The 120210-nt window shown below is 38.3% G+C and overlaps 3 protein-coding genes across 13 annotated transcripts; 2 read left to right on the top strand and 1 right to left on the bottom strand.

Annotated features, from left to right (window-relative positions):
• The first annotated feature begins 27603 nt into the window (after positions 1–27603).
• PRXL2C (peroxiredoxin like 2C) lies at positions 27604–32505 on the top strand. Of its 2 annotated transcripts, XM_056514367.1 has the most exons (6): positions 27604–28201; positions 28653–28721; positions 30246–30299; positions 30745–30850; positions 31091–31222; positions 31826–32505. In XM_056514367.1, the coding sequence occupies exons 1-6, from the start codon at positions 28022–28024 to the stop codon at positions 31951–31953; spliced, it is 669 nt and encodes a 222-aa protein (XP_056370342.1). In that variant the 5' UTR covers positions 27604–28021; the 3' UTR covers positions 31954–32505. The 2 variants fall into 2 exon arrangements, with proteins under 2 accessions (XP_056370342.1, XP_056370343.1); XM_056514368.1 differs by lacking the exon at positions 30246–30299 and having other exon boundaries at positions 27923–28201.
• A 2545-nt stretch (positions 32506–35050) lies between these two features.
• Positions 35051–79838, top strand: CDC14B (cell division cycle 14B). 6 transcript variants are annotated; one of them, XM_056513683.1, is made up of 14 exons: positions 35054–35375; positions 43164–43257; positions 44143–44218; positions 46075–46167; positions 56547–56623; positions 58149–58215; positions 59205–59267; positions 60140–60227; positions 60562–60792; positions 62533–62671; positions 62805–62958; positions 63600–63700; positions 66041–66186; positions 76600–76689. In XM_056513683.1, the coding sequence occupies exons 1-13, from the start codon at positions 35216–35218 to the stop codon at positions 66150–66152; spliced, it is 1455 nt and encodes a 484-aa protein (XP_056369658.1). In that variant the 5' UTR covers positions 35054–35215; the 3' UTR covers positions 66153–66186; positions 76600–76689. The 6 variants fall into 6 exon arrangements, with proteins under 6 accessions (XP_056369662.1, XP_056369661.1, XP_056369658.1 ...); XM_056513684.1 differs by lacking the exon at positions 76600–76689 and adding an exon at positions 73264–73351; XM_056513685.1 differs by lacking the exon at positions 76600–76689 and adding an exon at positions 68527–68864.
• HABP4 (hyaluronan binding protein 4) lies at positions 74748–109839 on the bottom strand. Of its 5 annotated transcripts, XM_056513690.1 has the most exons (10): positions 109736–109820; positions 109312–109580; positions 103360–103410; positions 98893–99037; positions 97960–98112; positions 97690–97761; positions 95854–95937; positions 89050–89218; positions 87295–87471; positions 74748–86262 (listed from the first exon to the last, which is right to left on the bottom strand). In XM_056513690.1, exons 2-10 carry the CDS (start codon positions 109562–109564, stop codon positions 86206–86208), a joined length of 1161 nt encoding a protein of 386 aa, XP_056369665.1. In that variant the 5' UTR covers positions 109565–109580; positions 109736–109820; the 3' UTR covers positions 74748–86205. The 5 variants fall into 5 exon arrangements, with proteins under 5 accessions (XP_056369665.1, XP_056369667.1, XP_056369668.1 ...); XM_056513692.1 differs by lacking the exon at positions 103360–103410 and having other exon boundaries at positions 109801–109839; XM_056513693.1 differs by lacking the exon at positions 103360–103410 and having other exon boundaries at positions 109736–109829.
• Positions 109840–120210: the final 10371 nt, after the last annotated feature.

Genomic DNA, 120210 nt, shown 5'->3' on the forward strand with positions numbered 1-120210 from the left:
AGAGTCATACTATTCCTCTTACAAGTTCTTCTGTTAATTAGCTCTGACCCCTGACCAGCCCATGACAGCTTCTGTAGCATCTCTTTTCACGGCTATGATTAAGAGAGCCACATAAACGCAGAGTGGTAGCTTTAGTAGATTTCTCCAGGAAAAAACAAAACAGAACAAACCACAGTTAATTATAAATGTTAGCATAGACCAGAAAAAGAAATAAAAGAGTGACATGGCACAAAAGCAAAGAAAAATCAAAATATACTGGGTACGGATTATTTCACATACTCAGTCCTCAGGATTATTCCAGCAGCCAGAATTGCAGTTTGCTTAGTCGTCCATGCTGGTATAAAATCTTCAACTCAAATTTTGGACTTAGTGTTATTTCATAACTTGTTTACAAAAATGGCATATGGAAATTAATTACTAAAATACATGATCTTTACTCTTACCTGCAACAAAGGCTAAAAACATCTTTTCCATTGATGCTGCTATAAACAAGTATATATATATACTGACAGTATATAAATTGACAGGATCACTTTCAAAATCAGCTCCTAGTCTGTCTCACCTTCATTTCTAGCAGATGTCTGATACATAATTTCATTCTTTACAATCACTTCTTCTTTTCCTGGTAGCTTACATCATTCTATGAGTGAACATGTTTTTATTCCTTGGTTTTATCTCTTCCTCCAGATCCCACAGAGTATGCTCCAGGCTTCTCTGTGGTTTATAAAAGACTTTTTCTCCTACAGCTTTCTCTTGAAACTTCAATCATTCTCTGCTTCCTCTTGAGGCATGCCCTCACATGTAGCTTCCCTCCTTGAACAATCTTTCTTTATTCTTCCGGGGACATATTTACAACAAAAGTTTAGACGCATCAGAAGTAACATTTCTTTGGTGCAACAGCTGTAGACCCACATCTGATAATAATGACATGTCTCCTATGCCCACTGCAGTATCTGCACTTACATTGCTTACTAAGAAGGAGAAAATGTGAAGAGAATAAAAACACCACAAAACTCTCAGTGAAATCACCAGGCCTGCTTCAGGTTTTGTGCCATATTTCCAGCTTAGATGACTATGCCACAAACATTTTAGGTGAGAACTAGTAAGGGTAAGCACAGCAGCAATTGTTGGGTGCTAACAAAAGCCTAACTATGACCAGATTTTTGTGAGTACAGATCCTAGGCTCCTCCTAGTCTTCCATTTCCTTCCAACTGAATTTTTTCTTTACAGATCTAGCCATATATATAGATGAAACTGAGTTTGTTCCCCACTTGGTGTCTTTCAGACTGGCAGCAAAAACCTAGCCATGAGGTCACATTATTCCAAATATGCATATACTTAAAGCCCAATTATAGTAGATTTCTAAAACATTTGGTGAGGGAAGGAAAGAGTCAGCTGGTTTTCTTTCTGCTGAACTGTGTGAAATGTAAGCTAAGTGAAGCTATTCTCTTTGTTGTTTAGATACTACGGCTCACACAAATGGGAAAAGAAAAATGAATATTTTAAATTTTATCCATAGTCTGGAAGAAATTACAATGCAAACAGGATCTTCAACTGTAGATAGCATATTCCAACTACCTCTGACAATCTTCTCAGATTTTCTTAATGTGTTTTGGAGTAGTACAGAAACAGGAGTTCAGCTGTGTCTACCAGCTATAAGTCACAAAGGTAGATTTAAGAGTTCTGTTGGCTAGGTTATACAAGAATTCTCTATAGGTGACATGTCAACTGTTGATAGAAACTAAATTAATAGAGATATTTTTCATAAGCAATTAACATAACTGGATGAAAATTTTAAAAAATATACAAACATCTTTACTCTCACCAGCCACAAAAAAAAGAAAAAAAACCAAACCAACCAAAAAAAAAAAAACAAAACCTAAAAAAAACCCAACAAAACCAAAAACAAATCAGAGAGAACCACCAAAAAAAACCCAAACAAAAACAAAAACCATTTTAAAAACACTAAAAAAACCAAAACAAACCAAAGAGCCTCAAATCACAAAAACCAACACACACACCCACACACCAAAAAACTTAAGCTAAAAAAAACCTACTGTAAGGCCTAAAAGCTTCTTCTGTCACTTGAGGATACCAATGCTCATTTACTTTAACATGAATAGGCATACTTAATGAATGAGGGGATTTATAATTTCCACACCATGGATCCCTCCCTGGTGATATAAAAAGCTCCCATGAGATATGGCAAAAGACGCCTTTAACCTTTGCAGACACAATTTCAGAGCAGCTTAGCATCATTTTTCTGAGAATGAAACCATATGTCACCTAATGGCCCAGGGGACACAGTGGCATACGGAGCCCTTCATGCTTTAAGTGCCAGCTTGAATCCAGCCCAGCCCCGTAACAACCAGCGCTGCTGTGTCTGGAGGCTGCTGGGGAATCTGTGTGAAATGAGCTGGCCATCTCACATCAGATCCTGCAGCAAAGTTGTCCACCAGAACGTGACCACTGCAGATGGCTCACACTTGCCCTTCTGTCAGCAGTATCAGCAAGTCAGCCAAAGATTAAATGAGCATTGTGTTTAACACGAGCTTTCACTTGGCAGAAGTCAGTCTCCCAAGCCAGGAAATAGAGAGTGGACATGCAGGGCACTGCCTTGAAGGAGGACCTTTGGAATTCCTCAGCCAGCCATCTCCAGCTCCTTTGAGTTAATATTGCAGTACGTACTCCAAGCTCTTCCTCCCTGCAGATTTAACCCACTAGATGGATCAGCTTTTACCACCTGCATTAATGTTCCACACATGGTGGTAGGTCCTTGAGTAATGATAATTCGACTGTCTTAAGTGAGAATTCAGATTTGTGAAAAATCTTTTGTAAAAGGAGAATGCAGAATAAAACAGTGTCATGATGACGAGAGGTTAAAACATGAAATCATTTTATAAAATAAAATCATTTTTTATGAGGAAAATAATATATGGTAACAAACAGCTTTCTTTGAAACGCAGACAATACTATAAAATAATTAAATAACAATATAAACACATGCATTGCAGTAGAGAATATTAAAGGAATGAGAAAATAGAAATTTGAAAGCCTCCTAGGAAAATATTACCAGGGAGCATGTTCAGAATTTTCAACTGAAGGTATTTTTATCAGTATAAAATTTGAGTTTCCTCTTTGCAATACTGCAAATATTGTATTTCTGTATTATTGTTTCTCAATAGTTAGGCTTCAAAAAGTATAATTTCGGATTTATTTCCTACTGGAAAATCTACAAAGACAGACATTTTAATGCATAGCATGACACTGACATACAGCTGGGAAATTAAGTCAGGCAAATTAATTGATAATGCAGTTCTTTATGCACTCTATGGGAGCTGTATCACAAAAGGGGCTGTAGGTGTTTACAAATAAAACAGAAACTGGGAGGTGATTTTAAGAACAGATCTGATCAGATTCTGATTATTACTGATCAGATTCTATTCCACTCTTTTTTCTATTGCCAAAAGAGTTTACACAAAAGCATTAGTGTTAACAAGTACTGAGTTCATTGATATAGCAGCTCATGTATACCTATTTACAGTATGGGGGTCTTTTTTCTTTTTTTCTGGTACCAGATCTGTTGGTGTTTTTAATCATTGCAGCTTCATCAAATAAATATGAATATGACAGAAAGCGGCATACACAATTTACACATTTGCCTTTTTTTTTATTTTGCAAATTATATTATTATTTTAGAAAAAAAGGCACCTATTATGTCAAGCACTATCCAGCTATCTGAGAATTCATACTCAGCTACAGAACAGAGGTTGATCTGATAAGCATCAACCACTGATACAAATTCTAGTCATGCTTTCTTCTAAAGTATTTGACTTCAGATTACTTATACAACTATAGTATGTTCATCTAATATGTATTACATTTACTTTTTCCTTTTCAAATGTTAACTTTTGTCTTGTATTTCTATTAAATATGGAGTACAGATTTTTAAAGGTTTTTGCAAATGGCACATGGGCTATAGTTTTTCCCAATTCTATTTCCATTGTCCTGATAACAAAGTGTTCTCCTCTCAGTTACAGAAAATGAAAAGGACAGTTTAAAGCACATGTGCATGGATTAATCTAGGATTTACTAAAACAAGATTAGCAATATGTCCATTTATTGTTATCCCACAACATGGGATTTAACAGCACTTTTTAAATTGGGTTGAGCACAGTAAGAGTACACATTTTTCCACAGGTACAGTAATGGTGATGAAACATGAAAAACAGATGTTTGTCTCAGTAGGCTAAAGAGCCTATATAAGCATCAAAAACCAGAAAGATGTATGATGTAATCAATTTTTGGCATGAAGGACTGGGATTTTCCAGGCACAAGAAGTAAAATGGAATCAACAAAGAGGCTGACATATGTGTTGGAGAGCTGGTAGTATTTCTTTTGTACCTTCTGTTGTATCTCTTTTGTATTTGATTCTTCTTTCAAACTTGAAAACTTAAAAAATAAAATCTTAGCAGTTACATAAATGGTAGATTAAATGCACATGTCTGTCTTTAATTAAATAAGTCACTGAACAGAAAAAGAACAGCATGTCATCCTTTCCTCAAAGATGGGATGGTTAAGTGTTCAGGTTGACTCCTCATTAATGGCCAGGCTCAAGTACAATTTGTGCTTGAGGTATCTTTCCTCTGACAGAAATCTTACCTATCCCTTTTCCTAAACTTCTAGCAGGAACAGTGTTTTTTTGTTATTTCCCTTGGACTAGAAAAATTTAACTCACCATTTAACTCACATTTTAAATCTTTCTCACATGACACCCACACACAGATGGTAAAGAATGGTGGAAGAGGACCTGGGAAGATATCCTGAGTAAAGATCAGACGGATGATCCTGGTGACATACCTAACTGCTCAGCTGGCCACACTTAATACCTTGCTAGGAAGGTCCCTGTGGGACAGCAAGCACAGTGAGCAGTGCCCTGACAGCAACAAGGCCAGGAGAACCCTGGACTGTGTCAGTCAGAGGTAACTCAGCAGCTTGAGGGCTGCCATTATTCTTCTTAGTTCTTGTCAGGCTACATCTAGAACACTTCATCCTGTTTTTCAGCTCAAGAACACTGAAGAACTGGGGAGGGCCCAACAAAGATCCACCAAGTTGATTAGAGGACTGATGAATATGATATACAAAAAAAATGTCAAAGACATGTGATGTGTTCAGCCTAGAAGAGGGAGAGCTCAGCAGAGACTTCATGACAGTATCCCAGTAGCTAACAGGTGGATGCAAAGATGAAATCTCTGCACAGGAATGCACAGGTACCAGAAGACAAAAGATACACCTGTAGCTTCAGGGGAAATTCCATCTGGATATCACAAAAACAATACTTCACATGAGGACACAGTCCTGGGCAACCTGTTTGAGTAAGGGGGTTGGGCCAGATGACTTCCAAAAGTCCCTTCTTGCCTCAACTGTTCTTTGATTCTGTGTCAACTAAATCATGGAAGTTGTGGAATCTTCCTTGCTGGAGGCACTGAAGACTCATCTTGATACAGCCCTACATAATCCAATCCAGGGCCCCATTTTCAATAGAAAGTTGACAAGGTAATTTCTTTTCAATATAGACTTCTCTGTAATTTCCATAACATGGAACACAACATATCTATTTACTTATATTTTTAATTTCCTTGCAACCAGATTAGAACAAAAGAAAAACAATTATTAAAAAGATAAACGATTATTTGAAGCAGAAATTTCAGGGACAAAACAGATAATAAACCAGTGGGTTTGGAGCTGGTCAGATCTCTTATTCCTGCTCAGTTCAGCTGTGTTCAGCTGCTATCCTGCCTCACTATAGTGAGGCCCAGAGGCTCCTTTTTCTGCTACAGGCCAGACACCAAACCAGATAGCAGATTGCTGTCATCACAGAGATTGTGGCTGATGTCGGTCTGGCCAGAACAAATAAGAAAATGAGTCATGTTCAAACTATAAATTTGCATTGAAAAATTTAGCAATATCAATATATTTCAAAATGACTTTAAGTGCCTCCAAAAGTAAAAAAAAAAAAAATTAAAATTTAAAAAAAAAAAAAGTATCTACCTATTTAGACTTTCAGAGCTGTAAGAACAACATCCTATCTTAAATAGGCACACATTTCATTTTTGAAATGCAGTTTTTATACTGACTGCTAGAAAGGGTGAAGTCTATTGAGGGAGTGCCACTGAATAAAGAGTGAGCATACTCATTGCTTTCTGGGAGTTTGAAAAGGGTGCTAAGATAGGATACACACCAATTAATTTGTTTAGAATACAATATCAGTATAGATTTCAACCCTTGAGCAAAAACAATCCCAAAGAGAATCAGCTACATTTTTGAAAATTATTACAGACTCTACCTTTTAAAAAAGCTTTTATCAGTGGACAGAATTTCTTTCCTTCATCTCAAGGATTTTTCCATTAAGAAACAACCTTTTCTAGTATAAAGTTACCTATTTCCAGTACTTCCATTACCTCACCTATTAGTGTGGTACTTCCTTCTCCTCTTTGACTGACCCTGAACTCAGTGCTGCATCCTTTTCCACATACCTGTATGATTTCTCTCCTGTGATGACTAGTACCATGCATGCTAGTTCTCTTAGATTTCAAGTTTCCAGTCTGAGGAATAATCAAAAGAAATCATGGTTCAGACATGATTTAGCATAAAAAGCTCAAAACTAGTTATGGTGCAACGCAGACAGTTTATTTTCTCTATCCTCTCTGCTATTACATCCAGATATCCACTCTCATTTATTCTGTTGCTTTCATAATTTTGTTATTCATCACACTTTCTGGTAAGTTTTCCAGACTAGAGATAAACCCATATTAAACATTATTTGCAGCAAATACTAACAGCTTGAAATACACCACTGATGTATACAGCTTGTTCCATCATTCTAAGTATGCCATAGATCAAGCTATCTACCTGTGATGGTGAGCATATTAAATCACTTGAAGTTCCATTTGCATGATCATCTTTCCAAACACTCTTGCTGTGATGCTGACTCAAGCACTTTGAAAGGCTCACTCGAAATTACTGTTTAGGAAAAAAAGCGAACATTGTCTCACTGAGTATGCAGGAAATTAAATGTGTTAGCACTTATCCATTTCAAATTAGATTCAGCACGTAACTGTCTAACGTGGCTGCACCTAGCTATAGTTTACATTTATCTCTCCAGTAAGCTTTTTAATCAAAAGTAATTTAGTGTTAAGCGTATCGAAAAGCCTTTCATTAACCATCGATGGGACTTGATTTATTCATGTGCTGTGCAACATATGTTGCTGATGCAGTTACCTACCACATCTCTAATTTTAAATAAGCCTTCAGTTTTGGGTTGATACTTATGCAAAAAAGAGATGTTCAATCCTTGGATCATCTTGGTGTCCCTCCTCTGGACTCTCTCCAGCAGTTCCATGTCCTTCCTGTGCAGGGACCCCAGAGCTGGATGCAGGGTTCCAGCTGGGGTCTCACAGAGCAGAGCAGAGGGGCACAATCCCCTCCCTCCCCTGCTGCCCACGCTGCTCTGGATGCAGCTCAGAAAACAATTAGATTTCTGGGCTCAAGGCTCACAATGATTGTTCATGCAGTTTCTCATCAACCAACACCCCCAGCTCCTTCTCCCAGAGCTCTCACAACACTTGTCCTTGTTGAACTTCATGAGATGTGCACAGACCCACCTTCCAAGGCTGTGAAAATCCCACAGGATGGCATCCCTTCCCTCCAGCATCAGGAGACTGCACCACACAATGAAGACACATTTGCTTGTGTCTTCAGCAAAATTGCTGGAGCTTCACTCAATCCCACTGCCTGTGTCACTGACAAAGATAGTTAACAGGTGTTATATACAGGCATTTCTTATAGCTCCCAGGTCTACTGCTTATCAGCTGTGCACTTTTTTAAAAGTCCCACTTAGATTCCGTGTATTTCAAGACTATTCTTCAAGACTGGAAAAAAACCAAACAAAATATCACAAGCAAACAATCAGAAAACCACAAAGAAACAAACAAACAAAAAAAAAAAACCAACACAAGCTGATTTTGTCTAGTTAGGTTTAAGTCCTTCAGAACACGTTTCTCAGACAGTAGGGCTGAAACCATACTATTGGGTTTCTGTTGAAGTACACATGAATATTGTTTTAATATCACTGAAGTAAAAATTTCAACTTCTGTTTATACAGCAAGAATCAAGAATGGTCACTTTAGGTTTGCATGACCCAAAGAATGTCAGAAAAAGAGAATCATATTGCCGGTCTCACAGCAATATGCAAATCACTTGGCTACCAGTCAGATAGAAGCATGGATAAAAAGGCATCTTCCTTTGCTGGCTCAGGTAATTCCACAAGACCACACATTACCTCACACATTTATGCTAACAAATATGTATTTTTGAAATGTTTCTGAGAAAGCGCTGAGTCTTTTCAGCAAATTAAAAATTAAGGTGTTTCAATGTGCTACAATATTCCCAGGTATTTTCTAAAGCTAGATTATAATGAAGCAAGCTAGAATGAAATCTTTAAAGATGCATACTTAGAACTCACAGGTTAAGTTACACAGAAGTAATTATTTTGGATTTCCTCAATAATGTGCATTTCTACAGAGCTGCCTTTATTATACAAAAACCAGTGGCCATGTACAATAAGAACTGTTCAGATACTTTAGTGGTGAAAATTAGCAGGCTCTTGTCAATTTAGAAGACCAGGAGGGTAAAAAGAGAGACAAACAGCCCACCAGCATTGAAAGTGCATTTCCATATGTCCTGAGGAACCTAATACAGGTAAACATCCATCGCTCGTATAGTTGCATCATTGCTAAAATATATATAATCTCATGTGTGGCCCCATTTACTCAGTACTGGCTGTGTCTTCTTCAAAAGTTAAAACTGAGGAACAGAAATAGAATTTTTTTCACTCTGTTTTTAACACTACCACCATGAAGGATGAAAACTTGCTTTTACATACTCTCGCTATGTGACCATATCTCAGTCCGTTTCTGCCAGTCTCTTTCCCTTTGGCAATATTTGAACTTTATGTTCAATTTCAGCCAAATAAGACAAAGGAGTCTCAAAGGAAGTTTCTTGGAAACAGGCAGGCAAGGAAAAGAGAGAGGCTGCATTAGCAACCCAAAGATGGAGAGGCTAAGGCATGCATTCTGACATTATTAATCACCTGAGATACCCCCAGAAAGAGAAACTTGGTGTTCCCCAGCAGTCTCTGAATATTCCAACTGCCAGCCAAGATTAGATTGGAGCTCATACCTATTAGACCCCATAAGGCACAATCATCCACTGGGAGCCAGTGATTGTAGTTTCTGGAGGAACAGTTTTTCTCTCCCACTCTCTCTCACAGTCCTGCTCCCTCTTCTTTCATTGTCTCACAAATGAGCTTCATTTTTTGTGCATCTGTGATAAACTGTTAAAAAGTCTGCTAAAACAGCCTCCATTGGCATCACCCTGATTCTACTTTTCTTCTGTGGTGAAATGCAGCCTCTGAGCCCTTCTGCTCCCCATGCATTACTGCACCCTGCCCCCGGGACTAGCAGCCTCTGCTTATCCATTACATCATGCAAAGAAGGAGGGCTCTAGAGCCCAGCAGTAACAAAGGAACAAGGATTACCTTCTGTGCAGGCTGAAAGGGAGTTTTCCCTGTCTTTCATCACCAGGAAAGTATTCTCTGCCTACCTCTTTTGACAAGAGAGCTTCCTTCCGGTTCACCTGTCTGCCCCACAAAGACATTCCTAATCTGTAATGGAATGACTGGTCATTTACAATTTATTTGTATGAGTCAGGATGCTCTCAAAAGCAATCTTCAACTAAGTTGAGCAGAGGAAGTGATAAAAAGACAGGAACAATTAATTTGCAGTGACTCCAACTCTAAAAAAGTGTATTATTTGAATTATGAATGGGTATAATTACTTGCATTTTCTATACAGAGTCATCTATCTCAATAAAATAATACTGTCTGATCAAAGATAAATTTTATGATATGGAATGTGTCAGGGAAAGAAAACATATATTTTACAAAGCAATTCTATTTTTGCATATTAATCTAGCAACATTAAAACAATGAGGCAAAATAATCAAAACCATTTAATTAAATAGAGGTTTTGTCATATGGAACTTCTAAATATTTTATTCCACCGGCAAAATCTGCTGATGCACGTGGATGATCTCTGTATCTAAAGCAGATGGAAACAGATTCTGGATACACATTGCCATCTTGTGGAGCCCTCCCTGGCAGAGCATGCTGCAGAGACCTAAGGTTTGCTTTACTCGAGATCCACTCGTTCAGAGCAGGTATGGATGTTGAACATAAAAAGAGTTTTCTAAGATGCATAAGCAGCAGATATTCTTATATGCAGAGTGCACTGCCAGATAGAATGTTGCAGCTCAGGCCGGCTGGATCTTTGTTGGGATATCTCAATCGGGAAGTAAAACAAAAAAAACGTTTCACTCTTAAAGCACTGTTTCAAATCAGAAGTAAAACAAATAAATACACTTGTCTCTTCTATTTTACAAGACTGCTAAAGTGCTCTGGTTCACATTTAAGACCACACTCAAGCAAGATGATTTATTTTGTTCAGAGAGGCGTATCCTTTAGGGCATGTATGAAGAAGAACAGTGGGACAATGGGGGGAAATCCGAAGCACTCCTACTTAAGAACTAGCAATTTGTAGAAACAGACATGCAATTTTGTCAGCTGGGCGAGTTTCCAAATATCAAATTTCTTTCAAAAAAATTGGATATTTAGCAACAAGCTCAGATGAGTCAGGGCATCCTTTGTGGAGTGATCAATCAATATCAAATAAAGCAAGCCACAGAAATATGAGTCATATCACCATAGTACAGAGGAAATAAAAAATCTAGCCCTTCTGGCTCTTACTTCTTTTGTGTCTGTTTATTCTCATCATTAAGAGTAATTTCCAGCTATTGCACTTCAATTTTAGCTTCATTGGGTTTTTTTCTATAGTCAACTCAGAGATGAAGGAATGTTTTTTCCTCCTCATGTTGCAGTAAACAACCTCCAAACTGCAAACTCACTTTTTTTTTTTCTCTTGAGTCAACTAGTGTTAGTCCTAAAGCCTTTTAACTGTGAAGTAACAAAGCCCAGTACACCCTCTAACAGTATTACTATTAAATTAGTTATTTATTTAATAACTATTTATTAGTTATTTTTTTAATATCAATTGAGACAGCCAGTAGACTACAGCTGTGCCAATGACAGAAACAGTGCAAGAAATTGCATGTTCCTCTGCACTTTTTGATGAAGGCTATCCTCGCAGAGGCTTCATAATAATTAAACAATTTGCTGAAAAGCTGATGAGAGCTGAACACCCAAAACAATGTTGATGGACAGACACTCTGGGGTCAACACAACTAAGATGTGAGGTAAGATGAAAGCCATCCCCACATGAAAATGAGACAAATGGATTTCTAGGCAGATAACATAGTCTGGCTAAGCAAGAAGATGTGGCTGCAGTGACAAGAAAGGAGAAGAGATAAACCCACTCTACCTCAAAATATAGTTTTGAGGTAACTCAGTGATACCTTCAAGGTTAGGCAAAGATGAAGACACCCACTCCTAATTAGAGCAACACAGAGTATTCCCTGCTCGACCTAGAGATCAAACAGATTTACTGGTGGTTGTGGTCTTTTTTTGTAGACTATCCCCAGTGAAAAGGATAAAGACAGTCGTTTTTTGTTGGAAGGTGATATCATCAGAGGTGTCAGGAAGGGATGTGCAGAGCAGTATACTGGTAAAAACGACAAGAGTATCACTGTTCACTAAGCAGAAGGAACACAGATTTGGACAGACAAGAAGTTGTACTTGTGAAGAGGAGTTTGCAGGCTACATTTAATACCATCTACCATCAATAAGTTTTTACCAAGTGTTTATTCAGTTGCTTTCATATAAGTAGAAAGAAGAGGAACCATAGGTAGAGATGCCAGAAGCACATGATAGTAGTTACATGTGTCTGATATATCAGGCATTTCTAAATTTCAGCAAACTTCTAGGCAAAACTACACCCGCCAATTCCAGTTCTGTACAGATCAACTATATCTTGTATTATATACCTCTATAATTTAGTGCTTTACACTCCAATTTTTATTGCAGTGTTTTTCCTCAATTTTTACTCCAAGGAAGAAATCGTATAATTGTTTTTTCCTTATATACTTTCTTTAAAATACTCATTGTTGCCAAGCAGGATAGGCCCAATGAAATTAGGAAAAAATGTTCAGAATTCCAGTCACAGACTAGGTTGGCAGACAGGATCAATCAACAGCCTACATTACGAACAGAGCAATTTTGTTACCAGCATCTTTGAAAGAATAAATATACTGTCACATAATGCCAGTGATTCAGAATGAAGTGTCATAAATGTCAACTCTTACAAACAGTAGTGGCAAAGGTTAGAAAAATATCTGAGGTTTATTTTTTCAGTTATTATATAAAGGTGATTCAATATATTCCCCTAATTCCAAAAGTTGTAACTAAAAAGAATATGTCATTGGCATGTTCACAATGCACCTCTTGCAACCACCATATATTATACTTATACAGTGAACTAGTTAACAATGACAGCTGGCACTAAAGTTTTCTCCCTAATTACAGATAGTTCAGAAATTCTCTGATTCAAAATACTATGGACCACAAAGTAGAGAATCTTGCCTCATATATGCTTTACTAGCATAATTTCTGCTGACAGTAGTCATACAGGAATAAACAAAAACCACTTATCCCTGTAACATTCTTGTGCATTTCAGTTTCCTTTGAATATAGCTCAGTATAAAGTTAACCCTAAAACTTCCATAGCTACAAGAACAATCAAATTGATGCTGTGTAATATAGACTAAGCAAATTAGAAAAAAACCAACCAGAACCACAAAACTCAGGATGAATAGAAACCAAAATCAGTTTATCAGACTACCTGTCACACATCTCTATGCAGTGATATGTCCTGTCACCTGAGAACTAGGTTTGATTTCTAGCTCTCAGCTGGGTGTGCAGAATATATACAATAAGAGCTGATCTTGTAGTTTCAAAGACAAAGTACATTGATGCAAAACCATACAAAACCTTTACCTAAAACCCACCATTATAGCCAAGAAAATCTGAGAGTATCTAAGGCTTTTGACCTGGACCACAAGAACAGCTCCTCAAAGGAGTATGTACTCATAGAAGATAGAGACCAGGAGGCTCTGCCAAAAAATCATTTTTAAAAGGAGAAGAGGCTGGCATTCTTTTATTGCTTTTTTTTTTTTTTTTTTTAATTCCTTCCTAAGGATAGTATCAGATAAGTCTTCAAAAACAATAAAGTGAATTGAGACTGCAGACCTGTAATATCATTAAACACAAACCATCAACTGATCACTGTAGTCAGAAAAAACCAGTGGGCCTCCACCTTCCACAACAGTGATGTAAAGAGATCATCTCTGGTTTTAAAATAATATAATTTGTCCAGATTATAAACATTATAACCAATGGCAGATTTGGCCCAGCTTGTTCAGTGGCCACCAGGGCTTGCAATACACATGCAACGATGCACAGATGTGCAGTGAAGTTGAAAAACACGTTCTAACTTTTTATGATGTGTGTACAATGAATATTAAACAATCCCCTGAAGTTAACACTGCCACTCGCCCAGAATCACCATCACAATCCCTATTATACACTGCACTTTGTGGAATGTTAATGACTGTTGAAACTAAATCAGAGTGGATGTGTGAAGAGTCAGGGCAGTGACAGCGATACAGCATATTATAAATGCAAATTGTTCCTACCTTTATAAATTAATTTTCCTTCTTCTTTATTTCATGAAGACTTTTTCTTTCCAAATTTGAAAGGAAGGCTATTTTTGATAGTCTTGGAGGACAGAATAAGAGGTTTCCACATCAAAATGGCTAAGACATACCCATAGGCCAAATATTTTAGGATTCAGGAAAAAGGAAAAGCTGCCTGTACTAGAATGCCATGTCAAAGGCTGGGGACACTGATTGAATCGTAAAGGAAAGGGATAGGAAGCTTCACTAAAAGTGTGGCATATGGAAACTTTGTGTAAACCACAAAGCTATGTAACCTTATATTTGCGTTCTAAATACATTTGCCTCAGATTTCAAAGAATTACAGCACCAAAGTATCAGGAAGCTTTAGTTAGGTAATATGAAGCAAAGTGATGCAAACATCCAATTGTTTACATAACTAGAAAGACTGTATTCATGATTTACAATCTGCATTAGCATATATCACTTTTTCCTTCCATATTCTGAAAAATACCCCAGCTAATACATCAATCAGAAGGAGAATCAGCATTCAGACAGTTAATAAGATCTACTCCATCCTGGCTTTGTTCCTCTATTTTCTCAGAGGGCACCTTTGTCAAATCACCACTTCAGTAAACCCCAGTCTAAAACTAACTAATTATTGGAAGAATATATCGTCTGATAAATGCTTCCTTGAAAAGGCAGTCAAACCTAAATTTCTTTTTTTGTCACAGCAGGCACAAAAACATGCACCTAGCAGCTACTGAGTATCCAGAAGAAACTACTTGGTGTCAAAGTTCTTCTCTGTCTGAAGGAGACACAAGTGCTTCTAAGAAGCTGTAATACTTTTCCAACACAAACGTGAAGACAAGATGTTAAATCTAGGGACACAGCTAGATTTTAGACACTCTAAAACACCTTCACACTCTGGTATTAGATATGGGTCTATGTTTTAATTTGAGATACATTAAATATAGCACACCATATTTCTAGAGAGGAAGTTCTTGGCTAGAAATGTGTCCAAATTTCAATATCACATTTTCATCTTGGCTTATCAGACCCATTCCTTACTTTCTTTTTCATCCTTCCATGCTCAAAGCAGCACAGCGGCAGGTAAACAGGCTGCAACAATAATTGTGCTTTTTCCAGCACAGAGATACTGAAACTGTTGCTGCTTTGGCTTTGAAAAATGTTAATGAAGTGGGAGGGATGGAGAGGGCTGATCAGTACCTTGCGAATGCATGTACAAAGCTAAGAAACAAAGTATGGGGGAAGGGAGGGAAGGGAGAGCCAACTAATCTAAATCCTTTTGAAAAATCAGGTTGTCACTTAGCTCTCCTTGATGCTTACTAAATTTATAGCATCTTCCTCCCTAATTAAAATAATGGGGATTTTTGTTAATTTTTGAGTAGATGCATAATTTACTTTTTTATTATCCTGTATAAATAATTTTAAAGCCAGAAAGCTTATTTTAAAGATTCATTATTTCAAGCTGCAATTCTGGAAAAAAAATTCTGAACACAGAAAAAAAAAAAACAGGAAAGGCTTGTGTTGCCTGCATGCAGCTCCTGCCAAATGTATTCCAGCAGGATTTTATTTTACCAGCAGGACTTCATTATACGAGCATTTTAGCAAAAAAAAAAAAAAAAATGCAGCTAAAGGGCAAGATAAAGACTGCAGGAGCATGGGGGAGAGGGGTCGAGAAAACCTAAAGACTGAAAAACACGAAAGAAAAGTAAGAATAAAGAAGCAGAGGGGCCAGCCTTTTACAGAAGCCACTTGAAAAAATGAGATTACACAACATTAGCCACATCCAGCCTGACTGAAATCTAACACCTGAGCAGTGCTGGGCTATGCTTTCCTGACACCATGTGGTTCATCTGTAGAGGTGCACTCTGAACAGCCCTCAAAGCACTGCTCAAAGGAAGTTGCATTTAAAGGCATTTCTAAACCAAATGATCCTCACCCCACTCTCATCTGGATTATATGTCCCAGGATGGTCTTTAATAAGACAGCCACATTATGCTACCTAAAACTTTATTTTCATTTCACTCCAGCCCTTTATATCTCAAATTAATTTTCTTTCATTAATATTCAAAATAGTGTTCAATTCAGAAGTCAGATTAAGCATTTTAAAAGATACTATCTAAGAGGAACTGTATGTACATTTCGTGAAATAAAACAACTACAATTTAAAAAACAAATTCACAGCAACAGAAAAGAACCCCAACACAAGTTAAACCCAAGCCTGACATGTAACAGATTTGACCCCACCCATACTGCTATTAGAGAAGCAAGCCAGAAAACAAAACCTACCAGCCAAGTAGAACTGCAAAACAAATGCCAGCATGATCATCATTTTGTTGAGATGATTTATGTCCCAAATTTAATGATTATTGAGACTCAGATGTCTTCAGACTCTCTCAGCTGTAAAAAAATCTGCTCTTATTAACTGTGATCAGTATTCAGGAAAAAGAAATTCCACTTTCCTTTTAAATGTTTATGTCTAATTAACAATTAAAATGAGTACAATTATGTTTATTTCTGCTTCATGTAATGCTGCCATCACCACAGTCCTTATGCATTTTCAAATCTTTAGGTCATTCAATGAATGCTTCACAATGGACCCTGAACTCCTTGTGTTTCCAGTGGGCATTTAAACCAAGCATGCTCAAATTCTCATTTTCTTGCTGATTTATTCAATTTTTAACCTTTCTACTAATATAATTCTGTCAGCAGTAACATACACACAAAAAAAGATTTTCCTAACAGGCAAGCATTGCAAATTGCAGTTTAAATTCATTTTTATTTCATCCATCAGCTTACTTCACAGTCAGGTGACTTCATTGAGGAGCCTTTCTCACCTGCCCAGAGCTCTTTAACTACAGCATTTACATCTTGATCTTGATCTTTCACATCAAGATGTAACGTAAAAAAAAATAAATTAAAAAAAAATAAAGGCTCTTGAATGGATAAAATAAGGGACTACATAGAATCATGGAAAACATAGCAACTTCTGGTAGTGTATTTGTTTATGAAGAAGAAATTAACGGCAGCATTTACTCCAGATAAAGCTGGTGCCTATCACCACCTTCAGATATTAATAATTGCAGCAGCTTAGCTCCAGTGATGATCAGCATTTCCTGAGTCATCATATTAACCCATTGCTTTGCAAGACTCATCTTTGGTAACTGAAGGCACTCTCTGTCTTCAAAGGAAGTCAGTGTCAACATACCATTATCATATATAATTACTAAATAGACCCACTTCCAAGTCCATTTATTTTAATTTTTCTTCTCTGTTTTCAGCTGTTATGTCCAGTGGACACTTTAACATCCTCGAGGAGGAGCCATTTTCAAAGAGACTTTTCCACTAACAAACAGGAAATGCAACCGATTTCTATTACAGTTTTAAGTATTTCATAGATATCAATTAACAAGATACAAGTACAGAATAAATAAAACAAAACAGATTTTATTACTTAGGCAGAACCTGAACCACCCTGGAATGTTTTTGGAATCCACTCAGTAAAGGTCTGTCTTACAGGGGCACAGCATGCTATGCTGGGAGACTGTACCCAGCTGGTTTTGGGGCCAAATGTGAGGATTTCTGTATACAGGGGCTGCAAGTGTGCCCTGCAGGGAGGAATTCAACAGCTGTGCTGTGTAGTCACAACTGTTTCTAGCTGGCTCTGCAACCACTGTGCACCCCATGTCCCTCACCAAAATTTCAACCAACCACATGGTGCCTCTGTTCAGACATTTTTAAAAAATGTGGCCTCTGCCAGGAAAGGATGAACAGAGAAGACACATGATGGGGATATTGTTGATGGCATGGATGGAGATGTGCTCTTCAGAGGTTCTCCGTACACAGAGGAGGTGCTCTGAAGAGACTGCAGCCCACAGTGAGGATGCCCCAAAGGCACTCTGGTCCACTAGTGGCACACATTAGAGTAAGGACACCCCTGAAGAGCTACAGACCTCATACAAACCAGTAGTAAGACATTTCCAAAGGGGCTATGACTCACAGAGAACATATGCCAGGGCAGAAACTCCCAAAGACATAGTTACCCATGCATAAACCACACTGGGTCAGAGGAAAAAAAAGAAGAAAAGATTGGCAGAAAGAAACCATTAGGTGTAAAACCACAACTCCAGATCCTCAGATTGTGACTGTTTTGCTTACGAGTGGTCCCTGAATGGAATCCTACCACCTCAAGATAATTTTACAAGAGATCATGTGAGAGGTACATGGAAGGTCAATCCCCTACTGGCTTCTTCTGCACACTCAGAGGTAACTGGTTTGTTTCAGGCCTAGAATTAAGAGTTTCACAAATACTTTTTTCCTCCAAGTGATACTATATACTCCAATCTTCTGAAATACTATTAAATCTGAAAGTTTATTATGTGTAAGTCAAATGAAAAATAAGTTGTATGATTTCTTCTTTTTCAGATAACAACTGTCAAATAGCACCTGTTTCTAAGTTAGATAGCAGCCATTAACAATAAAGACTTCATAGGTAGTATTCTTACCTTTAAGGTGTAGTATTAAATAATATGCCAGCATGGTGTCAGGCTGAATTATTGACTTCAGCTTCACTGTCTTTTAGAAGCAGTATTAAACTTATATCTGAAGTATTTATGGTCCTCAGAGAGCTCCACTGCACTGTGAACAAGGTTTTCCCTGGAGTTCTGACTAAATCACATTTTTGCAATTGCATTCTGTCAAACTAAATTTTCCACTGCATTTTTGTTTAAATACTACAGTCCTTTGCCTCTTGTCTTCAACTGCTGTGCTGTAGTCGTGCACACTTTTAGAAACCCACATGTCAAGAAGTGCTCGACAAGGTCATGCCACAGCTTCAATGAGAAAAGAGCTTTTACTTCGCTCAGACTTGAGGAGAGTGGTACAACTACATTTCCTCCTAGAAATACAAGTCATGCACTGTTAATTTGAAGTGGAACAGGCTAGACATTGCAGCATTTACAGAAAGCATTAAGAAGCAGCAGCCAGTGGTAACTTCAGTATTGCAGTTTTAAGTAAAGGTTGCATTTGAAGCAGAATCTTTTCAAAGGTGATTCTGCAAAGGTCATAGTGGTGATTCTTTCTAAGCAGAATTTGGATTTTTACATTTGTGGTCATTATTTTCAAGCTTCTGTTTGTTACAGAAGCAGAACCAGCAACTTTCAAGTGAAAGCTTGTGATTCCAGGTTGACATGTTGCTGAGAGAACTAGTAACAGAGATTTCTGCACTCCTGACACACTATTTTCCCATCCCCTCCATCTTAACAAGCCTTCCAGTGCAAGTGTTGTGGCATGCTATGCTTAAAAGCAAACCACTGTTGTGATTCCACAAGTGCCTCAAAAATGTGCAGAAGCAGATAGTGCATCCAGGAAAATGGAATTTTCATACAGCAGATAGCTCTTCCACTTTATGTGTGACATCTCTTTCTAAGAACTTAAGAAAGGCATAAAATCTTTCTTGGGTTACATAAATTATTTACATTTGTGTGGAAAACTGCAGACATACTGTATCATCCTCTTTGTGTAAAGACTGGTCCATCCACCATTCAGCAAGCCAGCTGTTGATTCCCTGCTCTTAATGCTCTTTTTCTCTGGAACTGGAATCCAGTAAATAATTTGCTCTCAAAGATCGTCATCAGTTTCCTTTCAAGAAAGCAGAATTCTTAGGTAAATTTCAAATTACATAAAAATTCTCTTATCTAAGTGACATCAGAGATAACAACAGAGATACTTCAAGATATTTTTATCACCTGAAATTCCCAAACAATGCTACAAATATGTTCCACTGTAGACTTCTCACAGTTTGTCCACAATATGAATTATAGGTATTCTGAACACCTCATGTTTTTACATGTATTTTCCTAGAGAATCATTCCTTACTCTGATTTAGTCTCATTATTTGAAAGTTATTTCAGATAAGCAGAGTCCAAATAAGCACAATCACAAGTGGAGTTATTTTGCAACAGCTACAGAAATTAAATTTACTTCTACTTAAGTCAGAATTAACTTTCAAGTGTGAACAATCTCCTTATGACATTGTCAAAAACAGAGGCTGAATTACAATGACTTGTTTAGAACACAGCTACACAGATACACAAGGAAAAATAACTAAAAAGTATGGCTTTCAATAGTACTTTATCAAAGCTTTTATGCAAAAGTCACTGCCACAAGACACAGAGGACAGGCCACAGAAGCAGCATTCCAAAGCAGATACACATATGTGAACAACGTATTGTGGAGAAAAAAAATAACTATACTTGCATTTTCAAATGGACCATACTTCCTGAAGTCACTTTTAGAGTAAGATAAGTATGTCCATAGACTAAGATAATAAAAATTTAGTTTAAAAATTTGTTTAAATAAATAAATAAATGCATACAAACAGTTCCTGCCTAGACCTGCCTGCTTTAGCAGTCCACAAAGCAGCAGGAAGGAATAAGAATTCTTCAATTCTGATTCACTCTTTTCAGTTGTACAGGCTATTCATTTAATAAAAGCAACACAGCAATTACTGCTCAGAAAGGGACACACAAATTACATTAGCAAGATGAGATTCCTGCTGGTACAGCAATTCCAGACACAGTTGTGTTGATCCCATTTGGACTGTAAGCCAGATATTTTCCCTCTTCTGATATTTTCAAACAACAACTTTTACTTCTATAAAGGATTTCCCTTTGTAGAATTAATGATAGCAGGAACATAGAAATACATATGTTTTGCAGATTGACTATTATGACACCTAGATAATTCATTTGTATGATCAAACTGATATTGAAATCACTGGGGCCTTATGTCAAGACATTGGAAGCCATGGCAGGGCCTCAGCTTGAATGCTAAAGTGCCTAATGAGAATTTTTAAACAGAGGCTGTTGATCATTCTCTGGAGAGAGCACAAGTCAATTCAGTTTGAAGAAAAACCTGACTCAGGTACTGTGCAGTAATGGCAGTAGCTGCATTTAACAAATGATTGATGCATAAACAACAGCATCAAGAAAACAAAGCTAAAATTGTTGCAAATATTTTATAGAGGAACAATGAGGAAAAATTGAAAAAAAAAGAGAGCTTAGTGGGAATTTTCATTCCTTTCCCATTGTTCTCTTTTTTTTTAACAGATTTTGGTTTTGTGCACTTTATTCTTCAGCTTTTACATGTGAAATCTTAGAGCACACTGCACATTCTACCTTACAACATGAAAGATGATGGTGTAATGAAACAACAGTACATAAATCTGAATTAATTTGAATGGCCTTTCACCAATATGCAATGAAAGATAGCACTTGTTTTACGTTTACAGACATTTAAGTTAAAGAATTTGTGGTTTAGATGATATGTTAATATATGTTAATTTATGGCTGTTTCCAACTAAAGTATTTTCAATGTATCTATATTCACCTTTTTATTCTGATCTTCACTTTAACTGCTAGCTTTGTGCATAAATAAATGACTCCGTTAGAAATATATTAAAAAGATAATTGAAAATAGCAATTGAAAAATAGGGAAAGAATAAATAGCTTCATTAAGAAAGAAAAATCTGAAGCAGATTGACATCTTTGTTGAAGTAAGTAACATAATTATGGTGCAAACAACAGAAGGAAAAACAGCTTTCTTTTTTAAACACTTGAAGATACTGAAGGGGCCATATTTTTGAGCCTTAAGCCAATGATCATCTCTCAAAGCACCCAGTGCAGGATTCATGCCAGCATATACATGAACTCCAGATCGAAAAGCTTCCAGGGCTAGGCCCTCCACCTCTGCCCTGGCAGGAATTTTACTGGCTCTAGTAGACGCTTTCATTGTTAACAAACCAAACACATTATTTCCACTGGAGAGGATTTTAAAGGCCCTCCTAGGAGAGCCAGCTGGAAAGCTGTAATGGCTAAAGCTTTTGATGAAGGGCTCACAAGGCCCTTAGCTTCAAACTCCTTTTCTCATTTAAATAATTTCTTAAGGAAGTACCCACTAAATGAAAACTGAGGCTTACTTCATCAGAGTTTGGCACATACATCACCTCAGTCAGTCAATATTAAGAGAGACAACGTTTTTTAGCCATTTTGAAAGGCAGCAGAGTGGACATGGGTCATGGATTTGTAGTCCTTGGGATACAAGAAGTCAGGCAAGCCTGTGAAAAAATCGAATCTACCTCTTTATGAGAACTGGCCTGGGTTTCTAATTGATCCCTCTAGCAAAGAGGCTCAAGAGACATGTCTGATACTAAAGTGATGCTACTCTTAATTATATACCAAGAAATAAATGAGATCTGTTTCAAGTGTGTACTATAATCAGCACAAGCTACTAGCCTCCAGCAAAAATATTATACCATCCACTGGTCTCAAGAAGGGAATTCCTAACTGTAGCTAAATATCAATGTTGTCATAAATAAAAGAGCCATTTGAACTGAATCTACTGCTAGGTACACATTCAACTCTCTATGAGCACAGAAAATAGAAATAGTAGCTGGGAACCACAACCTTCTCACAACATGCTTTTCCACATAAGCAAAAAAACGAAAGGGGTGGATGGGGGTGGGAGGAGAAGCGGAGAAGTTTAGAAAGGAACAGTATCTGAAGTTTTCAAGAAAGATTTTGTTTACCTTGCAACATATCAGTCCTAAGTAAGGCTTAATTTCCCCTGAACACTCCGTTAAATCACCCCTGCTTTTTTTCACATTCTTTAGTTTTTAATCCTCTCATCTGGTTTACACTGATAATAATTAGCTTACATTCTAAGAGCCTTATTGCTAACAAGATAAAAGACAATTCTGTTTGGCCTGTCTGGATTGTAGCATATCTTTTATTTGCTTTTTGACCATGTCTCATCTATTTAAGAAGTATTTTGCTACCTCGTAGTTCTTTTTTAAAAGACCCAAATCAGTGGAACTTAGAGTAAATAAACAGTGTCTTCACATATAATTTACTGTTCTTGACACATAGATAGCCATCTCTATTTCTCATTTGCAGCACAGAGAGTAGGTAGCTGCAAAACAGAAATAGATCAAATTCAGAGTGTTCTTACGAAATGCATTAAAAGTTCTGTCACGGTGTAACTTGGGTTTGCCAGCTTTAATATATTTAATTTCTTTTAGAGACGGGACCCAGGAGTAGAAACAAGGCAGGCTTACAACTTAGAAAGGTACAAGAAGAAATTTATTAATAACACAAAAAAAAATATTCAGAATAAGGTCCCTAGATGGTTTCCTTCTCCCCTTCATTCAACATTTCTTACCAACAAACATACAGAGAGCACTTCAGTCAGTGATACATTCAAATAATCAGTTCAGTTTACTTAAGAGAGAAAAGTCCCTTTTTGGTTCTGGCTTAGGGGGCGTCTTCACCTTCACAATCCACATCCGCCCGGGAAAAATATTGCAGATTATGATTTTCCTCCCATTCTGTCACAGTCCTTCCAGAGCTGTGCAATGGGTTATGTTACACACATGGGGTAGTACTTTTAAAGGCAGGCTGCTGAAAAACAAGATTCTCTTTATCTTCTTCACTATCAAATGTCTCTGTCTCTATTCCAGTCCCAAGACAGAGAGAGTTTTATTCACCGAGGCACAAAAGTCATCTCTTTCTTTATTAAATGTCTCTGTTCACTTTTCAGTCCCAGAACAGAGAGCTCTTATTTTCTCCAAGGCAAAAATAAGGTTCTTCTTTTCAAGCATCCAAACCTCCCCAAGTATATTTCACAGTTTAAAGGAATTTTAGTAAAGTCACCATCCCCTCAGACCACAAAAAGGTTTTCAGCTACTTATCAGTTTGCATCTTTTCAATCTCTTCCCACCAGGAACTTTATCTTCATTGCACTGACTTCTGAAGTCTCCAGGTTTTATTCCTTCCCATTCAGGAGAGCTTAGAAAAATTGAGGATCTTATCCAGGCATGAAGAAGTTACAATTGTATCCAGAACGTGAAGAAACAGCATGGGCAGCTGGAGGCCTCTTCTCTCAGAACGCGGAGGGAAGGGGGAAGGGAGACCCTTTGCTGGCTCCCCGATCCCCCCTGCTCGGCCATGCCACGTGGAGAGGGGAGCTCCGGCCGCGCGGGGCTGTGCGGTCAGGGAGGGGGGTCGGACCATGCGGCCGGGCCGGGGCCCCCAGCAGAGCCGGGGCCGGGGTCCCAAGCCGGGCCCCCAGCAGAGCCGGGGTGCTGAGCTGGGCCCCCCGCAGAGCCGGGGAACCGGGCCGGACTCCAGGCCGAGCCCAGAGCCGGGCCGCAGCCCCCGGCCCGGGGACCACCACCCCCGGAGACCGGAAGCCGAAAAAGAGAGCCAGAAAAGCTGATCCGCTGTGATTTGTGAACGCGAATTAACTTTTCATTGGTTTCCCGAGCTGTCCATCACCAAATCAGCTCTCTGATTGGTGGCAGCAGCTCACAGGGGAAGCTCCCAGAGACGGGAGAGCCCCTCCCACTCCAGTCTCTTCGGGGGCCTGCTCAGAGGTGAATCCACCCCTCCCCCCAAGCACGTGTAACCAACACAAGTTCTCTCTGTGCCTTGAGGCTCTTAAATAAAATGTGCATATATTACTTAATACTGTTATTTTGTTGTGTAGTAAAGTTTGTACTGCTGCTCTCTGTGTAGGGTTTGCTTTACAAAATGAAATATATCGGATACAACAGGAAAAATATTTTCTCTCCATATGTCATTAAAATCCCTGAACTATTTGAGTAAATTTTAAATTACATTTCTATTATCTGTGTTGCAAAAGAACAGTTAGTCAATATGAAACAGACACTGATACTCTGACATTGCAGCCAGACTTACAAAGCCCTTTCGTCTGGTAAATAATCTTGAACTTTTAAAGGGAGCCTAAAAAGGAAAATTTGGGCAAGCTTTAAACAATAATAACTCCCCCTTCAGGAGGAAAAAAAGCCCAACCAACCCTAGAGAACAACCCTAGAGAAACAAAAAACAGAGAAACACAAACCAAACCAAATAAAAAAAAACACACACACACACACACAAAACCAACAAACAAAAAACAATCACAAAACAGAGAACGGGAAGCAAAACTAATGAGAAATAACATCAGGATGAGAACACACAGCAGGTAGCAAAACGGGAGATGAACTCACCACTTCCAAAATTACTTTCAAGGTGCAAATTACTGTCCTTGCTGGTCTGAAGTATCACTTCATGATGCTATTCAAGCATATCCCCAGGATATCATGACACTAAGGAAAAAATGAAAGCCAGACATAAAGGGAAAAGCCTCTTATCAGGGAATCATAAAATAGTTTGATTTGGAAGGGACCTTAAAGATCCTCCACGGGCAAGGAACCTTCCCCTGCACCAAGCTCCATTTAGCCTGGCCTTGAACACTATCAGAGATAGGGAGTCCACAACTTTTCTGGGATACTTCTCTCACTGCCCTCATAGAGGAGAATAAGTCTAATCTACAGGACAGCACACATTTTTATTCCTTTGTAATTACAACAACAGTTTAAAAACAACGGATTCTTAGCTGGTGTTTAGCATGATGTTTTTCCCGGGAATTGCAAACACTAATTTATTTTTGTTGATAGGTAATAACTTTGTTATCTCTAGCTAAACAATATTAGATTAATCAGAACAAATATCCTTGTGTTAAATAAACAGTACATGGTGTAGTAAATTGATAATAACGTGTTTCTTTACAAATAAACACCACATACTTTAGGCAGTGCATTTATGGTATTGATACAGGCCACACTTCTCTTGTTAAATATTTTGTTCAGCTGCAGTATATAAAGGAATTAATGTTGCATAATTACAGCTAGTATTTTGTTTCACTAGTCAATACAGAACAAATAAATTAACTGCCATCTTTGCATAATTATTGTTTTCCCTCTTGAAATGGTAGGAATTTTAATTTCTTATCCACAGCACAAAGTACCCCAACCCTTGATTAATTAAATATTAGCTAAGTTTCTCTCTACAAATGTAAATTGCACTTTAGTGAAGAGAGTGACTTGAATTCTGAATTAAAATTAATAATGTAAATGCACTGATTGATTCTCCTTAGAACAATGAAAAATACATCGCTCTGACAAATGTGTTTTTTTAAGTTATCTACATTTCTATATTTGTGAGCTATAAAGAAAAGAGAGGTAGGAAAAGAAAAGGAAATTTCCCTCTTCACAGCATACATTGAAAAATTATGTGGTTTTAGTAGACTGCACACTCTGACATTTAGTACTACCCAGATTATCAGCAGATATGGATTCTTTCTTCCCATCTAAGTGAAACTTATGCCTATGCTTCTGTTAAGCATGTATTAATGAAAGGCTTTAAGCTTCAGCTTACAAAATGTGACTGCTAATTTTGAGTGTTTCCTTTTTCAGAGAACATGTCAGAGTACAACTGCCTTCACTTCTTTCTCTATAAAAGTGGGGGTGGCAATATTTTGTATTTATATTTTCACAACACTTAATATTCTTTACCAAAAGTTAGAAATATGATGCTTGAGGGGCTCTAGAGAATGGTTTAGCAAATATGCTCAGAAGAAAGTTGCTGTTCCTCACTTGCATACTGCTGAAACCAGTTGTTAAGGATGTGCTTTTTCAGCTAGTTTAAGAAGGCCAAATTACATAAATAAAGCCAAGTCTGCAGGAAGTCTTTATTAGCGTAGTAGATATGATTACCACCTCTCCCACACAGGCAGAGTGCCTCTCTTGGGCTCTTCAGGAGATTTCATTTCAAATCAAGAAAGAACAAGATGCATAAGGTCAGCTATGTGCAGACTGACCGGGAGCAAAGCCCTCTGAGTTAGTGACACCACAAAGCCCAGTTCTTGTCATCAGCAGTCTCATCCAATGTGTTCCCATTCACAGGCTGCAGCAGCAGATCCCCTACAGCGATATGACTGCCTCTTCTGATTTCCAGCTGCAGTGGCAAAGGCCCTGGTTTAAGCTCTACTGATGACTGAGTCCTGAGCTGTGCTCCTAAGTCCTGCCCAATGTTTCCCGGTTTTACTGCAGGGATAACACAACGAGGTTATGGCCTATCCACTTCAGCTCCAAGATGAAGACCAAAGCCTGTCAAAAGCTGTCAGTTGTCTGCTTTGCTGTGTCTTGCAGCAGTCAAGGGTAGGCAGCACACTCCCATCAGTGCTGCTGAGGGAGCTGCCGGGCGCTGCTGCACAGCGCACAGTTTGGTTTGTGAACTGCAGTGCAAGAAATGTATTGGATAGCGTACAGGTAAGTGAACAAGGAAGCCTGATGAAAATGACAGTGGGGAATACTGCCCATATTCTTTCAGTATCATAGAATCATTTGTGTTGGAAAAGACCTTTAAAATCATTGGGTCCAACTGCATCAAGGAGAATTATAAGTTTCATGATTTTCTGAAGTCCTGTACTAATCTTTACTAATTTGAATTCATCACCTGTTAAATCAAAATCCTGGTGAGGACATACTGAACTGCAAGACTTAACCTGTTCTGTGTGCTCACGCCTGGTAATATAAAAACAGAGGCTTAACGAAAAGCACTGGGGATGCAAGTCTGAATCACATTAACATATAGGTCCTGGGATAGTCTGCCAAGAGAAACTTTGGAATTAAAATAATCAGAGAGTTTCACAAAGCAGAATAACTTATGGAAATTCCCCCAGTCCTATTGTCTCTGATACTTCTTTTTCCTCAGCCCACTAAGAAAAGTACCCTCATCCCTGCAAGCTTTCGGCTAACACAGCAATACAAAAGACTACAATACTCTTCAACGACCTAGTGTTTTCGTTATTTTATGAATATTTTTTATTAATTGTTCACTCATCTCTGCACGCACTCGAGCACTTCTGCTATTCAGCTGTCAAGACACGGTGAAGCTCTGCTTTTGCATGAACAGGGACACCGGGTTTGGTGCGGTTTTTGCCTGACACAGCAGCTCGACAGCTCCTCCAGAAGTTTTTCTGTCTCGCTTACGGCCCTCAGCAGGGCTGCGGCCTCCCGCAAGAAGAACGCCGACCTCGAGGCCGTGCGGCCGCGGCTGCTCCTGCTTGCACACCATTCCCGGGAAGCTCCGGGTGACCCTGCCCGGTTCCCCGGGCACCAGCTGCACCCTGGCTCTGGCAGACGGACGCGCGGCTCTGCCGGCCGCAGGCTGCCCGCTTTCCCCGTCCGAACCCGCCAGCTCCTCCCGGGCAAGGGCGCGGCTGCCCGAGGTCGCTCCCCCGGCCGGGAACGAGCCGCTCCGCTGCATGCCGGCGCCGCCGCTCCCTCGCCGTCGCACAAGGCCCCGCGCCTTTCCGCCCCGGCTCCGCCTCTGCTTTCCGCGCTGCCATGGCCGGGCCGCCGGTCACGCAGCAGGTCGGGCGGGCGCGGGGCAGCGGGCGGCGGCCGGAGCAGGAGCAGCAGCAGCTGCGGGAGGCCGCCCGCTGCCTGCTGCTGGACTCGGACGGGAGGAGCGTGCCCTTCCCGGCGCTGTACGCGGAGCAGAAAGCCATCGTGCTGTTCGTGCGGGTGAGGAGGGGCCGCCGCGGGGCCCTGCCCGGCTCCGGCGGGGCTGGGGAGGGCCGAGGTGCGGGGGCTCAGCTCGGGCTGGGCCGGAGCGGAGGAGAGGAAAGCTCAAAGGAGAGCACTACTGCTCCTGAGACGCCCCGCTCTTTGGTAAAGTGAAACACTATTTACCAGAAAGGAAATACTTCTTCAGCCGGGTTTTCAGGGAAACAAGTATCGTGTTCCTTGATTTCCCAGCTGTCAAGCCAGCTAAAATATCTAGAGATAAAAATATTTGCAAGGCTGCAGGCCCAGTGTCCTTGTTCGGGCTTGGATTAAGCCAGTATCCTAACCCAAATGTGCCTGGAATCTTTCCCATTCCTTGTTTCTGATCACCTCCAAAGTGGTGTGTGCCCAGTCTGCTGCCTCACAGCTATGCAATTATATCTGATACATTCAATTGGGTATGTTGCAGAATTTTTTGTGTTACACCTGTAAGGAGTACGTAGAAGACCTGGCAAAAGTCCCCAAGGCATTTTTACAAGTAAGTACTCTGCCCTTAATGTGTTTGTGGCTGCAATCAAGCAGATCTGTTATGTCCAGCTACAGGCTTACATAAGACTTATAGGAATTAAAAAAAAAAAAAAAAAAAAAGGCTCAGAAGAAGAGCTTTCACTGCTTGCTACAATAACAATAATGAATCTGCCTAGGAGACACAAGAAAGGATTTATGGCACTAAACGCTCTGTTGCAACAGCATTATTTCTCCCTGCCCTATTAGCTTGGTGCTCTTTTTACTGTTGTGTTCAGAACAGTTAGACAACATCTGACAGGCATTTCTTTCAGTATTAGTAGTGACCTGGACAGCTGTCTTGTGACTGCTAACTACTGCCCTTTCCATTATGCTAGGGCTGACTGATAGTTGTGCACAAAACAAGATCAGAAAATTGATCTGGATTAAAAATAGTATCTTTTTTATGGTGATTTGCTAGCTGCATTAGTAGTGTGTCCAGCTCTCCAGAGCACAAATAGGAATGACAGTGACAGAAAAGAGAAGTAGAGTGGGCCAGGGTTGCTATTGACATGTATTTTTTGGGTAGTAGGAGACACTAGAGAAGACAATGATCTCCCACTAAATGTGGAAGGTCAATCTGTCTCTTCTAGACTGATTGAAATTCTGTCATACTTTATTCCTAACAGCAACACAGCCAATGACAGAGACTCAGGTCATTGCTGACAGCAAATCCATCTAAGTCCATCTGAGATGGACTAGGAATTTGAGGACAAAAAGGGACAATCTCTTTGTCAGCTTCCCTTCTCAGGAAGATATTTCTAGACTGTTTGATCAGTGTTACTCAAAAGGAGATTTTCTTAATTTGGCTCCTCAAATAAATGTATATAGAAAGCCAAAAAATTTCCACACTTTTCTTAGTGCAAGTATTCTAGTTTTAGGAAGGCTTCTTTTCATAACAAGCAAAATGATTTTATATAGGAAAGTATTCTATATGGAAAAGGCAAATATATAATAAAACAACCTTGTATTTATTAACTGCTTTTACTGATATCTAAAGGAACTTCAGTTTTGTGCTCTGTTTTAGACTCAGGCCTAAGGCTGCACCTGCAAAAAACAGTGTGTGTGAATGCAGGTTATATCTATCAGTGGGTCCATATATGTAAATCACACATGTTCAGCCATCATTTGTGTGCCACTTCTTTAGATGTAGGTGCAACTGAGTGGAAATTTTGAGTTTCCAAAATCACAGCATGTTGCCATCAATTAAAAAGACAGTCCCACCTACCAATGCTACCGGAAACTCAAAGTTTACACAACTATCATTAAAAAGTTATCTTTAAAAATAATTTTTCACTTAATAAATTAATGTAGCTGCTAACTGTGTGTGATATACACAAGTGCAGTCTACACTCATGTAAGTTATGTTAACTTCAAATAATTTTCAGTCAGTGCACTGCCATCACTAACTCGGGACATCAGATTGTTTTAATGCTTTGAAGTCAAGTAGGAACAACCAGTTCCTCTTTACAGCTTCAATACCCATGTTCTGTTCTAGGAATCAAATGTGAGGCTTATAGTTATTGGGCAGTCGTCATATCATCACATCAAGGTAAATAAAGTAGTCATTAATTACAATGTATCCTCTATTATGTCTTATTGGTCTGTATTTAGGGATTTGGTTTGCATGAAAAGGTGATCTTTTGCAACAACAATAAAAAAGGATAGTATTCATGAGGCAGTTCTAATAGTAATACATGACTAAAGCAAAAAATTAAAACTTTCTGTTTAAAAATCACCAGGTGTTGCTAAGGTTGCATCTTTTCTTGATTTTACTGGAAGCTTTGTTTTAATAGAAACTTTGAGGCTAAAAAAAATTCCACTTTAACATAACTAACAAATACACAGTTTTCAAATAAGAGGGGGAGCATGGAGCTGGCATGGTATCAGTATTTTTACTGTTGACAGTAGACCCTAACTAGTTACTGCCTTAACCTTACAAATATTACTTTCTTTTTGTATGTCTGTCTGTCTGTATATATGCCTATATTTTGCAGCCCTTTTGCAGTTTAACTGGGTATACACATGAAATGTATGTAGATCCACAAAGGGAACTTTATAAAGTACTTGGCATGAAAAGAGGTGAAGGTAATAAAGTATCAGGTAAGAATAATTTTCTCACCTTATTCAGACTTTCACAAACAAAACAAAATGCTCTGATAAAATAGTATGATCTCAATGTAAAGTGACAGTGAGTTGCCAGCAGCCTGTCTCTCATGGGCTATATTTTGTGAAAACACTGGTAATCAGGAATCTGTGAACTATTCATAGCAGCTGTTCATTGTTGCTGTTTTTGTATACTTTCGTATTTCTAGATAACAAGTGTTCTGTGATTTTGTTTAGTTCGGAGCCCTCATGTGAAATCAAATGCACTACTGGGAAGCATTAGGAGTATATGGAGAGCAATGACTGGCCCAGCTTTTGATTTTCAAGGAGACCCTGCTCAGCAGGGAGGAGCTTTGATTATAGGCCCAGGTGAGCTGTTTTGTTTTGTGTGAAAGTTACAACTGTCTCCTTCAGCTGTTAGCTGCCATTTTGCCTGCTGTCCCTGTGGGTCCCAAGGAGACAGACTAGTATTGAACTGTTTGATTCCTGTCACATGAAGAAATCTACAAAGTATCATTGTGTAGTCCCATCTCCCGAAGAGGTGGCATAAAGCTGATCACAGTCCTGCAGGAGTTGATTGTAGTGCTGATGGAACAACTGCCTCAAAGTTTGGAGGGTTTTCTTGACATCGTGGTATTTGCCTACATTCTGCTTTCACATTTGATTTGAGGCATTTAGAGTGGTTTTAGTAGAGAGGTAGAGCATGAAGGGGGAATTGCAACATGACAGTTATCACATGATTAGGAAACATCATGCTACAGCAGATTTAAACTAGTTAGGTTCCTCAATGTTCCTTGCTTCTTTAACATAATTAAAAAACCTTTTGCCATTGTTTAAAATACAGTATATTGTGCAGAACTAGTACACATTTGTACAATAGCTGGTAGGTAGTAAGAATGCTGCTTCGATTCACTTACATCTTTGAATAAATAAATATGTTATTCAATAATTTACATGTTATTCTCATTCCAGGCAATGAAGTTCATTTTTTGCACCTTGATAAAAACAGGCTGGATCATGTTCCCATTAATACAGTTTTGCAGCTGGCAGGAGTTAAAACAGTGAATTTCTCAAACAAACCCCAGATTATTGACGTATGACACTGATGTAATATATACTTTTTTTAAAATTTGTGCTCTACAAGAACAGTTCTCCAGTGAATTCCAACAAGCATTGTTCTGCTGTGTCTTTGTGGGACATCTGAAACCTTATGGAGAAAATCAGAGCATAGAAACTACCTGACACTAGAGATGGATACAAAAGTGTTATTTCCATTGAGTACCAGGTAATAAAAACTAAAACACAACTGAGACTGATTGAAAAAAATCCTGGAGCTTATTACTGTCTCATCAAACAATTTTGCTAATATATTTTAAAAATCATTGTTCAAGGCACACTAAAGTAAGAAATCAGATTTTGCTCAGGAAAACTTGGATTCTTGCGTTCAGCAGATCAATGCTGGTTTTCAATCCAAGACTTCTCAGCACTGTTTTAAAGTTTTCCAGCAGTATAAAAATTTTGTATTTAAATGTACCTTGAAAAGTCACAATTTTGAACACCTGGATTTAAGCTTATGCCTACTCTTGTATCTGGCACTGGCAGAAGTTATGAAATATATTTCACAATTTCAAATAAATATTTTAAATACATCATCCTGTATTGTCTGCAGTTCTTTTGTGTGATACAAAAAGATGGGTCTATAATACCAGAGAGAGGTCTGTCTTAAATTTGTATCTGATCAGATTATTGGTTTTGGAGTAAGCCAAATTATTTTTATTCCTATGAAGATTTGCAGCAGAATGTTCTTCTTTGTATGTATGTATTTTCTCTCAGAGCAAGAGGTCTTTGAATAAATTGTTCTTAGTTATTTCTGTCTTAGACAACTGAATTAAGCATAAGGGCATTCTGGTTTGCAGTTCTGACATATTTCATATTACCCATTTATCTACAAATGTTTATGTTCAACATCTGTTTCTTTCATTAAAGTAGACATGCCCTCTTTCATCCAGGAGACACTTCCTTTTAGCAATTTGAAAAAAAAAAAATTGTCCAAGATTATTTATGGAGGAGAGTATCCTTCTCTTCAGTCTCTGATCTTTGACCGTCACTGTAAAATGCTACTATACATACACCTCTCAACTACAAATTTTCTCCCCTTTTAAGCTGTAATGCAATTGTGAAATGGCATTTTGTGAAGATGTTTGTTCCTGCATCCACTAAGGTCACTGGCAGGCCCAGAGCAAGGTCTGGAAAGCTTTACACCATCAAGAGGATGTGAGATTAAGTGCACTGTTCTTTGATGGAAAATAAAAGGCTTGCTTAAGAAACAAAGCAATACTAAACAATGTAATTCTATTAAAGATACGATGCCTTAGCAACTTATTCATTACACCGCTATTTTAGTGTTACATGTTTAGAAGAAGGATATTATTAATGGAAAACTACTGTTGCCAGTTCCCTGCTTTGACTAAACAGCACTCGGCACGGGGCTAAAGGTAGTCACGTGCAGACTCTGAACCCCTGTGATTTCAGGGCTGGCCAGAGGCTTCCTCAAACTTGGCATAACAGACTGGGACAAGCAGCTCAGGCTCACAGGGGAGTGAAGTCAGCTTTTCATGAACCACTGCCCCTACAGTCTCAAATAAGGAGCTGCTTCCTCCCTCCAGCACTTCCCCAGCTCAACAATATTTTTCAGCATGCCAGGAACTCTGGAATGCATCTGCCTCATGTTGCTTAAACAACAGCCAAAAGCAGGCTGGAAAACTGGTTGTATGTTTGTAAAACAAAGACAATAAAGAAAATTATTTTCAAAGAGAATGAATGACGAATACTCCGTTTATTTGTAGTGCTTCCACTCTTCTTCATTCACCTGATAATCACAGCTGAGGACACTGATTCTCATTCCATTTTTATTTTGCAGTTGTTCTTGGTGCTTCTGATTTTAAAGGAAATGTTCTAGCTGCCTTCCTGCTTCTTTTGCTCTTAGTAGAAATAAAACAATATAAAACGGTAATAGTTCTGTTGGTCCTAATAAGCACATTTAACAAAACTAACTATAGCTAAAAGAACTATGGACTATTAAAAGAAATTGGAATTAATTGAAGTGTAGTTTTACAGCTCTTTAGCTTGAAGTCATCCACCCTGACTATTTCAATACTGACAGGAACCATACCACAATCTCTGTGCTATCCAGCAAAATCACTACTTCAGAAAGACTCACAACCTGCAGACAAACAAAAGGAGGGAGGAAGAGAGAGGACGATTCAGCAGAAAAGCTGATGTGTCCTAGTCAGGGCATCGGCCCTGCCTTTTGAATCTGGCCGCAGCTTAAGAGGGCTTGCTCTGAGACAATGACTTCCACATTCATAATGAATTGGAACAACGACGGCGACGTTCATCCTCAGGAGAATTTGTTTCCGAAGTGTCAAAAGAATTTTAGGTCTCTGGTGTTATTTAGAAAGGATATTTCTTGAAAAGTCATGCAGTGAAAAGTGGCAACTAGCAGGTTTCCAACAGGTTTTCCTCCATAAATACGCACACCCAGCAGATGGTAGAATACTTCCTCAAGGGCTTTCATTATGGCCAATTAGACGGAGGTGGGAAGGGAGTGGTTTTCAGAAGTTGTTTCACCTACTAGATGGTTTAGTGCTATGGCATTAACTGTGTTTTCAAGTATCACTGTATCTAAGAGGCAGATTCAAACCCACTTATTTAAACTTTTCCGCTGAACCCATTTACCCAGAAGCCCATTAAGCCCAGAAGTCTGTATGCACGGGACTGTTTTCCGTCGGCCTTACAAAGTACCCGTCCTTGGGCCCCTCTTTCGGTACGGGTCAGGAGGGGCACCGGCAGGGCTGCATGGCCCCGGGAGAAGGCAGGGCGAGCGCGGCCGACCCAGGGCAGCGGAGCCCCTCGGCCCGGAGCGGCAGCGGAGCCCCTCGGCCCGGAGCGGCAGCGGCGCCCCTCGGCCCGGGCCGCGCCCCCCACCCGGGGGCTGCCGGCGCCACGTCAGCAGCGCGGCCCGGGCGCGCGCCCAGACAGGCGGCGCCCCGCGAGCAGGGGCGAGGGCGGGGGGGGGGCGCGTGCCCCGGCCCACCTGTTACCGCGGCCGCCATGACGTCACCCCCCCCCCCGCCGCTCCGCGCCGGTGACGCCACGGCGCGCGCCCCAATCAGGGGCGGCCGTTGGGGGCGCGGCGGGCGCTCCGCCGCCGGCGGGGCGAAGGTGCGGCGGGAGGGGGCGGTGTCCGCGAGGACGCGTCAGCCGCCGCCGCCGCCCTCGCCGCCGCGGGGTCCCTCCCCTCCCTCCGGCCGCCCGGTCCCCGCGGGATGAGGGGATCGTAGCGCCGCGGCCGCCTCCGCCATGAAGCGGAAGAACTGGGCCGAGGCGCGGCGCCGCGCAGCCCCGCCGCCGCCCGCGCTGAAGAGGACGCGGAGCGCGGCGTCGCGGGCGGCGGGGGGCGAGGCGGAGCGGCGGCGGCAGCTGCCCCCCGCCGCGCTGGAGACCTGCCTGAGGATCGCGGGTGAGGGGGTGTGCCGGGGGCGGGGGTGTCCGGTGCCGCGGTGTCCCGGTGTCCCGTCCCGCCGGCGGTGGGCGCCGCGCTGGCTGCGGGCGGGCAGGAAAACTTGCCGTCGGCGCGATTCCCGGCGGGACCCCGGGGCGCTCGGCAGCCGCTGCTGTCCGGGAGGGGGGCTCGGTCAGTCCCCGAGCCCGGAGCTCTGGCGTGTCGCTCAGCGAAGTGTTGTTGGGAGCTGCGCCGCCCGTGCAGCGGGGTAGCTCCCTGCCGATGTCCCGGTGGCCCGAGCCGTCGCCAGCACTGATTGCCTCGTGCTGCCAGAGAGAGTAAACAGTGTTAAACACGCTTCTGTCCCTTCGACACGTTGTGGGGTGGGGAAAAAGTAGCGTATTTCTCCGTGTAGTGGGGGAATATGTATGTACACACACGCGCACGCACATATATGTGTGTATGTGTAGATAGATAGAGATGCTTGTTTCTCCCGATGCCGTGCTACCGTGCTTGCTGGCTAATGGGTAAAATAATGGGCAAACGTCGCACCTCCTCTTGACACGCAAGAGCTTGTGCGAGCAGGATTGCTCGGTGTCGTCCCTCCTTTTCGTGACTCCAGGCTCCGAGCCGCGCTTTGTTTTGGCACATGAGTCTGCCTCTTTTAAGAAGCCTGTTGGATCACAGCCAGAAAATTCCGTGTTTGGGGTTTGAGTTCCCCAGCTAAAAGACGGCCTTGAGTTTAGTTTGCCTAAAGGCAACAACAACAACAAAAATTACTTTTAAAGTCATGTGTCATAATCTCAGAATTTTAGTGTATTTACAACTTCTTGTAAAAAGCAAGAGCAGGCACATCTCTGTGAGGGGCATGGAAAATATCTGTGGGCAGAGCAAGCAAAAACGTAAAGAGCAAACGTGCAGAAAAGGCACCAATGTACCTTTTATTTCTGTGCCAAGAAGCATGGTTCCTTATATTAACTAGTGTGTCTCCTAGATATCGGTATGTTTAGAAAACCATAAGATTTTGTTTTGAAAATTTGGCATAGCAACATAGAAAGAATGTAAACTGCCAGAGCTTACCAGATTCTTCTTTTTAAAAAGCTTTAATACTGTCAGGGAGTAAAATCTTAAATATTCCAGCAGAAATTCAGCATTTTAGGCCTAATCTACACAGAGGAACATAATGGTGTACTTATCTAAGGCTCCAATAACTCCGTATGTATATTGTTTCTATAGCAGCAACTGTTTATATAGGACTTGATGATAGTATGATTTTAAGGTCAGTTTTGGAAACCCCTCATGTGACAGATAATGACTTTTAGCTGTGGAAGTGATTTCACTACCTGTATTACCATGCAGCCTTGTCCAGCTCACATATCCAGCAAACAGTTCTGTCTGACCGTTCTCATGAAGCATTTCCTTGGATCTGGTAATGTGTGTCTGGCATCAACAAGCCCATTGAATTACTGTATTTTCTCCCTCAAGGAAGTGTTCAGCCGTTTAAATTCAGTAGAGCACCTAGGCTTTGACGTGTGTTTTGTCAGTGGGATTTCACCATGTGCAGCAGTACCTAGTATAGTAAATTTGATTAAAGTGCACTAGATTACTATATTTAACAATACATTCTTTTGTCTTGATCTTGCTGTGCACAGTGGCTGCTGTTTATTGTCAAATTTTTAGTTTGATTCAAATTATAGTCTAATGTTATTTGCTGCTATGTCATACTTGTTTTTTTAAAGTGAAATCTTAAAAGAATAAGCTAACAGGCTTTTATTCAACTGTTTTAAAGTTATGTCAAGGTTTGAAATGTCATTTCTGCCTTCTCATAATGCAGTTCAGAGAATTTAATTAATAGTTGTGGACTGGAGACAAAGCATAAGGTCTTATTCTTAAAAACGGGCATACTGGTAAATGTTTGAACCACTTTAAAGGCTGAGAGATCTGTGTTAGCTTATCTGCTTACAGAAACGGTGCCAAACTTATTAAGAACATTGCAGGCTACCCTTATTTTCATCTTTGCAAAAGACAGAAGCCGAACATAAACCCACATTTCTGTAAAAATTTACAGATCTTTTGTTGTACGATGTTACATTCATAAAAAGCAAAGTTTCAAATCCATTCTAGGAATTATATACCCAAAATACTTACAGTAATCATTGCATTTCTTTATTTTGTAATTAATTGTATGCATGAGCCATATGTCAGAATAACTATTCATTAGAACTGGCTAAATATTCTTGTTTACTATTAAGACTAGTTCAGGAAAGCCGTCCTTTTAAAAAGTTGTTTATTTTGGACTGTTAAGCTGCCTGGTAAGCTTTATCATTTTCTCTTTGTCAACTAGTGTGTGAGGCTTGCTGGTATGAATTCAATTTGCTGGAACTGAATGCACTTCTTCTGTTTATTAGAAGCATATTCCCATATCCTTCTGATCTCTGAAAGAAGTAATTTATATGATCTATATAAAATGTAGCAATGCTCTATGAGATGCTTGAAAGCTGTTCATTTCCTTTCCTCGGCTGCTCTTCTTTCTCATTGCTCTGATTTTATAAGAAACATTTTAAAGAAGAGGTGAGATTAAAATGCATAATCCTCTGGCAAAAGGTGTGGGTTTCTCTCTCATGTATTTTGAGTACTTAATTCTAAAATGAAATAACTGCAATAATAATACACGGAATTAAATTTTAAGTGATATGTGTGTCATGGGTAATTTCTTGACATTTGATTGTTCTTCCTGCTGAATGTATAACCAATTTGTTTACAGAATGGAACTAACATCTTGAAGGGCACTCTAAGCTGCAGTATTCGCACCTACTTTTTTTCTTCATTGAGAATCATGTTGCTTATACTGTCCTTTGGAGTTAATAATTAAATATTAATTTTAATGCATTCATTGATATGCAGTTTGATTTTTTTTCTTTTTGTATAGCGGTTTATTGGTTCTTTTAAACCATTAAGTTGTCTTTTTCCAAGAGTGCTGGCTTGTTATTGTAACCTTTGTGTACCCAATAGAAAACTATTTTTCCAGAATGCTAAGGACACTTCTAGTAAGTATCATTAAGCTTCCAATATTTTGATTGTCAGCATTTTCAATTAGTTTTTATTATGTACAAAAACTGTTTTTAGTCTTTTATCAATATGACCTCACCTACTTGTGAGTCTTTTCCAAAGTTAAGATTTTAAATACATGCTTAAGGCTTTTAGTGTCTAGTCCAGCACTGAAAGTACATGAACATATGCAGTCTTGTGTAACAGTCAAGAGCAGCAGAGTGGAGACACTCTATGTAAGTGAAGTAATAGTGTTGATCAGTCGTGACATGGCACTGAAAAGAATGCTTTAATAGTTTATTTCTTAGAAAACAGTTCCATTATCTTTTCAGTGTACTTTCATTTTCTTTTTCACAGTCTAGGCTGTTGTTCCAATTGCCAACTCTGTCATTAGCTAAATGTGAAATATCATAGTAATTATGACTGAATTAATTTTTTCAAGGATAGAAAGACAAAAGATATTTTTTTTTTTCTTTTTGCCTTGATATTGCAACAGAATTTGCCTTTTATGTTTTCTCTCATGTTTTTCAAGTATTTTGAAGTTTTTTAAGTCAAACACAACAAAATTTCATATACCAACTCTGAATTTAGAAATACACTCCTCTTAAAATAGTAAAAACTCTTTAGTTACATTCCTGGTGATCCAAAACAGACTGACACTGGGTTTTGTTTTACTGTCAGTTGCTGAGTTTCTCATCTAAGAAATCTATTTAACAATAGAAGTGTACCATTTCTGTTTGTATTAAATAATGTTTGCTGATTATATGCAAACTTGTCTTGCCACTAATGTCTGTTTAATATTTAGTTGTCACTTAAAGTCATAGAATCAATTAGGTTGGAAGAAGCCTCTAAGATCAACATGTCCAACTGTAATTCTTGAATTAATAAAATTTCTTTCTTGAAGGCTTGTGAAGCACAACCTGAGAAGCATCTTGTTGAAAGGAAGGAGATTATTTTTCATCTCTAAATTCACATTAATGTGATTTTAAAGTGGTAGCTCTCAGTTTTCTACACATCTATTTCCACAGAATACTGTGTCTCTGATAAACAAGCAGAGTGCTTTCCCTTCTCTAACACTCTGCAATCAGTTTGGACAGTCATGCTTGTGCTAGCTTTATTCTCACTAGCTGAGGTACCAGCAGCAACACAGCTGTGGTAACCTATGCCTCAGTTAGGGGTATGCAGACTCATTTTGTTGCATGTTGGATGCTTACTCAAATTAATTGCCTGCAGTGACATCCACGCTTATGTATTTTAACTATTTTGTTATGTAAGGCTGAAAAAAAATAAGTGTACTTGAAGTATATCTAACATGCTGCAGCCGTATCTCCTAATTGCAGAGCAGTTGCAGCCTGTAAGGCAGTCAGTCCTACTCTGTCCTTCTTCTGAGAGATGATTAGAAAGGTCTGGTCTACTTTGATAGCTCTAGAATGATTTTTTTATCAGAAATTTGCAGGAATTGTGAAGTGCTCGAGTGCACTATATGTAAATGAAATACTAAAAAGCTAAAATTAGCAAAAGAAACATGAAGATAATGAAAGGGAAGCCTTGCTCCTGGCAGTCCTAACCTTTGTGAAATCCTAGTGAAATCAAATCATCCGTGCTTGAGTGTATTTTTTGTGTAAACTCTCAATCCTGCAATCAGATTCTTAATGAAGGAATTCTCCTTTCTCTTAATTTCTGTTAGAAAAAACAACACACTATCAGTGATTAAATAGAACGTGGAATGTGTTTGGAAAAAAAAACCAGGTAAAAACAGACATGGTGAGTAATACAGCATTTGTCAGATGGTGGAGTGGTAAATCAGTGAAGGGTAAATACACTTACAGGAAATTTCTTCATTCTAAAATCTCCCCATAGGAAACATGTTAAAAAGATGGAGCTTGCTATTTACGTAATAGGGAGTGATTGTTAGCAGTGCGCAGGAATGGACAGTTTGTCAGGGTATTGGCATTTGACACACACTGCTCTTATTGTGAGGTACTTCTGTAAAGTCATTAAACTCAAGTTTCTTTCAGGTGTTTTAAGAATAGAAACAATGAATGCAGTTCAGAGATACCAGAGCAAAACCATTGCCAATAGCAATTCACAAGGCCACATACACACTACCTGCTCAAGATAGGAATTCTTACTTTTGCTGGACATTTTTGCAAGCTGCAGAAGCTTCAGTAACAGTACGAGCACTGAGGGTGCAAGTGATTCTTTTATTCCAAATCCTGTTTTGGAGCAAAATGCTAAATTACTTTCGGTCTTTGACCTGTACAAATTATATTTATTTTTACTTTTTGCCTCCTTTTGTGTTTGAACATTTTGGATTGCTCTTTGCAAAGTACTTTTATATTTTCAAAAGTGATGTAAAGTTTCTGTGAAGAAGGTGAAGTGCAAAATGGTAGCATTTGAGTACTCAAGGTACTCAGTTTGAGTACTACTGCCATTCTTCTCAGATTTTGATGTGGTTGTTGTTTGTGCGCAATAAAGAGGGAGAGCTCAGTATGGTCAATAATTAGACTGGCACTTAAGGACAGATGCCATGGAGGGAAAAATTTTGGCTACATATTCCTGCTGTTAACCCTCAGCAGGCTAGTTCAGTGAGCAAACTCAGAAGATTTTTCCTTCTAAGGAACCTGGTGGCAGCTAGCCATTAAATCAGTTTAGAAGTGGTGTGAAATTATAGCTTGGGGCTGCAGTGACATGTGTTGAATCTAGCAATGCCAGTTTAAACACAATCCCTAGATATCACATCCTCTCAGTTCTCCTTTCTGCTTCTTCTCTTGCCCTCAGTTCTCCTGCACATGTTAGCTCTTTCTCAAAGTAAGTCAGCAAAGCAGCTTTTTACCTTCTTTTTCACTTTTCTTTTTTTTCTTTTCCATTTTCGTATTTTCTTGCCTTCTTTTTCCTACTTTTTCTTTTTTCTTTCTTTTTTTCATTTTTTTTCCTGCGGCCCCCCACATTCGTTCACTTTTTTTTTTTTTTTTTTTTTTGTTTAAATAGTACTGCCTAGGTATACCTGTTACAGTTTCTAATGCATGCAAATCCACGTTGACACAGCTAAGTGATTAACACAGTGGTGGGGAATCACCCCCAGGACCTCAGGATTGCCTCCCTGTGTGCCATAGCATATTTTGCACCCAGATGGATTATTCGTACACTTGCTTCTCCACATATAATTCATTTTGTGGGCCACTGTAGTCACATCTTAAAAATGCACATATTACTCTGAATTTTATCCTTTGGCTTGTTTTCAGGGAATGATTTGTTAAATGCTGGGAGGTGCAGAAGCAAGTAATGCACTTCCTATCTAGTTACTTGCAGCTGCCCTGCTTACAGGATGGGGCTATTAGAAATTAAATAAGCAAGTTGGGTGCCTTGCTTCTGCTAGAGAGTAAGGAAGTAAGTGCCTGACTTTCTTAGGAGGACTATACATACCACTGTTACTTCTGACCTGTAAATATTTAAGCCAAACTACTCACATCAGACTCCTGTTCTACTGAAAAAAGCATTAAGAAAATGCACATTTTTTGGTGGACTTGCCTGCCTTCACTCTTGAGATGCTGGTCTGTGTAGGTGAGCACTGAGTGTGTGACTGTTGAAATATAGACATGGTAATTCCTTTCATGGCATACTTGGACATGTATTTTCAAGATACAGGTAATGGTTTTTGAGTGCTGGTCATGGATGATGTTTTTTGAAACTTAAAGTGAATTTTGCCTCCCCCCCACTGTCTAAAAACTGACAGTTTTTCCTCATCACATATGTTTTGAAATGATACATGCACGTGGTCTGTTTTGATACTTAAATAATATCTCTTCTAGGGAACTAATTTGCAGGGGAAAAACAAAAAAGAAAGCAAGCTTTCCTTTTAGGTCTGAATTTTAATCCAGATATTTTATGATGATATTTTCTCTGCAGGAGGAAGACAACTATTGCGGTGGTGCTGCAAGCCTCAATTTTTATTGACCAATTACCGCAAGCACAGCAATTTATAGCAGGAGCACAGTCAGTGTTTAAAGTTCACTGGGGCTTCAGCTTCCCCGGCCATAAAAGTAATTTATATCCATGTGAATACCGCTGGTATTTTTTTCCCCTCAGCTCAACAAAGGAAGACAGGGCAAGTATAAGATACCTCCTGCCTGCAGGCACACAGGCTTTGAAGGGGCAGCTGGGGTGGGGATGGGAATTCAGTTGGAGACCTCCAGGTGGAGGCTTGGCTGGGGCTCCCAAGGGCAGCAGGGGCTGCCTGGTTTCCTCCCTCCCTGTTACCTGCAGGCTTTAATTGCATAGCACTACTGTCAAAATCATGGCTTTATAGGAGGAAGTGCCTGTGTTTGGTGTGAGTGTGCTTTATCATTTAGTTTAATGTAGGTGCTCAGAGGTGCAGAGGGATTTTTGGTTAGGTTTGGGGGGGTGGTGTGCGTGCATTGGTATTTGGAGTGCAACCAAACCTGCCAAAGGAGATGCCTGCTGTGTGTGTGGGTGCAAGTCAGGCTCCTGCTATTTTGTGAAGCCATCGAACAAGGAACACTTTGGGAAAGAACACTAAAGAGCTGTGGATTATGGGAATGCTGCTGAATAAAAGCCTCAATCTTTGTGTGCCTTGTTTGTTTAACACTGAAGAAATAATAAAACCTAATTTAATACTTAAGAGAAGATTTTCTTCATTCTAAACCATTTAAGGTTGTCCCATTGACAAGTAATACTTCAGAATTTCAGCAGAAAAGCATGATGTTTATAAAAGCTTCCAATTTTCTTGCATTTCAGATCGCCTTTATTTTGCGATTCTGTACCAAAAACCAAAGAGTGGAGCTGCAAATACCCATTATTTCTGCATAGATGATGAACTTGTGTATGAGAAGTAAGTACTGACTTAGTTATTTCCCCTGTTTTTATACAGAAATAAATTAGTCAGAACAACAGCAGTGAGGAATCAGTCTCATTGGAGAACTAATTACACGAATATGGTCTTCTAAGACTTGCATGCCATGATGATTTATAGGCTTTTGATGGCTTTCTTCAAAAAAGGCTTTCCCATCAGGATTTCTTAAAAACATTTTCAAAGCAGAAGCTTTCATTGTGCCCGTTCCTGTTAGAAGACACAGAAACATGATGCAGCCATATAAATTCAGAAATACACATTGTGTGCCAGACTAAAAGGGGTGTCTTTGGTTCCTCATGTATTAAGTGGAATGTGTGAACTTCCTAGAATCATAGAAGAAAATGGCAAAGTCAATCCAAGCCTTTATGAGCTGACAATGGACATATTGTTTCCCCTGTAGTGAACAGTGTTTGTCTTTTACATGATGTGGAATACTGCTAATTCTTCAAGTAGTTTTGACCAAGGGCATGCTTGCTGGTTTTTTATGCACTAATCAATCTTTATTCTCTGTGTTCCCTTTTCTCTAGCACTATGAATTGCCTCCTTTTAAAGTAAAGCTTATGGGTTCCTCTGAAAATAGAGTTAAAAACTTTTGTCACAATGATACAGTAGTGAGAAATAGTTCTTAAAATCTGGGGTGTTGGTTTTGAATGGTGCTGTGTGGAAAACAAATTTTAGTCCATATTTAAAGATGACAAAACATTTCCTCAAACAAAACAGTATGTATTTATGTAAGAAAACGTACTTGTTTTTAGAGTGATGTACATATACACATTTATATTATAACTCATTACTTTGTGCATTTTGTTTAAAAAAAAGGCATTTACAGAGGTCATGTACAATTTTTCCCCTTTCTTCTAACAGCTTCTATGCTGACTTTGGACCACTCAATCTGGCAATGGTCTACAGATACTGCTGCAAGCTAAACAAGAAATTAAAGGTAGTGCTTTGGTTTTTTATTCAAAAGCCAATATTACTGGGTTTTTTAAAAACAAAAAACAACCAGGCCAAAATTTCTTTTATTGTTGTTGTTATTGTTCAGGTGCTTTCCTGTTTTCGTCATCCAGCTGAATTCTGAATATGAATGCTATGTTTTAGTGAGGTGACTTTAGGGAGGAGGAGGATCAAGGTGCAAAACCTACTTACTTTTAAAAGATGGATGATACACAACTGTGGCAGTTAACTATCATTAAGCTTCTAGAAGATCAGGTTCTAAAAGAATACAGTCTCTTTTATAGGAAAAGCTTCTTTCCTGGAATTCTATCTTATTGGCAATCTGCCAATATTGAGTGAGCTCGAGGGTGTAGTGTTATGTTTTTATTTGAAGTGGGTTTTTTTTACTTGGTTTTCTCTTCTGATGCTGACATTCTTCAGTAATGAGCAACATTTGATCTTTAGTAGCATTGATAGCATTGGCCTGAAGGAAGCTGCTCTGCTCATACTGCAGATTATTTTCTCTTCCAGGAGCTCAGTAATTTTTGGGATTGGGCTCTTGATAGAGTGTAGTGTCTTTAAAATGGATTTCTTAAATTAATTAACACATCTGACTACAAGCTAGTTAACCTTTAGTAGATGATGGGGTATAAAACCTGTTTGGCATATAAAAGAGCTTATTTTTGTTAATGTCTGTCATGGTTTGCCTCTTCAAAACTACTTAGATCTTTAAACTGCCACTGAACTATGAAAAGTGGGAAATATACAGCACATTATAGAGTAAGAGTGTATTTTTTTTTTTTTCATTCCTTGATTGTCTGTCACAGATAATAGTTTGCATAATTCAGACTTGCTTTATTATTCTTTATGTTGTAGAAACAGTTGGCACCCACAGGTGTGATGTTGGTGTTTTGTGGTCCAGGCTGGGGGGTGGTAAACTCCCACCTGGATAACTGTGGTTTGCCAGAGATGATATTCTCTGATTTTTGCATACAGGATGCTCTGAAGCAACACAAGTCTATGTCAGTCCCTTTCTCTATCTTGTGTTTGACACGTTCGGATTTCTGAGAACACACTTCTGCTACTGATCTGGGTTTTTTCTTTTTTTGTCTTCAATGCATTGAATCTGGTATCTTGAACAAGTAACATTGCTATTTAAATGCATCAATTTACATTTTTTTACATTTAGCAGTTGATCAAAGTGTGCAGTTTGAAACACTTCAGAATTTATTTCAAGGGCCAGTTAGGGGATAACTGCCACATGTGTATGTCCTTTCCATTGAAAATGCTACTCCACCCACATCCTAAGATAAATGGAGAAACTGTATGCGAAGCCAAGATGATACTTTAAAAATTATGTATTATAAGGTTTAGAAATACTTTCAAAATATTTTAATCTAAGCATGGTTTTGATCTTTAGAAACAAATACTAGATTTATCTACATTTGATTTTGAAAAATGAATGAAAAGGTGTAAACTCTGTTTTTAAAATTTTTCAACTTTAATATACCTATGATGCTTTTGAGAATGTCACTTCTGTTCTTATAAATGGCTATCTGTTGCATAAGCTTGAAGTAAAAAATCCTAACTGAAAATATAAATGCATTTAGGGAAAAAAAGAAAATGTTTCAGTAATTTGTATCAAAAATTATTTAGGCTGGATATTGGGAAAAATTCTGGAAAAATCTAGGTAGGGATTCAATGCAGTTTTCCAAAACTTCTGAGTGACTACAGTATTTTTTATTCTCTGACTACAGGTGGATGAAAGGAGGTAAACAAAATCTTACATTCCTCTGATTTTATAAAAGAAGGTATAAAAGGTCTAAAATGCAAAATCATAACCTTGTTCATTTCTTGATACAGTCATTTTCATTGATAAGGAAGAAAATAATTCATTATACTGGCTTTGATCAGAAAAAGCAGGCGAACGCTGCATTCCTCATAGGCTCCTATGCAGTAAGTATTTTACTTTTTGTAAATTGTTTGTTCATTTTTTCATACTCAATTTTTAGAACAGCGAGATAAAAACAATTCTTTTATCTTGAATAATCATCCTGCTAATGTCATTATAGTGATGTACCACATAATAAAAGAGTTTCTAAAGTCTAGCAGGTATGTGAGTGAAGTTGTGTGATTTTAGTTTTTTTCCCCCCTGCTGCCATTTCACTTCTTAAGAAATAAAAGCATCACTGAAAAAATAATCAGAATTAATATTTTCATTTAGAAAAAATGATTGCTTCTTGAAGTTGTGCCTTTCTCCAACCACAGAACCTCTTTTTCTTTTTTATAATAGAAAAATAGTATATTGTATGAAGTGAAATGTATAATTTGTCAGCACATATTTAAATAAACATTTCCTTCCCCAGCTGATTCTTCTGTAATACAAAGTAATCTCTTCTATTAACCTGGGATAAGCAGTGAGAATGTGTGATGGTTTAGAGCCTGTATAAAGCCTGGGAAGATACAATGTGGCTGGAAAGGTGCTAAGCCGTCTGTGACTGCAGAGGGGAAATGGACTGGCTTTACATCACAATTGCATGTATTTGGTACACAAAAATGTAGTTAAGGAATAAAATGCTGAATACTTCAGGATGAAAGCTGTGATGCACCATATTCATGTCTGTTTTGACTTGTAACACACCTTGGTTGTAACCATTTTTCTTGTTTGCTGAGTAATGAAATGAGAAGCTGTGCGCTTTTTGATGTTGGAGATTTGAGGGATTGAAGTTCATGTAGCCTTATTTATTCCTATTTATTGGCTTCAAAGGCTACACAGTACTTTCTGTGATGCAGGCAGTATCCTTACTGCCTCTCTGCATCATGCAAGATGTCTATTTTCTGTTCCCTGGGGTTTCTCTGTTGTCCATATTCTATAGCACTTTTTACTAATTGAGAACTAAATTTCAAAACACGTCACTCTTGGTATTTGAAACACAAGTACTTAGGAATGTTGCTGTAATCCTGTGCATTCTTAAACCACATGGAGACTGGAAATATGAGTTACTAAGCTTGTTTTCTGTTAAAGGATTATGTTGACAAAACACCTGCAGCTTTTAGGAAAACCAATTCTTACTAATTTCTTGATCATAATTGAGGCCCAGAGAGCGAGAGGAGACTGGCTTCGGTTATCAGCCATTATTTGGAAAAAAGTAGGCTTTGTTTTTTCCTACTCTTCTGAATTTGTGTAGTGGTAGCATTGTATGACACAGCAGCTGACATTCTGAATAGAATTTTGGTACAGAAGATTAACTAATGGCAAAACAATCTAATAAGAAAATACTGTGGTTGATTATGCAAAAGTATACAGAAAACCTAAAATAAATCTTGTTTTTGATCACCTGGTAGCCCTGCCGTGTTGCAGTAATAGCATCCAGGTGAAGGTGAATGCTTCAACAGTCTCGAACAGTCTCTAAGATTAATGTGTATGGCTTACGACAATCCGAAGCACAGTAATTAGAAATGGAGGCTGTTGTACAGATGAGTAGGCAGTTTTTGCTTAAGAGAGCTGCAGTGAAGAAAGTGGGAGTTGCAGAATAAAGAAAGGATGCTCACACGGATCCATGACACGAGATCATGTCTGCCTAGCCAAGGCATGTGGTAGGGCTAGTTGCAGATACGTGGCATATGGCAGGAAGAGGCTGGTTGAAACAACCAGTAGTTCTTAGAGTTTGGAGAAGTGCTTAAGTTACTGCATTGTATATTGAATATTTTGGCAGTTTCTCTGAAAGTCCCAAGGGAAGGTGAAGCTCTTTACGAGTATCAGCCACCTCCTTGCATGTAGGCATGTCTATCTTGCAAATTTGCAAGTCTAAGATAATTAGCTAGCTTTAGCTAGATGCTGATTTTCTTTCTGGTGAAGTATATTTTGGCTTTGGTACTGCTTTTTCCTTTACAATAGGGTGGAGTTTTTTCCCAGTTTCATGTAGGAGGGATTCCACAGGAAAAAGATCACGGAAGAAAAGCTGTGCCCCTGAGGCTTTTTTTTTCCCATGCATGCTTTGATGAACTTTCATGAAGAGGCAAGCTTAATTACAGAGCTCATTGCTCAAGTGCTCACACATACTTGTCCCATATTTCTGCTTTCTGCAGGGAGAATTGGATTGTTCTCTGTGGAGCAAGCAATGATATGGAATCTGTTCGGAATGCCTGATAAACATGTCTATATGTGTATTTCCTGATTGAAAGGAAATATTGATGATTTCTTTATTTAAAACACATGTAGGCTTAAGTATCTGCCTTCTTTAATTCAGAATGCTTTGCTTTTTGTTGAAGAACCATTTAGATATTGATCAAATATTTAAGGAGTTTTTCTGTAATCTTAGTTATAACTATCGGACGGTGTGATGTTGGCAATACTCTTTGTTTTTTGAGCTGATTGTCATAAATTATATTCTGATCCTACAGTATAAGTTGTAGGTTGATACTTATTTTGCTTTCTGTGGATTGAGTGTGTTTTCTTACTTGATTCTATTTTTTTAGCTTCATGGGAGGTTCCTATTTCAACAGTTTACCTTAGGTTGAGGAACCTTCTGGGTAAGCAGTGCACTCTTACTTTAGAGGAGTTCCAGTTCATTCAGGGAAGAGCAAGGAGGTAGAGATGGAATGTGGCCTTTGCAGATTTAGTCACAAAAATAGTTCTTGTCTACTTGTGTTGAAAGGTGTTTGGTAACTTAAGCACAGTTTTGGATGCAAGTTGTTCTGTAGGTGCAGGTGCTACAAGTTACTTGTTAAAACTACCAGGTTGCAAAGTTTTCAAGAATAGCAAGAAATAGCAAGGCACAGTGAGTCTGTGTGATTTCTGGTTTTATTATATATTTTTTTTTTTTTTTCTATATGGTTACAATTACTCTATAAAACTGTAATGAACTGAATATGACTAGTTCTCCTCTGGGACTTCTATATCCCCATAAACATTCAACTTCTGAGCATGTCTTCTCAAAGACTTTTTGACCTCAAATTTGTATTCTTAAAGAGAATATTATAACTTCTACTTAAAGGAATAGGGATATATTAGCATGAGTTATCATTTGTCATCTTTTGTTCAAATGTATATGTATGCATATATATCGTGTGAGCATGTGCTCATTTGGACTACTAAGGCAATTATGAAAGTCTTCATTAACTGTGATGTGATGTGATGAGGGCAGCTGTTAGTGTTCTTGTTTTCAAGCAGTCTGTTCTCGGTCTTTTCTTCACAGTTGATGTGTTTTAATGTTTCTCCCATTCCCCTTCACCTAACTTGTCTTTCTTTCCTCTTCAGTGGAGATAGTTTATGAACTCTCCAGACTACATACTTCTTTCTCCCCCCCCCTGCATCTCCTGCTTCCTTCCAGGTGTACTTTGATGTGGCAGCACAACCTAACTCAAGCTCTTCAGTATAACATGGCCTTAAGAGTGAAGAACTAAGTTTACAAATACATTGTTGAATATATAGTTTTAGAATAAAATACTAATTTTTTAGAGTAAATCTTAACAATTTAGACCTCAATCCTGTTATTGTTCATCTTTCATCTATTTTAATTCTGTATTTTGTTTCTACATTTTTACAGACATAATGGGAATAATATTCTTCTATGTAGTTTAGCAAAAATTTTCCACATTCAGCCACACAAAGGGTAGCCAAAATTCAGTGTGTTGGGGTTGAATGTTTACACTTTATTTGGGTGGAGGGGGAAAAGGGAAAGAAGGGAGGGGGGAAGCTTTTGTTCTTCACCTTTTAAAGAAAAATGTTTTCCTTGAAAGCTATCTGCACTGTTCAGGCCTTACCACACTACCAAAGCAGCAGTGATCTTCTGAGTTGATACCTACAGTGGCTTCTCTTGATTTTCACCAGGACTTGGCTGTGGGTGAGGAAAGTCTGCTTCTTCCATCATTTCTCCTTCTATATTACGAAAGAAAATGTACCCTCTGTGCCCTGTCCACCCAATTCCCAAGCTCCCCCCTCTCCCCTTGGCTACATTAACTTAGTAACAGTGTTTTTTTCCTCAGGCCTGGCACTAATTATGTACTTGGAGGGTGACCCTCCCAGGGTACCGCCCCATGAACTGCTGTAATTCAGGTCACCTTCTCCAGGACTCATCTCTGTACTTTGTCTATTTTCTCATCTTCTTTCTTCAGGGTAAGCAGCGTTTCCTTCGTCTGTTCTAATCCATAGTATTGGTTTTTTGCCTTTTCAATTTGCTAGTGTCCTTCCTAGTTGTGTGCCTAATGCTGGGTAGAAGCTGGAGGTTGGAGAATCAGTTGGCACCCACTGGTGTGATGTTGAACTGCTCTGTTCTTACTATGACACTTGCAGAATTATTCCTGGCTAAGCCTGAGATAAACCTGTCTAGTGATCCATGTTGGGTGGTGGTGAATGGGTAACTGTGGTAGTGCTCAAATTTAGAGTGGGTAAACCACGTTTACCCTCAGTTATGTTTTTTTGAGAGGTGCTTGATGAGCGAGTGGCAGAGACAAGATGGAGAAAGTACTGACCTTTCATTTAAGGAGAAGTTGCCTGAAGTCTTGGCTGTCTGTGAGTTTGTGTCCTCTAAAATGCCACCTTCTCTGAGTTGTATTTGGGAAATCGTGATTAATCTTCATAGCAGCAGATTTTCTGCTGTTTGTGCTAGGTTCTGTTCCAGGATGTTCCTACAAAACTGCTTCTCTCCATAGGAGAAGGGCTGTTCTTTTGGAGGTCCCTCACTCTGTAGTCTTTGGTTGCTTTCTTTCCTGGCATGAAGTAGTGATATGCCCAGTCCAGTCAGTTCAGGGTTTTTTATACTTTCCCTCTGCTGTTTAAAAGGTAATTGAAGGTTTCTTGCTTTTGCTGATGATGAACAAAGAGAGTTGCCCGAGACAAGCAGTTATTCACCTCTGTTGCTTTTATCCACTTAATGACTATGTTTCTGCCAATGATGAAACTGTTGGCCACATGCATTTCTTCACTACAACACAAATCCGTACAGGAAGCTTCTTGTTCTAATAAACTTCTATTTTAATTTTGCAACATCTAACATTTTGTCCTAAGGAATATTGCTATAAATTTAATCTATTAACTGAGTGGTATGTCCAATTGAGGTTTTAATGAAATAAAATATTTAATACTTTTAAAGTTATAACAGCTGTATGAGCTTGTGTTTGATTCTGGTCACATGCAGCAGCTACTTGCATTTGTTCAGAATGTGTGGGTTTAATTGCTGTTTACAGCAGTTCAAGCTGTTTTGGGTGAGTGACATTTTTGGAACATAGTTGTATTACATAAAATTGCTTGTTAGCAATTTAAAATTAATTATCTCATTGTTTTCTAGCTTCTAAGCCAGCATGGTTGGTAAAATGTATGATTTAGGTAGCAGCCTTAAGCAGATTTTTCAGCTGAGGGTGAGCAGGTGGATAAACATGATTGTATTGAGTACATCATAGATATGAATTTAAAGTCCTGTTTACAAACTTGAGTTGATATAGTTTCTAACAGTAAAGTTTATTTCAATAACCTATTTAATTTTCCTGAAAAAGCAACAAGTTATGTCATAGATTATTATTACTAAACATGTTTTGTCTTACATGCAGCATTACTATTTCACTTGGCAGTGCCATGTATTGAAAGTTAAGATGCCTTTTTTAACCAGAGACTCATTTCCCTTTCCACCAAGAGTACTTTGCATCCCATTGTGAATACCATTCCAATGATTGTAACTCCAATCTAGGAAATAGTTGCTTAAAATTAAGGCTGGATTGAAAACTAATGAATCAGATGGAAACATGGCTTGCTAAAAGCTCTCATTCTCTGGCTGATTTTAAATGCTCATAAATAAAGACTGGGTCACCTAATCCTGCAAACCCTTGTATTTCATTGAGTGAACTTGAAAGTGGCTGTTTGAGTGCACAGCGATGTTGGCAGGAGGAGTGCTTGAGTGAACCTTTCCCAGCGTTCAGTGCTTGGATGGTTCTTGACCATTCACAGAGGTGCCTGTCATTCCTTAATTAGAAACAGATGTCCTAAATTAAAAGGATGATTAGAACATTGTTAGGGGTTCAACTGCTAATAGCAAATTCCTGGCTATATGTTGAAGATCAGTAGGATATTTTTTTGTATTAAAAAAATCCCCAAGTTTCCAAATTGTCTGTATACAAATGATTGCAGATTGTGATAAAATTATATGTTTGACTTGAAAGATATAAATTCTTTATAGTAACAATTTTCCTGAAAGGTACTTAAGTAAAAGATTTCTAAAATATTTTAAAAGTTTATTGTATGATAATTACGTGTATAGATATGTATGCATGCTGCTATCTGCACTTGCATATCACAAGGAAAATTCTAAATGCTGTAGATGCATGCTGCATTGCCTAAGTTTTTTTGAAAGAAGGCCTTTTTTATTTAATATTTCCATAAGTGCAAGAAAGGAGCCCCTTGGGAAAAAAATTTAAAATTCTAATAGTCTTTTCTTCAATTTAATATACACAAAAGGATAAAAATTATCATAGAGAGTGCCCGCTTCTGCTAATATATTGCTTGAAATTTATTTTAATGTTTTTATTTTTTTTAGTAGTCATTTTTGTTGGTTGCTTTACTGGCATAAGAAAACAACTTTATTTGTGAAAGTTTTCATCATCTTTGAAAGCACAGGAGAAACATAAATTGTAATCAGCATCTGGACAAATTAGTTTCAGCTGTTGTATATTTTGATTTCTGGAGTTTGTCTTCTCTCATTTCCTCTCCTTCCCCCAGTACATACCTCATTAATTTACAAATATATCTTTGTTTCTTTATTCATCAGATCAACATTTCCATTCTCTTCTTTTCTAAAACTTCAGTTCTGCTTGCTGCCTTAGAAAGTCCTTCTCTCCTTGAACACTTCTGTCTGCTACAGATATTTGATCACTACTACTTTCTCTTTCCCATTTATTTGCTTTCTATAGTCCTTTGTTCATTCACATCATTCCAATGAAATTGTTCATCTTTAGGGCTTCATTGACTTCCTCCAGGTCAGAAATAGTATTATATTTAGTTTTATATAGATACAGATGTGTCAGGAATACTTTTTGAACTGAATCTTTCCTTAAATGTTGACTACTGTATTTTGGTTCATTTCGTGGAGCAGTGTAGGAGCAATCCCAAAGATAATGGGCATTCAGTCCACAGGCCCACACTAAACCCAGCTGTTAAGCATAAAATCTGCTGGAAGTACATAGTAAACATGTCAGATCTTCGTTGGTGCAGACCATTTCCTAATGCAGATGTGTGGCCTCTGCTGCCTTGACATCTGTTGCTTATCTGAGCTCTGTTGATTCAGTCTTGCCTGTTACCATATGTAGAATATAGTGCACCCCAACCTAAAAGCAGTCCCCACCCATGTTCAGCCTTCATCCAGCCTTGATTACATCCTTGGTTACAGGATTTCTAGCTGCATACTCCCTTAAGCTGTGACAGAAATTGATCCTGTCTCCACTTTGACTGTCCCAGCTTCTTGTATTGTGTTACTGCCAGGATACTTCCTGTGTGAAGTAATTATCTGTTTATGGTCTTTCGCATTATGTGTGAATGTCATTCTTCCCCTTTGAAGCACTCTACACCATTGCACTTATCCAGCTATTCTCATACTAACCTAATTTTTTGCAAACATTTTTCACTGAGTACCATCTGACCATTTCATCAGCTGCTGTCTCTGCAGCTGTTCACTTGTTGTGTAGTAGTGTCACAGCTGAGTGTAGCAGGATCTCTGTTCCAGAATAAGTTTCTTTTTCCAGTAAATATGCAGTATTTTGCTTCAGTTTTACAATGCAAGTTGTATTTTTGCATTGCAAAATCAGATTGGGTTTTTTAAATGTCCTTGTATGGAGGAAGTGTTCTTATGTAGCTGTGTTAAGAGAAGTCTATATACATATGCATGTATGTTAAAAAGGTGTTTCTAGCAGTTTCACTGGTAATGTAATTTCAGAAGCAGGATCTGTATTTGATAACTAACATATTATACCTAACTAACTTGTTTCAATACAACATAATGAAATGGGAAAAAAATGCCTCTTGCAGCTGTTATACTTGAAAAACCAATGTTTCTGCATTTAAACTCATTTCCTTTAAGAAGCACATAATTCAGAAAGGCCAAGGATTTCTCCCATACTTCAGATGAGCTTTTATATGGGCTTACAAAACCAGCTAGTATTAGTTGCATATCTGTTTGCCTGTGGTACAATTAGTCCTCTGTATACTACACAGTGCTACACAGTGTGATAGCACATAAGTCCAGTCAGACATTAGAAGGAATTTCTTCTCAGGAAGGGTGAATGATTGATTAAACATTATAATGGGCTGCCCAGGGAGATGGTGGATGGGATATTTAAGGAAAGGCTGGACATGGCACACAGTGCCCTGGTCTAGTTGACATGGTCTGTTTGGGCAAAGATTGGACAGAATGATCTCAAGAGATCTTTTCCAGCCTAATAGATTCTGTGATTCTGTAATCCTGTTTTTTCCAGGTGACTTATTTCTGGCTAAAAACTCTGTCTAATTGGTATCTGGTTTTTAATTCCATTTAATTTCTCAGGTTTGTAAATTTTTCTGGGACAGGGCTCTCTTCCTGATAAACAAGAGGTGCTTGATTTGTATGGTTGCTACCAATATGTGTTCACTGTGCTGCAAGATGCAAATTAGGACTGTATCAAAGCACATGGTTTGACATTTCTTGGAAGATAACCTTTACATTCAAATCAGGCAATGAATGCTTACAGAATATAAGATTAATTTTGCTATTGGAGGATAAGCTAATCAATGATACTTGGGGAGGTTTTTAAAGTATCTTTTCTATTTTGGGTGTATACTTGCAAATACAAATGCAGAAATCACTTATCTCTCCCCAGTGAAAGCACAAAACATGCAGTTTTCATTACTTAGCTATGTCTCAAGAAAGATATATTTTTTCTGTTTTCTTCTGCCAGTTTCTAGGGAGAATGCTCAGAAAATACTTAACAAAGTAATTGAATTAAGAAAATCAAAGGGGTCACCTATTGGCCATGTCTGTTTTAGCTGTCTGTTTAAGTTGTGTTTCAAGCTGGGTTTGTTTGTTCGGTTTTTTTAGCAACATCTGTTCTAACTCATGTTTTCTGTGTATGTGTGGAGAGAGGATGTTTAAGGTATGTTAAGCCATTTGTTCAAACTGACTTTGCAGCAGCATCAAAGAAGTTTGAAAGGCAATGCCAACTTTTTAAAGAAAAAATATCCAAAAAACCAGAAAGTAAATACACCATGCCTTGATTTTTGGAAGTTGTTTAATTAATACTTGTAAAGATTTTTACTTTCAAATAACTCTAAGGGAAAAATGTCATTAGTATAAAAGAAATAAATAATTTTACTGAGCAGCAGTGAAAACACCACAACTTTCTGTACAGTGTTAAAGGAATTTCGAAGAAAAAGTATTAACTTGAAATTACTGAATATTGACCTGTTAATGACAACTTGTTATTAACAGTTGGTACCTCCTGGCCATGCTGGGGATGGTGTTTAATGGTATTTGAAGAAGAAATGTACAAATAAGAGGAGTTTTAGATATTCTTTAAGGCGACCTTAGTATTAAAGGCTATCCAAGAGGGATCAGACATGTTGTGATGGAAGACCATACGGATATTTCTCGTAAGTTGGTCCTTTGTGAACTCTTTTCTGAGTTTTTGACAGTAAAAAGTTCAATTCATTCTGTTCTTAGTATTTTGCTTCTGAAGCTACAGATCTTCTTTTTTTTTTCTTTTTCTTCTTTTTTTTTTTTTTTTTTTTAATTTTTGTTTTCTCTTAGTTTATGACATCTGGATTTAGTTACTGAATATTGCCTCAGCAGTGCAAAGGAGGAAGTACAGAATTCAGATTAATGCAAATGTTCTGATGTCAGAAGATCAAAACATACATAAATAACTGTTTTAGTCTTGTCTGCTGAGTGTACCGACAATTTGTTTGCCTTGATGATTCATAGCTTTGCTGATACCTCTGCAGGTTTTTATGTTTTAATTTACATCTTAAAAGCTTAATTAAAAAAATGTACAAACTGGTCAAGAAGAGCTGTAGTAGAAATGTAAGAATCCAGATGAACAGGAGCCTTTTTACTGTAGCCTATAGTTGAACAACTCCTGCACATATCTATAAGGTTTGTTTTAAAATCTATATTTCTTTAGATTGAGAAGCTTTTTTATTGTTTATGTTGGTTTTATTGTTGCAGACTTGCAAACATTTGTTCTTAATGCTACTCTTTTCCAGCTCTTTTATGCTCTGTAATAATTAATTATGCCTTCTGTAGTAAACAAATTACTTGATATTATTGAAGCCTGTCATAAAATAATCTTTTTCCTTTTCTGTCTTTTTCCAATAATAGATAATATACTTGAGAGAATCCCCGGAAGAAGTGTACAGGCTTATATTGTCAGGAAGTGTTTCATATCTTCCTTTCAGGTAAATAACAAGTTGATAGAACTTTCTATACCTTGATATTTTGAAGAACAATGTAACATTTTTCAATACTAATTTTTACTGTGTTGGTTTTCTGGGGTTTTGTTCTCTTTTGCTTTGCTTTGTGTTTTGGAGTGGGGTTTTTTTGTTTTTTTGAGGTTTTTTTTTGTGTGTTGTTTTTTGTTGGTTTGTCAGTTTGTTGGTTTTTGGGTTTTTTGGGGTGGATTTGGGGGTTTGTATTGAAGTTTTTACATGGGACACGCTCACTGCCTGAACTTCAAGTACTGAGGAATCAGAGATGTTACCAGCTGATACGGATGAGTACCAGCTGGTACTGAAGTGTACCAGCAGAAGGTGAAGAAACCCTGCTGTTTGTATCCACTCCTTGAGCTTTTTGATCTACATTGCTTCTCACTTGGCAGTCTGATTTTGTGTCAGTAGCTGATAGTTAAACATACCAAAATATCTGTCATTCACCATAGAGGTCTTACAATATTTAATAGCATTTTTATGCACAAGACAGTATTTCCAGATTGCTGCACGTATTTGACAAGTGGGAAGTTGTCCTCAGTGCATCAGACATTGATTCCAGGAACCTTCTGCATTGCCTGTGCCCTACTGTGCTGTTCCTCCAACACATATCAGAGTGGTTGCAGTTCTCTGTGAGGACCATAGACTGAAAACATGAGGCTGCTTCTATCTGCTGTAGAAGGCTTTATCCATTTGTTCTTTCTCATCAGGGTCTAAGAGGCGTCCTGTCTTTTACTTGAATGAAGTTCTATTATTTCTGTCTCGTGCTAATTTCTGCCCCTTTTCACACTGATTCATAAGGAAGGAAAGGATAGAAAAAATTGCTAGAGACAGCCATCCAGGTTCTTCAAAAGTTCTCCTTCCTCTCAGTTGACATTTGAACACTATATGTTTTTTACTTATTAGAAGCATTAGCTGATAAGAGCTGCATGGTCTCAAAGTGTTCTGCCAAGGCATAATATTCTCTGGTGTAGATTCCATTTAATTTGTTTCTTTACTTCACTATAGTATTCTGGTAGAATTCTTACTCTTACTGCTTACAAAATTTGATAATGATCACATACTAAGAATATACAATTCCTGGATCAACAAAATTAGAAAACATGTAATTGAAAGAAGCGGTTCAAATGAAACCAATTTCTCCTTGTGTTTAAGTGTGAACTATTTATGCATCTTAAGGAAAACACTCTATTATATTTACTAAAATGTTCATCCTAACAGTCCATGGCAGAAATTGAACATTTCAGCTTTACAGAAACTGTAGCTGGAGTAATCTTATGTTGTATCTGCTAACATAACTTATTTTATGTTTTTTTATTCTTGTAAAAAGTTCAAGAAAAATCTTCAAAGTACGGGAAATTAAGTATCTGACATAATTATATCAGTTTAATGATCATAACCCTGAAGTAATTATAAAAGGTGTTTTAGAGAAGTATCTTCAGTTGCTTTCTTGTGGATTAAAATGCAAAAATTATGTTTTGGTCATTGTATCTTATAGGGATGCTTCCTTTGGTACTTGCAGCTTTCATCTGACATTACTGGACTGTTTTCATGCAATAAACAAGGTCAGTAAACTAATATTGTTCACATTTCAAAAATTTTGCTAAATGTTGCCCCTCAGAAGATGAAGGCTTAGAAAACTAGGATCCATTTAGGGCTGTGAAGTAGCAGATCTCTAATTGTTGCCTAGTTTACTATGCATTATGCATTGTCACAAAAGTAGATACAGCATTCCTAGAAGTCAATCAATACCTTATATAATCAACAAGTGAAGATATTACAGAGGGAATTTTGAGTTTTATTTATGTAATCTCTCAGGACACTTCTAATCCTAAGAGGTTTATTATATGCCCCCTGGTGTTACGTATTAGGCTAATCTTGATTGCAAACTACAGGCAAACTAGGAGAGCTACAAAACATTAGGCAGTAAAAGAGAAAATTAGAATGTAGTATTTTTAATATCTGGAGATACGGGTCTTGTCTATATTTGTGCTTCCTTCTTTAACAAGTGGATAAACTGCTAATTACCCAAATGATTAAATTTTTTATATGGTGTTAAGTATTATGGTTGTGGCTAATTATGGGACGTCATGGACTCACAGTAAATATCTACTTAGGACTTTGTGACTGCAAACATTTTGAAATCAGTGAAGATACTAGCAAATAGCACTTATGCACAGAAAATATTTCCAGTCCTTGAATGCAGTCTTTAGAATCTACTCATAGCTTCAAGATATATCTTTTCCTAGTTATTTTTCTTTTTATTTTGTCCACTTAGCAATAATGAAAGGACCAAATGCTTCAGTAATGTGGGATTTTTGTACTGATTAGGTAGAAATAAAAGAAGTCAATTTACTCATCTAACTTCACTTATATTTCACTTATATTGAAATTTACAGACCTATTTTGAAGCAAGACTGAGTTTATCTGTATTTGTTAAATTATGTGAACAAAGAGGAGAGTATGTATTAAAGGACTTTATGTAACCCAAAAGAGTGATAAACTGTCCACATAAAAGAGGCATCCTTGTTAAGAGCTGTATTCTGAATTTTAGGCTTTGCAGCATGGTTTCCTGGATTTTGGTACGTTTGATGTAAATGAATATGAGCATTATGAGGTAAGTGTTCAGTATCAATATTTTGATTTGTATGCTGTTACTAATGCTAAAACAATTGTTTATAATTTGTGCTATTCTTTTGTAGTACTAAGTTCTATTTCTGTTTTATCTTTCTAAGTTACATTAGTTAAATAAAGGTACATAGTCCGAGAGAAAATACAGAAATTCAGATTTAAGCATAATTATGCTCAAACATGGGGTAAGCAGAAACCAAAATGAAATAAATGGGATTCTCTATTATTATTACAACCCTGGATATTCTTGAGCAGTATTGATAAAAACTAAAAAGCATACAAGCCCAAGTCTAACTGAATGCTAGAGAACAATCAAAGTATGTATTTCAGAACACACAGCAAAAATGCAATAACACTCTTTGAGGTAAAGAAGGAAACAAGTCTGGGAAACTCCAAGTGCAAAAAATTCACTTTGGGGCATAGGAAATTAGTGTGACAATGAAGGTCTGCAACTCTTGATTGTATGCAGTCTCAGAAATGCAAAACTGCCAGATATCTGTAAAGAGAAAATTAAATGCTCCTAGAGCTTAAAAAAACCCATAATTTAATTTGTGAACAGAGGTAAGACCAATTGATAAGACCAATTTAGAATCCTATAAAAATAAAAAATTGGATATTGCCTTTCATCTGAAGGGCATCAGTTGCATTGTTCTAAAACTGATTTAGAAGGACAGAAACAAAGGGGAAAAATGTGAGGTTGAGAGCATCTGTCATCCTTACGATGAAAAAGAAAGCAGGCAACTAACACAAATTCCTTTGACAAAAGGAAATCAATTCTATATAGCATGTGTTTTGAAACAATAAGGAAAAGCCTGAAAATACAGGGATAATGATAAACCAAGCATTTTCTCTTGACAGAGAGCAGAAAATGGAGATTTTAACTGGATAATACCAAACAAATTCATTGCCTTCAGTGGACCTCATTCAAGAAGTAAAATTGAAAATGGTATGCTTAAAAAAGGAGGTGGGGAACACAAGCCCACTGCTTTCTTAGTTGATTGTTATCAGTAAGAACAAGCTTTAAAAATTGTTCCTCAAACAGTGTGTTTTTTCCTTGGCTCTTTTCCTTTTATAAGAACTCTGGCAGTAAAATTTTAATGCTTGGTTTAATTGTATCTAACCTAGGTGACTGTATTAAAATTCCATTTTCAGTTAGTCTTTTCTTTATGTTGTCTCTATTTTGAAAGTGTTTTCATATCTTGTTTTTCAATCTTTTTTTTATTATTATTATTTCAGTTTAAGGCTTAGTCTCTTTTTTTTAATCTTCTGTTCTCAAATAGGCTATCCCCACCATGCTCCAGAGGCTTATTTCCCATACTTCAAGCAACATAAGGTCACCACTATAATACGCCTCAACAAAAAACTGTATGATGCCAAACGATTTACAGATGCTGGATTTGAGCATTTTGATCTCTTCTTTGCTGATGGAAGTACACCGAGTGATACTATTGTTAAAACATTTCTAAATATTTGTGAAAATGCTGAAGGTGTAATAGCTGTTCATTGCAAAGGTATGATGTAAAAAACAGTTTATATTACAAGTGATGTTTACAGTTCCTGGGGTATTTTGCAGTATTAATCTACTATGTCTAGTTGTTAAAATCTCTGCCAAACTCTTGCTTTTCCAGTCAAATTATTTATATGGCTCTGTTCAGCACTTCATCTTCTAATTTTGTTAAATTCCAGAAAAATCTTCCCAGCCATTCCCAAAATGAGATTGAGAAAGTGAGATTTCCAATATTAATAGCTCTTTCTGTTATAAAGTGTTAGTACTTTCAAAGGTTGCTTTGGGCAGGCATTTGAAGTCCTTTCAAGTTCTTTCTGAAAATACATGTTTAAATGTACCAAGTCATAAACTTTTGGAAGCAGTGCAGCATTTTGGAAGATTCCTCAAAATTTATGAATGTCCCTTGAGAACCACCAGAATCTTCAATCCCTCAGAATATCTTTATACTAATTTGGGTATGCCCTGAATATCCATTCCTCCAGAGTTTGACTGCAAAGATTTTAAGAACCTAGCCAGTGCATCTAGTATAGTTATTCAGTTTTCTTTGGTTCTAGAGACAGAATATTTTCCTTCCCACAACGTCTTTAATAGTCTATCAGTCATTTCTTCTCCGCAACTTTGCATCACTAGTGTACCTGATAACGTTGTGATTGAAGGAGAGAGGCCCTTTCTTAACCTTTTTGCTTTGGACCTGCAAAGACTGCATTTTTATTCCTGTACCTGCCATCCATTTGCTGCATTTAACAGAATTATTTTGGGAAGTGAAGGAATTGATGAAACCAGCATCTTGACTCTGGGAAACAAGTGCATACTCTTATTCTTCACTGAGGTGATGAATTCAGGCATATCACTTAATATTGGTTATGCCAGAGTACTGAGTATCAGTGATACAAGTGCTTTGTTTTCACTCAAATTAAGATGTTCTAGAAGTCATACTAATGGTGTCTAGCCTGAGCTTACTCTGGGGAAAGTGCAGAATGTTGTAGCCTATTCCTAAAGTTGAGTGGGATGGAAAGTTGTGTGGTTGTCCTGGCTGTTGTGTTGTACACTGTTTTACACTGATGTTGATCGGTCAGTTGTTAAATGAGAGAAGGTGGTGTGTGATTTGCACAGCAGATGGTGTACAGCAAATGATTGAGGAGAGACACCATGTAGCTGGAGCTGTTCCCTTTTGCTTCTCGTGTTTCCCAAGGTCAATAGAACTGTTTTGAGGGCCATTTTAAATATAGTTTCTTGCTCTGGAGTACTTCTTGCCTGTGCTAGCTAGTGCCTAGACTTGCTTACTGCAAAATCTGTCTTTTTCTTGAGAATTAAGGAGATTAATTAGAGGAGGGGCTGGAAGAACATCTGATTTCAGTGCAATATATGATTAGTTGCAAGAAGGTGCTGGGAGAATTCTGAAAAAAACCCACCAACTGTTTTCTCCCATTCTTAAAAACATTGTCATGCCTTCATAAATATTCATTGATAGGTAAATAAATGTAGCTAAACTTGCTGGCTTTGGAAGGTTACCTCACTCAAAAAAATATGGACAGTGTGTTAGTAACTTTGTATATGAAGAAAAAGATCGAAGAGTAAGTTTCCCTTACCACATTTGATAAGTAGAGGTTTATTTTGATAAATTAGGCAGGTAACTACTTGTCCAAGTAATAGAGTCTGTAGTTACAGCAGATTCCAGATGAAGGTGGATATATAAATATAAAAGATGGATATATAAAAGAAGCCATTCTTTTATCTTACATAGCTGGTCTTGGACGAACTGGCACACTTATTGCCTGTTACATCATGAAGCATTATCGGATGACAGCTGCTGAGTCTATTGCCTGGATCAGAATAAATAGACCTGGTTCTGTGATTGGACCACAACAGCATTTCCTGATGGAGTAAGTAGATTGAGTAAATTATTGCCAAAAATAAACCTAGATGTCTTTTTCTTCTTCTTCTGCTATTGTACACTTAATAATCTTCAGTGTTAATTTGTTGTGTTTTGGGCCTTTTTTTCCCATGTTATGATAGCAAACAGGCAGAACTTTGGACAGAAGGGGATATTTTCCGTGCAAAGTTGAAACGAAACCATAAAATTGCTGTAACAAGAATTCTGTCAGGAGTAGATGATATTTCAATTAATAACACAAGAAACAGGAGAACCATCCAAAAGGACATTGAACTGGTAACCACCCAAATATTGTGCTCTTGTAAAAGTTCGAATTGTTGAGAATCTCTCTTTTTGAGAATTTTCTCTTTTTGAAAAAACCTGTGGGTACACTAAAATTTTGTTAATCAAATTTTTTTTCTGTTCACCCTTTTTGTATAAAAGGATATGGGGGAGGGAAACTAGGAACAGCAGTTATGAAAATTGAGTTTATAACACAGGTAAAGTAGGAGCATCATCATGCTTTTAGTCTTTAGTAATTAGGTCAATAATAGAAAAAAGTATTCACATTCTGCGATCAGAAACACTGATTTCATTTTGGATTGTCTGTTGCTTCACTGTGTGTATTTAAAGGGAGGGGTTGAAAGGATGGGTTTTTTACTCATTTTAGTTTCTAAGTAATTGCAATTTCTGTAATACCTTTTGATGGTGCTTTTTGAAAAAGACAATATTCCAGTGCATGTAATTCATGACACCACTTAATGGTTTACAGCTTCAAAAGCAGCAAACAGGAAACTGGAAGGAACAGAACTATATTTGTGCAATATTTCCTTTATCCTGTCAATATAATTCTAAGCTTTAAGATAAGGTTAATTCTTAAATATAAAAGTGTCTATATTTAATATTGTTTTATCCCTTTCCCCCCTCCACTTATCCAGTACAGTGATGATGATGAAACAAACTGTTTAACACAAGGGGATAAGCTTCGTGCTCTGAAAAGCAAAAGGCAAGCAAGAGCTCCAACTGCATCTCCACTAGCGTAAGTCAGTTTTGAATATATAAAATTCCAGAAGCACTTTTATCCTCTACTTCATGCATACTTCCTGTTGCACCCACGTATTTGTTATCAATGCAACTTTTACTCCCTTAAAACAAGTGCAAGATTCACTGTTACTCTGAAGGCTTGGTGAATGCTGAGGAGGCAGGAAAATTTGGTTAAAGAACTGCATGACTGAATTTCTAGTTTTCTGCACAGTTTTTGATGCTGGTATTCTGCACTTTACAAGCTCCTATAGCACTTCTGAATGCTTTGCTTATAGTTTAATCACAAACTTTCCCTTGTCTTTCCTGTGGTAGTATAAAAATGAAAGAATATGACTGTGTGGTTTTGTTTGGTGGGCTCAAATAAGATACATGCTGGTGTTTGAAGTCAGCTACCTAAAAAGAGTTGAAAGGAGGACTTTTAGCTTCCTTTCATTGTCTCTTCCTTGGAAAAGAACTCTCCCTAAATTGTGTGGGCTTTGTGATAATGTCGTAGATCTGGAAGGTGGAGTAGCCACTGTTGCAGTAAATAAATTCAAAGAAGTGCATTTCTGGCAGTGAAATGGTAATGTCTTGTTTTAGGCAAGTCCTGAAACACCACCTGGAAAAGAAATTTGCATCTGTTTAGTTTGTATCAGCTGTAGGTACAAAATCTTTCTGCCTTCCCTTAAATAAACTGCAAGAGAATGCACACTTGCAAAACTTCTCCTTGGCTGTAAGGAAAAGAATGGTTATCCCTGGCTGATAGACTTTTGCAAGTGACACATCATCAAAGTCACAGGCCTTACTGGCATTTTTATTTTATTTTTTCTTCTTTTTTAAGATCACCACTGTCATCAGACTTTTAGAAAAAGTGAGAAGTATGTAGTAGAAATGTGCTAAAGGTGAAGGAATCTTTGGAAACATATCACACATTTCACACATTGCTATGTCTGATTTCTGCTTTTGTTTTAAATTACTGTCTTCTGTTCATGCTTATCATTTACACAGGCAACCATATAAGAAACAACATACTCAGAACAAAGATTATGCCCAGCTGACATTTAAAAAATGCCCAAACACATTGCCTCAAATAGCACAGTAAAAAGCAGCTACCTTGCAGATTAGTTTCCAAGGCACAGAGCCTTAGTTGTCAAGCACTTAATTGCCACACACTTACTGTATATTCAATACTATGGATGTAGACTGTGTGGTAGCCTATTCAGAGCCATTGTCTTAATACCTTCTTAATACAACACCTATCTTTTATTGTGTCTTATGAAACGTTCTGCAGCATATCTGCTCTAGTTAGCTTGTACTTGTGTAGAACTAAAATAATTGACTTGGAGCTTATAGCTGATTTTTACGTTGTGCATTGTCACTCAATGAGTTTCAATTTGCCTCCTTCTGTTCCCTCAAGTTATTTTTATGGTTTGCAACTTGTACTGAAATAATTCCATGAAAAAGGGATGTGTAAATTCATACATTTCTTTGTGTTACTGTTGTTTTATTGCAAGGAATATGCGGCTGCTTTACATGAGTCAGAAGTGTTTTCTACTACAAGAGGTGTCTGTCTCTCTTTTAAGTTTACTCAGTTACAATAATTATTCTTGCAGTGAAATTGATCACTTTTATCTAAGCAAACAAACAGAAGCTTCTAAATCTTCCAAGTAGTTATATTTCAGTGGAAAAAAGAAGAGGGGGTGGGCTTGGACAGTTACAGTCTTTGAAAACTAGATGCATTATTTACTTTTAAGTCACAAGGGATTTGTATAGAGTTTATGTTGAAGTTGGCTGTATAAATTCTTTATGCATTGGTGACTGGATATTTTATGTATGTTCTAATAAGAAATATTCTGCACCTGTGGCAAAGGAATATGAATTTGCTTTTGCTTCTTACACAGAAAGGTAATACACCCCATAATCTGATTATTTACATAATTTATTTGTTTCTACAAATTTACCTGTCTCTGATGTAATGTTTTAGTATCAGAATGCATGATTGTGAAGTAGGATATGTGAATACAGGTTGATCCAACTGTGTAAGAGACAGCAGCAAGTGGTAGAGATCCTCCTGCATGCACTTATTTCCAAAAGTGATACAAACTTTCTTTGAAATAGACAATTTGGTGAGGATTTCAGAAGATTTGCTTTTCATTCCAGCAGCACATGGCTGGAATGTTGCAACATTGGCAATTTATGTCTGCGTGGATTGTTAGTCGTAGAAAGTAAGTAATGCTTGAAAAAGTTTATAGAGCAGTATCCTTTTGAAGAACTTGATACAAGCTAAGATGCACCAAAGCTTTTGCTTTTGATTTTTTTTTTTCATCTCTACCTCCCCCCTCCAATCCCTTTTTAGATGGCTCCTAGCTATGCTGGTGTCTACACTGTGTAGCATTGTCATCTGGTGGATTGTATGTGGCTCCCTTCTGCCCAGCCTGCTATTCTGTCTAGATGGTTTAAGAACATAGTAACCATCAGGACCCCCTGAGAGAGAGCCACTGTGTAAGTGTCCCATTCCATTTCTCTACAATAGCTCACACTTTCTGTCTAGTGTGTCTCATAAATGCATGTTTTCATGTCATGTTTCTTACTGGCTTTGTTGCAAGAGTGAATTTCACTGCTCTGGCTTTGTTATATTCTTGTGTATATTATTTGGAATAATTGAGTGATTTTTATGGCTGGCTTGCAATATACAAAGGCAAAGAGCTCTTAGAATAATTTTTAATTTTTAAGTGCTTCTTCTCTGCTGATAAGCAAAACTATGTAAGCAAAATTATCTGTAAGAAAGAAAAAGTACTGCTTTAAAATATGATCCTATCCTTTGCATATTGCAGATGCAGATGTTTGCTTCAGTTTTACTTCAAAGTTCATGAACTTACAAAGTAGGCTGGTTTCCTAACACATTATTTTATTCCCATGAAATACCAAGAAATAGAACTTGTTAGAAATGTCAGTAGGCCTTTGTTTCTACGAAGAGATCAATATTATATGCCATGGCATAAAACTTGATTCCTTTAACCTTTTTGACATAACAGAAGAATGGGCCAGGTTGCAGTGTTAGGTCAAGATTCACTTGTTTATCCAGCCAGTCTGGTTTCATTATCTTTTGTTCACAATTACGTTTTCTAGATCTTTAGGAGACTACTTACATTCCTTTATTCTGTTACTTGGATTCAGCAGCTGAGGAAACATTAATAGCATATCAGTTCCTTGAATACAGTTTTCACCTTTTCTTCACTTTCATCAGAGTAGCTGCAGTGATTTCTGTGCCTTGCTTCTACTTAAATGGTGCAATGTTTTCATCAAATGACAACTTACATTAATAGCATATCAGTTCCTTGGGTACAGTTTTCACTTTTTCTTCACTCCACTTTCATCAGAGTAGCTGCAGTGATTTCTGTGCCTTTCTTCTACTTAAATGGTGCAATGTTTTCATCAAATGCCAACTTACATCTTTGGTCAAACAAAAATTCCAACACAGCACAGCACAGAGAATTGCTAGGAAATGCAAATGAACTTTTTGCTTGCTTCTGAGTCTTCCTGGAGCTCCTCTGTCATCGCCGTCCTCAAAGAATGGTTACTTTGGGTGAATGCTTGAAATTCATTAGTCTGAGACGTTGGTGCTCTCAGATTTTAAAAATGGTCAGAAAGTCTTACTTTTGCTAAGTAAGAATAGACATTCTTTCCTGACAGGCATGAAGATTGAGATCTGTCATCTTTACCTTTGGCCTTGCAACTTTCTATCTGCACTTCTTAAAAAGTTTGAAACTCTTTCTGCTAACCTAAGTGACTGAATGACTATAGAATGAGAACTAGGAGACTTCGGACATGTTAGTTACTCAGTTAGACTTTACTGAGGTCATCTTAATCTGATCTTTTTGAGAAAAAAATTATAAAGAAATAAAGATCACTTCAGCTTTTTCCCCTAATTTGTCAAATAATATACTTGAGAGGCATTATTCCAAATAACATGAGAGGCGTGTTTTCAAAGTTTTACACTGAATGAAGCACTATTTCTTTTCTCAATGAGGTCTCTGGAAATCAGACCTCAGATTTTTGAACACATACCAAAAAGCTAAACTTAAAACACAGGTTAAAGAGGTGAAATAATCTGTGCTTTGTTTTGCTGCACTGTGCTGTAACATCAATTTCAGTCAACTGTCATCCTTTCTTTCTCTTACTTTGTCTGTTTTCTGTCTAAAAACTGGAAACACTTCTTTGCTAGAGGAAAAAAGACTGTTTGATGTTGGTAGGTGTGATGCAAGCAATTTTGTTATTGCCATTTGCTGTGAATTTCTAGTTACTGGTGCTGCTGCTTGATTTTCAAGATTAACAATCATACAATATTGGTTTGAGTATAGGGAGAGAAAACACTTAGGCTTTTCTTAAAAGTTTCCTAACTTTCTCTCCATTCTGCAACTAATGTCTCTTGTGTTTCAAGGGATGAAATTATCAGTTAGGATCATGGATCAATCTGGACTAGCTGGCAATTGTGTTGGCTGGAGCCCTGTATGCTGAAGAGTTATCAGTCACTTGTTGCCTGTCAATGACTTGGAAGAGTAGTAGAGGTCGCAGGTCTACTTTCTTAAAAATCATAAGGTGATGAAGGAGAAAGCAGTATTGCATTTGACAAACCTTTTAAGAAACATTGCCCAGCCTGGCTGGCAAGACTAAAATGCCTTTTGCAGATAGAGAAGACATGCACCTGTGTAACCTCTCTTGTCTTCATTCCTGTTTAGGATACTGCAATCACATATTCTGAAAAAGCTTGTTATGTGGATTGATGTCTGTCCAATGTGTATTACACTACTTGCAATTCAAGTTTTGTGGATTTTGTCTCAGGTTGTGGAGTTTGGGATTTTGTGTTCCGGTGGCGTGCCTATGTTCCGCCCTTGCACTGAGTTAAATGGTGAAAAAAAAGTTGTGAGTTATTTAAAAGTTGCTGCTGCTGACCCAAACACTGTTCCATTTCAACAACTTTTTATTTGTTTAAAGACAAAGGCATTAGCAGGAAGAAGAAAGCAGTGTATAAACTAGTCTGCTATTTGTGGTGTGTATTTAGGATAAGAACTACCAACCGTTTCCATTACAGATGAACTGGAGATGAAAAATTCATACAATGTAAATGTATGGTTAATAGTGTAACTATTAAAACATCCTGTTGCCTGCAGGGGTTTTTCTGTAGGTTTTTTTGATGGCCTTTTTTTTTTTGCTTTTTTTGGGTTTTTTTGCTTTTTTTGAGGGGGGGGGGGTTGTTGTTGTTTAGCTGTTTTTTTCATTTTTATCATATCCCATTGAGTTAGAAAACCTTTGTGTACATCAGATGGGTTTGCTGCCTTTTCTGGAAGTTGACAGTATGGAAGTATGACATACTATTTTATGTAAACAGCTACGAAGTGGTAAGGTAGGTGTCCTGAGATCTTACATTTCTCTTATTTAGTTTGGGATATTTTTTTCATGCTGACGTTTTGGCAGGATTTCCTCTACCACGGCTTCATCGCACGTCCATTATAAAGCCTATCTATTAAACCTGCTATCAAGCTGTTAGTCTAATTGTGCTAAACCAAAATTCCATACGTTAGTTTCTTCTCTCCCCTTTAACTTATACACAGTAGCGTTCTAATAAAAGCTGTGATAGCCCTGTTGCTGCTCCTCAGCTGACAGTTGTCAGGCTCAAAGACAGCTCTGGGTGTTTATCTGCAACAACATGTCGATGTAAATGAAACCTTCCCTGTTTTCCTAGTGGTGCTATCAGCCTTGGAAGTCTAGAATTGTAGTATGATTTTTTAAAGTCTGTGCGATAATTTAGCAAATATTTTGTTCACAGTGATTTCAATTATTCTTTACTGTAGAGTAGCCCAATGAAGTTGCTTATATATGAGATGTAAAAATGACATATCAACTGAAGAGCAGATGATGTTAAAGATTCTACCCTGCTCACAGCTGGCTCTGAGCTGATCCCATAAGGCATCTTGTTATCCCCCTGCTATTTGCTGCTGCAAATGCAGCAAATTTACAGGATGTTCTTATGGTCATTTTGGTTTCATGGTTGCTGTTTTTATTATAAGTCACATTTTCATTTAGAGCTTCTTTTATTTTCTTTCATTGTTTTGAACAGATAAGATGAAATTCTCTGAGAAGTAAGGTCTACCTTATGGTATGTTGAAAAGATGAATATTTAAGTCTTTATGCAAAATGCTATCTTGATAATTCATAGTGTTTCACAGAATCACAGAATGGGTAATGCTAAAACAGATCACAGTGGATCATCTGGTCCAACCTCCCTGCTCAAGCAGAGCCATCCCACAGCACACGGCACAGGACTGTCTCCAAATGGCTCTTGAATCTCCAGTGAGGGAGACTTCACAACCTCTCTGGACAATCTGTTCCAGTGCTCAGTCTTTACCTGCTCAGTAAAGAAGTTTGGGTGTTAAATTCTGAAGTTCTTCACATTAAGGTGGAACTGTCTGTGCCTCAGTTTCTGCTCATTGCATCTTGTCCTGTTGCTGAGCAGAGCCTGGTTCTTGATGCCTCCCTTCAGATACTCACAGGCATTGATGAGGTCCCCTCTGTCATCTCTTCTGGACGCTGGACAGACCCAGGTCCCTCAGCCTTTCCACGAAAGAGAGATATTCAGTCCCCTCATCATCTTCATATCCTTCCACTGAACTGTCTCCAGTAACTCCCTTTCTGTTTTATTCTGAGGAGCCCAGAACTGGACACAGCACCCCAGACATGCTGGGCTGAGTAGAGGGGACTCAGTAGAGAATCACTTCCCCTGACCTGCTGGCAGTGCTCTTCCTGATGGTCCCCAGAACACTAATGGCCTTCTTGGCCATGGGGGCACACTGCTGGCTCCTATTTCATGTTAGATAAGTAATGGGTTTAAGCCATGCACATTGACCAGTTTTTTGAACTTACAGTATCTAGAAAAAATGGGTGTTTATGAGAGAAAGATTACAAAAATTACATTCCATTAACTTTTGCCTTCTTTTACATGTACACTACATGCATTTTATGCAGAAAGACACCAAATGTATGTATTTATGGAGAAAACCTGATTTTTCCATATTTCTGGCTGCATGAGCACTAGTAAAACAGTTTGTGCCATAATTTGTTCATGTTTATATTTCAGTGACTGAATTTTATGAGACTAAGCAGACTTGGTGTTTTTCTGTTCATTTCTATAAGTTTCTATCAGCACTATCATTTCTCTCAGATGAAAGGTATAATGCAAGTCTTATTTCACCACTGCTGTAATTTTTAGTGCTTGGTTGAAAGTGTAGTAGGCTGAATTTGTTCATTCTGGTATGACAACTGTGGCACTGAAGAAAGAATTTTAATATTAGAACTTGTTAAAAGTGTTTTACAATCACAGTAAAAACTATAACATAAGCTTTCAGGTTTTAAATGTTTTCACCTTGGGCATGCAAGGAAAACATTTTCATTAGAAGAATTTGTTCTGTCTAAAGAAGTATGAAATGAGATTGAAGGTATCTGGGGGTGGTTTTTTCTGCCTCCTGTACAAGCAGTCCCTTCAACTCTGAATGTCCTGTGTTTACAGTAGAATTTGCATTGTGTTTTGGTGGTACTTGTCATTGAAACCATGTCTCTTACCTCAGAGCAACTGGCTGTTTTGTTTGAACATTTGCAAATCAAGTGACAATATTTTGCAATGCTGAGCTATTAAATGAGATTTTTTTCAAGTGGAAGTTTAAAATACTTGAAATTTGTGGTTACATAGTCATTTGTTTGCTAATCAAGAAGAAAAATAACATTGCTGATTAGTTTTACTGCATAAAGAATATATTTTAGATGAAATTGTGTTATTTCAAATGCATGTTCTAATTCTGAAATCAAACCCTTATAAAACTATGGAAACATTTGAGGTTTTTCCATTCTGTTTTTGGTGAGTATGTTACATAAATATATAAATGTATATTTTCTCCCCATACATTCCTGTTCACTTTTGCTCCGAAAGTTAGCATTCAGTATTCATATATAAAATTCTGTGAAAGTAGTTTCTTCAGAGTATTAACCAATCTGTTACTGTAATTTACACAATTTAATGAAGGTTTTGGTTTCCAGTCTTATGTAATCTGCTGATACCGCTGGACTTAGTGAAGCCACTGAAAATGAGAGTTTAATAATAGCAGGAGAATAAAGAGTAATATTAAGAGTAAAATTCTTGAGTCAGAATCTCTAAAATGGTCCATACTTTCATAGCTTGAACCTTGCACAGATGGGATAGAAAACAGATGTATAAAATGAAGCACTAAATAGATATCCGTGGACTTCACTGACCAGTTGTCACATTCTGTCTCCATAGTATCATAATATGACTGCAAGTGTATAGGAAGAGAAAAGATGTCATTTTCTTGTGAACCAGTTGTCTGGTGGATAAAAATAGTTGTTTGCATTTCACAATATGGAATTCTTTTTTAACATAAAGAACGCTAGGATTTTTCTGCCTGTTTAAGAAATAGTTAATATATCACACTAGATTCTTTAAGAGAAGCATTTGAGCACAACCAGCATCTAAGGCTGAGTTTTGAGTATTTCAAACCCAGTAATTCCCTCTAAGAGCAAAATGCTAATATTTGCAGTGATTTTCCTATTTGAAGGGGATATCTCGTGGTTAATTGAAGGAGAATTGGGCTTAGATCTTCACAAATTGAATTACTTGGGATTTATTCTGAATTTATTCTGTCTATTCCATGTCAGTCTGGAAAATAATAATTGTTTTTGTTGCATGCTTCAGATTATTTTCTTTTCTTCTTTTCTTTTCTTTTCTTTTCTTTTCTTTTCTTTTCTTTTCTTTTCTTTTCTTTTCTTTTCTTTTCTTTTCTTTTCTTTTCTTTTCTTTTCTTTTCTTTTCTTTTCTTTTCTTTTCTTTTCTTTTCTTTTCTTTTCTTTTCTTTTCTTTTCTTTTCTTTTCTTTTCTTTTCTTTTCTTTTCTTTTCTTTTCTTTTCTTTTCCTTTTCCTTTTCCTTTTCTTTTCTTTTCTTTTCTTTTCTTTTCTTTTCTTTTCTTTTCTTTTCTTTTCTTTTCTTTTCTTTTCTTTTCTTTTCTTTTCTTTTCTTTTCTTTTCTTTTCTTTTCTTTTCTTTTCTTTTCTTTTCTTTTCTTTTCTTTTCTTTTCTTTTCTTTTCTTTTCTTTTCTTTTCTTTTCTTTTCTTTTCTTTTCTTTTTTTCTGGAATCCTTCCTTCCTTCCTCTTCCCTTCTCCAAATTTGCAACATAATTTAAAATGCAGTTTTGGATATTTTTGTCTTTCAAAAACCTAACAGAAAATTAAAAACTATTAATTTGATCGATTCTTTGAAAACAAAAAAAACCCAACAAAACCAGCTAGCGAAGCAGGCTGCTATGCTCCTAATAGAAGCAATTTGTATTACCCTGATTATAACAGGGATGTTAGGAAAGAGAAGGATGTTTCAGGCAAAAGAGTTTGCTTTGTGGAAGGATTTGTGAGAAGACAGCTGATTCTTGTTAGCTCTATTGCAACTGTAACACCCTCTTTTCAGTGTTTTTAGAAACTGTCCAATTATATAATCTTTCTTTTTTCCTACTCTTTACAGAGTAACTCTGCAGTCCAGTGTTCAGAAAAGTAAAACCTCTGAACCTAGCATTTCTGACAGTACAGACATTACTAAAAGAACTACCAGGTCTGCTGCAAGAAAAAACAGTTTTAAAAGGTGAGAGTTACCCTCTTTACAGATCCTGTAACTGTTCTAGGCAAATACTTTGAGCTGTTGTATCCACGGCTGGCAGGAACTTTGCAATAGTTCAGCTCCTTCTCCTAGCAATGGAAAATGAGAAACAATTACATGGTTTGTGTCATGTACTGAGAATATCTGGAACCTTACATCTTAGGTAATTTATTTATGTTGCTCAGTGTTCCAAGTTGAATAATTTTATATAGTATTTCCTGATGTGAGAATTACTGAAGACAAGGAATTTTGGTAACATGAAAACATCTCTGTCTCGAGTAAGAGACAGAAAAATTCCTCACAGCATTAAGTCAAATACTAATCAGTGCATGAAGTCAAATGATGAAAAATTCAATGGACAACTGAAATGCAGTAGTTCTGAAAAGCTGAAGTGTATAAATGCATGTGCATACTGGTATGAGATTTTTTTTTTTTTTTGAGAACATGGCTGATAATCTGAACTAAACCTGTTTGGTAAAGCTTAATGAAATTTTAAATTTTAATGGATTTAAGCAGGACTGAAAATGCCTTTTGGCCCACAAGCATATGGCCAGACTACTGCTATGTATCTTTGTGTATGCATTTGATCACACCTCTCTGTGGCAACTCTCCAGGTCATTATAAAAGATAAGCCAGAGAGCATAGTTTAAAACAATATCCAAACAATTTTCATTTTTCACAATTTACTGGTATTTGTCTTAAACTCTTAGTGAAAAACCCATATGGGTCTGTCAGGTGCTGAAGAGATTTTGACTGGAAAGAGTAAAAGATGGCACATCACTTCCTATGTTATGTGGCTTGACTTAAAAATCATGGAAAATTTGTTTTGCAGCTTTTTCCTCACAGAGCTCTTCTTTCTCCATCCTGTTACCTTGAAGGTAATGAAGTTATGAAAAATTCATTCTTGTTAGTCAGTGGAAATAGTCAGTGGACTGCAGTAAATTCCATTGTGAGAATTTTTTTTGTTGTGACTTTGTTTTTATTTATTGAACAACATATTAAAAAATAATATCTTTTTCCTGAAATAGGTATTTTACTAAAAATCCGTAGTATTTTTCCAGATTTTCCTTTCGGTTGGTTGGGTTTTTTCTCTATTTTGCCTTATTTTCACCATGTCAGTTTTGGTCCAAATAGAATTGATGGGATTCTGCCTGCTGTTTTTGTTCTTCATGGCTCTCCCAGTTTTAACCTAACCTGCTTGAAACTTTTTGTAGCTGCATTCATGCATGTGTGTAATCTGAAGAGAAATTTTCTGTTCCTGGAAAGCACTTGTCCAAACTGACCTTTTCTTTTTTTGTGGAAAAAACAGTATCCCTAAAATAGAGTTCACAGATTTCATTAATTTTGTTAAGAAGTCCTTTAGTTGTATTGCCAGATTTATAAGACTGAAGATCAAGGACCAGGTCGATCTCAAACTTCATAGATTACTTCCTTCATATTTTAATGGACTTTCTAAAACTTCTACCCCAAATACTTCACCATATACTGTTTCTTTTCTTCTAACTTTGGAGGTCTAAGTAGTTCAGTTACTTTTATATTTCATCCAATAGTCAAATTTGTCCTTGTTCTGTCACAGTTATGGAGTTCTTAATTGTTTTATAATCTGAGAGGGCTAATAGGGTGCTGGTCCCTCTGAAGGGTGTTTTGGTGTGACCAAAATTTAATGGATTTAAAATGCAATACCTTCTTAGTCTTGTAGGTGTCCTTCTATTTTTCCTGTAGCATTTGAAAAAGTATAAATCTTCTTTTAAGCATGCCTTTTCATTTAAGTTTAATTTCTTGAAGTATGAGAGTTTGCATTATCTCACAGTGCTCAAATTCATTGGATCAAGTGGATTGCAGGATAGAGAATAATTATTTCTACAATATTGACATCTTGCCCTAACCAACATCTTTCTTTGTCAAGATTTCATTTACTTCACTGACATTATTGTGTATCCTTATTCTTTGATTTTCTTTCTGATACATTCCAGTGGAAACATCTTGCACCATTTTTACATGGATCTCATTTGCTGCTTTATGTCACTTTAGTCAATTCTTTCTCTTTGTGAATCACACTTGTGACCCATCCTAATGCAGTATAATCTGCAGAGCTAGGGAATTCATTTGCCATTTCATCCCTCAGATTGTTGGAGATACTACCATGGATTGTCTCCAGAATGTTTTTTCAGCCAAAGCAGCTATTTACAGCTAAAATACTATTCTGGCTTTTTAAAGAGAACATAGGGAATTTCAATCCTGTCAATAATACTCACTTGCTTTTCCTTTGTGGAACATCTTTAGACATCATCTGCATTCTATGAAAGAAAGTACTGATGGACATAACCACATAGCTTGTGATTGAACTAATACTGTTTTTGAACTGTGAGAAATCACACTGCCAGCCCATAACCCAGTATAAGGATGCCCTTATTTCTCCATCTATGACATCTTCCTTGTAAATTTTCTACTTACAGAGAATTTCATATCTGTATTTTAACAATGTGCATACTTCACATCCAAACCAAGCCATAAAAAGACAGAAGTTAAATGGCCTTTTCCATGTTACCACACAAATTAAATTTATAGTAAGTAGTTGATTAAAAATGAAATCTTAAGTGGTAAAGGTATTTTGATGGGTAGAGGTCCTTAAGGAAATTCAGGTAAAATTATTACAAAAATTATAATGGGGAGTATGGGGGAAAAAGTATGAAAACTATAGAGGAATATCACAGAAGCTAACAAAGAGGAATATACTTAAAAAAATCTCATATACCTATGCTTTGCCAGGTATTGCAAAGCAGCCTTCTACACCCTTGTTTGAATACTGAAAATTACCTGCAGCATTTCAGAACTTTTCTACATGTAATCTAAGCCTAGCTTTAAAAAAATATTAATGTTTCTGTCTTATTCTTCCTACTTTTCATATGGCCTGATGCCTCAGAGGGAGAAAAAGAAAAGGAATGCTTTACACAAATGCGCATAATCAAATTATGGTACTTTCTCATTTCTGTATGGAATAGAATTTTCTTCATATTGTCTGTGATCAGACCAGTCTGTGCATTCTTGACAATCAGTATTGCTGTGTTATTAAATGCCGTGACTTTTACTTTGTTTCTTTCTTTGAAGAAACATTTGCTCATTTTACCTTGCCAGAAATGTTTGCATTGAATACATACTGAGTAATCTTTAACTTTTTCCCTCAAATATGTTTTATTTCAACAGCCAATCCGTCACAAAGACAGTATTGCGTTGAATTTCGAATAAGCCACCAGTGTGGAAGAGGATATTCAGGAGTGAAGGGGATATAGAGGGGACTTGATGCAATTCAAGGAGGATCACTTTGGCTCTATTTTTCAGCAAAAAATGAAATAGAACAATCTCTTTCTTATTTGTAGAATAAAATGAATGGTCAACATGTTTGGTAGACCTTTTTCTACCATGCTAACACTTTCTCAAAACCAACAAAATCTACATACATTCAGACTCAGGTGTAAATATTTAAGCTCTCTATTATAAAGAGGGCTTGCTAGTATGTATGATGCATGTGTATGAATTGTGATGGCAATCACTTAGCTGCTGACTACCAAATGGTGGGAGCTTTTAAGTATATAAATCTGTGTTGTGCATTCAGACTGGGCTGAGTTCTTGACTCAGAATCAACCACAAAAGCTTTTTTTTCTAATAGTATTGGTACTCTCCTATATTGATTTCTTTCTTACTTTGTATGAAGTTTTTTTATGAACTGCAGTATGGAGTACACAATGTAACTGTTGTCCACCAAAGAGTGCTTTATTGTCAACGGTTGTGTGATTTATTTAGGACAAACCAACAGTAAGTGATTAACTTGTTTTTAACAGTGACAGCTTTTTAGTTGTTCACAACCAAATGCTCTTTGAACTAGTTATAACTAGTTTATAAGTTTGCCTAAAATCTGGTATGATTTTAAAGGGGAGGAAAAACACTACCATTTAAAGCAGTGCTGTCATATTGAAATGTCATTACTGTTTAATCACTGAAACATTACTGTTTCTTTTCCTATCAAGTCCTTTAGGTGAAACTTTAAATCACCATATATGAAAGGTAAGAATTACCCCCAGATTCCATTCGTATGCTTGGTAACATGTAGACAGTGCTGGTTTTTAGCTCTGGGACACTTAATGAGTGCAGCACACAAAAAAATGGAAAATAAGGGTGCCATATAACTGAGGTAGAGGAATTCAGAAGCTGGGAAAAATTTTGACACCTAACACTTTAAGAACTACAATTTTAAAAAGTTAAAAAGCAATATAATTTTTATAGGAATCTGCTTGAGACTGAAATTTTCATCCCCTACAGGATTACAGTGTTTTTTTCCTATGACTTTTCACATTATGACATTTCAAAACTGATGTACCCTTGTCCACCAGCTGATGGTTATAGCTGCATATCCCTCAGATGAGGGCTGTTACCACATAGCCTTAAAAATCAATCAGTTAGCTGTTGATTTAATGACTCTTACAGTAGAAAGTTGCAGAAATGGAGAAATGTGAAATGTTAGTATTGGAATAGCTGAAGTTTTTAAAGATGCATATTACCTCTATGAGAGAGGGAAGTTTATTTAAATGAATGTAAATGTTCAATCTACATCCTTTTAAATGGAAACTAAGCCTTCTGTTAGGCTGGTGACTTTTGAATGCCAGTACGAATACCCCACAGTGGTTTGGAAACATTTTCTAGCAATCATGAATTGGAGAGGAAAAAGGATGTGAAGTGTAAGTAAGCTTACAGGTAACATCCATGCACTTAGTCAAAATCTGCAAACAGGAATACAAATTAAAATGTTTAATGTAAAATAAATGACCATTGAAGGCTCAGACTGATTTTTTTCTTAAACTTCCTTTTTTACCCCATTTTCTTCTAGATAAAAAGCATTTAAAAGAGAGAGACTGATCTCATCCTGATGAGGCAATTAAAATTTCTTGAGGTTTGAATGGGGTTGTTTTGATTTGGGGGTTATTTTTTTTTGGGGGGTGTTGTTTCAGTTTCAAGGGGTTGAGGTTTGGTTTGTTTCTTTAGGGTTTTTTAAGAGGGGATGTGTGGTTCAGGTTGGTTTTTTTGTTGGGTGGGTTTTTAAGTAAGCCATTTGTGCAAAAGCTTATGTACAGGTAACCACAATAGTAGGTCTGTTGTGCAAATACAAATTTATATTTATTTTTGAACAAATTTACCATATTGAAAGGCAAAAGGGATGCAAATAGTGAAGTGAGAATCAGAATAAACATTTAGTAATATTTACTGTGTTTGACTTTGCCCTTCTCTTAGCTGAGCTGCTTCTTTTAGCATCTTTTTTTTAAACTAAAAATAATTGGTCTCTTGTTCACCCCTTCCAAATTCTGAATCAGAACTTGCCTCACTTAAAGTAACCAGTAGAGTCATTAGCACTTCTAGGTTTATCAGAATTAAATTTGCATAACACAAGTGCACAAACAATAGCAACTCTAGCTAAACCAAAACTGCATGTTTGGCATCAATGCGTTTCAGGATACCCCGTCCACCACCCAGTATCTTAGTGAAAAACTCATAAATGTCAAAGGGATTTTACATTCAGCCTTATATGGAAAATTAACTCATTACCTCATTGTGCCTCTTCGTATTGTACTGCTTAGTTTGTTACAAATTGTTATTACTTTGTCTAACATTTTTAATGTACCGTACCAAAGGTGTCTTAGGTTCAAGAATGAAGAGCGGGCATGAGTAAGGAAGTCCTTGGTCTCTAAATTTTTTCTGAATTGTGAACTATTATGTGCCAAAACTGAATGTGCTGTGGCAGCTGCATCACCTTTGTACAACAGAGCAGCTGAATGAAATTATTTCTGCTGTCATCAGTTAGGAGATTCTCCTTACAAATACTTTTTCAAATACGTGACAGATGGAGTCTTCCGCCTAGTATCAAAAGATACTACATGCTCAAAAACTGCATCTTGGGTGAAATTGCTACTTTCCATTACACATTTAAAAAAAAAAATTGAAACATTGACCGAGACATTGTCTTTTTGCCCCAGTATGACAGTAGAAGAAGCACTGCTGATTTAAAACAGGAAGAGATTGTAGAAAAAAACACAAATGTGATGTTTGTTGCACTGCAGTTTTTATATTAATCTTTTGCAGACTGTCATACGTAAACTCATGTACAGGCTATCAAGGCCTAAAATTTCTTGACGAATCAGTACTGTTCATCCTCATTATTTTTAAACTGTATATTTGTAATCATGTTTTTTAAACTTGGATTGACAGAACGAAAGTTTATTTTGCTGAAGGTATTTTTAAGATAAAGCTTCATATTATCTTGTAATATTAATTAGTTCAATATGCATTTGTGTGTCATTTGAAAATACTGCAGATTGCATTTGATTTTATACAAAATACTGAATAGTGAGAAGTGTAAACATGAATTGTGTAAAATTAAAAATAATCAGAAGGTTTCTTTCTGTTTTATTTCCAGTATAATCACAAAGCCATCATATCTGTACCAGACAGACTCATATGCACACTGAAAAAAAACACAACACACTCAGCTGCCTGAAAACCTTTAATTAAAACAGAGATTCTTAAAACACATTTTTAAAATTTCAAAAATAGACTTTCTGGCTCTACATTTCTGGGAATTCACATTGGAAAATAGTACCTCTATTTGAATTGTTGGGATACTGTTACACAGTAAAAAAACCACAGTAAGACAGATCAATGGGGTTTTAGTTATTATTTCTCCTTCCTCACTAATTATATAGTATTAATTTTTTGAAACAGGCATTACTATATACTTTGATACTTAGCATGACAGTGAAGACTTCCCAAAAGAATGAAATTTTTAGGAACCCTGATTTTTGCACAAGCACTGCCTAGCTTATTCTTTAAAAAAAAATCCAACAGCAAAACATAGTGACCAACTAAAATACTTATTACCCTTTGCTCACCTATATTAGAAAAATCCAGAATTTGCACACACCAAGCAGAGCCTGTTCAACAAATAAGTTAACTTTTGCTTGCCTCAAAGGTTAAGAGTTTTATAGTTGGAAAATCTATGTTCTTCTGTTGTAAGGTGAGCCTTTCCAAACTTACATGAATGTTTAAGCACCTTTTCCTGACAAACAAGCTGCCTGATGAAGAGTGAATGGTGGGTTTTGCCTTGGAGAACACCAATTTATGTATGCAATGCCCACAGGAAAATACAGTTTAGCCCTATCACATCATTAGCTGTCTAAGGAGCACGGGCACTGGGCAGGGAAGGGCAGAGGACTAAAAGAATCCCACAGAGAAAAAACGAATAGTGGCTCAAGACAACTCCATTGAGAAGTTAATGCACTGCAAGAATAATCTATTCACAGTATTCTGAGTAACTTCAGTTTGAATCTACTTAGCCCCCTTTGCATTGCAGTTTCTACATTGCTTATGTGGGAGTAGACAAAACCATGTTATAGCAAAAAGAATGCACTGATATACATGAAATCTGAACCTGGTTTTAGAGAGAAACTATGCTTTAAACCTACCTCACCAAGGGTTTGATCAGGAAGAGGTGTTTTTTACTTCACTTCTGGTTTTGGGGTTGGTTTCATATGGATGTGACTGACTAAAAAGTCCTAAACATGGAATAAGGCAAAGAGAACAGACAAGGGTGATCAGCTTTTGAAGCTCGCAGAGTGATTGGGCCAGAGCAGTTGCAAGGCTGACTATCTCAACTCAAAGGGAACATGGGGTGGCCTTCATTTTGAAAAAATGGCTATCGAAGTTTGAGTGGATCAACCACTATTTCTTTAGCAAGAATGAAGACCAGGCCAGCATGGGGAGAATATAGAATATAAAAGAATATAATATATAGAACACAGAATATAAAAGCCAGACAACTGCCATAAGAATTGCAAAGAGAGCAATGGTTTTCAACTGATCAACCCTCCCTTTCCTTTTTGACACATGACATGACGCCCAGACAGGCCAAGCAGCCACTGGTGTTTCTGATCCCCCCAAATCAGCAAGTGGTGGCCCTGCTGCATAAGAGCATAGCAGCAGATGAAAGCTCTTCTGTGTCACTAGCACCTCCAACTCCCAGCTTCTCCAACCATGCCATTTGCTGCAGCTCAGTTCCAGCACTAACAGGATAGAGACAGAACAATGGGAACAGACCCTTGGTATCAGCTATCACTAATGCAAAATCCAAAGTGAGAGTGATGCCAATAGCAGGAGGGTAAATAATGAGACCTCACTTCTTACCCTTGTGAGCTTGCTTTTGCCTCTGTCAGTGCTTTGATACCATTCTTTTAAGATGGCAGAATAATTCCATTGTTTTCTACTCAGTGGAAGGGTTCAACCTCCTCATTATCCCTCCTTTAAAGACAGCTTTTCTCTAGACCTCCTTGTATTTCTTCCAGAGTTCATGTTCTGCTATTACTGGATTGATCATGCTCACTGGACTGTATCTAGTCAGTACTTGCAACACATATTTGTCCTGTTTTCATGCTGTTAAGGTGTTTTTCCTCCATCTCTTTACACCAGATATCATACCTATTATAAAGTGAACTACTGTTTAATGCTGATTTTTTTGAGTTCTAGCTCTTCCACCCACTGATCAGACCTTTCCAGTCTCTGGTCTTCTTTCACTTTCATGGCAGTTTCATTGAAAAGATTATTAAGTTTTACTTTTCTCACAATAGCTTCTAAGGTTCCAAGTCTTTGCTAGAGCAAACTCTGAAAAGAAGCACTCAATCCATAAGCAACAGAAACATAACCAAACAACTAACAAGTATAGAATTCCTGGATCAGCGTATTATTCTCTTCTGGCATGAGAAAAAAATTTTGTACCTTGCTGTTATTTTTATGTTTTGGCAGAGCTATCCTGCTGATTCATTTACAGTACGCAAAATTCAGTACCTTTCATTTAAACAGTAGCTGTTATACAAATCTCAACACAGGAACTTCTATTGCTAAAAGCAAGAAATAGATTATTGAATCCTGCTAACTAGTGTAAAATATCATAGAGACAACAGAATACAGATTATGAACAGTCACAATAGTTAGTTAGTTAGTTTTACTAGTAACTAGTTTAGTTACCTAAACAGGGAGAGTAGAAACTTCACTTAATTTATTTAGTGCTGGTTCATCCCCAACATAACACTATTATTAAAGGTGATAGAGTATCTGAGGCTGTCTAAAGACACAGCTATCTGCAACACTTGTATCACAAATTCAAAAATGCATTTGTTTTCAGAGAAAGAAAATGCTGCTGAAGATCTAATGTATTTCAACTCAAATTCTAAGTAACAGCCAAAGTGTAAGTTGTTACTTCTTCCAAAGACTGAAGGCCGCCCCCCTCCAAGCACAAACTGTTCAGTACTTGCTCAGCATATGCTACTCAAAGAGAAAAAGCTCTGATTTCATGCCCATTATTCAGTGATTGAAATGTACTTTTTATGCAAAGATAATCATGTTTCACATTCAGTTATTGATCCACTGACAATGAGTCAGCATTGCATTACTTCCAACACTGCATGTGTGTATATATATATATATATGTGTGTGTGTGTGTGTATATACACACACATTTGGTTTTTTATATGAATGTGTGTGTATCTGCCTGTAACAGCTCTGGGGAAAAAAAGGAAAAATTATGTGAAAATTGTGTAATATAAAATTATTTTTAATCTTAATTGCATAAGTGTACTAGAGGCACAGATTTTGCATTTGGGCCCAAAGCACACTTAAACCCCAAGGCCTGTTTTCATACACAAAAAATGTAGCCATCTGAAAGCTCATTTCCTATGGGCTCAAATGCCCAATATTCCTATTTATCAACTCAGGGGTTTTTACTTCTGAGTCTTTTTATTCATTCTTTGGTATTCTTATCTTAAGCACAGACATTTTTCTCCTCTTTCTTTTAAAGGCACTTTCATATTAATATGTGCTTGCCAATCCTAAACTATAGTACTGCATATGATTCAATTGGCATCAACACTATCATATTTAAATTAAAGTCATGGAGAGAGGCAAATTCCTTTCTTTGCAAACTTACTGCGACTTACATGAATCTAAAACTTAAACCTGAAATGTAGCAATTTTTCCTAGGCCACTCCGAAGAGTAGCTGGTAGTAGTGCATTAAAGAATAACATGACTAAGATCTGCAACACAATTTAATCTCTTCTTAATGTGCATGCCATGTTCTACTAGTGCTTATGTATCTATTTACACCTGCTCCAACTGCTTTACATGAAGGAGTAAAGCTACACCAGGAGTGACAGCAGCAAACCTGTGCTTAACAGACACAGCTACTTTGGTATCTTAAATTTGACAGATGACTGAGACAGTTCTGTTATCACAGCTAGGCAAAGAAATTGCATCACTGTCATCACTTACAATTAATCATTTCTTTTCTATTTCTTGGGTATACCATTAACTAGAGAAACTGTTAAGCCATATTCTAGTCTGACAAACTGAAAAATAAAATTGTCACACATAGGTGCTCTAAGAAACTTCTGGTTTAAGCAGTAATCATTTACACTAAATTGCATTCTCACAAAGTTTTGGATTGGTGGGTTTTATTTTTTAGTTTTGGTTGGTTGGTTTGTCCTGTTTTTAATTAAACAGTCTTGTAACCAGCCTTTTTTCCTCTTAACCAGGAGTTTAACAATCTGCTGACCAAAAGTGGATTATACAGATATATTTTCACAAGTCCTTTAAAGCATTCCCCAAAGAACTTATTTGGCATTCTGTTTTGAAAGGCAGATCAAAGAGGAGTAAACAGTAACTTTGCAACAGCAGGAAGAAGATTGAAAAAAAAACAATTCTGTAAGCCTTCCCAGAGCACAGTCAGAACTAAACTGAATGCATCACAGCAGATGGAGCCCAGTAGCACAACATAGCAAAGATTTAAATTTTTAGTAGAAAAAGGGTGGGTTACTTTTATATTACTTTGTATATTACACTTTCCTTAGTAAAAACAGGTCTTAATAGAAGAGAAAGCTACACTCAAAACATGATGGGAAATAGCAGGAAGCCCTGCAAAGAAGCTCTCCACTTATCTACGCATACACTCACCCTGGCAAATAAAAATATAAATAAAAATTTAGACACATTCTTCCCTGTCCAATGGGAAAAAAAAGAAGGAACACACAAAATATTCCAAGAACCCCACAGACAAAATCACTTCTAATCCACATTGATTAAATTGCCATTTTTGGCAGAAACAAACACATGTAAAAAGGGCAGCATAGGTAAATCTTAAACTGCAGTGATTTCAATTAACACCTTGCAACCACAAAGTGAAGAGTCATGCATTATTCCATCCAGTTCAGTTGTTCAAAAAGCAGTAGCATGAGTTCCTCTAACACTAGCACTTTGCTTTTGCACATTCTTCCTACCACAAGTCAGAGCATCTCTAGGCCACTACAATGAACTTCTTGAAGAATACAAAATCTCATGTTATAGCAAATTGTAATGTAAGTAATTTAACAGTGTAAAAAATCCTTTGGGCTGAACTACTCTGCAGACCATCTGTTCGGAGCATATAGAAAAGAATCTTTCTAGGATGATTACACTCTATTTAAGTAAAGCCTTATAAGTGAGAAAAGTCTTTTAAGATTCGGAGTACTCTTAGAGCTTACTCCAAAGCAAAACTTTTTTTCTAGGTATCCACTATTTGCTCTCAAATGAGATTGCCTAGAAGAGAGGCACAGAACTTGAAAACATGAAAGGTTTATAGTAATCTGCTTTCCCAGTAAATTGAAAGAACGTGTTCAAGTTGAGCAGGCATTTGAAGACTCCTGTGAGGGTGACAGCTACTTCTAAAATGTCCAGAGTGTTTATCCTCTCATTTCTTTCTGTCATCACCTCTGGCACCATTTTCTTGTTTCTCTCAGATCCCCCAAAACGGCTCTCAGTATCCCCTTGGACAGGAAACAGTTAGAAAATCTGGCTCAAGTATGTTAAAGCTGCAGTGAAAGAACATTGCATCTCATCCCCAACACCACAAATTTCTTGGTAAGGCATGAAACATTTTAGTTTGCACTTGCTCCTGCTAAAATTAAAAGCTTCCTTAATAATTTAGTTCTCTTTAGATCAAGATTCTTATTTTACTTAATCTTCAAAGTAATTGCAGACTATATCTTGTTACTAAAGTAGAATTTATGGTTAGGTGTCAATTCAAAGCATCTGTGCTGCCTTGATTTTAAAGATCACTTCCACTTAGAGAGATGTTCACTTTTTTGGCGAGTACAGATTGCTGGTTAGGGTTTGGGTTTTTCCCCCCACTTTTATTCCCCCAGACTACATCCAAATAGCAAAAGCTTCTACCTACCACTAAATTCTTAAAATAATACCTCAAACCCAAACCAATGTGCACTTTTCTTTATTTGCCAAACTGAAGAACTTGTAACTGTCTGAAGTATACACTTCACCCAAAGGAAACAGCTTTTAAATGTACAGTGAACTTGAGTCCCAATTGTAGATCGTGTTGTACAGTTTACATTTCACCATGGTGTCATGGAGAACTTGATATAATCTCTATATATACACTTTTAAATACTCTTCCCTTTAACTTCACTTGAAGCCTAGTAGGGAAGTACTGTAAGCCTTCCCATAGGTTTCACAAATGGAGGCAGACACTGGAACCTGTGGCAGGATCCCAGTCCACCCATATTTCCAGAACCCAAATCTATCAGCAGACAGCTGTAATCATTCCACACCAAACACCCAAACAACTTTCCAGAAGGAAACAAACAGGCTTCCTTAATCCACACCAGCATAGAACTGGTCTCTTCATAGTTACAAATTGACTTTCAGATACCACCATTCATGATGGGTCTTCAAGCTAAAGCTGGAAAATCCTCAGGATCATCAGGATTTGGAGCCACAAGCTGCACCTATAAAGGAAGAGAAGAAGTTTTATAAAAATGAATGCATTTCAAAAGTATCCGACAGCTATGTATACATATTTTACAATCAAAAGGGTTTATTCTTCTACTCAAATGCTACTACTACTAAATGCTACTTCTACTCAAATTCTATCCATCGCTATCACAAACTTTTCAGACTTTTCCAACTTTATCAGAACTTATGACTCCTATAATTTCTTTTCAGTGTGAATGTTTTTATAATGCTGCCTGGAGAGGACCAAAAGGTCACAAACTTAGCAGAACTGAATAAAGAAAAAAGTAAAGCAGTCTCAAGCAAAATACTGCATATTTTTAGAAGCAGCATTATTATATTTTTATAATCTAGAACTACTGAATATATTGGGTTGTAATTTCAATCTCTCTGATCTGTTACCATAAAGAACCTTTTTCTTCCAGGTGAAACAAATGCATCAACAGTTCCATATTATTCTGAAAGTTCCCGGTCTTAAAGCATTTTAGTCACAGTAAAGTTTCAGTTAGTATGAAGAATAAAGATGCCATTTTCAAGTGTGCAAATGCTTTATTTCCCCCCAACAGGAAAAGATAAGTGGAAGTATTTATAACAGTTATATTGATGACATGAATCATGAGATTTATTGATCTCATTATCAGTAATCATAGTATTACTGTATCACACTGAATTACTCCAAAAAGATACAAGCCTTTAATTATTTTAATTACTTCCCAATTTCTATCAAAACTCATTGCATTTTTTCCTCTAATTACCATTACAGCATCTAGTAATCAGACCATTTGAAATGCATGTGTTAAGAGTTGTGAGCCTGAATCAGTATTTAATTTCAAGTAACATAATATGGGCCAAGAACTGAATGTGCAGGACAAAATACTATGAGACAGAAATTAGAATCAAGTCTGTCACTACAGAAATCAAAATTCCACACAGAAAGGGGCAGGACACACACAAACACCATCAACAACAGAAAAAACAAACCAACAAACAATAACCCAGATAAACAACAAAACCACAAGATCCATTACCACTACTTCTGGTCGAGGCCTTGTTTCTTCAGATCTTCTGCCACGACCACCTCGTCCTCCTCTTGATCCACGGCCAGGGCGAGGAAGACTCCCAAAATTAATATCCAGCTGAGAAGTTATATCATTCACTGGCTTTCGAAAGACATGAGAATCATCTTCAAAGTCTTCTTTTTGCATCTAGAGAGAAGATATGATTAAAGCCTACAGTTTCCATCTATGAGCTTTTCCCCTCCCTGATACACATTCACACTTCTACTACAGACTAAGCAGCAGATGAACCAAGATATCATCTGGAGCAGAAGATAGGCCTTAACTTGTACAGGATTTTAACAAAGATGAGGTAATTGCAGCTTCCCAGATGCCTGGGATAGTTCTTTGCTGGCTCAGATATTCCTGGCAACAAAAGTTTCTGTACTAACTCCATAAATACTGAAGAGGTTTGTCAGGAATATAACCTAAGAGGTTTTCAAAGGGACTAGAGCATCAGACCTAGGCTACTTACTCCTACAGTTATCTCAAAGTAAAAGGCCACACCAAAGCTACTTAATCAATGTATTCACCTACATGCCTGCAGCTATGAGATTACTGTGGTTTTAACTGCATGCGCCTAATAGTTAGAGCATGTCAGACTATAGCCCAGCATAACTTTAATGGGGACTGCAGTAATGATAAAGTATATTAACTCATCCCTTACAGTGATGAATCACTTATTCAGTATCTAATTCAGGGATTTCACTTCCCTGTGTTACACAGTTCTTGAACCTCCTGTTCTGTGTTCATTTTAACAAGGTCTCTTGATACCACCAGAACAGAAACTTTATGGGCAAAAGGAACAGAAGCTTGTATGTACTCTTCACACACCTGTATTCTCTCTTCAATCTGTGGAAAGTGCTCTCTCTACCTCTACCACTACCTCTCAAAGAAAAGAAAGAGGGGATAATGGCAACTCTGACCTAAAAAGTCTCACTAAAAAGAATGCAGACTCAATGATCTAAAGTGATTAAGCAAGTTTTGATGTTAATATAACTAGAGAAAAGATGTGTATTCATAAATGTATGGTAGACTTCAAGGATCAAAATTCCATATGCACATATATAGTGATCCCCAAAATCTGAAATCTAAGTAAGCTAGAATCTGAAAGAAGCTTCCCTTCTCTCCTCCAAACTAGTAGCTCTCCCTGAAATTTCAATCTAAATAAGATCATGGAGTAAAATTTAGGAGAAATGGGGAACGGGTGCACACTACAGCACACAACCTCTGCAGGGTTAGTTCTAAGAAGTAGGACCTGAAAAAAACACTCCCTAAAAAGAAAAATTCATATTTCCAAGTGCACAATGAGATACATGCAAGCATATACTGGCAAGTAAGCTAAACAGGATTCAAACTGAGGAAGTGTATAGAAGTGTAAAGTAATTTATAGAAGTAAAGAAGTGCATAGTAAACCAAAAGGATTCATTAATTAAGTTTTTTTACCAGCATTACTAGAGACCTACATGGGTGGCAGCAGCTGACCCACAAGGTAAAACAACTTGGTATTGGCATGTTTGCACAGAAAATAGGGAGAGCGATCTGAGACAAAAAAGTTGAACACATAATTTAAAGCCAGTTTTGGGGCACATGTCATTGCAGTGATAAGGCTTAGATATTGTTTTCTTTCCTATTCAGATTATACTAAAACTAGTAGAAAAAAAACAAAACCTTTTCCTAACCCTGGGCATAAAGGAGAGTTTATGGAATTCCTGGGGCAACGCTTACATCATCACTATATTTTGACTTGTGAATCACCACTGCTTTGGAAGGAACAGTGGATTCTGGCTTCCGGATGTTGAATTCAGGCTTTGGTCGATTCCGTTGCTGAAGACTTTTCCACTCATCTAATGTCATTTCTTGAACCACTTCTTCCATTGGCTCTCCTTCAGCAGGTCTAGAAGTTTACAGTTTTAAAGAGCATTAGCTTGCAACATCCCAGGATAAGCAAAAATATTTACCTCCAAAGTAAGGATAATAAACAAAACATTTAGAATGTTTTTCACCAAATTATTGTCCATTTCACTTATTTCCCACATTAACTTTCTGTGATAGTTTTACATTAATGTAACTTAGAGTATGTATTTATGCACTCTTTGAAATTAGTCATATGAACCAATGCTGTCTGCAGCCTCTTGTTTTAGTACTCATCCAGTCTCATCCTGAATTCAAGCACTTAAATTCTAAACAAAATCATCCTGCCTTTTGATCTGGCATATTCTTAACCCTAGTTTAACAGTGGATCTACCCCTAGCAAATATAGCCACAGCAAAAAAGAAAGAAAAAAAAAAAACCACAGAGCAGTTTTAAAACAACCCAATCGCATGGTTTCATTGCCTTGTACTGCACAATGAAGATTTGAGATTAATTCGTGTTTCAGTGTACCTTTCAGTCATCAAAAACGATCATCATATGATGACCACACCATGGAATCTTCCAGGTAATTATTAACATTTCCTTTGTTAATTTCACAAGATACTTCCTTGGATTTTTTTGTCAGATATAGTAACAGACAATCAGAGAATATTTACCACTTGGCAAAACCAGATTAATCCTAGTCAAATTTTCATTTGTCACTAAGGACAATAATAGATGTTCTAGAAAAACATATGGAATACATCAGAAGCTGTCTTGCATATTTTTGAACTGCAAACATGGAAGGTTTTATGTCTGTAAGACACACAGATAAGATACATAAGCAAAAAAACCTTTTCTTCTGCTGATCACTGCTTGAGTATTCTTCTGCCACTTTTCTGCTGCTGATCACAACAGGCCAGCCCAGGACAGCAGCTTTTAGAACACTAAAGGTGTACATTTATTGATACCTACAGAAAGCTATTTCCTACTAAACAGCAACACAAACAGGGAGCACAACTTCCTAAATCCCCATAACCATCTGCTACATAAACAAGTTAAATACTATGAACTACAGGAAAGCCCACACTGATTACTCTAAGACATCTGAGAAACCATTTCTCCTTACATAGAAAACTGCTATGCTTATATGCTTATAGCAGTTGGAGCTGACTAAGTACTTCCCTACCAATGACTTTTCTGGAAAGCCCCTTCATTAGAACCTGTCTAGTGGGAGAACGATGGATTTGGTTTTCCTCATTCAGTCAAAGTTCCACAGTCCTACCAAATAATTATAATTTACCCAATGTAAAGTTACAGTTTTTTAGGTGCAAGTTGGGATTTTTTTTTTTTTTTATCATAGCAAGATGTAGAGCCAAGTGACAATCAGTGACTGTGTATATTTTATTTTTAAAGTTATACAAGCAACCTATTGGAATACACCAATTTTTTGGAACTATTCTGTACATTATAGAACTAGCCTATATAGGAACAGGCCAGGTCCCTCTTCTTACCTGATTCTACAGCAAAGCATTCATATTTCTTGCTAGTCAAAATTAGACAATATTTTTCTAAACACTCAGCATATGACTGGGAGAAGCAGAATTTTAGTTCCAGGATTAACACAGTCCTAAATTCACAGAAGAACAACAAATACAGAAGTCCTGTACTACATGCCTTGCCATCTGACATGCCTTTATGCCCTATTAGTTTGAAAATTCCTGCTTTATGAACCAGAAATTCAAGGTTAAAAGACTAGTAAGCAGTCTGTTGTTCCATGATCATTACAATTTGAAACTGTGTTAGAAAGACTGTTAGGGAAAAATAATAAAGTTTACTGAGTTACATAAAAAAGATACTGGTGAAATAAGCAGCTACTTCTGAAAAAACACCAACAGATACTGTTGCATCTGTAAGAGCGCTAAGAACCCATAGCACCCAAAACATTTCAATGAGTTGTCCTCAAGAGTACAAATAAGAGTATAGATAACTTTTGATCAATTATCTGAAGCTTCCAATTTGGGAATAAGTGCTAGAAAAACAAAACTGAGGAATTATAGAGAAACATAAAATAATAAAAGTGTCTCTATTAAACTGGTTTAATTTTTTCCTAACCCGCTCTCTCAGTAAATTGCATATCTGGAACTTTGGGAAATTTTTTTCCTCTTCTCCCATGAACCTTTCACCACATTACAGAGATAATGTTTCAGTCCATGGCAAAAGCTGCAGAAAGATACAGAACTGATAGCAAAAAGTACTTAAGACCTAGCTATCAATATTTCAATTTGCAAATGAAAACTAAGAATGTGAGTGGGAGTTTAACAGTGTAAAATAATATTTACTGCATTTTCTGTGGCACAAGGATTGCACAAAAGAAGGGCAATAGTGCAAGTATTCAAGAATACTGAATGGCTAACCATTCAGTGGTATGAGATGCTAAAGTGATCCAGTGATTTGAAAATAAGCAACCGAAACAACAATCACCAGAAAGTCCCAAGAAGAACTAGAAATATACCCTCAGGCAAAAGAATCAGCCACCCAAGCACAAAAAGAAGCATTAATAAGGCAGAAGCTCTGAAGGAGGGACCCCAACTCCCCAGATTGTGCAGAAGCATTGAAGTCAAGGATCTATTCCTTCTTCAACAACATACTGTGTATGATAAGGAGCCACATCAACAGTTTTGTTTAGAACAGATGTTATTGCTGGTTGGGTGGAGCAACATCTCAACTGAATAATGTCTTCTGCATGGGAACAGGTGAGAAGTCTGTAATAGCACTGCAAGACACAAGCCTAAAACACATCATGTACACGGGAAGCCTTTAAAGATGTGTAAAGGAAATATAAATAATGCTAAAAAAAGTTTTGTATATCCATGACATTAAGACAACACATCCAGGAAGCAAAAAAAACCTAGAATAGCAGCTTCTATTTTTCTAAGTATTAGAAAGACCATCAGGGGACACTGAAATCTTAATTAGCACAGTACCTTAAAACCAACTAGACAGTGAGAAGCTACAACTAAAATTGATCATGCCTTGGGCAAGATCCTTTCAGGTCTAAATTGCTATGATCATAAGATAACATGAGGACATCTGACCACACAGCAACCTGATCTCTCAAAAAGCAAACAGAGGTATTGCTTTGAAAAGTACACATACATCAATAGCACACACTTGCCAGTTCCAAAGGAAATACCTGTGGATTTACACTGCAAATATTTTGTTTTTTCAGCTGCCAAATACTATTTTGGTTTTTATTGCAAAGGATGGTTTTAACTGCTAGGTTATTGGCAGTACAAATTTGTTTAGGACGTCAAGACTCCCAAGGGGAAATACCTATGAGTTAAGCACAGCAACAGAAACCTGCATGCCACATTTTGGACAGAAACTCAATTGCAGCAAGTAATCTTGGACACCAAGCCAGCATGGAAGTGTGTTCTGTACATTATTTTCTACCTTCTAACCTTACACATTTTTAGTAACTGCTTGGTGTGCATTTTCATTAATCAAATTAATAAGCTCCTTGGCACACCAGCAATCATGCTTACAAAACACTGCAGACAACTAAGCACAACCTATGGACATCGACAAACTGAATCCACACTGAAAGTCCTACCAAATCACTAAATGAGAGCCTTCAGAAATAGTTCCTACAGCTTCAGTGTCTCCAATGGATGGCAATAACCCTTTAACTAGACCTTGATTACTGTGCATACAGTAAACAAAAATTTTCTTTTTACCTGAAGAAAGGCAAATGGAAAGGAATGCCATTTAGCTCAGCTATTCAGCTATTATTTTCATACCATTAAAGATAATGACAGAAAGTCTCTCTCCAATCTGTTTTTGTATTATTCAGCTGCACAAAGCAAAAGCTTAGCCAACTTTTATCAAGAAGTCAATGACATGATGCTTTCCCACTAAACATTATTTACAAGAGCATTATCACCAGCTATAGAAAAATTTAAATTTAAACAAGGTAGGACCAAACAACAATTATACAAAATACTGTGGAAGAAAAAAACGGAATCAAACACTTAGGGAAGCTCTGGTCTGATCTATGAACAGTATGTCACCATTAAACAACAACAAAGAACAGTAAACAACAACAAAACAAATAAACAAATGAGATAAATAGCTAAAAGATCTTGAAGATGAATTGCTAAAGCTTCCTAATATGTAACCACAATGATACATAGCTCCACCTAAAAGGAAAACTATCATGTGCGGAAAAAATGTAAGAAAACCCCACAAGATTAAATACAAGCTCTGCAAATACCTTCAGGAATAGGAACTGAATAGCCTATGTATTGTACTGAATAAAACCAAAAAATCTGATTTGAATTGGTCAACACAAGTGTGTTACATTGTTTGGACTGTGAAGAAAAGTTCAACAAAAAGCAGCTATAAGGAAAGTTTATTCTGCATTACCTGTGTACTTTATATAGGGTTGAGATTAGGTTTTGCTTTTGCAGCAAAAAAACCCCGTATTAGCATGCAGTTTGGGATGATATAACTAGAGTTAAACATTGTTGGTAATTCAAGAAGACTTGAGGATATGGGAAAAAACAACTTGATTTATTTATACAAGTATTAAAGAAACTTTTCCCACATTACAAATAGAAGCTCAGGAATGGCAAAACAGAGTCCTAAAGACAAGACCCCATAAGTTACAGAAGCTCATAGAACCTCTTTTGCAGAGTTGCATGGAAATTAGCCAGTACCATATCAGAAAGCTACATTTTTTTTTTTATTTGCAATTTTAAATGGAAACACAGCAAGAAAAAGAATGAGAAAAGAAACAAACCCAAGTCTTCAATCTCCTTCTCAATGCAAGCACACAACTGCAATAAAGCAGTAGAAAATAAATAGTTTCCTTGTAGTCACTGCATTTTACAGTCAAAATGAGACAGATCCTAGCAGCAGCCCAAGTAAACACACAACCCTTTATAATATTGAGGCTGTAGCCAAAAGCAATAGGTAGCCTAATTTGTGTTATCTGGACAGCAGGGGCAACCTAACCATGCAAATATATCCTTTAAATACATCCTGAAGCCTGAACACTATATCCTACAAGCTTTTGCTTTTAAACATTAAAACAACAACAATTCTGTCTTGTTACGGTGTATGTCATACAACCATCCCTAATGACTTAGGCACTATTCACACAATGTCTCCTGTTTTAAAATATATAGGGTCACAAAGATGACACCCTCCAAAAGGTAAGTGCAGGAAGATTTATGCAATTCATGTTTTGTATATAGATTTGTAAGCCTTTGGGACAGTATTTATTGCACTGAAATGAGTACAGAGTGCAAAACTGTGTACTTATAGGTTACTTGCTTTTTTGAATCATTTGAATTTCAGTGGACTATGCCTAAATTAATTTAAAAAAAAAATACAAACAGGAGTAAAATCTCCAGAAAGGCTCCCAGTCTGAATACCTAGTGATCTCTAAGGAAGATGAAAGAGTTAAGATTTTGCCAGAGGCCTTTTCCACTGTACACACTTCTCATGTCTTAAACTCTGCAATGAACTAGTATTGGGACATATCTACAAAGAGCTTGAATTGAAGTAGAAACAAGTACAAGTGTGAAACAACTAAAGGTACCAGCAACTGACAAAATAAAAAAATTTTAAAAGCGGAATAACTGTTTTCATATTTAGCTAATAGAGTGCATTTTTGCCAGTGTACCTACACTGCCCAACTCATACAAGTTAGCCTAGAAACATTTTTTCATGTCGTAAGTCATTTGAAGACAGATTTCCCCACATGTATACACCTTTACTATATATAAAAACCTACTCTAAGATTAAAAGAATCAAAGCTTTATCAACTGAACTTCTTACACAGTTAAACAACTTGAACATATAAAACAGGTTTTGTCATCTAGTTAGCGTTATCATTAAGAAATGAACCCATATCACTAATATCTGGAGCTGCTTCATGAGGTAAAAAAGGCTTCACAGCAACGGAAGAGGTTGACATACTGCAGTGACCATCTTTCACTCATTAGGAGATAGGCACCACATGCTATTTCATTATTCTTTAAGTCTCTTACTTAGACAAGACTGTCCAGTTTTTTTTCTTAAGCCAGTGTTCATTTATTTGCTGTGACAGTGATTAGAATGAAAGCCAGAAGGGGCACATTTCTCTCTCAATTTCTCTACTTCTACAGCTCACTGCATTTCCAGAAAGTTTTTCCAAGTTCTGCAATGGCCTCTCATACCTGCATGATACTAGTGATTGGTGAATACAAACTTAGAGTAGCTCAGTGTATTTTAAATGCGTTTGTACAATTGCATGGGACCTTGAATACCTGTTCTGAGAGAATGTCAAACACGGTAGTTTTTACTGTCAGACAAGATAAATCAGACAAGTTCTAAATCAGAAAAGTTAAAAAGGTAAAACAAAATATGTAGCTTGCCCTTAAATTATCACCAAACCTTAGGAAGTTAAGCATAACTGTGCAATTAAATGCAATCACCAACTGTATAAATCTTTTAGTCAGAATTAGGGGCACATTTTCCATATTCACAAATATAAGACAAAGTTTCTCTATTTTTAAATCCATGCACTTGCAAAACTTTGCATTTCAAATGTACCTCTCAATAGAAGTACATCAGTAGGAGTTAACTGTTTCCTTTGCATTTATAAAGAAAATATTTGTCTGACTGTACTTGCTCAGAGGGTCTCCTTCAGATGTCCCTGGCTGTTCAGGAGTTTCCACAGCCTCTTCCATATATGCAGTCTGTTCCGTCCCACTAAAACAGTAAGCAAACAAACCAAAACAGAACACACACAAAAAACAAACAAACAAAAAAAAAAAACCAGTCTTCATGAGTCACACTGGAAAAAAAACCAAATCAATACATTCCTTCTTTTGCCAGAATTCCTTGATAATGAGAAACGAAAAAAAAAACTTTGATCATAAGCAGGAAAATATAGTAAGCAACTAGTTGAGCAAATAACAAAATTAGTAATATTGGGAAAATATCATTTCTATTTCCTTTAAAAAATAAAAAAGCATGCATGAAGATGAAATAATTCAATGAATACTAATCAAGATTAGCATTAGTTCTCAGTATAAACTGACATAAGGGGTTGCCTTTTTGCTCCATTTAAAGAATTAAAGTTTGCATTTTCTGTAACACAAAATTTAATTCACTTAAATGACAGCAGGAACTTATTTTCATTCAATAGCAGACATACATATTTAAAATTAACACCTTTTAGCTTCAATGCATGATTAGCACAATTAGAGCACAGACAAGCTTTTAGAATTGTTCAGAGCTTTAATTTTATGTCACTTCTACCACATCACAAAAAACATTAGGATAAGCTCTGATGCTATTGAACTGGAAAAAAACCCCACCCAATCTTAACTAGGGAGAAAATATGTAAGGGCAAATAAATACCTTTTAAGTTTATGAAGCCTTCCCTGATATTCTACAGAAGACAGTTTTCTGTAGCTAGTTTTGTACTATCAGTTCAGAACAACCTAGTCCATCCTTTGAAAAGCCAGAGTACCTAACCAATTACTCTTAATATGAAATCCTGTATAAGGGAGAGACATTAGTATAACCTTTCAGAAGAATTTGGAATATCATGACCCAAAAATAATGACACACCAAGGCTGTATTTTTTAAACTCTTAGCATGATTGTCCAAATCCATTAAGCTTTAAAACTCAATTTCATTTTAAAATAAAATTTTATTTTTAAAACAATTTTGTCAGTGAATGTGTATGTGGCCAAAGATATTTGCTATAATTTCAAAGCACTCCCTTTTCTACACCCTTTATCAGCCTTCAATTAAAGAGTTCTAGATATATATATGAGAACAAAAGCTACTGGAAAGAGTAATGTATTGCTAGGTGCAAGGAATGGACAAAAGCTAACATAATCAGTAATGTTTTACAAATCTAAACAGAAAGAAGTACTACTAAGAGATATACAGAACTGAATGGAAATTTCCTGATTTTTTTTTCACTTGAAGTGGCCATTAGTACATTATTCTACTGATTTTTCCAGCATTTTAAAGTGTACTTCAGTGATACAGTCAGCTCAATATTACCTTTAGAGCCACACTGAATTTTACTACAGTTTTGCAATTTAGAAATTATCTGTAAAACTCCAGAAAGCAGACTGGACTCTAAGGCCAGTAATAGACTTTGAATCTTAGAATCAGCATTTTGGAGCAATTCCATTAAACGCCAGAGTCCTACTTACTTGACTATTGAGAAAAGTAATAACTTATTCCGAGTAAAAGACATCTCAGCTCCAGTCAAAAGATTCTGGCAGTCTTAAGTGAACAAACATCACCATGCCTTTGCTTCAATTTCATCTCACCATCATGAACGGAGTCAGGTTAAGAAAACTAAAATTACATTAATTACAACAATAATAGAATGTGATGTTTATAAAGCTAAAAATGGACATGAAACTGATTGAAATGATGATCTAACATAGGCCACAGAAAATTATGATCTATAATGGGCACAAGTATATGACATACCTTGCATTATCTTTAATTGTTCTGCAACTGCGAGCTCCACCTCCTCCCTTTATGTCATCTGCTTTCACTCCTCTAGAGAGGAAAACAATTCTATGAGTTTAAGAGGTATTTTTCCTCTTTTCTTTATGTCCTCAAACTAAAACCAGTATTGACTTTTTGCCAGCCAACCTGGATATAGTAGAAGGGAACAGACTACCTAGAAGACACTGCTGCAATGCTAACTATTATTTACTTGTATACCAAGTAAGAAACAACACAGAGAACACTTACGTTTTATCATTCCCACTTTGTTCTCGTTTTCTTCTTTGGTCAAACCCATCAAAATTTCCATATAATCCACCACCTCTTCCTCTACCTCTCATTCCACCTCTTCCTCTACCACGACCTCTTATTGGTCTTTCATAGTCTAATCTTTCCACAGGTCTAAAAAGAAGATAATTAGTCAGATATTTGTTTTTATGGAACAGTTAACAAGAAGAAAAAATCATTGTTATATTTGTGCAGCTGGAGCACACATCAGTATACAACAGTTACTGCACAATTTTTTAGCGTGCATCTTTATACAGCACACACTACAGCTGCTTTGGTTTTGTCATTAAAAATGGACAAACTGAACACTGGAGGAATTATTACAGCACATAGGAACAGAAAGACCAGCAGTTATTAACACTGAAAACATTACAGAAATTAAAGAAAACATTATAAAACTGTCATATCTTCACAACTTTATCATGCAATAGCTCCACCATCTAAACCCATATATATGCAACTCCTAAAAAATTCAGACAACTCGTTAAATATTACCTATCATGGTATAAAATAAGAACAGCCACATTTGGAAGCATTAAAGGATTAGCTGGAATCTTCTAGCACTTATGAAGAAAACAAAATCAGTATGCATTCACTGTCCGGGCAGTAAGTTCCAACTTGGAGCCTCCCACATGTTCTGCAAAGCTTGGTATGGGAGCTCAGAAACGAACATTATAAAGATGCTGCTGACTAGGGGGTACATTTCAGATCTTTACATTTTTCAGTCTTGCCCTATATTTCTAACATTCAATAAAAATGTTCCAATTCAACCCCCGAGGAAGCTGAAACTACAGCTCTGACAGGCACAAAGTAAGTACTCTTGCAAAAAACTTGCACACTAATAATGCACAGATCCACTGTGAGGGACCTTAGTTCTCTCTGCAGGATACATACCGTTCTACTGAGAATGCCACTTGTCTTTGTGCTCTATAGGGACGGTATTCCCTGAAAGATGGTCTCCATTCAGTTTTGTCTTGTTTCCCCTCTGTGCTTCTGTTGCTGAACCCTTGCTCTCCCTGCCTGGGCGCTCGCTTCAGGCCTACACAAACACAGGGATTACTGACAGCTCAATAGCAACACAATTGCAGTTACCAAACTACTGACTTAAGTGAGTTGGCTACACCTCCAAACCCAAGTCCACCAAAATACTAAAGTCCTTATAGCTGATGTTGCCAGATACTGTTTGTTTGAGAGACACATACTTATTTTACCTTCTGTACTGAAGGTAAATATTATAGGTTTTAACACAGGTCAGAAATTAACAGAAAAGAGTCTTAAAAAAAAACATCTCATTTTGCTCACAAGTCACAGAAAAGGAGAACAAAAGCTGTTTATTTCATGTTTTCAAGGATCACAAAAGTGTAGTATAGGATCTGGTGGAGAAGCTTCAATGGAAAAGACTAATTGAAAGATAGCAGCAGAAGCAATGAAGGTGAGGGAAAGAGACGGACACCTTACAGACAGGTGTTGATTGTGAAACAACACACCTCCTGCCAGATGAGCTCTATTTAGAATGCTAAGCCTCCAGGTCCTCTAAGCTCATGGCTACAGTACCAAATAACCAGCAGAGTTACCACCTCCTCACACTGCTGCTCCATGGAGGAAAACACCATTCAACAAACACTAAAGGTCTCTGAGTTTAGGTGGCAGAGACTCAAAAAATAAGTAGAAAGACTTCAACACCACTAATGCCAGAACATAAACATACTCCAAGATAACATATATTTAAGCTTTTTAGAGTTTTGTTCAGCCATTGTTGGGGTCAGGGAGGATCAGGCTGGGCAGAATCAATGGAAAGAAATTGTGAAGTATAATTTAAAAACTGAATAAACTCAAGTTTTACACTCAACTTGTATACATCTAGCAAAAGATTAAGGTTCTTTATGTGCTTACTTTCCCATTTTCCCAAATTCTGTTCTTTATCTTGGACCAAGTTTTCCAGAAGCAAACAAGCAAGCAAGCAAGCCAGCAAGCCTTTTTGTCTGATAGGCCTCTAGATCAAGACCAACACCTTTTTCAGACAATAGTGTTTGTCTAGCAAGGAACTAGAAGACTGATCTCAAACAAAACTGAGCTACCTTTTCCACAAGAAGTACCTGTGGAATGCTGAGCAGATTACTGAACTCAGGTTGGTGGACAAGTGACAGTCCTGGCTACTGTATCTCTTTGCTAGAACATAGAGAGAAAAAAGGCTACTTCATGCCACAATATTAAGATGCAAATTAATTCATAGCCCCATAGAAATGCCCATATAAGAAGATTTTTAATAAAAGCTTAGGTGGTTAGGATGAAGTCTAATACCATTTGTAAAGAGAAAGCTTCAATAAACTATCCAATTGGCGAATAAACCTTTTTGTTATGCAGTCAGAAAAGTCATATTTGTACAGAGAAGATAGTTTTATATGTGGTGCTAAGCAACTTCAGCTTTGCTTTTCTTTAACCTACAAACCACTTGACATAATACATTCCAGTAATTCTCTTTTCTCAAGGTTTGAAGTTACTCGATGCTTAGGGCAGTGAGCATATTTGCATTACCCAAATTATGATATAATCTCTGGATAAAGAAACAACTTTTGAAATCAGTTTCTGAGTAAGCTTCTCAAATCAGGACATTTTAACACAAAGCAAAATTATAAGAGATAAAGAATTGTATATTATGTGGAAACATCTGCTCTAAACACATCTCAACTACACAACCAACAATGTAAGTGTTAATTCTAAATAGGAATCTTGCTGTAGAAAAAAATTACTACTAATTTCTGACCTCATTTTAGTTATTTTGCTTTGATTTGAATGCACAACAATGCATAGAAGACTATGGTGTTATTTATTTTTTATCCTCTCATTGACTATCAGAAGCCTTAGTTAAACTAAAAAGATTCCTTTGTCAAAAATGCAGTAGCCAGAGACACCCATCCCTACATACTTAGTACAAACCTCAATTTCACCTTGAGATTCAAAAGGCTTCTTAACTAGCGAAACAATGCCAAAAAAAGAAGACATTTTAAAAAGATAGTGCCTCGTTCTATTACCCAGTACCACTCAGAAGTATTTCAAAACAAGTCTTCTTTGCCAGACATGTCAGTGTACAACATGTCAGCAGCACTAAGCATACTGAATAGAGCCATCTGTTCTACTCCAATTTCAGTGCAAGGCTATTTCACTTTGATTCTAACAGGTAGCTTCATTTACTGCAGATGGATTTTAAACACTAGAAAGACTATGTTATACAGGTAGTAAGTGCCACAAAAATATCTTTAATTGGTTTGACAGATGTTAAGTAGTGGACTAAGGCAGTATGCAGCACCTGTATCTCTAGCAAGACAAGTCACCCTCCGGGCAGAAGTTTGTGTGATCTGTTTGTGAATACGTACAAAAAAGCAGCCCAGCTTTCAGCTCTGCATGTAAGTGCAAACCAAACTGAAGCTTGGCAGCAGTGATAGCATAAGCTACACAGTTTTAATCCTCTGCTACATGTATGACTGAACAGGCTCAGTTTAATTTACAGAGCTCAAGGGCCACCTAGCCCTTGGGGGCAAAAAAACAAGGCAATGAGCCATCTTGTATACTGCTGACATAAATACTTAAGGAACTGAGGTACACTGTGAATGCTTGCTTAATAACTATCTCTCCAAGTACACCCCAATTGCGCCTGCTTGCTCATACGCATAGTCTGGTATGCAGGTTTTCTTCAAAAACACAAAAAAAAAAAAAAAAGGCTTTTGAGTTCTCTGGGTTATCTACTTCAGGCCTTATAAATGTAATTCTGAAAACTGAAGATCACTCTCTCCTAGTTACCTAGTTTAGTCTCTCTTCAAAGTGTTTTTTCTGTCTTAATGTATTGGTAATGTGTCTTCACTGGAAAACCTGCCCCACCATTTTCCACTTAACCACTGCTTCCCTGGATTGTTACTGCATCAGCCCTGTCTGTTGACTAAGTTGCCTATCACTTCACTTTCTAAACTGAGGAATCAGAAAAGAAATCTGATGTTCAAATTGTTTCAACTGACCTAGCTTTTTTTTTTTCTCTCAGAAGAAGCAGCTGAGCTATTATTAGAGGTAAAAAAACCTGTAAATACTAAAATTACCAGGTACTAGAACTAGACAGTGCTAAAGAAAAAAAGCTCCATTTATGAGACATTGTTTAAATCATACAGAGCAAGCATACTTTAAGTAGTTTTCACTTTCCCCACAATAATACTTTAATATTAATTTTGCTAACACTGCAGTACTTAGATAAGAAGACTAGCTAGAGAAATATTTTTAGTAATTATGTAAACAGAACTTGCAACTGGAAAAGCAGAACTTGTATTTTCATAACCTGCATCACTTGTTTCCCACACACTGGATTATCTATGTATTCAGTGACTTATTTAAAACAATGCAGCAAAATCTAGCTGCTTTTCCAGTGTTGCTGTCTAGCTCTCAGGAAGTTTCTCTATCCTTATCATCTATCCTCAAACAAGTGAGACATTTGCTTGAAAAGAGATCTCTCTATGTTTTGTGGCTCTTCACTGGGCTGTACTGAGAGAGTGTGCTCTCACCTTTTTTAAATTCTTAATTTTAATTTTTTTTTTGTAGACAGCCTCGATTTCAGACAAACACCACAAGAAGCCCAGCCTGCAACTGCTATCAGTGACTATAAGCAAAAGTAGCTATTTCTTAAAGTAGCTTGCTCTTTCTCCCTCTCCCTAATGTAAGGAGCATTAAGATGTGATGGTGGCAGCTGGCATGCAATTCACAAGCTGAGTGAGGTAACTGCTTGCAAAGAGCAAATGTGGAAGGGTCACATTGACAGAAGAATCCTCAGCATAAAAAGAGACCTCTTACAAACCTGAGATATGGAATTGCATTTGTTGGCTGAATGCCTATACCTAATCATTATGGGAAGGAGTGTGATCACCAAAAGCTTACAAAAGAAGCCAAAAATACCAGAGTTGTTGAAAACCACAGCCATAAATCTGTGGAGTAAAATAGGCATTGATGTAGAACTGGTAGCTTGGGCTTAATCCATAAATAGAACCAAAAACAAATAAACAAAAAAGCACAAAACAAAGCCCACCCAAACACAAAAATCAAAAGAACAAAAAGCAACCACCACCCTTCCCCCCCTCCACCCCCCGCAAAAAAAACAGGGAGGAAACCCCACCAGTTTTGAAAGACTAGCCTTCCTCCCAGTATACTTCAAAAGGACAAAGTAGATCCAAAATGTCCAAATTGGGTCCAAGGCTATGGTAGAAATACCTAAACCAAACAAAGCAACAAAAAACATTTGAGAGGAATTTTTTAGGCACAATAGGGTGCCTGAGGACTCCAACTACCAGGGCTAGGGCAGTTAAGTAAACCATTGAAAGAAGTTACCTAGGCAGACAGAGTGAAATTGGAGTCTGGAGAAAGAAAGGATCTTCCAAGCTGTAAAAGGAATATTGGTAATAGGTCACAGAACTGTGCGCTAACACAAACTGATTCTTAAACAGTGTGATAGACAAACGTTTAAAACATGAATTGTTCTGAATTTGAAATCATTAATTTAATTCCTATTACCTTAAAAGGATGTCATGTTTTGAATTCAGCAACACTACTATTTGTTCCTTCCAACAGTGAGCCACATCATGATTGCTACAAGGTGTTTCACTCCTGCCAGGTATGGACTGTAAAATCAGATCTGTAAAATCAGCCTCTAGAGACCTTAAATCTTATACTGTTCACCAATGGATCTTCATACTATGTAAACAGAAAACAACACAGAGGCTATGCTTTGCTGAGAAGCTTTGAGGTGCTTGAAACTGAACCTCTACAGCCCTTGCTGATGGCCCAAGAGGCCAAATTAATTGAATTAGCAAAAGCAGCATTGCAGTGACATGACCAGTAAGCATCACTATTTATACAGAGTCGAAATTAGCTTATTGAGTCTCATGCAATGGGTATGCTATGAAAAAAAATTAGAGTCCTTGCCTCAGCAGAAAATAATATTTCCAACGGATTTTAAATCCAGATTCTGTTGGTAGCTATTAAGCTTTCAAAAGAAATTTCTGTAGTACACTTTTGAGCTCATACAAAAGGCTCCAACAAAATGTAAAAAAATAACTCAAACTTGTAGTCAGATAAGTTTATAACAGCCTGAAGCTTAGGAACAGTATACTTTGGAATATTATACAATGCTGGGAAATAGCCATTGCCAACATCTAAGGTTGTCATCAACAGCACTAGTGTTTGGCAAACAATTACACCCAGGACCAGCCTCTTGGAGAACAGTGTGTTAAATAAATGCAAAAAAGCTTTGAGGGGGGGGAAAAAAAAAGTGCATGCTCAATGGTATTACTGAAGTATTAATTACGGTATTTTCACAGAAATCCAAAACAGAACCTAAATGGAAATGGTCACACACCTTCCTACTGTGTACTTATTTTGCTGTTAAAGCTTTAGGATATTACACCTGTTACTTGCAATAACACTATACGTGACATTATAGATAGCAGTAAAATGCTTTGAAAGACCTCATGAGCTCTTCCTGACAACAGTGGGAAAGTTTAATAAAAACAAAGGGAGGACTGTTGCAGACTGAGTTTAGTTAGCTGAATTCTTTTACCTAAGTAGTTTTGTTTAGCACATGCAAAGTGCTGAAGTTTTTGCCACAAGCTGCACAAACTTTCACCTTGAAATGCTGAATGAGTCTTGTACTACCGTTTAGTTACAATGAAAGGAGGATCCAAGACCAGTGCAAACTAGAAGATTAAGAGGACATGGCTATCATCAGAAGCTGCAACGAACCCAGAGAAAGAACAGATGCATAGGACTTAAGGGTATAAAATCCCAGATATTTCTTTCTTCTGGGTCCCTCTGATGAAGGAAGTAGCTTGAGCTGTTCTTGTTGTAGTACCACAAAATTATTAATGTTTTTTCCCCAGAAACTGGATTAGGCAGAGACTCAGCTGTGGGAAGCTTAGGGTGAATAAACTTCTCTAACAACTTATACATAGACAACTAATCTTCCTTTACAATAAAACTTTGTAGCTGGAATTGATAAAAGGCAATTCAGACACTCAGGCACTTATTTTGTTATATTTTAGAGTGTACAAGAATTAAGACTCCAAAACCAATTTCACTTTCTCACTTTTAAATGTGTGTGACCATGTGATTCTAATACCAAACTTCAAACAATTAATTTATGAATTAAAGCACGGCTAATTACATGATTTGCAGAAGAATAAGAATATTCCAAAATACAAAAAAAAGAAACAGCTTCAGCTATTGCAAGCAACATACCAAAGAGACACATGGAGTTCGACTCTATCCTGTGGCATGTTGTTTTCATGTGTGCCAGTACTTACTGAATTACAGAACTGCCTACCACAACTTTCCTCTCAACAATCCTTATGACACTGTAGTTGAAAGAATGCTATCAGGATAAACTATTTAAAAGTATGAAAATTACAGTCCAAGAAAAAAATCCATAGAAATTTTCCATGCCATTTTAAAATCACAGCTAAAAACTCAAAAGTACAATATTTAGGAAGTATATATAAATGTTACCAGACACATCATATGTATGAAAGAAGAAAACCTTTTAGAAGTATTAGCAACAAAGGTTTAGAGATTTCAAAAGAACAGAAGAGTATTACTGCATGATCAACAAATTTAACTTTCCTGGACTGGTACAGAATGCAAGCTCTGCAACTGGGCCTTTTGAATAAAGAGCTGGCAAAAGCAGTCACTGTGGCAAGAATGAACCGAGTTAACATCAAGTGGTGCAATTACAAGAGCTGCAAAACCTACAACTAGCCTTTACCCAAATCCTCAGCTACTACAGTCTAAAAATCATAAAACAACAGTCAGTAGAAGAGAAAAAAATACACCTTTAAGTATAGGTTTTGGTAGATAATTAAACAGGAGACCATTTTCTCCATAAAAAACAAAGTTTAAAAAGTTGCATCCTTACAGTGGTGTCATTTCATAAGAAAAAATATGGATTCTAAAGGTCAAAGCATCGCATTATCTGGCAAAGTCCTCTCAGGATGTTTGCTTCAAATTAAAAATATCTCCAGAAATTTAGTAAAATCTGCTCTGAAAAATTCAGTGAGGAACTATATAAAAAAAAAAAAAAAAGGTACCTTACAGAACTTTTTGACTAAACCTTCCACTCAAACATTAAAACGTAATACCACAAAAAATCTCTGACTATTGTAAGGCTTCTTATATTGCAAGATAGAAGACTAGATATGTTTTGAGTCTTTCTAAAAACCCTTTTTTACAGATTCAATATGCTTAAGAAATAATACTAGAATAAAACAAATTGCGTAGCTTAACAAGACTTCTTGTAGTCCAAACGAGCAAACACCCTAGTAATTAGGTAGAACAATCTGGAGGAGTCTAAATGAGGGCTTATGAAGATGATCAGGCATCCAAAATCAGAATATCCAAAAGAATCAAAAGAAGGCTGTGAAGGTTATGAAAAGGTTGGTGAGTCTGCCTTATGGGAAAATACTGAAGGGGCCATGTTCCTTCTCCCCGGACAAGGCTTCATATAAGCCACAACACAGTACCCCAGGTACTCAAAAGACTACAATGACAAAGGCTCTCTTCACAAGGAGCCCCATGAAGGTGAGTAGCTACAGCAGGGACAAGCTGCACAAGAATAGATTTCATCTGTATTAAGAAATTCTTTCAGGTGCTACCTTACACAGGAACAACCTTCTCGGGGTTAAGCTTCCTTCAAAGAAGGCTTTCAAGATGTAACTGGACAAAGTAGCAGATGGGCTCTTCAAGGCTGCCCCTCCTAGGAAAGGTTGAACCAGACCATCCTTTGAGCTACCTTCCAACATGGCCTTTCAACCCTGTTCTGTAATGAGATGATTCAAGAATACTACTACAATACAGTGAATTCCATCATTTCAACTGTAATAACACCAGAATCTGATCCTGCTGTTCACATGGGTCTAGATGCTATTTTGTGGTGTTTAATTACTACTAAGTAGAATGAAGGTAGAGATATCAGGGGAAAAATATCACTAAGAAAGTCCAGAAGTAAAGTCTTAAGTTTGGTGTGTTGTTTTTCTTTTTCCTTTTTTTTAATTAAAAGTCAAGCAATTAGTTTAACAATGTAGTAATTTTAATCACTATTATTTATTTCCTCAAACAGAGGTGCACTCTTCTAGAAACAGATATATTATTAGAAGCTTTATGCCAAACTGTGGGGGTACAAAGACCCACAGGTTGGTCATTCTCAACTTCTACGCTGATAGCCCCCTGACCATATAAAAAGTCAAGAAGTCTTCTGGCTGAACCTTATGTAACAAACCAACTTCATATGGCCCAAATAAAGAGATGACCCCTCCCTTCCAAAAACCACAAGATTTTCCACCCAATATGCCACTTGCTTAACATTTGTCAGCTACATCATACATGTGTTTACCCTAACCCAGAGGGTTCTCTGCCATTCAGAGCAGACTTGCTAAGACAGTACATTCAAAGGAGGAACACACAGTCATGACCAAGTCTTGACTATCCACAAGGTTTTAGCAACTTTAGCATTGCACTTTTATAGTCCTTACTTCTAACAAGCCCTAGACAGACAAAATTCTTCTTTAAACATAGCATCTGTTCCAAAAGTGCATTTTTAAATATAGAAGAGAAGTAACTCTACTTAAAATACATCCTAATGCCCTTTCACTAAGGGTACTACAGTCAGCAGTCTTTTCTTCATTTTAAATTAGACAGAAATTGAAACAAGGTGCACATGCCTGCGTTGTCTCCGTATGAGAAAGCAGATCTCTTAACACCAAGGCTGCAGAGAAAAACAAAGATACTCCTCAGGGCCTCTGTGTATTGCCAAGAATGAAGACACCTATAGGCAAGCAGGAGGTAAAGGCTGGTCTTCACATACTACTATGCTCCTGATAAGTTACTGATAACCACCAGAACTATTTCATCAGAACTTAAAGACTTTGCTGCTCACTGAATAGACTCCTTCAACTTCTGTTGACAACCACAGTAAAGCCACCTTTAAATAAAATAAGCTGTTATAGTCTGAGCATTGGTCTTAGAGATCAAAGTCACAAAACTGCAGAGAAGCCTCAAAAAGACTAGTTTCATATAACTGTCCAAAAAGACAGTGACAACTTGTTGATATCCTCCTCTAGAAAGATGCTCTTTTTCCAGCACATATTTATTTATTGAAAGATCCTCTGTTCCACAAACTGCTTCAAATGCATCAACCAACTGCTGTTGGGAAGAGCATAAGACTGTAAGCCTAAGCAACAGAATTGGCAGCACTGGCAACAACTTGACAGAGCAACAACGCCAGTTCAAAGGCCTTTTTCTAGGGCATTAAAACACGCAGTATAATTACTGTGAGTTTAACGGGAGCTTCTACTACAGGAAGAAAATATCTTAATAATAAACTGTGTGTTAGGCTTCATTGCTTCCTGCAGGAGAACGGGAATTTACAACTCTGGTGAAACCAGAATCTTCTGCGCAGAGATTTTCAGTGTTTGAAACTGAATTCAGCAACCTGAAGCTCAACACCGGGTAAGGAGTAACAATCAGAGTCACTTAGATGTAACAATCAGCTCCAAATGCAAGGAGCTAAAGCTCACAAAGCCTCCAGCTGCAAAGAGGACTGTGACAGACGTTTTAGTTCAAAAACCAATTGATTCCCTCTTTCCCCAAGCAATATTAGGCATTAAAGCCTAGCAGCTGACCATTTCTGAATGAACACCGTGCTGAAGCGTTACCCCAGGAAATCAGCTTTTATTCAAGGGCTGATTCACCAATGCAAGCTCAAGGCAAGATAAGCACAGATCCCTGGAGACATTAGAACCCTGAAGACACTGAAAGCGCCAGAATACTCAGAGGTGCCGAGAATTCAAGACAGGAAACTTCTGACACTGAAGGATACCGTCCAGGGTGACAAGCAATGAAAGGCAGCAACGGGGCTGCTAAACCAGCATGAAAGCTGGGCAGTTAATGCTGTTGACCTTGTCTCTTGGGGATATCGCTGAAGTTTTCATGCACATATTCAAAAGCCTTCTCGGCTGAGAGCACTCCGCAACATCGTGTCGGGACGGTGCCCAAGCGTCACCGCTTTCTCTGAGGGGACTTTCAGGCGCGCTCACCACGCCGACCCCACGAGGAACAGAGTTTTTTCAGCACTACTGTGACACCGCTACCCCCGCCACGCCACGGCGCCAAGGGGTCGGTGAAGCGCGGAGCCCGCGGCCACCGCAGCGCCGGCACCGGGCACCGCAGCGCCGGGAGCCTCCTTCCCTGCCTCCCAAAACCGGCCGCCCTCCGCCCGCCCCGCCGGGCGCGTACCTGGCTGCGGCGGCGCCGCCGCAGGGGAGGGTGCCGGGGAGCTCTCGGGCTGCTTACGCTCCTTCTGGGTCTCCCTCCTGCCGCCGCCCACCCGGCCAGGGGGCACGGCTCTGCTGGCGACGGCCGCCGCCTCGTCGCGCTTCTTCTGCTGCCGGCGGCGCTCGGCCTCGCGCAGGACGTCGAACGGGTCCGACTCGTCGTCCAGAAGCTGGTAAAAGCGATTGGCCACGGAGCATCCGAAGTTCTCCTGCATGACGGCAGCCACCGGGCTGCCCACCAGCCCCGTCATCATCCGCGCGGCCGCCTCTCCTCCCCCGCCCCCCGAGGCTGACGCTGCGGCGCGGAGCCGAAACAACGGGCACGCCGGGGAAAAGCGGCGACAGCCCGGCCCACGCGCCGCCTCAGAGCCCGCAGCCCGCCGCACCTTCCCGCAGCCCCGCCCCGCCACGGCCGAGGCGGGCCCAGCGGCCAATGGAGCCCACAGCGCACCCGCCGCCGCCGCCGCCGGCGCCGCCTATGAGCCCGCCCACCGCCCGCACGCGCGACCGGCGAGTGCAGAGCAGCCAATCGCGGCGCCGGGCTCCGCCCCGCCCCCAGTGCCCAGCTGCGACCAATTAACGCACAGCGCCGGAGCTGTCAGTCACACACCCACTGACCAATGCGGTGCGCCGTCCTGTTACCCGGCGGGTGTGCGCCCCGCCCCCACGCCCGGCGGGTCCCGTCCCGGCGGGCACTCCCGTGTGGTGCCGTCCCTCAACGGTGTCGGCACGGGCCTTTTGGTGCGACATCATCCTGTAACCAGCGACACCAACGACAGAGGCGCCCGCTGCGCTGGGAGCTCCCTGGGGTGGGTAGCTGTGCTGTAGGTGGCCGGCACGCATGGATGAAGCAGCGTGGTGCCAGCACACAGCGTGTGAGGCGGCCCGCTCTGCCGAGACCAGCGGCGGCGCTCGCCCCGGCGGTGGCACTGCGGCCGCTCACATCGCGGAGCGTGCGGGGCCCACAGCCCTCATGGGGCTCCGGCCGCCACCAGCCCCCACGGTGACAGATTTTAGTGCAGCATCGCTTCAGGAGCCGTGTCGGCCGCTCGCGGCTCTGCACCGAGCTGCTGTCTCAATAGACATGACCAACAGTGACATGCCAGGAGACTCATGGAGGCTTTTTTTTCCGCAGAGCACGGGCACCTGGGCAGCCGAAATATCAGTGCTTCTCTTACCAGCCACAGTAATAAAATCTTAGCCCTTCAGCCACAATTGCCCAAAGAACGGCGACTGCAGTCTTGATTTCTGTGATGAGGTCTTTATACTGGTCGTTCATGGGAAACTAACACTTACTCTATCGTGATAACTTCACTGTATGTACCACCTTGTTTTTAAATTAATTTTATCCTTATTTCCGTAAATTGACACTGTATCAGAATTCTTGCTATGTTTCAAACGGCAGGATTAAAGACGGCGCTGTTCTCTCTTCATTTCGGGGTGCTGATAAGTCTGTGCACACCACTGTAAAACAAAATATGGTGTGTCCTCTACAGATCATTCCAAGCTTTGAACATAATCATTCCATCTCTCCCGGCTTTCATGCAGACCCACTTTTGCAGGGCATACTTACTGCAGAATAAAACTAATTTAATTTGACTTAGTGCCCTTTCAAGTTTCAATTTAATTCAAGAGATCACAAATTATTTTGCATGGAATTAATGACAGTAAGTTCAGGCAATTATTTGCTCGCACAGAGCTTTACAAAATCCAGGTAATTGAGTCAAATCTCACAGCCCCTGAAATGCTTCAAATTAAAAGCAGAAAAATTTAAGTCAACTGTCCTGGGTTGGTGTTGTGTCTGCTCCTCTCCCACCCCCACACCTCTCTGTCTGCATGGAGCTGCCGCTGGTGCCCTTCTCCCCCCCGGGGGGGTGGTGCCCCGGGGCTGGGCTGCTTGGCTTGCTGCTGCTGCTGCTTGCTGCCCGCTTCCTAGCTACCCCTAGCTGCCCCGCTGCTTCTGCCCTGCTGCTGCTGCCCCGCTGCTACTGCCCCGGCTGCCGCTGCCCTGCTGCTGCTGCCCCGGCCGCTGCCTTCCCCTCCCCCTTCTCTCCTTCAGCTCCAAGACCTGTACCGGCTCCGGACGGGACCTGGACATCAGAGACTGCCTCCAGAGCCTGCCCAAGAAGCTTCTCGCTCTTCCCAGCAGCGACCGTCTCTCACTTTGGTGAAAACATTTTTTGTCATCTGGGATTGTACTTTCCTGTTGCTGGGAAGTATTTTTCTTGTGTTTGTTAATAAATAGGTTTTTTCCACTTTTCCCCCCGAGTAAAATTCTTTCTGAGCCCAGTGGGGGGAGGAATTGTGAGGGGGGCTTATTCTCTGGGGGGCTCCTTTGGAGGCTTCCCCCCAGTTTTGTCCTAAACTTGGACAGTCAACAAAGGAAAAATTATATCTACACAGTTCTTTTATTGTAAAACACAGCTACCCATAATTACAAAAAAATTAATGAAGAAATTTTCAATAATATGATAAAGTAATAAAATACTGTATAAGAAATATTTACTTAGATCAACTGTACTTGCCTCTAAATTGTTGATTTATTTTGTAGAAAGATGAAACTTCATCTGTTTTCAGCGCAAAGAAGAAGCTGGAAAGCTACTTTGTCCTGTAATAATCTGGAGAAAAACATTAACATCATCATATTACAGCATATAAAAAAATTCACCAAATCTTTGCAGATCTTTTTGGAACCTTTTGGTGTCAATTGCGGCATCTACCTTAGATCTCCTCAGCACACATTGTATCCAGAAGACTTGTTAGAAATTTTAGAGATATTTTTATTTAAATATTCTACAAGTTTGAATCAAAGTTGTGATGTATATGAAAGATGACACATGACCATCATTGGTCAGTGCCATCACTGGCTGTAATGCCCTTGCAGCTTTAATAGATACTTTGAAGGTCACAGTATCTCTGCAGAGGGATGAATATGAGGAATTCCAAAATATTTCAGCAGTAAGAGAAGAGATTTGGTGTTCAGTAGGATTTGGCTTTTTTTCATAAAACCTCAAAAGAGAAAAAAAAAGTCTAACTTCTCAGAGAAAAAATGGCAGCCAAAACCAGTGTTTGCTATAAATATATCTTGTCTTTATCTGTTGTCCTGGTTTGAAGGACAGGTGTTTGCCAATAAAGGCAGAAGTTTTCCTTTGAAATAGAGATCTGAATTCCACTCCCCCCAAAATATTATAAACGTTTGAATCATGGACTCTGAGGCAGAGATAAGGGGGTAGGAATAACAGCTCTTTTACTAATGTATCTAAACGTACAAGCAGAAACAACAGCAATTGTTAAAATTACTAACAAAACAGAACAGATTACTCAGTTCCAGTCCTTTCTTTAGCTGTGAGCACGCTCTCTCTCGGCGGGAGCGGAGGCGGGAAGGGGCGGCCGCGGCCACGCCGGTCTCAGGGGGGAGCGGCTGGAGCGGGCAGCTCCTCGCTCACCGTTTGGGTTCTGGTGCTCAGCTGTGTCCGCAGAGACTGGAGGCTGCAGAGGGGCAGATGCAGGGCAGGTGATGGCAGAGGGTCTGGCTCTCCTGCCTTCGGCCGCGTGGCTCCAAGACCGGGGATCCTCCTCCGAGCTCACCGGAAACACGAGTCCCCTCTGGAAACACTAGTGCCCCTCTGGAAGCCCAGCTCCCACCTGCCCCATTTGTCCAGAGTCATCAAAGATCCGCGGTGTAACCAGCCAGCTCCATTGGCATGATAATGGGAAAAAATTTTTAAATTGACACCGTAATAGGAAAACACTCAACCCCCAACAAACACCTGTTCCTGTAAGGTCCCAGACCTGGAGTAACCAAGTTGTAAAAGGCTCACGGCCTCGCCGTGCAATGTCTTTATGCAGGTTACGGAGACTGTCGTATGAGAGGGACTCGGTGACAATCTCAACCTCTGGCTCCCTTCCTGGTTGTGAGGACCCTCCTGGCTGATCCCCATATCTTGGTGCCTTGTTTTAATCTTAGATTTCCTAGTTTCCACAGGGGCAACTGCTGCTGGCTGTGGCTGCCCCTGTGATCCAGCTGGAACCTGGACAGATACAACATCTACGGGTTCCACTGCAGCACCATCTGACTCTCCCTCTTTAGGGCAGGGGGAGGGTTTATCACCAGCTGGGGAAAAGTGCTCCTTCAACATCTGGCTGTGCTCCTTAAACATCTGGCTTTGCTCCTTCAACATCTGGCCTATATCCTTCGCTAGAGCCCCCACCCACTCTGGGTGGTTCATTTTTGTGGTGGGCTGTGGGGCCGTATCCCTAGCCCCTGGGGCAGGGTTAGGCTCTGGGACAATATCCCTAGTCCCTTGGGCAGGCTCTGGGGCAGCATCCCTAGTCCCTGGGGCATGCTCTGGGGCAGCACCTCTATTTCCTGGGGTAGGTGTCAGAGTTGTTATCCAAGCCAATACTCCCTTGTCTCTGAATGCTAAACAGAACAGGCACATCAGCAACACCAGCCACTACATGATATCATTAGCATTTAAAACAGATCTGAAATCCTTGAAAACTGGTGGGGTAGCCTCAAAAAACTGGGTGATGGGTTGGGAGAAAATTTCCCTTGCATTCATTACCTCACAGTAAGCACCATTATTGAAATAACCCCAGAAACACACAGTTAGAGTACGATAGCTCTGGATCCATGTGGCCACTTCCCAGAAAAAGTTTAAAAACCATGAATTCCTGACATAATCAATCCACCAAACTAATCGGATAACAGCTACAGTAACTTTGGTGAGAGGGCCCAAATTCAAATAAGGGTTTGCAAATGGGAGAGAGGTATCTTTGGCCACATGGAGCCCAAACCAGATTAAACCGGACAGCATGTTGCCACTTAAGAGAGCTGTTACTCCTGTCTTAACTCTCCTCTTAATGCCCTCGGGCCCCACAATGGGCGCCAAAATCTGTTGTCCTGGTTTGAAGGACAGGTGTTTGCCAATAAAGGCAGAAGTTTTCCTTTAATTCTTTAATTCCACTCCCCCCCAAGTATTATAAACGTTTGAATCAAGGACACTGAGGCAGAGATAAGGGGGTAGGAATAACAGCTCTTTTACTAATATATCTAACTGTACAAGCAGAAACAACAGCAGTTGTTAAAATTACTAACAAAACAGAACAGATAACTCGGTTCCAGTCCTTTCTTTAGCTGTGAGCACGTTCTCTCTCGGCGGGAGCGGAGGCGGGAAGGGGCGGCCGCGGCCGCGCCGGTCTCAGGGGGGAGCGGCTGGAGCGGGCAGCTCCTCGCTCACCGTTCGGGTTCTGGTGCTCAGCTGTGTCCGCAGAGACTGGAGGCTGCAGCGGGGCAGATGCAGGGCAGGTGATGGCAGAGGGTCTGGCTTTCCTGGCTCTCCTGCCTTCGGCCGTGTGGCTCCAAGACTGGGGATCCTCCACCGAGCTCCCGGAAATACGAGTCCCCTCCGGAAGCCCAGCTCCCACCTACCCCTTTTGTCCAGAGTCGTCAAAGATCCTGGGAGTAACCCGGCCAGCTCCATTGGCATGATAATGGGAAAAATTCTTTAAATTGACACAGTAATAGAAAAACACTCAACCCCCAAACATTCTGTATAATTCTTTGTCCTAAAATTAACGTAAAGCTTTAGAAAAATATTTAGTTTTGTGATGCTCTGACCATCAATTAAAACAAAAATTCTCCAAACTGATTAAAAGCCTTGCGTAACAAATGAAAGTAATTTGCAATCTCTTTTTTGCTTGCAGCTGTCAGGAAAATTAATCCACAACGCATAAGGTTTATGTCCAAACCGGAGACAGAAGAGTCCCATAGCTTTATTAATGAATAAAAGGAGAGGTCATGGGGCAATTTCCCATATCTCTCAAATTGCTGGGAGATGCAGCCTCCTTTCTATCCTAATTTCTCAGCCACATTTCCTTCTCTCTTTCCCCATTGTCTTAGGTACTTGAGCAGTACAGGCTTCCCAAATTGCCTAATACAGACCTTCTGTTTCTTCTGTATCCCCCTTCCCCCCCTCTTTTCTTTGTACCTCTGTTCTTTTTCTCTAAGTCCATCTAAGTCCAGGAATTTAGCAGAGCCATGGGTGAGTAACAATTAATGGAATTCCTCCAGAATTTATGGCTCCGACCATTGCTTCTTTCACCTATCAGTATCTGGCTTTATCTACCAGCAGGCTCACAGCTTGTTTTTAAAAACACCTCCTTCTCATTCCTTTCACAGTTTTTCACTACTTGCAATTAGTGTGTGATTGTCAAGTTACATACTTACACAAACAACAGATACAGACAAGAAAACTTGAATTTTATTGTCAAAGTGTAACCAAATGTTCTGTCTGGACTTTTACACCAAACAGTAAAAGCGATGAATTAATCATAATTACATATTTGAATGCAAAGCCTGAATCTCACAGCTTTAGTACTAGGCTTAGGTGCCTAACCTTTCAGACAAAAGGTGACTGATGTTAAGCCAAGATGAGGGCTACCTGCCTAAATGGCTACTCCATCGACATTCTCTCCACAAGTGGATTTTTCACACGCACAGAACAGCATCCTACACAAGATTGCCTAGCAGGTGCAGATATGGAATATGGCATCTTACCAAAAGAGCCTTTGCTTAGTTTTCTTTCTTTTTATTTTTCTTTTTTTTTCAGGGTGCAAAAATGCCTAATTACAAAAGAAAGAATTGAGAATGGAGACTGGTGTTTCTCTGACCTCTACAGCTAAGTACCTAATCACCAGCAAGGGTCATCCTTGACCTTTCTTACAGGCACTTTCTCATCCCTGGACATTTCATTTTCTAGTGCCTACCTTTCTCCTGCCTGAGGGAGAAACATCCTGAACACATCACATGGCTCAAGGTGCCACTTTGGGGCAGAGTACCAGAAGAGGTGGACAGGGTAACACTGTGTCCCTTAGAGGATCTAGCAATCACATACATTTTCCAGCAACACAATTCTACTAAGCAAAATTGACTACATGAGGTCTTAAGCCAAAAAGAGAGCTGCATCACCAAAGATGGACATGCTTATAGAGGAATGCACGTAATCACGAGAGCTTTGTGTGCAAGCTGGACATTGTGCCCTGGCTGGCAGCAAATGGCTAGAGCCCCACCAAAGGAGCCATGACCAAGCACTGACCTTCTCTAACAAAGGGCACAGCGACCTGTGGTGTAGCTGGTAGGGGTGGGGATAGCCAGTCACCTAGAGATTCTGCAGGACCAATTAGCAAGGACCTCAGCCAAAATATCACCACTGGACCAAGAAGCCAGTGCAAGGGTCATGAAGGGTGGGCACATAGATTGTAAGGGTGTAAAAGCCCAGGGGTTACTTAGAAACTGTGTGTGCTGCTACTGAGTCACTGCATCACAATCAAAATGAACCCAGCATCTGGGACACTGCAATGGGAAATGTGGGGTCAAGATGGTGAAGGAAGCTTGTGTGACTGTGGTGTGTGTAAGGATTCAAATGGGGCACCCGTCAGGTCACTGGAGCCACCCAGTGCAAAGGGGTCTCAGTCCCAGCAGTGGAAGTTTCACAGGTTGTAAATTTCACTCCTAGAGTGGAATCTAAACGCTCAACAGGAAATCCGAAAACTTGGAAAATGTACTAATAAAGACATAGATAAAAGATATTATTACCATTGCTAAGGTTTTATATAAGCCCATGTTATAACATAATAACACTAAAGTTACATGCAGTGTGATTGTTTGCTATTATTTACCTAAAGGCCATAATCTAAAAGGCATGCTTTGAAGAGGTAGAATACCTCTTTCCATTTTTTTTGTCATGTTTTGTTCTGTTTCAGAGTTAGTTGTTTTTATTTCTGAAAGAGTTTACTATCCTCAAACTCCATAATTGTCATTTCCATCTTAAGTCTAAACAGAACACGGGTATTTCTTCTTCTTTCTCTTGAATCCTCGCTCTCTATCCTTTTACAATTTCTGTCTTATGTGTGATAAAAGGTGTGCTTTTTGTAATAAGCAGGATTTGATCTGACTGTAGGTTGTATCATGTTTCGTTATTTTGGTTCTTTAACTCTCAGAGAGAACTTTTTCTTGTTTCTACACTAAAATATTGATGCTTTGATGCATTGAATTGGGTTTGCAAGGGCAAGCTTAGAAGGGGGAGGGCTGCAGGGGTGGTTTCTGTGAGAAGCTGCTGGAAGTTTCCCCCACGTCTGGCAGAGCCAGTCCCTGGTGACTCCAAAGATCAACCTGCCACTGGTCGAGGCTGGGCCGGTCAGAAATGGTGGTAACACTCCTGTAATAACAGATACGAGATGAGAGAAGAGAAAGGTTACTGTGCAGATGTAATTGTGGCCAGAGAAGAGCAGGTGAGAACATGTGAGAGGAACAGCTCTGCAGGCACCAAGGTCAGTGGAGAAGGGACAGGAGGTGCTCCAGGCACTGGAGCTGAGATTCCCCTGCAGCCCCTGGAGCAGACAGCCCAGGGTGAGGCAGCTGTGCCCCTGCAGCCACGGAGGTCCATGGGGATACAGAGATCACCTGCAGCACAGAGAGCCCCTGCTGGAACAGGTGGATGCACAGAGGAGTCTGTGAGCCCAAGAGAGGCCCCATGCTGGAGCAGCCTGTCCTTGCAGGATTTGTATCCTGTAAAAGAGGGACCCAGGCTGAAGCAGTTTGGGAGGACTGCTACCCATGGGATGGACTCGCCCTGCAGCAGGTCACTGAGAGCTGTTGCTCATGAGATGGACTCACATTGGAGACATTAATGGAGAACTGTCTCCTGTGGGAGTGACCCCATGGTGCAGCTGGGGAATGACTCCTCTCCCTGAGCAGCAGCAGAAGCCTCAGGTGATGAACTGACCATGAACCCCATCCCCTGTCTCCCTGCACTGCTGGGGGAGGAGACAGAGCTGGAAGGAGGGATGGGTGGCAGGAAGCTGTTTTTAAGGGATTATTTTACTTCTCATTATCTAGCTCTGATTTTGTCAGTAATAAATTCATTTCACATCTCTTGTGAAGTTGAACCTGATTTTCCCATGATGGCATTTGGTGAGTGATCTCTCTGTAGGAACTAATTAATGTGATTAAGTGGAAGCTACTTTATTGTTTACATTATGTTTTACTTATATATTTTAAAACTATTATTCACACAATTATGCATTACTTGATTGGTGTTTTTATTTTGTTTATGAGTTCTGCACACACCTTTCAGGAAATATGATTGGTTAGTCTGGTGTTTTATGGCCCTTCTTTCTCATAGTTCGTGTAATCTTGGTATTTTGGTTTTTAGCTTTTTCTTTCTCAATGTCGCACAATTTATGTTTCAGTAGTTTTAATGAATTCCAGACTGTTTGATAAGAATAACTAAAAATGGCTTGGCTGGTACACTGGCTGGAATACATTGTGGCCTAAGCTGTTCAAACACATTGCTACATCTCTCCCAGTCCTTATCTCAACCCACGAACCTTTTGCTAAAATTTCTTTCCTTTGTCCAGCTGCAGAGCAAACTGATAGAGGCTTTGATGGGCACCTGAAGTATAGCCAGGGTCAAACCACAACACACATTAAGCTAGTGGCATAGCATCAAAATGCTATGAAAAGCAAACATATTTAATATTGGAAGACATGACAGTTCAGATAATTACTTTAGAACTGGTTTTACATATTACATGAACTATTATAATAACATATCACAATACCTATGACTGTGTACTGAAAAGCAGCGTGTTTTAAGCCCTTTAGGCCAGGTACATTCTATATGCACATTTTCTCTTCCAGTGACAGTATCTGGAGAGAAAGTTCACTTCTCTTTGGTTATGGATATTACAACATGAAACACTAATGTTCAGAACAGCTAAAATATCAGATGTGGCATCAACTAACTTCTTCCTTCTCTTGTGTTGCCTTTATTAACAAAATTCTACTAGTTGGCATTAGAAAAATTTACAAGCTCCACATAAATAAGTTAATCTGCTGCCAGGTCCTTGAAAGTCATCACAAAACATAATGTGTACATTGGGGCAGCATAGGTTAAATATGGAGATATTCATGTGCTCACAATGCACCGCACAATTCCCAACACCTACAGTTGTGTATACCAGCTCACAATGTTAATTCCATCCATCACTGGAGTTCTTTAGCAGCCACGTGTACTATCTGAAGCATTAGGCATGTAGTTTTGGAAAGTTATGAAAAGTATTTGCGGTTTGGTTTTGGGATGTAATTATTTAAGCATAAGTAATTTTCCCCCTATTTTTTATTTTTAAGTAGATTTTAACATATTTTTTTGTATTACTACTCCTCTACAACACCATTACATTACCAGAACTATTTACCATGGGCTGTTTTTAGGATGAAAAGGGTGTCGGATCCAACCATGTGAAAACCTACTTGCTCATTTTGGAAATAAAATGCAGCATTTTCTTTCTGGCCTGGTAAGCAAGGCCTGACCTGGCATAGTAATGGTAGGACTTAGACATGTAATACTGACTTTGAGAAGCTGGGATAGTATTACAATGAACAAGAATTTGCCTGAGCAAACACTTGAGGATTTTTAGTTAGTTTAAAAGAGCAGTCTAGGCAAAGTCAACTATAATTCATAATGAAAGGGCTGCTGATCTCAGGATGGATAGGAAATGCTGCAGCCCTGTATTACAGCCACTAGGTTGGAAGAACTGGCAGGCTTTCCCTGTTATCCAAAAGAGCATTAGTTAGTAGTCATATGCTGTAAACCAGCTCTTACCTGCACTTTCCTGTTCTTGTCAGCTGTGATGTTTGCTAACACTCTGACATACACAAGTGAGCAGGGGGGAAAAAAGCTCACAATTTTTACAGCTCTGTGGCTTCTCTGTGCTCCTGGTACTGGCCTCAAAATTTAACTACTAATGTAATAAATGGAAGTTATGTTCTCAGGCTGGAGCAGCCTCATGTTGA

Source organism: Oenanthe melanoleuca, chromosome Z (assembly GCF_029582105.1).
Source record: "Oenanthe melanoleuca isolate GR-GAL-2019-014 chromosome Z, OMel1.0, whole genome shotgun sequence".
NCBI classification, from domain to species: Eukaryota; Metazoa; Chordata; class Aves; order Passeriformes; family Muscicapidae; genus Oenanthe; species Oenanthe melanoleuca.

What these genes read in the sequence shown, in the direction of transcription:
- PRXL2C (XM_056514367.1), top strand. Translation starts at nt 28,022, where the DNA reads ATGGCCGGGCCGCCGGTCACGCAGCAGGTCGGGCGGGCGCGGGGCAGC. An exon ending in CCATCGTGCTGTTCGTGCGG is followed by an intron (nt 28,202 to 28,652) that starts GTGAGGAGGGGC and finishes GGTATGTTGCAG; the next exon opens with AATTTTTTGTGTTACACCTG. An exon ending in TCCCCAAGGCATTTTTACAA is followed by an intron (nt 28,722 to 30,245) that starts GTAAGTACTCTG and finishes GTTCTGTTCTAG; the next exon opens with GAATCAAATGTGAGGCTTAT.
- CDC14B (XM_056513681.1), top strand. Translation starts at nt 35,216, where the DNA reads ATGAAGCGGAAGAACTGGGCCGAGGCGCGGCGCCGCGCAGCCCCGCCG. An exon ending in GATGAACTTGTGTATGAGAA is followed by an intron (nt 43,258 to 44,142) that starts GTAAGTACTGAC and finishes TTCTTCTAACAG; the next exon opens with CTTCTATGCTGACTTTGGAC. An exon ending in ATGAATATGAGCATTATGAG is followed by an intron (nt 59,268 to 60,139) that starts GTAAGTGTTCAG and finishes TTCTCTTGACAG; the next exon opens with AGAGCAGAAAATGGAGATTT.
- HABP4 (XM_056513689.1), bottom strand. Translation starts at nt 109,603, where the DNA reads ATGATGACGGGGCTGGTGGGCAGCCCGGTGGCTGCCGTCATGCAGGAG. An exon ending in ATTTCACTCTGTCTGCCTAG is followed by an intron (nt 99,038 to 103,359) that starts GTAACTTCTTTC and finishes GTGTTTGTGTAG; the next exon opens with GCCTGAAGCGAGCGCCCAGG. An exon ending in GAAGGAGACCCTCTGAGCAA is followed by an intron (nt 89,219 to 95,853) that starts GTACAGTCAGAC and finishes GTAAACTTCTAG; the next exon opens with ACCTGCTGAAGGAGAGCCAA.